Raw genomic sequence first — 139,588 nt, forward strand, 5'->3', positions numbered from 1 at the left:
AGTCACTTGTATGTGCATGTGTGTGCCCAAGCCTGATGTGAGAAGTCTTCCTTAATTGCTTTCCCTCTTATTTGCTGTGGGACAATGGTCTTGTACCCTGTCACATATATTGTATTGTCTTACTAAAATGCAGATTGGCCAGCATCCAGGCAGGAAGTAGAGGTGGGGTGACGAGAACAGAAGAATTCTGGGAAGAGGAAAGAGTCAATCTGCATTCATCACCCAGACACAGAGCAAGCAAGATGAGAAGGCCTTGCTGATAAAAAGTACCAAGCCACGTGACTAACACAGACAAGAATTATGGGTTAAGATAAGTTATAAGAGTTAATAAGAAGCCTGAGCTATTATGCCAACCAGCCTGTCTCAAAGTGAAAAGCAAAATATGCCGTGTGTGGTGATGCACACCTTTAACACTACCCAGCACTCAGAAGGCAGAGGGAGGCAGTCTCTGTATATACAAGGCCAGCCTGATATACAGAGTGAGTTCTGGGACAGCCAGGCTATGTAGAGATTCTGTCTCAAAATAAATAGATAGATAGACAGACAGACAGATAGACAAACAGGCAGATAGACAGCAAAAAGAAGGCTCAGTGATACAGGGCCTGCCTAGCACTTGAGGCCCTAAGTTTAATCCCAAACACCACAAATAGACAGACAGACAGACAGACAGACAGACAGAGTGGGATAATGGTCTATATTCTGTCAATTATATCTTAAATAAACTCTGATTGGCCAGTAGCCAGGCAGGAAGTAGAGGCGGGACAACCAGGCAGGAAGTAGAAGTAGGGCGACATGAGTGGGAGAATTCTGGGAAGAGGATTCTGCTTTCTGCAGTCCTGACCCAGCCAAAGAAGAAGCAAGAGGTGACTGCCTCACTGAATAAAGTACAGCCACGTGGCTAGCATAGACAAGAATAATGGGCTAATATAAGTTAAAAGAGTTAATAAAAAGCCTGAGCTAATGGGTCAATCAGTTTATAATTAATGTAGAACTCTGTGTGATTTCTTTGGATTTCTTTGGGACTTAATGATTGTGGGAGCCAGGCAGGACAGAAACCCCGATAACAGATAGATAGAAAGATAGATAGATAGATAGATAGATAGATAGATAGATAGATAGATAGATAGATAGATGTGTGTGTGTGTGTGTGTGTGTGTGTGTGTGTGTGTGTGTGTGTGTGTATGTAGATCAGGTCAGAGGACTTTGGTTCTCTCCTTCTACCATGTAAGTTGATGGAACTCAGGTCAGGCGTAGCAGCTGGTGCGAAGTCCAGTCGTCTTTAGTAGGAACCTGATTTTTCAGTTTTCCTGAGGGCTGGGGAAGCTAGCTCAGCACTGTGCAAGCATGGGGAGCTGAGGTCCAGTTCCAGGCCAGTAAGAAGCTGAGCGATTCCCCTTTTAACACCCGATGCTTCACTAGATGGCGGATCCTACTCAGCCTGAACCCCTTCCAGCCCATGTTGCCCCTGAGAAAGACCTATGGATATCACTGTGCCCACCTGGCCCTTTCCATGTCTCTAGGGTTTAACCAGATCATTCTAGACCAGGAGATGCTGAGAGCATGAACAAGGCTTCAGGCTCCTTTTAAATTCCTGTCTTAGTGAAGCTGGAGGTGGGTGGCTCAGTGGTTGAAGCTTGCCACATAATCATGAGGGTCAGAGTGAATCTCCTGGAAACTCATGTAAATGCCAGACAGACTTGGCAGCCTGTGTGTAATTCCAGTCCAGGAAGGTGATGGAAGATGGGCATTGATCCCCAGAGCTGGATAGCTAGACAAGTCATATCAGAGAGCTCTGGACTTGATTGAGGGAGCCTTCCTCATGAATAAAGTAGAAAGGTAATCGGGGATGGCTCCTATCAGCTTGGGCCTCCACATGCACGGGCGCACACAGTACAAATGGGAGGGGGCCTCAGGGACACCAGGGACTGACTGGGCCCAGGCTTAATGCAAAGACAATAAACAGGAACCAGGAGACAGAAGCCTGTGTGATGGAGTTTCCAGAAGCAGGACAACCCAGGAGAGATGGAGAGGTCAGCCCTAACACCAAGTCCAGCTACCTTCCTAGAACCCCGCTTTATAAACAGCACCTGAGCTGACAGGCTGACCAGGCGCCATGAGGGTAAGTCCTAGAGGAAATCAGACAGAACAGGAGCCCGAGCAGAGCTAGGCCCAAGGCTTAGAGTGGGCAGGTGGTCACAGAGGGCCTCTCAGAAATGACACCGAAAAGGATCTGGAGGATCCCAAGAAGAAGACAGCAGTATAAAGAAAGGCCAAGAAGCCAGGAGGCGTCAGGAAGCCATGTGGTTGGCGTGCAGGGGCAGGAGGAGCAGGGAAAGAGACCGGCTCTGTAGGCCATGGCAAGGACTCGGGGTGCAAAGAGGGTTTTATCCCAGTTAGTGAGAGAGAAAAGATGAGGCTCAGCAAAGTCAGCCTTCATCGAGTGACCCAAGTGATGGAGTCAAAAATATGCCAGGTTTGTTAACAAGGACCACAGGACAGGTTTTTGTGGGCTGGCTGCTCCAGTATGAAATATACCAGTCAAGTTATTGATGGCAATCATTTTTCTTTATTTTCTCTATTCTTGTATACGTGCTGGGGAATATGTGGCCACAGCACACATGTAAAGGTCACAGGGATGAAACGGGAATCAGTTCTTTCCTCCTACCATGTGGGTCCTGGGGATCAGACTCAAAGTCATCAGCCTTGGCACCTTTACCCACTGAGCCATATCCTCGGCCCTGTTAATTTATTTTGGAGTCTAACATCTTAATATATCTCATTCTGGCCTCAAACTTGCTAAATAGCCAAGGATGACCCTGAACTCATAACCTTTCTGTCTCTATGTCCTGGATCCTGGGATTCCAGGTGTTCACTGCCACATCGGTTTATGCAATGCCAAGGATGGAGGCCAGAGCTTCAGGCATGCTAGACAAGTACTCTTCTGATGAAGCTACATCCTCACCCCTACAACCCGTACAATGACAAGAGCTGGGGGGCTGCCACTTTTCAGCGACGTCTCATTGGTATAGGAGCCAACAAGAACCAGGTCTTGTTGAAGAACTGGGTCGGGGGGGAGCTGGGGGGAAAAGCATGGGAAGCAAGGACCACCCCTGTGAACAAAGTGGGGAGTGCAGAACACATGGTCTGATGGGAACTGGGGAATGGTAGAGCTGCGGAGAATAGATGTCTGTAGGCACAGGTTGAAGGAGCTCTGACCAGGGGCTCTGCATGTTTGAATTCTCTCTAGAAGCAGAGGTAGCCAAGGAAGATCCAACAGACTAAGGCAGTCTGTGCTTTAGAGAAAAGAGTCAAGCCGGAGAGACGGCTCAGGGGGCAGAACGCCCGACCGCTCCGCCCGAGGACCCGAGTTCGATTCCCGACCAAGCACCGCATGTAGTTCTGTGACCGTCTGTCAGCGCCCCCCAGCGGCCTGCAGAACGACCCACACACAACCTCCCACCATCCACCGTAGATCCGCGTAGTAGTAGGCAAAAAACAAACAAACAAACAAACAAAAAAGAGTTAGACCTAGAAACAACCTAAATGCCCCTTGACCAAAGAATGGATTAGAAAATGTGGTACATTTACACAATGGAGTACTACTACATCACAGAAAAAAATAATGACACCTTGAAATATGTGGGCAAATGGATGGATCTAGAAAACATCATATTGAGTGAGGTAACCCAGACCCAGAAAGACAAATATCATAGGTACTCACTCATAAGTGGTTATTAGACGTAAAGCAAAGAAAACCAGCCTACAATTCACAATCCTAGAGAACCTAGACAACAATGAGGTCCCTAAGAGAGACATTCATGGACCTAATCTACATGGGAAGTAGAAAAAGACAAGATCTTCTGAGTAAATTGGGAGCATGGGGACTATGGGAGAGGGTAGAAGTGGGGGGCGGGGAGACGAAGGGATGGGAGCAGAGAAAAATGTATAGCTCAATAAAAACAATTAAAAAAAAAGAGTCAGGGCTAATGGGACGGTTCAGTGGGTAAGAACATCTGCTTCCAAGCCTGATGACCTCAGTTCAACCCCAGGGACCCGCACTGTGAAAGGAGAAAACTTCTGCAAATTGTCCTCTGGCCACCACGCTCATGCCCCCCCCACCACACACAATGTGTGTGTGTGTGTGTGTGTGTGTGTGTTTTTTAGAAATAATAACTTTTTATTTTAGAAAGAAGACTGTGTTACAAGAACCTGAGTGGTTGGGGATAAGGAAAGAAAGGCTGTAACAGTGAGGGAACAGAATTTGGGACAAAGAGGCATCTTATTTAGGATTATTATTGCTGTAATGAAACTATGGCCAAAAGCAAATTGGAGAGGAAAAGGTTTATTTAGCTTACACTTCCACACCATAGCCCATCACTACAGGAAGTCAGGACAGGAACTCAAGCAGAGCAGGAACCTGGAAGGAGGCCGGTGTTGATGCACAGCCCACTGGAGGAGTGCTCGTTATGATTTGCTCAGCCTGCTTTCTTTTTTTTAAATATTTATTTATTTATTATGCATACAATATTCTGTCTGTGTGTATGCCTGCAGACCAGAAGAGGGCATCAGATTTCATTTCAGATGGTTGTGAGCCACCATGTGGTTGCTGGGAATTGAACTCAGGACCTTTGGAAGAACAGGCAATGCTCTTAACCTCTGAGCCATCTCTCCAGCCCCTCAGCCTGCTTTCTTAGAGAACCCAGGACCACCACATGGTAAGAGTGGGGTGACCCCAGCACTGGACCTCATGCTTCTGCATCCCATCCATCTTCCAGCCTCATTTGTGGACAGAGTCCCTTCCTAGTCAACCAGCCCCAACCCTCTGCCAGGAACTCCAGCAGTCTAGGACTTCCCGGTCATGCCCACAGTTCCCATAACCACTGTCCTCTCCAGCACCCACAATCCCATTCTCTGGAGAATATAAGGGGTGGGGAGGTGACACTCACAGACTGACAGGTTCTCCCCCACACATTTGCTTGTTTTGTTTTTTGAAACCAGGTTTCTCTGTGTAGCCCTGGCTGTCCTGGAACTCACTCTGTAGACCAGGCTGGGTTTAAACTCAGAGATCTGCCTGCTTCTGCCTTCCAAGTGCTGGGATTAAAGGCGTGCACCACCATTGCCCATCTAGACAGGCTTCCCTCTCAAAGGGGCGGTTTTTTCTAATATTTATTTTTTATGTGCATTGGTGTTTTGCCTGTGTGAAGGGAGGGTGTTGGATTCCCCTGGAACTGGAGTTACATACAATTGTGAGCTGTCTTGTGGGTGTTGAGAATTGAACCTGGGGCCTCTAAGTCAGTGCTCTTCATCACTCAGCCAGCTCTCCCACCTGAATCTTTTATTTTTCTTAGAGTGGATTTTCTATAACCCATGCTGGCTTCAAACTCACTACATAGTCAAGAATGATTTTGAACCTCAGAATCTCCTATCTCTCCCAAAATGCTGGGGTCACAGGCATGCACCACTATGTTTATGTGGTAGTGGGGTCTAACCCAGGGTCTCATGCGTGCTAGGGCTACATCGAACGTGTGTTACTTTCCCAACATCCCGATAAGGTACCCCTGTGTTCCAAGGAGAGAAACTGAAGCATATAACAGACTTGTCTACTTTGGGCCTTGGTAGTCTGGTATCAGGATCCATGGTCTCCTCAGGGTTACAGCCACACCCTGGTGCCTTCTCCCTCTTTTTTCTCCCTTTCTCCTTTCGGAGACCAGTCAGGTGTTCCATTTCCCACCACAATGGAGGACTGCATGTGGAGATGTGCAGTCTGAGTCCCAGCTTCCGCCCCCTTGGAGCCTTATGCCGGCGGCCAAAGTGGGGCTCAAACCAACATGTGGAGCCCTCCGCGACTCATGAGGTAGCCAGGTCACCTCAGACTGCCCTGTCCCCAGCAGACTTCCGGCCCCGGCCCCCGCACCCCCCCCCCGCCCCACCTCCCACCCCACCCCCCACCCCACCCCGGCACTCTGCTCTGGTTCTCGCTCGGCATCTTTACTGGGAAAATAGGGGCTGGAGGTGAGGCGGCCCACACAACCGCTAGGGGTGGTCAGGGTGCCAAGGTTGCATTGAATTCCAAGACCTTGCTGGGAGCCCTCACATCCAACAGAGGGCGCGATGTGCACAGAAATTTGACTACCAGCTCGCCCTCCCCTCCCGCCTAGGAGGGGACCTCACAGCACTCCACCGGTCCATTCTTCTCTCTTTTATCCCAATTCCTCTGTCCCTCACCTAGCAACCATCACATATGTTCCTGTAAGCTAAGTGAATGCATTGATGCATTGTTTTGTTTCAAGCTTCTCTCTCTCTCTCTCTCTCTCTCTCTCTCTCTCTCTCTCTCTTTCTCTCTCTCTCTCTCTCTCTTTCTTCTTTTTTTTTTTTTTCCAAGACGGGATTTCTCTGTGAGCCTAGGCTGTCCAAGAACTCATTCTGTAGACCAGGCTGGTCTTGAACTCAGAGATCTGCCTGCCTCTTCCTCCCAAGTGCTGGGATTAAAGCCATGTGCCTCCAATGCACAGAGGCGTCTTTTACTCTTTTTTTAAATACAGGGTTTCACTGTATAGCTCTGGATAGCCTGGAGGTCACTTTGCTGACCAGGCTGGCCTCGAACTCAAACTCATAGAGGTTGGTCTGCCTTGGCCTCTGCCTCCACCCAAGTGCTACTGAACTAAAAGCAAGTGCTACCACACCTGTGATGGGGAGTGCTGTCCATGTGACAAAATCTAGACTCTCCTGGGAGACTGGCCTCTGGGCACACCTTGGGCATTATCTTGATCAGGTGAACTGAAGCTGACCGACCTCCCGTGGGTGGACACATTCCCTAGGCAGAGGACTGTGAACTGTATAGTGTAGGGACCCACTCACAGCTCTAGGCTCCTTGGTTGTGCACTGCTTTGGTCAGGGTATTTTATCACATCCACAGGAAGAACCCGAGACAGGACATGAATGCGTTCCCCCTCCACTCCCAGTCTCTAGGCCTGTTCGCATTGCTCAGGGCACATTACTTCCTAGTAGGCACCCCATATTTATGCGCACCCTCTGAGGTACTGAGGCACCTCCAGCACCAACTAACAACTAACCCAGCCCCGAGCACCCTCACATACCCCATTGCCCAGTTCGTTAACATCAACTCTACAGGGTGGCCAACGACTCTTCCACCCACCTGATTCTCGAAGGGTCCCCCTGGCTTCACGGGCTGTTCTTGCTGACAACCTTCTTACCACCTGGCTCAAATCCTCTTGGCCTAAGCCCTAGGGAGATGCGGTGCTACTGGCCCTGAGGGCTCTGCTAATATCGCCTTACGTTATAAAGCAGACTCTGCCCCCTCTCTGGGGCCTTCTGGTACACAGCGCTTTGTACCAGCGCTGGCTAGTGAACTCCACAGGCCTAAGGAGGAGGCTTTCCCACTGCAAAACCCAGTGGGCCCTTCCCTCTTCTCCAGAGCTACCCCAACTTCCTGAATTTCCCCCACAGATCTTCCTTGGCCCACCCCTTTTCAAGTGATCTATGCCTCCCAGTTCTGTCTGGGGACAGACTCCAAATCCCAGGGTATAACACCAAAGTAAGGTAGCACCCCTTCCTGGCCTCTGCCAACAGGGTCTCCCACTTACCCTTCTGCAGCCCGGCTTCCCTGCAGAAGTCCCTGGCTGGAAGCAGACACGGTCTTAAAGCCCTTAGCTCAGCTGTCACTCAACAAGAGCTCAAATACTCGGCGGGAAAGGCTGAAAGAGCCACACAGTGGGTGAGAGAGGTTAAAGTTCCACTTTGCCTCCTTCTAGCCTGCCTTATCACCAGGTCTGGAGATCCTCACTGCCTTTTCTACTTCACTAGTCAGTGGCTAGGGGCTCAGAGAGTTAAGGGACTTGCCTGACGTGGGTGGCAGATCATTGACAAGGGTAGGTCTGGAACACAGGCTTGTGGGAGAGAAAAGCCAGCCCCACTCATGCCACTCCCTTCAGAACCTGGTTCCCTTCCTTCTCTCAAGTCCCCGGGTGAACACCGAGTTTTTAAATTGGTTGTAAGTTCATAAATAATAGAGAAATACATTCTCCTTCTTAAAATATTAAAGTACTCATGGACCTGAGAGACGGCCAGCAGTTAAGAGCACTTATAGCTCTTGCAGAGGACCCAACTTCAGTTCCCAGCACCCACACGGCAGCTCAGAGCTGCCTATAGCTCCAGTTCCAAGGACTCTGAGGCCCTCTTCTGGCCTCCAGGGGCACCAGACCTGAGTATTTGCACAGACATGCCTGTAGGCACACGCGCACACACACACACACACACACACACACACACACACACACTCAAAAGAAGAAAGAAAATTTTCTTAAATTAAAATACTGCCTGGTGTGGCGTCACAGGCCTATGGTGTCACAGGTGTCGCAGGCCTGTAAGCCCGGCTCTGTGGAGCCAGAGCAAAGGATCTCAAATGTGAGGACAGCCTGAGTTCCACAGTGAGATTCTGAAAAAAAAAAAAAAAAAACAAGGACTGGAGCTGGCAAGAGAAGGCTCTTCATATGCCATGGTCCACGCATCTTGGCCCCATACTAAATAAATAAGTATTTTTTTTCTTTTTCTTTCCTTCTTTTATGTTTTGTTTTGTTTTTCAAGACAGTGTTTCTCTGCGTAGCTCTGGCTGTCCTGGACCTAGCTCTGTAGCCCAGACTGGCCTTGAACTCACAGGATTCACCTGCCTCTGTCTCCTGAGTTCTTGGATTAAAGGTGTGAGCCACTACCACCTGGCAGTAATTTTTAAAGAACAAAGCAGGGCTGGAGAGATGGCTTAGTGATTAAGAGGACTGGCTGCTCTTCCAGAAGACCCGGATTCAGTTCTGAGTATCCACATGGCAGCTCACAACTGTCTGTAATTCCAGTTCATGGGGATCCAATGCCCTCACACCGACACACACACACACACACACACACACGCGTGTGTGTGTGTGTGTGTGTGTGTTGGGGTGTTTTTTGGGTGGGAGTGGTCAAGACAGGGTTTCATTATGTATCCCTGGATGTCCTGGAACTCACTCTGTAGACCAGGATGGCCTTGAACTCACAGATATCCTCCTGCCTCTGCCTCCTGAATGCTGACACTAAAGGTGTGAGCCACCACTGTCTGGCACAAATAAGTCAATTTTTAAAAATAAAAATAAAAAATAAGTCAAGAAGTCAGGCATGGAATTCCAACAGTCAGGAAGCAGAAGCAGGTGGATTTCTATGAGTTCAAGGCCAACCTGTTCTACACAATTGAGTTCTAGGACCAGTGCTACATAGTGAAGGCCTGTCTCCAAAAAATAAACCACAAGATTTAGTGGAGCATGGTGGTGTGCTCCCAACACTCGGGAGGCAGAGGCAGACAGGTCTCTGTGTGTGAGTCGGAGGTCAGACTAGTTTATACAGTGAGAGTTCTAGGCCAGCCAGGACTACATAGTGAGGCCCTGCCTTTAAAAATTAAAATTAAATTAAAAAATAAGGACTTGGAAAGTGGCTCAGTAGAGTATTTGCCTAGAACGTACAAGACCACATGTCCCGTCTCTAGAACCACACAAAGATATACAAAGATAGACACAGACATTGCCACTGATAAGACTACCTTACCTAAGAACTGCCCCTCTTCTCCCTAGGAAATTCCTGCTACTAGCAGTTAGGGGGCCACAGCCCAGTGCTTTCTATATGCCGATATACAGTTTCTCTATAGCTCTAAGAATGGAGACAGCCCTGCGCTGCTCGGCCTGGTGGGTGGAAGACACCCACAGGTCTGTCTGGTGCCTCGAGTGGACACCATTGCAAAGAGTAAACATGGTGGAGAAATGGGAGAGGAAGAGAAGCGAGCAGTTCACGTGCTGTGGAGAGAGGTGGATCTGTAGAAGCGGAGGCAGAAAAGAGCTGGCTGATGTGGGTGGCCTGTGCTGCCACCCGGGACCACGGTGACTTGTGGCCCATGTCTGGGTCCATGGTCCCACAGCTACTGGTGTCTGTGATGTCCATGGCTTGTGTTGCCACCAAGGGCCACACAGATGCCCAGGGGCTGGGCCACCACCTGTGATCATGTGAGTGTCCAAACACTGTGCAGTCGCTGCAGACATGCATATCTGGGTGGCCTGCCCTACCACCTGGGGTCATGGTGTCATCCATGCCCATGCTGCTGAGGGCCACATCTAGATCCGTGGTCCTGCCAAGTCTGGGGCCTGTGTTGATGTCTGTGGCTCCTGTTACCACCGAAGGCCCTTCAGACGCTCAGGGTCTAGACTGATGTGGGATTCCTCTCTGTACGTTGCGAATACCATTGGTGAATAAAGAAACTGCCTTGGCCTGTTGATAGGTCAGTAGCTCTGCTGGAGACAGACCCGAAACTTTACCCAGTAACCCATATACAGATTAATGGAGTTAATGGCAGTTGGTCAGTCTTTGTAACATGGGGGCTGGGGTCAAATTCAGGTCCCTACTTAGAAGGTAAGTACTTTACAAAGTGAGCTCGCACCCAGCACCCCCTTATGAGAGCCCACCCATCCACAGGACGTTGCTCGTGTCTCCACAACTCTCTCTTTTGTTGATGTCTCCATACAGCTCATCTTTCCTGCCCTTCTCAGCCGAGCTCCTCACACAGTCTCAGACAGCTGTGGAGACCACCGCTGACCCCATCCCTTCCACCGCTGACCCCATCCCTTCCCGCACTACCACAGGCTGCCTTGACCCTGTGCTCTCACCAGCAGCCACCCTTCTCTGTCCCTCCCCTTGCGGGTGCCCACTTCCTCTTTTTCTGTTTCTTATTGAGTCATTTATTTTTATTATGTTCATTTATTGGTGTTTTATCTACATGCATGATTTTGTGAGGGTGATGGGTCCCCTGGAACTGGAGTTACAGACAGTTGCGAGCTGCCATGTGGGTGCTGGGAATTGAGCCCAGGTCCTCTGGAAGGTGGGTTCTTCCACCTTCCAACGTGCCAACGTTGCTCAGCCCATCTTGTCTTCTTTTCTTTGGAACAAAGTCTCTTGTGGTTCAGGCTGTCCTTGAACTTCCTGTGAGACCCAAGGATGACCTTAAACTCCCGGTCTTCCTGCCTCCACCTCCACCTCCGGAGTGCTGGGATCTGCAGTTGTGTGCCATGATGATGAGCCATGAGCGTAAGGCCGGGCAACAGTGGGTCAAAGCTGCAGCCCTCATGCAGCCCGCAGGCTGCCCCTGCCAGCTCACTGTCACCACTAAGAACCACAAACTTGGGGCTGGAGAGATGGCTCAGTGGCTAAGAGCAAAGGTCCTGAGTTCAATTCCCAGCAACCACATGGTGGCTCACAACCATCTGTAAAGAGGTCTGGTGCCCTCTTCTGGCCTGCAGGCATACACACAGGCAGAATATTGTATACATAACAAATAAATAAATATTTAAAAAAAAGAACCACAAACTCCCGGGGGCATCAGTATAGCCCATTCACTTGCTGTCACATCTGGCTGTGATAGAGCCAAACCCTGTCACTTGACAGGGTCTAACTAGTCTCCCCCGCCCTGGCCATCCTCTCTAGAAGTCCTCCTTGTTCTTCCAGGTTGATGGCTGCTGTACATACAGGTGGCTTAACGCCATCACAGAATGTATTGTTCATGGTGGCAGGGAAGCCCTCCCAGGAGCTTCTCCAGAGGTGGAACTATATCTTGCCCACTGGAAGGAAGCACATAATGAATGTTCAAACCAGACAAGAGCGGAGCAACAGGTGGATCCCTCCATACAGCCTTTAATGTCTGTGGGCGGCCTAACGAAGGGAGTATGGGTACTGCACGGCCCTGGGGCCCAGCCCACAGGCACTTGTCCATGTCCATAGAGCACTGACATGACCGGGGCTGTGGCCAATCTTAAATGGGGGAAAAGAAGCTGGTGGCAAATGTTCTCCTTTTGTCCCCCAAGCTCCTCCGCAGCCTCCCCAATGCAGAGCAGTGTTGAAACAGACAGGACAGTTCCTGAGGGACTATTTAAGACACCAGCCTGGACTATGTGTTTGTTGAACAGAAATTCACTGATGAGAAACCTGAGCAGGACTCCATAGGATGATCAGTCATCTCTCCAGACAGGAAGAACACGGGCCACCTGTGAGCTTAGGCTCGGTGTATACCGGGAATTAAAGTGAGAAATCCCAGGGATGGAGCAAGAAACGAATAAGGCGCCCCTGAGTAGGGCTAAACTCCACCACAGTACTGTAGGGGTCACCGAACAGAACCGCTCACCCAGCACCTAACTGGCTTCCACGGCCAGGGTTTATAGAGAGGAGGAACGGGGCTTGGGGAGACAGAGATAACCTTCATTGATGTGGAAGAAGGCTCACTCTTCATTTGGTTATTTATTCAACCATCATGAAGAACCCTTTCCTTCTGGGACCTGTGATGAGCAATCACGGGGCACAGGCCCCAGGAAAGCAGAGGGCCCATTTCCTTGGCCACAGAAGATGGCCAAGGGAGTGAGGACAGGTGCGGAGCTGGAAAGGGAGGCAGGCAGGTGACCTCCAGCGGAAGCGTGGCCTTCATAGCTTAGACTACAAGTGGCAATGCCTTGGTGGTCATCCAAAGGACACTTCTGCAAAACACTTTCAATTGCTGGGGAGGGAACCTTACCAAGAAATATTTCAACACAGGACAGTGCAGTTGAAAGAGCAGGAGCTGCTGGGTCAGATGGTCCCGATTTGGAACCCCAGCCTGCCACCAGCCCAAGAGTCCCTGAGCTCAGATCAGCCTGGGTGCTCTCTCCTTACATCAGGCATACAGTGATCATAGTACTGATTTGAGGACTGCTCTGAAGACAAGAGGTAAAATGCCAAAGCAGCCGAGCCGAGCCCCTCTATGCAACAGACTGCTATCCTCTCTGCTCCTGGTTAGCGTACGTTCAGTGTGCACTTAGTATACACCAGGGTGAAAGAGGTGTGGCTCCTATTCCCGAGAACTGGTGGTACAGGATGCTGCTAGAGTCTTATAGCATGCAGATGGGGAGCCCTAGGAGGGAGCAGGAACAGGTGTGTGAAGTAGCTCCTTCTGTAGAAGGGCAGAATGTGGGGTTGAAGTTGTTTCTCCATGTGCTTCACGTATGAAGCCCTGGGTTCTAGCCTCAGCACCACAGAAACCAGGCATGGGGTACACACCTGTAATCCCAGCACTTGGGAGGTAGAGGCTGGGTGATCAGAAGTTGAAAGTTATTATGGGCTACACAGACAAGTTCTTTTTTTCTTTTTTGGGAGGGGGGGTTTCTTTTTAAAAATATTTATTTATTATGTATACAATGTTCCTTGTGCAGGTACATCTCCAGGCCAGAAGAGGGCGCCAGACCTCATTACAGATGGTTGTGAGCCACCATGTGGTTGCTGGGAATTGAACTCTGGACCTCTGAAAGAGCAGCCAGTGCTCTTTACCTCTGAGCCATGTCTCCAGCCCCTTGGGGGGGGGGAGGTTCAAGACAGGGTTTCTCTGTGTAACAGTCCTCCTGGCTGTCCTAGAATTAGCTCTCATAGACCAGACTGGCCTCAAACTCACTGAAATCTGCCTGCCTCTGCCTCCCAAATGCTGGGATTAAAGGTATGAGTCACCACAAATACAGTCAAGTTTAAGGCCAGCCTGGTTGGTATACATGAGACCGTCTCAGTTTTTATTTTTTTATTTAGGTTTTTTGGAGACAGGGTCTCACTCTGTCAGCCAGGCTGGCCTCAAACTCAGAAATCTGACTGCCTTTGCCTTCTGCGTGCTGAAATTACAGGCATATACCACCACCCAGCTGACAAGTATCTTTTAAAAAATGAAAAAAGCCAACTTTGGTCAATAAACTTGTTTATGGGGGCTGGAGAGATGGCTCAGTAGTTAAGAGCACTGGCAGCTCTTCTGGAGAACCCGTGTTCAATTCCCAGATCACACAGCAGCGCACAACCGTCTGGAGCTCCAGTTACAGGGGATCTGACACCCTCACACAGACAGACATGTGGGAAAACACCAATGCACATAAAATTAAAAAAAAAAAAACTTGTTTATTCCATAACCTCTGGGTGGAGACAAGGGGAGAAAAAAGGTGGGGGAAGGTAAGAATCCTTGTTCATACACAACACCCTACAGCCAGGCATCAAGCACAGTACTCGTCCCAGCATCGGGTAGTTGAGGCAGGAAGAGGACAGCAATCTCAAGGCCAGTTTGCTCTACAGGTGGAGTCCAGGCCAGCCAGAGCTATTTATCAAGACCTGTCACTGGTGAAAATATACATACATAATACATACATACATGTATACATCTTCCTGGATGAACCCAATCTGTGGTTGCATGATGCCATTTCCCTTCAGTGTAACTCCTCTTTATTTTCATTTCCTATATGCACCCTCCCAAACATGACACTGCTGATTAACTTCCAAGACACCATATAAACAGTCAGTTTGAGCCCCCTCCTCCGTCCATCCACTTGAGACACAGACCCTCACCCAGCCTGAGGTGATGGCTGCTCTCACCACTCTCCTGAAGCAAGTGCCCATGGGTCATCTTGTAACCCTCTTTCCCCTCACTGTGAACACTTGATCAGAGTAACATCTGTGTAATTGGAAGCAGTGGAGGCTAGGGAACAATATTTACATTTGGGAAGGAAGTGACCAGTCATAGGAGGGTGTAGAGGTGCAGCCCTGTGGTCCTGCACTTAGGAGGTAGACACAGAGGATCAGGAGTTCAAGGTCATTGCTGGCTACATAACAAGTTTGCTGCCATGGGCTACATGAAACCCTGTCTCAAAAGACCAAGGCAGGGCCAGAAAGATGACTCAGGGGTACAGGCGCTGTCTCAAAGCCTGGTGACTTGAGTCGAATCCCTGGATACACATGGTAAGCAGAACCAACTCCTAAAACTTGTCCTCCTCCACACATGTGGTGGCATGTACTGGCACACACACACAATTTTTTAAAGACAGTGTAAGTTGGTGATGCATGCCTTTAATCCCAGGACTCAGGATGCAGAACTGGGCAGATCTCTGTAAGTTCCAGACTAGGGGCCACACAGTAAGACCCCATCTCAAAAGAGAGAAGCGGGGAGAGGAAAAGTGGCTTTCAGTTAATGCTCTTGTTTCATACCTCGTCCCAGAACAGGCATCAAAGTGAAAGCCAAAATGTCACATTACCAAAGGTTCTCTCCAAGAAACACATCGATTCTCTGCATACAGATACAGACTCGAGTTTAACTGGGTTATCAATCTAGACTTGGCACAGGAAATCACCCTGTGAGTAGGAAGCCCGAGGCACCCAGCCAGTGTGGGCAAAGTCTGTGGGGGTAAGGATCTATCTGGAAATGGGCCGTCCTGCCTAGCACAGGCTCGTGAGCACTCCGCAAACATCAGGCCAACCCTATGCTAGACCCTAAGTTGAGAGTCCAAGAGCCAGTTGTGGTGACACAGACCTATAATCCTAGCCCTTGGGAACTGGAAGCAAGAGGATCTGAAGTTCACGGTTATCCTGGCCTGCATACGGTGTTTGGGCTGCACAAGACCTAGTCTCAACAAACAAACAAAAAAATAAAAAATATACATAAACAAATTGAGAGCCCTAATCTTTTTCTCTTTTTTTTAAAAAAAGATTTATTTATTTATTATGTATATAGTGTTCTGTCTCTCTGTATGCTTGCTGGCCAGAAGAGGGCACCAGATCTCATTACAGATGGCTGTGAGCCACCATGTGGTTGCTGGGAATTGAACTCAGGACCTCTGAAAGAGCAGTCTCAGCCTCTGACCCATCTCTCCAGTCCTCTTTTTTAAAGATTTATTTTGTGTGCATGAGTGCTTTTTGTTTGCCCTCACGCATAACACTCCTGGTGCCCTCAGAGTTTAGAAGAGGGTACTGGATCCGCTGGAACTGGAGTTATCGGCGGTAGTAAGTTGCCCTGTGAGTGTTAGGAATTGAAACCGCGTCATTTATAAGAGGGGCAAATGCTCTTAGACACTGAGCCATCTCTCCAGCCTCGAGCGATATGAAGCCCTAATCTTAAAATGGAGCTCTTGGTGCTTTCGAACATCTGATAAGAGCAGTAGTGAACAGGACAGACTGAACTTGCACTCGGGGCTGTCACACTCCACAGGGTATAAGAAGCAGTAAGCAGTGAGGCAAGAGGGACCCTTGGATCTCTGGGAGCCACACAACCTGGGTGCTGAACTCAGGTCCTCTGGGAAAGCCACAGAGTTCTTAACTGATGAGCCATCTCTCTAGCCCTCTTTAATTTTCTTTTTTATTTATTTATTATTTGGTGTGCGCATGTTTGTGTGCAGGTCAAAGGACAACTTGCAGGATTTTCCTCTTGTACCATGTGGCTTCCAGGGATCCAACTCAGGTTGTCAGGTTCAATGGCCAGTGCCTTTACCCACTGAGTCACCTCACTGGACCCAGTTTTCCTATCTTTAAAATTGGGACTTCAATCAGTCATGGTCTGCTCTATAGAGAGAGCTCCAGAAGAGCCAGGACTATACAAAGGAACTCTGTCTCAAAAACCAATAGGAGAGAGAGAGAGAGAGAGAGAGAGAGAGAGAGAGAGAGAGAGAGAGATGGATGGATGCTTATGCTCAACTCACATCTCTCTATAGTCGAGTTTCTCAGCCCCAGAAATGGTTCCACCTACAGTGGGCAGTTTCTCATTTCAATTAATCTAACCTAGATAATCTCCTGCCTCAGGTATGCCCAGCCACCCATCTCCCAGGTGAGTCAAGATCTCAACAAGTTGACATGTGAGATCAATCATTACAACCCTAGACAAAAGCACTGTGGATATGGGCAGCACAAGACGGGACCGGCACAGCAGGGCTGGTCTGCAGCTGTGCTGATCAGAAGCCGGGGTCCGGATGAGATAGTACTTAGGGCTGAGTGAAGAGAGAGCACTGAGGACCCTCCCTGCTGTCCCAGGCTGTGGGGAACAAAGGGCTCCACACAACATCCCAAACACCTGGCCTCTTGCCTGTCCATCTCTGCACACCTCACCATGCCCAGGCAATCATTCTTGGACACCGGGCTCTCACCTCCTCATAAGCAGCCTTGGTTTCTTTGCTTTTTAACCAGTCCAGCTTCTTAGGCTAGACTCTTCCACAGGGTTTTGTTATTTGTTTTGGGAGAGTATTTTGTTGTCTTGAGACTTCAGTTCTGTTCTGAAATAAACTGTCCTTAAGCCATAGGTCAGATGACTATAACAACAAAACCTTAGCCTTGGAGAAAGGCCCCCTTTGCACCTGAACATTTGATTTAAAAGGAGGAGGAGATAGGGTCTCATGTAGCCCAAGCTGGCTTTGAATTCACTGTGTGGCTACGGGTGACCTTTACTCCTGATCTCTTGCCTCCGCCTCCTGAGAGCCAGGATCACAGCAAGCACCACCATACTGGGTCTACCCGGGGCTGGAGATAAGCATGCTAGACAATCACTCTGCCAACTGAACATGGAATCCTGAAACAGAAAACTCCAAATTCTCACAGACTAACAGCCATAGTCTGACTAGGATCTTAACTGTCCCCACAGCCCCCTGTGTAAAAGCCTGGCCTCCGCTGTCGGCACTGTTGGGGAGGGTCTAGTGTGAGGAAGTTAGGTCACATGGGAAACATGTGCTCGAAGGAGATAGCGGAAAGTCAACCGTTCTTCTCTCTGCTCTCGGCCACTGTGAGCGGAGGTGAGTGGCCTCCTCCATGCATCCATGCTGGGCCTCATCACAGATCTCATGGTGCAGCATCTGACTGTGACCCGAAACTACAAACCACACCAACCAAAAGGTCTTTCCTCCCTTTAGGTTGCCTCTCTCAGGGTTTTTGTCAGTGAAGGGATCTCGCAAAGAACTCGAGTTCAGTTCATGGTTTACAACCACCTGTAACTCCAGCTCCAGCGGATCAGACACCTCTTTTGGCCTCCAACAAACATAAAGTAAACATAATTTTTTTTGGGGGGGCTTTTTTGAGACAGGGTTTCTCTGTAGCTTTGGAACCTGTCCTGGAACTAGCTCTTGTAGACCAGGCTGGCCTCAAACTCACAGATATTCACCTGCCTCTGACTTCTGAGTGCTGGGATTAAAGGCGTGCGCCACCACCATCCAGCAAAAATAAATATTTTCAAAAACACAAACATATAACCCTATGAAGAAAATACAACTAAAATTAATTTTTATGCATAACAAAACAAATACATGCACACACAAACTCTCTGCAAAAAATGAAATACAAAGGATGCCAGTTGTATGGGAGGCCTGCAGCGAAGGTTGTCTGGGATAACTGAGGGACAAGACTACCTTAATTACAGGGACCTGTCCTGGAGAAGGAAGGCCTACAAAGAACCCTAAAACCTTAATTTAAACATTGTTCTTTCCCCACACCCCTGAACCAGAACTGGCAGCAAATTCAGTTACTGCTTGCTACAAACACAACACTGGTGATGACTATGGACATAATACTCAGGTCCCTGGCTCTGATATGCCCACCCCTGTCTGGATCAGCTATGGCTAGCCAGGAAGGCACTGGGTTAAGCTAGAAAGGGCAGTACAGTGAACTCTCAGGCTGCAGATCCACCAGGCTAGGTGTGGTAGCCAGTGCTAAGGTAGCCGGGAAGAGAAGCCCCCTTCCTTCCCTATGCCAGGCAGCTGAGGGAGCAAGGTGAAGTCAATAGAGTCTGCAGCAGGAACGGGCAGGACCAGGTAATACGTGGCCAGCTGAACCCTCCATCCTGGGCGAGCAAGCGTTGCCTCTGTTTGGCATGTAAATATTGGGCCTCAATCACTCGCCCACTCTAGGTTTCATAATACCCAAGGGTATCCCAGTTATGCAAGAGCTCTTGTGAAATTCTCAAAATCAGTTTTTTCATCTTCAGCAAGCCTTCAGTGTGTACGAGGTGAGGAGACAGACAGCCTGTTGTACTGTCAAGCACATGGCAAGGGGTCATCACTGTCCTGAATATGTTAAGCAAATCTATGGTCCCGTTCACCACAGGAGGGCCAGATGCACTGGAAAGGAATCATATTTAATAAAAACGTTTAGCAAAAATGTGTCCCAAAGGCTGGGAACAAAACAATGGTCCACAGCCAAACAGAAGGGAAAGGATAAAACAAAATACCAGTGTCTGTCTTTCTTAAAGACTGAATTACAAATTTCAGCTATGAGTACAATTTCAGCTACGTATTTAACTCCAGCATAGTACAATCCCCACCAAAAACCGTTCTCAGTCGGGCGGAGGTGGCGCACACCTTTAATCTGAGCACTCAGGAGGCAGAGGCAGGTGGATCTCAGTGAGTTTGAGGTCAGCCTGGTCTAACAGAGCAAGTTCCAGAACAGCCAGGACTGTTACACAGAGAAACCCTGCCTCAAAAAACCAAAAAGACCAAAAAACAGAACAAACAAAACTGTTCTTGGCCTGAAGTGGGTGTAGACCACACATCTATAGTCTCGGCACTTGTGACGCTGAGGCAGGTGGATGACCATGAGATCAAGGACATCCTGGTCTACACAGGGAGCTCTGGGCCAGCTTGTACTACAGCGAGAGAAACTAAAGCTCTCTAACCAAAGACCATAAGGGAGAAGAGAGGAGAAGAAAGCCAAGAAAGACTAAGTGGGAAGCCGAGACCACACAGGAGGCAGGCTCGGTGGCATAGGGGGTGTCAGGAAAGACCGCCTGACACTCCTGCCAGAGAAAGATGACGTCAGGAATGTTAGGGTACAATAGCCTCTGCACATGCTCTGTAGCCATGGGCACAGTCCTCAAGGTGGCTGGGGTGTCAGGCTGGCTCTGGGAAGTGAAGCAATCACCCAGGCCTCTGAGCACCAGTCATCAAAGCCTAAGCCGCATCTCCCCCTCAGTCTGAGCCTGTGGCTTGCCCAGAGACGCGCAGCTAGCTGGTGACAGGTTTCCCACCACAGTCCTGCAGCCATGTGGCAGAGTCACACTGTGGGTGGGCAGGACACCGGGAAAGACACTGCAGTGTCGTCCACGGTGACTCTGAAGGATGAGGAGCTGCAGCCCGACAGGGGCGGCTTCTTAGGGGCACAGAAGGGGAATAAACAAAAGCAAGCTTATACTCCGGAGGAAACATAATCTGTGATTATAAATATTTCATGGGCAAAGAAAGTACTGGCTGTGGGCACTGGGGGTGGGGAGAGGTAACAAATTAGATCTCCCTTTGCAAAGTGATAGGACAGCTGGAGGGCAACAAGGCTGGGCTATTCTGGGCAGGTGCTACGAGGGCCTGCGTCACAGGCCCCGGCCACTCCGCTGTGTGGAAACCACAGGCTTCCAGTGGTCAGCACAGAGCACCTTGGAGAGGGCTTAAGTCCATAGGAGAACAGAGGGGACACCGGTGAGCCCCAACAGCCAGGAAGCAGGTGAGGGGGTGCAGCCGCAGAGCCAGCACCCTGAAAACACATGACAGGGCAGAGGGAGGGGAGGGTCTGACTCCAGCTAAGCCAGCAAATGCCCAGAGCAGCTGGAAGGCAGCACAGGGCAAGCTGTCCTGTCAAGAGCAAAGGTCCAGACGGAAGCAGGTTGTGTCAGGCTGAGGACAATCACTGCTACCCCACCCCCACCCCGCCAGTCCGCCTTCCAAGCTGCAGAGACAGCAGGGAATTAAGAGCTACTAAGTCCCAGGTGCCGGCAAACGGCAAGGTGTTGCTGAGCGCTCCACCACAGGGGTCCAGCCTACGATTCACTCTGGCAGTCACTGCACCAGTCTGTGCAAAGGGATGGATTAATACAGACGGACATTCTCCCAAAATGCCCAGGATCCCTTGGAGCAAACTTAGCCAGAGGAAGCCTGTAAGCAGCACACACTTGGGCTCAAAGACACAAGCTGAGTTTTTAACCTCCTCATAGCCAGGTAGGTAGTGCCCACACCCCACTACCACCCAGGTCTGCCCTGGGGTATGCAGGAAAATCAAAATGGTAGCCTGTAGGATCATAGCTGGTGGGAGTCAGGCTAGAGACCTCAGCAACAGTAAAATAAGAGTCGGGATGCTAGGGAAAGACTGAATGGGAAGCCATAGGTCTGGATAAGACCCAGTTTTCCCACATGGCCGCTGAAACTGTCCTCACCTGCAACGGGACGGATGCCTGCAAACCCAAGGCTGAGAGAAGCATTAAGAATATGTGCAAACCGGGATATCTGCACAGAGCACCACTGCTGTAACTTAAGACTGCACCCAGCTACCTGCCTGGCACCTCAGAGGCACAGCCACTTACCCACCTACCACCACTTCCCTCGTAGACCCTCAGGCCTCCCCAGTAGCACCCTAGCTCAGTGTTCTCCATGACTGGAATCCAGAAACCCCAGATTCACCTTTGGTCTTCTCCACCGTATCAGTCCATTGCCAAGGCATCTGCTTCTGACTACGCCCCAGCTCAGGGTAGCATCCTACAGAATTACTGCAGCCCGTCCTCTTCAAACCCACCTCCCCTCCTCTTTCCTAAATACCCATCACATGCATCTTAATGTATTTGGATAAGAAAGGCCTCCTTCCCACAGCCAAGGAGACCTGAGTAAACGGAGGTCCACTCCTCTCCTGACTTGCTGTCCAGATCTGAAGTGGCCCCAAGGCTTACATGTTAAAGGCCCTGGTACTTACCCCAGGGCCTGTGCACCTGCTCCTTTCCCCTAGCAAATTCCCACTCCTTGAAAAGGACAAGTGCACAGCTCATTAATTATTCAGATATAAACACTCATCAACCGCTAAGTCTGACACATTCCCAATGCCGAGAGGCTCCCTCCAGCCCCTTCCCAGTCCACACCACACCCAGCCTCTCAGGGAGCCCTTGTTTGGGCTTCTATCACAGTGCTGACTGAGATGCAGCTGGGGCTACTCTTTCTTGAGGGCAGCACTAACCTTGCGGGAGGTCTAACTCTTCGGGATGAGCCCTTGTTACACTCGGGCATTGCGTTTGCAGAGGAATTACTGGGTTCCTGTGGACTCCCTTTGCAATTCTGGGTGCCAGGAAGACGAGAGCCACACCTGCCCGCACTCACCTTTGCTCTGGAACTGGCGCGTGCAGTCACAATACAGGAAAGGCCCATGTCGGGTGCTTCCTGCTGCCAGGGGTGCTCTGAGCATTCACGGGCACTGGCTCTTTTAATCTTCATATCAATGGCATTAAGTGGGCACCATCATCATGCATCGAGTAGGGACACTGAGGCTCAGAAAAACAAAACAGCTTGCCAACATTGTGAGGTGGTAAAGGGTGAAGGTGTGATTCAAATTCAGGCAGTCTGAGCCCAGGGCCTGGGACTCAGAGGCCAAGAGGACACTTTAATAAGTGGCTATAGTACCTTTTAATTTATTTTCTTTTTCCATTTTATGTGTAAGAATGTTCTGCCAGCAAGTATGTCTGTGTACCACATGCATGCAGTCCCCACTGAGGCCAGAGGAGGGGCATCAGATCTTTCAGAACTGGAGTTACAGAAGGTTTTGAGCCTCCATATGGGTGTTAGGAATAGAACCTGGCCCTCTAGACGAGCAGCCAATACTTCATAGTTGATAAGATTCTATTAAAGACACTGAGGAGTCCTTATTCCCCACAGAGACCAACAAGTGAAGAGAAACAGCTGCTGAATCACTGCATGGCTGCCAGCTAGAAAAGAAAGCCCAGGCCCTCCTGGGGTCTAGGGAAGAGGTCAGCGTTAAACTGTTGCTACCCATCTCACCACCACAGCTCAGACAGCATAGGAAGGAAGCACACATTAAAACATTTATTCTGTTCCAACTGTCACCGGTGTGAAGGGAATGGCTGTATGGCTCAGAGGCACGCCACTCACACAAAGTTCTGAGCTATGGCCAACACTTTGGAATACTCGCCTTCCCTCTTGCGAAGGCTGGTTGGGATAGGTGTTTTAATTCGGGTCCCCACAGGGTTTCCATTGTCCTCAATGAGGACCACGTTGTTAGAGTCAAACCTTGGGGTCATTCGGGAGCCAGGCATGCGATGTCCCACAATGAGTGCTTTCTTCTTCTGTCCCTTGATGGCCAGCAGAATCTGGTCGCCTACCTTGCCCACCCCACTCTTGTTGTAGACATGGATGCATCGCGGAGGCCGGTGGTACGGGGTGTTCCCCAGGGCACTGTTGTCCACTACACGCACCCGAGTCATTTTCTGGATTGCACAGAGGCTCCCGGAGGTGCTAGTGGGAGAGAAAAAAGTCTGTGATATAGATCTCTCTGGACCACAAGGGACAGGTCTGAGAGCTGGAAGGTACATGTCAGTCACAAGCATATACATACATGTACATGCTAAGCAGAGTATGACCCAGGAATCAAAACAAAAAGTCAGGAGTTTGTGAAACTCTAACTACCCAATTCCTTAAAATTGAGAGCTTCTAAGATTGTGTGCTGGCATATACCTGTAATTCCAGCACTTGAGAAGCCGAGGCAGGAGGATCACACACAGGCTTGAGGCCAGCCTGTGTTTCTCAGTGAGACCCTCTCCTGGGTGTCAGGATTTGGGTCTTTCTGTGACAAACTTCACGGCAGACTTCATCTCCAGCCTTTGGTTTCTGAAAGTCAAGGAGGACTAAAGGAGTCTCTATAGGCAGCCTCACCCCTGCCAATCCTGAAGAACCTGCTTCCCCAGGTGCAGCCCTTCCCTGCTCTCCTGGAATCTGGGAACCTGGAGACTCTATTCTGAGGGAGTCCAGACACAACATGACAGAAACCAGACACTGTCCAGGCAACAACTTCTTGATGCTAGCAAGGGGCTTTGCCTTGCTTTTGGAGATGGGTCTTCTAGATCGCCCAAACTCCTGAGAGCAAGTGATCCCTTACCTAGCCTCCCAAGGCGGGAGGATGGACTACAGCTTGCAGCACCCTACCCCAGACCGCTCCTTTTCAGAAACAGAATGCTGTCACTAGCAGATCCAGTCTTCCTACCATGGAATTCCTGTCTCCCATTGTTCACCCCAAGTGTGGCTTTCTCTAGCACAACCCCAGGGTCCCCTAGAACCTTTTCTCTCCTCGCCTATCCCCATGGCTTCCAGCTAGCGACTCCACCTCTGGGCCTCTTGCTCCTCTGTTTAGCCTGGACTTTTCCACTGCACAGCTCCCTCCAATGTGTGCTGCACACACCACCAACCCGGGAGTCCCGAGTTCTCAGTCCCCTCCCATCCCACAGCTGCTTCTGTGAGGGCTTCCTCAGAACCCCTCTTCTAGATGCCCTCACCTCCCCCTCCTGACAGCTCTCCTCAGACCTGACCAGCGCTCACCAGACCTCTCTCTGTTCTACTATTATACACATTGTGCTATTTTTAAAAACTACTTCTATTCACTTCGTGTATGTGTGCGCACATGTACACGTGTGGAGGTAAGAGGACAACTTACAAGAGGTGGCGCCTTCCTTCCACCATACAGGACCTAGGTATGGAACTCACTCCGGTCACCAGGCTACTGCTGAGCTGCTTCCCCTACTCTCGTTCTGCACTAGAAGCGATTCCTATTCACCTCTGCAGGACTAGCAGAGCCGGGCAGCACGGGATCTCAAAGGGGAAGACACAGTGGTTGGGGTGGGGCCACCTAGGTTTGGTAAGGAAACATGTACTGGCAAGAATGTACAATTTTGTAATTAAAGAACAATTGTGCCGGAGTTTGTGTTGCAAGAATACAATCCTGGCTACACAGGAGATTAGGCAGGAAGACAGCAAGTTCAAAGTCAATGTGGGCTCCAAAGTTCAAGGTGAGTTGGGAAACTTAGTGAGATCTCATCTCTAAATAAAGGTAAAGCAGGCGGCTGGTAGCACACTCACAACCTGAGCGCTCAGGAGGCACAAGTGGGAAGATGGCCAGCCTGGTCTACAGGGAAATATCCAGGCCCCGCTGCAGCTCTACAGTGGAAATCTATTGTATAAAGCAAACAAAAACAACAAAAATCAAAATAAATGTAAAAAGAGGGTTAGAGAGGGTTAGTTGGAAACCCCAGACTCAATCCACAGTCCTGGGAAAAAGAAAAAGAAAAGAAGAGAAAAGAAAAAAAACCCACCTCATTCTTAAAAAAGTTTGGGGTGGGCTGGGTGGTGGTGGCACAGACCTTTAATTCCAGCACTTGGGAGGCAGAGGCAGGCGGATCTTTGAGTATGAAACCAGCTTGGTGTACAGAGCTAGTTCCAGGACAGCTAGGGCTATTTTACAGAGAAACTGTCTCAAAAATAAAAAAAAAAAAATGAAAGATGGCTCAGCAGATAAAGGCGCCTGCCACCAAGCCAACAACCTGAGCTCATCCCTGAGACACACGCTGTGGAGGAAGCAACTTCCAAGCTGTCTTCTGACGTCCAAATGTGTACCATGACACCTGCATGCCCAAATCAATCTCTCTCTCTTTCTCACACATACAGAGCAATATTTTTTTGCACATAAGGAGTTTTAAAGCCCTGGGAACAACAGGATCAAGAGCTGTGGCCCCTCTAAGGGACCGGCGGGGACTGAAGAACGGCTTCCTCTCCCTCCCGCACTGGCCCACGACCCCGCCCAGTTCCTCCCACTCTGTCATCACAGGATCCAGTCAGGGTGCAGGCTTACCCAGGTAACTTCTTAAGAACAAGGTATCAAGCATTACCTGAAGCAGCGCGGGCTGAATGTTCTGCTGACATGGGCAAAAGAACCCCAGAGCCCAGGAAGGACAGCCATGGATCTCAAGACGGCAAACCTGCAGGAAAGGGGACAGAGCCTGTTTTATATGGGACATGTATGGGAGAGGACACCGGAGCACAAGCTCATTAGTCACTGAACAAGAATCGTAGTGTTGGGATGATACACGCCGATCAGACAGAACTCCAGCTCCCAATTGTGCTGAGTCACAGTCTCACCCTGGGCAGCTGGGTTGGCCCTCAGCAGCTCTACAGCTTCCCCAGGCAACCGACCCCGGAGTCCTTTAGCACACCTGAGCTAGCCACAACTTTCCGAGAGGGACACAAAGCCGTACACCTTCTTGACACCTGTGTGCCTTCTGAACCCACTTCAGCACCCTGGAAGAAGGTAGATTAGCATCAGCCAGCTCTGGCAGCACAGGCCTGGCAGGACTACAGAGTGAGCGCTAGGTTGACCTGGGTAATTTACAACATCTGTTAATCCCAGCACGTAGAACGAAAAGTTCAATACCTGTGCTACCTAGTGAGCTCTAGGCCCGCCTGGGCTACATGAGACCCCGTATTATTAAATTATTAATTTAATTATTAAATTATTAAAACACAAAACAAGTCGGGCAGTGGAGGCGCACACCTTTAATCCCAATGGCAGACAGAGGCAGGCAATCTCTATGAGTTCGAGGTCAGCCTGGTCTACAGAGTGAATTCCAAGAAGGTCAACTACATAGTGAGACCCTGTTTAGAAAAACAGGGACAAAAACAGACAAAACAAAACATGGAGTCGGAGAGCTGTCTCAGTGGCTGAGAGCTCTACCTGTTCTTGCAGAGGACCTGAGACCAGTTTCCAGCACACACACGGTGACTCACAACTATCTGGAACTCTAGCTCCAGGGGTCAGGTATCTCTTCTGGCCTCCTTGGGCACCAGGCACACAAGTTGTGCACTCACATATATGTAGGGAAACACTGGCACACACAAAATAAAAGTAATTTTTTTTCAAAAATAAGTTTTTAAAAGGTCGAGAATATACCTCAGTGGTAGCGTGCTTGCACACACCCTGGCTTCAGTCCAAAAGAGGGTTGTAAATCTCGATCAAGGCAGCTTCCAAAGTCACCTGTCACATATCACCCTTCCCCCAAATGTGACTACCAGGACACCTGGAGAGCACAAGGTCGGCAAAGCAGAGCCGAAGCCACCCTTGCCAAGGCACTGACCACAGTCTATATTTGGGTGAGTTTCCCCACAGCACCACAGCATGGAAAATCTTCCACAGGCAGGAGACAGTTAAGGCACCCAGGCGTCAGGAATCCAGAAAGGTCCCATAGGGCACAAACATCGCTTCGGCATGGCAAGGAAAAGTCTGCCGCCAACCAGCCGGGGATCCCAGCTGTAAGCAGGCCAGCTCTTCCACTCAGACAGCTGGCTGGAGGGCACGGCTGGGGAGCCCCAGAGCCGGGCCTGTGCACCAGTGTTTACACACAGCTCTGCCTAGCGAGGTTTCAACACGCCTGCCTCAGATAAGACTATTTAATAAAGGTGGGAGAGAATTCACCAGTCACTTCCGCAGAAATGTGCGGGCATTCCACAAATGCCTGTCACTTAGTGCAGTGTTTTGCTTGGGACGCCTATGAAGTCCTGGCCAGCTCTACGATCAGAAAACGTGCAGCAGGTGGCAGCTAACCTAGGCGGCCCTGAGCACTTGAGGCACAGAGACCAATGGGAAAATCCATCTTTACTAAGGCAAAGATCCCAGGCATATGAGCTATGGAGAGCGCCCAGCACAGGCGGGGCACCCCATGCCTATCAGCTCCTCCCTCCTTCCCATCTCATTCCACAGATGAGGAAACTGAGGTACACAGAGCACTACGAAGAGCCCACAACCAGTCAAGGGCACAACCAGGCCCTCGGCGTCCCTCAGGCCTTGCTTGCGCTCTTAGGGCCCTGTTTTCTTGATGAACCTTTGTTGTGGCCATTACAGCCCAACGCTGTGCATTGTCATCTCACTTAAACACTACTGTGCAGTGCATACCTAACCTCCCTGTTACACACACACACACACACACACACACACACACACACACACACGAGGCCAGAGAAGTAACCTGACCAAGGTGTCACAGCGAGGAGTAGCAAGGCTGAAATCTGAACCACAATAGTCCACTTATGGCAACCTGAAGTATTCCCCAACTGTTAACATGCTCTAGTTCCATCAAGTAGACTGACATTTGCCAGGTGTGGTGGAGCATGCTCAGGAGACAGAGGCAGGGTTTGAGACGAGCCTGGCAACCATCAAGTTCCAGAATAGCCAGGGCAATATAGATAGACCTCCATCTCAAAGACAAACAAAAACAAAAGCCAGAAAATCTACTGACATTACACGCCCACTTTATCTGTAGGCCCCTCACCGCCTGCTGAAGGACCTGAAATCCCAGGTGAGGGGATTCTCTCCAATCCAACCCCAGGTTTCGGTTGTGTTCTGTGGGGCTGGGATTGCACCCAGCACCTTCAGCCTGTCTGCCGAGCACTGCACAGCTGAATGACGCCCCAGTCCCCACCTGAGTTCTGGAGACAATCTGCAGTGTAGGTAGCCAGAAGGGCTCATGCTCTAAGTACAACTACAAATGGGTAGAGCACCACCACAGCTCTGGAGGGCAGCAGCCTGCACCCTCAGCCCCAGCCACGCTGGGCCATCTGATGCTGACAGACCTTCAAGCTGCTCCCAGAGGAAAGGGGATCCTTGGATATTCAAAACGAATCTAGTGTAGCCCACATAGTCAGTCCTGAGGGCACAGGGACCTCACCTCTGCACTGGGCTCCTAGGATGTTAGCCTGAGGCTTGCACCAGTGCCGAGAGGTCCCCAGAAGCTCCTGAAGGGTACCACCACAAATCCCAGTGTTCAAGGAACCTTCTGACTACTACAGAACAGGCCCAGGCCTCCACGTAGCACTGCTTTCAGCCGGCCCCCACGCCCTCTGCCTACTGAATCTGACCTAGTCCGAGGCCATTTTGTCCACGTGATCTGCAGCTCATCTATACCAGGACAGCCCTGTACCCTGTACTGATGGAAATGTTCAGTATGCTGAGGGGTCAGACCTTGCATATGCCAGGACTGCCATCTACCACTAAGCCACATCTCAGCTCTAGATTGATTCCGACAAGCTAGAAATTGAACCTAGGGCCTCAAAAGTGCTAGGCAAGGCCTCTACCACAGAGATACCGCCTCACTCAATTGCCCAGTCATGCCTTTCAGTTTCCCAGGTCACTGGGATCAGAGGCCTGCGGTTTTTGGGTAATTCTGGATGTCCCTTCACACTCTACTCCTTACCACTTACTACCCCAAATTCAGAAACTTAGAAGGGCATCTCAAATGGCACCAGGAACTAGGTGGGCAGCGACTCTGCACCCAACCCTCAAGCACAGGCTTCACCCTCCAGGGAAGACTGCCACTTTGTTTCTAATGGATCTGGCAGTGACTGTGACCTCTGACCTCAACCCCAGTTGACTTAGCAGTTTCCTGTGGCCCCAAGGCACAGTCACAGACCTCACCTGGGTGCCCTATTCCTCCAAACTGACAACTGCTTCTCCCATACTGGAAAACAACAATCTCGGGTCCCAAAAAACTGTAGGCGTGCAATAAATAAATTAGGTGTCACCCCCACCCCCACGAGACACTGGAACCCCACAGGCAACCCATCTAGGAGTTCCCTGGTGCCAAGATGGTGCTAGTGGTGGCGGAAGTCCATGCTTTGTCCGCAGAACCCTGGAAGCACCTCCCAGTCTAGTACGGACAATGCCCACATCACTAACTGCTCCAGAGCCATGGGACAGCAATGTACCTCAAAGAAACTCCTGACAGGCCTTCACATTCTCTGCTAGCCTGAGTCCAGCCTGCAGACACAGGACCAGAGGCTTGGTAGACCTGGGTACACCGAATGTTGTTTCTTTCTAAGCATTGTGTTTGCCCAGACAGTACTCAATATTTCTTCCTTTACGACACTCATTTAGACAGAGTCAGGTTACTTGGTAGAGTTCTGTGCCAGAGGTGGCCTTTCCTGTGATTTTCTGGTCCACTCCCGAGCACTAACCTCCCACTTCAGAGTGTGAATCACAACCTCTCCTTCACAGGGCAGGGTGGAGATGATTTCATACAACTGAGAGGCATGCCCCTTTCCATCTCGGCTAAAGTCTCCACTATGCTGCAGACGCACAGAGGGGGACTTCAGAAACACATTGGTGAGGTGTCCACTAGCCTTTCCACATGCAGATACCACTGGAATGCACGCTCCATGGAGGCAGGGTCCAGTGTCTGCCCTGCTTAGGACTCTAAGGTAGAGTAGCTACCGACACACATGGCTACAGCTCAGAATTGTCAAGTGGGAAGAACTGATTTGCTGTTCAATGTGGAGCCCAGAGTTTCCATGTTCTGTGAGCTTAGCTTGTGTTTTGACTTTTTTCATGCACCGAGATGCCTGATATTTAAGAGCAGTGGTTCTCAACCTATGGGTCTCAACTCTGGGGGCAGGGTGGAATGACCTTTTCACAGGGGTCACCAAAGACCACTGGAAAAACACAGATATTTACAATTCATAACAGTAGCAGAATTACAAAGTAGCAACAAAAATAATTTTACGGTTGGGGGTTTCACTGTATTAAACGCCTGCAGTATTAGGAAAGTTAGGAACCACTGATTTAGAGGATTCATTTTTAGCCAGCTTTCTTTTCTTTTTGGGGGAAGTCAGCTAGTTTTCAAACTAAGGACTAGAAGAACAATTAAGGCAGCATCTGCACAGCCGGGCAGTGGTGGGCACGCCTTCAATCCCAGCACTCGGGAAACAGAGGCAGGCGGATCTAAGAGTTCAAGGCCAGCCTGGTCTATAGAGCGAGTTCTAGGACAGGCCCCAAAGCTACAGAGAAACCCTGTCTCAAAAAACCAAAACCAAAACCAAAACAAACAAATAAATAAATAAAATAAAATAAAAAAAATCTATGCTTGGTGTGCTTTCTGAGGGGAAAAAAGCACCATTAATTGAGGCTATTTATCTACTACTATGTGTGTGTCACAGGTCAGAGAGCAATTATGGGGTCAGATCTCTCCTTCCACCTTTACATGGGTTCTGGGTAGCAATTTATAGTTTCTCAGACTTGTGTACAAGTGTGTTGGTGCCTCGCTGGGCCATCTTTCCCCAGGTATTCCTTGGGTATTGAATTTCAATACAAAGTAACCAGCAGAGCCATGCTCTCTATACAAGTACGCCATATATGAGTATCACAGATCTATATATAGTTTCCAAGTCAGGCCTGAAGGCACACACCTTCAATTCCAGCACTCTGGAGGCAGAGGCACTTGTCTTGCCTACATGTCCTGGGTTGTCTCTAGTATCAGGGGCAGGAGAATCCAGACGTAGAAGAGTACCTTTAGTTTAAGGCCGGTCTAGGAATTCCTGGCCAGCTTCCCTACAGAAACCATCTCCAAAAATAAAATAAATCAAATGTTAAGTAGGAAAAAGCAAAGGCCGAGACACTTTAAAGAATCACAAAAAGACCCTTTCCATTTGGACCAACAAATACTTGCATTTGTTGCTTAAACACTTGCTACTGTTTCCCTATTGGCCCATTCTCATTCTCTTTCAGGAAGTTTATTTTGTGTGTGCGGTTTAACTTCACACAAGTCTAGTATGTTGTAATTCTCAACGTATCCACACCAGATCCCTAAGCACCCAATGGAAACAAAAAAACAACTAAGAGCAGGCAACGCTAAGAGGTTGGACTGGCTGAGGACTTGCATCATTTTGCAGGTGGAGGAATGAAGTCAGAAATGGAACTTACTGCTTGCCACTCCTCCCAGGTATATGGCAACCAAGTCCAGACCAGAGCTCAAACTTGTCCCTACCCAGTACACCCTGAAAGACAGGGGTATGGCTCAGATGCAGTTCTACCCACTAAAAAACTTGACCGAAAACAAACAACACACACTGTGTGTGTGTGTGAAGACTGGCACATGCTTTTAAAAACTCAAAAAATAAAAAGCTCCCATTGTTGCAGTGGTATACACCTGTGATCCCAATACTAGGAAGGCAAAGCAGGAAAATCAAGAGTTCATGCTCAAGATCAGCTCGACACAAGTTCAAGGCCAGCCTGAATTAAACTGGACTGTCTCGAAAAGAGAACAAACAAAATAACAAATAACCAAGGCCAAGCACAGTGGTGCACACCTGTAATCCCAGCACGTGGGAGACAAAGACAAGTGGTCTACGTACTGAATTCTGAGCTAGCCAGGGCTACACAGTAACATCCTCTCAATACTAAACGATAACAGTAACAATAGTAACACACTACAATCAGCACAAGTCCAAGCAGAAGCTGATCTGACTCTCCTGCCCAGGTGTGTTTTCACAGCACCAGTCTCAAGGAGCACAGCTCCCCTCAACAATATGAAGATCTATTTCTACTACAGCTCCACTGAGCAACCCATCCCTCAACTTGGTCCACAGTTTTTATCTCAGGTTTAACTTTCTATGAGGACTTAATTGAGGCAATGGCAAGGAGCCAGGTATGAGAAGTCAGATAGCCAGAGGAATGTGGGCTAGCAAGGTTAGACCCAAAGAGGAAATGCTACTGGCAGAACTCATCTCTCTGATGTCTGTGACCTTTAAGTCCCTGCTCCAGGTCTCAATAAACTGTGGACACTTGGGGGCACTGGGCAGAGCTGAGCCACATGGATCTGAAAGTGCTTTAGCTTCAGTTAGGCGAGGGACCACCTTGACTTGGCATCCTTCTGGTCTACAGACTCCTCCATCACAAGGCAGCACCGATTCCTCCACCTTGAATCACAGTCCTCAAAGTGCTTCTCAGTTCAGAGTCACGCAAAAATGCTTCCTGACTTTTCAAGGGCAGATGTGATTTTTAAGAGTTTTTGGATAGGAGACCTCCCACCCAGATTCCCTAGTGACTAATAAGCTACTGACCTCTCCGTCTGGGGCAGCACATTCGTGACCCAGAACAACACTGTGAGCCCTGAATCACAGTCCTTTCTTGAACCCTGACTATCATGGTTAACATACCTGTAAAATTATACCACATAAACCTTCGACCTCTAAAACAGAGACTGAAGTTGGGTGTGGTGGTGCACCCATTTAATCCCAGTACTAAGGAGGCACAGGCAGAATAATCGTGATTCTGAAGCCAGTCTGGGCTACATGACCTAAGCGCTCACATAAACAGACAAACAAATAAATACAGGTTAAACTATAACCTGACTTCTTGAGGCCTTCCCAAGATCCCACAGAACCACATAACATGAATAATGAGAAAACACATTTGGGCAGATCCACACGTGACAGCCAAACAACACAAGAACATACTAAGATAATCTTTAAAAGACTTTTGCTTTAATTCCAGCACTGAAGAGGCAGAGGCAGGTGGATCTCTGAGTTCAAGGCCAGCCTGATCTACAGGAGTTCCAGGACAGCCAGGGCTACACAAAGAAACCCTGTCTTGGGGGGCAGGGGAGCACGGACTGAATTTGTATCATCGAAGATTCTAGGCACTGTGTTCAGATAAAAGCCACTTGAAAAATAGACCCAGGAGGTCAGAGGTTCGGACTCACACTTGTATTACTTTTTTAAAAATAGTAAAATTCCAGAAACAAATCTTCCAATGATCTCCAGAAGTCCCCAAACCAGGTCACCATGGCCTCCATCTCCATCTTTGAGATGCCTTATCAGTGCTGTCTGGCCTCAAGGTGAATTGTACTGTTCCAGGGAGTGGGTCAGGCTAGTTTTACACACAAACCCAGATCAACACAATATCTTCACCTCCATCTTCTTTCCCTTACCTCCAACAAAACCCTCACAGTTTGGGAAGGGTTTGGGTTTTTGTATGTGGGTTTGGTGTTGTTGAGACAGGGTCTCAGGCAGCTGAGGATGGCCGTGAACTCCTGCCACGTCTAGGGTTACAGGGAAGCCCCACTGCTGGTTCACTCACCAACTGCAATTTCAGGAGGTTTAAACTGACTGAAAACTCAAGTCAAGGAAACTGAGAGGCATACAAGAGAGCAATGCCTTTCCAAACTTTTCTGACACACAGAAACAGTATAATACACTCCCGTGCCCTTGGGTCTCTCTCTCTCTCTCTCTCTCTCTCTCTCTTTCACACACACACACACACACACACGATGGCCATGATGTATTAAGCTGATTTTCAAGTCACTCATGGGAATGCTTGAAAGACAACAGTTATAGCTGTAACCTTCCAGCTACAACGGGCAGCTGAATATCCAAATACAGCACACACACTGACCAGGATAGGCAGTGTCCAGCCATGACTGCAAGGCCCTGGGTGCCAGCATTTCCCAAACAACCCAAGGTGACTCGTCTCAGGTCTTGTGACCGCTACACAATCAGTCCCTTAACGTCTCAGAGTGGCAAAGCTCACTTACTGCGCACAGTGGAAAGCAATTATTTCCTGTCTCCTTTAAGAACCCGAAATTAAACAGGTGGTTTGCCCTGTCTCTGTGCTCGGGATTTGTGTGATGACATACAGAAAAGGGGCGGTCCGCCTCTCCATCCTCCCAATCTTAACCCCTGTTAGGTGCGGGCTTTGGTGAACTGAGAAAGCAGGGAATTCCCTGGACCAGAGGAGTCATTCAGCCTGACAGAAGCGAAAGCAAGGACCCCCTCTTTACATGGAAGAAGGTTCTAACAAACTCATCTCCAGACCCACTGGGAGAAAGAGGAGCAGATAAACTGCAGGGGAGACGCGCCAGAGCAACCGGCCTAAATTACTTGGCCCAGGCTAGACCGCAGTCCCTACTCCCCAAGACTCCACTTCCCGGACCGGGGTAAGCAAGAGAGCGCAATCGAGGGGGCGTGGGAAGCGCGGAAGCGGCGTGGACCATGCAGAAGGTCCAGATCTGAGGCCTCTCGAAGGGTGGGGACTCCTCTCTCTTGACTCCGGGCCCATTATGGGCCCTCCTCACCCCTCCCCCAGAGAGCCTCCCCTACTGCAAAGAAGAAAGGCGGAGGAGAAGCAGCGCGAGGGGAGCAAAGTGGCTCCTGAGCCCCTTCATACCGCGTTGGCTCCCAGGCAATCTCCCACCACGAACCCCGCTGGCCAGGCCCCGCCCCGCACCCTGCGCCTGCGCGCCGGCGGTGCTCCGTGAGTACGCGCGCACTTTCTACGTGTTCGGCGTGGGGGCGGGTCCTGCGAGAGCTCCTCCTCTGGCTCCCCTCCCTCCTTCTGCTCCCCCTCCCCCACGCGCTGCCGCGGCCGCCGCAGGAGCCCAGAGCTCAAGCCGCCCGGCGACTCCCCCTCCCCCTCCCCAGCCCCGCCCCGCCCGGAGCCGGGGCTCCCGAGTCGGAGCCGAGTCTGCGCCTGGGGGTGAGTACGCGGACCCCTCCCTAGCACCCCTTACTTGGATCACAGGATCCCACTACCACCCCAAGGAAGGAAAAAAAAACAACCCCGACTCAGCTGCGCGTCCCCTCCCTTCCACCTCTTGCGGGACCCAGAGGTGCCCGGGCCCCGCAGAACCCAACGGAGGCACGCTTTGTCCCCAAACCCCCACCGTCCCTGGCCAGATGTGAGTCCTTCCACCCCTGTCGGGGCTCCAGATGTGCGCCGTCCTCTGCCCCCGCTCCGATGGGATATCCCAAGGGGTGGGACCCCCTCTGTCCCGGCCCTTGAGTGCTACTCTCGTCCCACCTGCCCCGTCCAGGTGCGCGGCCCCTGCACGGCCCTCCTCGGATCCCAGCTGCTCCCCAGCCGCCGGCGCCGCTGAAGGGATCCACCCGCCTCCGCCCCCGAGTTTTGCATTCTAGGGTCGCCAAGTCCAATGCCCTCGGTTTCTTTATTCTTTCTCTCGTTGCTGGGGACGGAGCTGGCCTCGAACAAGGAGTCTATGCTTGGGCAAAAGGCAGGGTTCGAGGGTGCTGGCACCAGACGGGTGGCTGGCCCTGGTGGGGACTGGTCTGCCGGCTGGAAGAAGCGGCTGGCCCCGGGAGCATGTCCTCTCCTGCGCCCCACACAGAGCAGTTCATTCATGAGCCGCCCGGGCCTGCGTTGGAGGGTGCGGTGGGGAGAAGATTCAGACGCGAATCCGGAGTAGGCAAAGGCCCTATTGAGGGGGAGGGGGCGCGCTTTGTCCCTCCCGGCTGTCTTGACCACCTGGTGCGAGCTGTCCCGAAGCTTGTCGTTGTGTTACCCAGAAAAAAGAAGGGCGCCTGGGAAGTGGGGAAGAGAGGTCAGAGGGGCTGGCTGCCCTTGGGGCTTTGTGCTGCCACCAGTCTTGGCCTCATGATCAGAGGTCTGGCGGCCCATTGCCCAAGGGGCCTTAGGGCTCCTCTCCCTACCTAGTACCACTCCTTGACCCTGTAGCCTACTCCCGGGTCTGCAGTAGTCCGGGGTAAATGAGACTGTGCCCAACACCTCCTGAAGAGGGGCCCACAGTTCTCTGCCTTCCAGATTTCTGAAAGGAGGGAAGGGGAGTGGCTGCCAGGCTCAGGTGGGGGTATGCTGGCAGCACGTTTGTCCTCCGGGGTACCAGAGGGTCTACGCCCTGGCATGTCCCAAGTGGCACATGCTGGGGCCTGCTATTAGTTCATCCAGTACAGTCTTGGCCAATGAGTGAGTGAGTAGGTGGGTGGGGATGTTTTGAGGCAGAAGATGGATGATAAGTAGCTAAGAACCCCTTTTTGGATATCATACAAGTTCCTTCCAGGTACAGCAGAGTAACAGAAACCCGGGTTCAAATCCTAGCTCTGCTGTTCTTGAGCCGTGTGACCTTGACAAGTTACTTAACCATCTGAACCTCTGTTTCTATTTAAAAGCGTGATTAGCTATCACGACTCCTTCCGAGGTGTATCTTTGGGATCCAATAGTGTAATGCAGGTAAAGAGCCAGGCATCCTGCCTGACAGGTGATCAATAGTAATGGGTTCACTTCTCTGAACTTCCTGACCTACCAGTCACCTCTGGTGCCCCACCTTGCCTAATGCAGGTGGATGGGACTTGGTGACAGAGTCCCTAATGTAGCAAAAGCACCCCCCATGAGTAATTCTATTTCTGTCCTGAAATTATGTGTTTTATTTGGTCTTAACCAACCTTCCTCCATTAAAGCAACCTCCTGGAGTCTATATCTTATTAATAACAACTTTTTGTGTTTCGATTTGATTGAGATGTGAAGTCATTTAGCTCAGGCTGGCCTTGAACTCCTGATCTTCCTGCCTCTACTTCCCAGGTGTGCTTGCCTTCAGCAGATGGTCTTTTCTTGTGGTGGTTTCTTTTGTTTGACTAGATGTTTTTTTTTTAAGAGCTTTAAACTCTCGAGTTTTGTTGTTTTGTTTTTAATCTTATTTCACCTTTTAAGCAGCCAAAGGGCTGAGTTGTTGTCCCCATTTCACAGGTGAAGGACCCGAGACCCATGCTGGTTAAGCATTTTTTCCAGACTAGAAGTCAAGTGCATTTCATCCCAGAGCCCTTGAACCCACAAACCCCTGAGTCAAGGATCAGGAGCTAGCTACAAGCAAGAAGAAAGGCCAGCCTGTAGATCTAGGGTGTGATGCTCTGGTGCTGGTACTAACAGCCCTCAGCCTCAGAGCCCTTCTGCTGGCCTCCCCTATTTGCAGGAGCAGCAAAATGCCTGGACCCATCTCTGGATCCATCACAGACTGGCTGTATGACTTCCCCAAGTTATTTGCTGTCTGTTTGCCTCAGTGGCCTGTTAGGGTTGGGAGGCTTAGCAAATAGTAACATTTGCAAAGTACTTAGAGTAGTAATGCCTTGTACAGAAGAAAGTAGAATGAACCAGTGTGGTAACTTGTATCCCCAGCGTTCAGGAAGACCTTGCCTTGGAGCAAAGCCTAAACTGCATAGCTACACTCTGGAGAGAGATGTGGAGTGGGCAGCTCACCTATGGATAGATACACTTTTACCTTTCTCTGAGTTCCACTCAGGCCAGGCAAAGTCCTTAATACTATTTTGTTACAAATTGGAAGAGTGAGACCCATTTCGTATTAAGAGTTAAGCTCTTCTCACTGGCTGTATAGGAATCCCAAGTCCTACGTTAGTCTTTCCCAGTAACTCTATGAGGAAAAAACAAAGCAAAAAAGTAACTTTTACCCTTGAGACGTGCAGTTTCTAGTAGTGAAATGACCATCTTGACTTAGTCTAAAATCCCCATCCTGCTACAAAACCAGCTTCAGTATCCAGCTAAAGAAATGGGCTCACAGCTGGCTGGGCACCTCTGGACTGGGAGAACCTTCGACTCCTACTACTGCCCCCAAGCAGTGTTCTGTCTTCAGCTTCTCGCCCCTAGGCTGGATTTGGAGCAATTGCTCCGAATGACACAGCCCAACAGCCCCACCCTACAGTTAAAGACCTCGAAGTTACCCTGTCAACTGGCAAAGCCACCAACCCAACTCCACCCTGTACCTACCCTGTGACCTTGCCTGGTTCCATTCCCTTCCCTGGTCCCTGTTTCCTCCCTATGGATGGGCGATCTGGGTGTGCCCTGCTTGCCTTGGGTGTTGGGAAGCAGGGGGTGCTCAGTGGCAGTAAAAAGATTGGCAATGAGAAGATCTGGTAACCAGTTACCAAGCATCCTGGGAAACTCTCACCCACCATAGCGGAGCCACATGCAGAAACTTCTAGACTGTCCCATCTTCGCTCAGAGTAGAGAAGATCGCAGCGGAAGGAGGGCACTGAAAGGGTTTGAACAGTTTGTTTAGAAACAAGGGGGTGGGAAAAGGCACTGAGGTTTCTGGAGTTCAGAGAGGTCAGGACTGGGCGTGTAGCGTGGTTGGGAGACGGATGGGACCGAACGAAGTCCTAGGATTGATTCCTAGCACTTAGGAAGTAGAGGCAAGAAGATTAGAAATGTAAGGCAATCCTCAGCTTCATAACAAGACTGAAGTCAATCTAGAATATCTGAGCCCTTGTTTCCAAGAAAAAGGGGGAGCTAATAGGAGCCTCCGTCCCCAAAATACCTATACCCACCTTTAGCCTGTCCTGGGGCCTCAGCGTCTGTACATCTTATATTTACACACCCAGGCTCCCAGATGCATCCACGCACATTTCTCCACTCAGGCCATGAGTTCCTTTATTTCTGCACATTGTCATGTAGTCACCTAGCTCCCTATGCAGACAGACACACCTATGAGCACATTTACACATCTGAGCGTATGTCTCAACTGCCCTTTAATTCTCTGGCCCAAGAACAAATAATTATCATTGCATTGATGAAGCTTCCATATATGCAGAGGATCTTAAGTTGGAGATCAGCCTAGGCTGCATAAAGATCATGGTAAGAGCTGAAGACAGAGCGCTGCCACCCCCACCCCTGACCGTGGATACATTCCTACCTCCCTGTGGGAGCCTTGCAGCATCTCTGTTACTGATTGGAAGAATGGGCCCAGGTCCACCTTCACCTGTCCTAGGCCTATCAGCAAAGCACCTGTGTTCTGAGAAGGGTCCTTGCTTTGGTAGAAATTGACTTAGGTTTGAGTTTAGCTTCCATCGTTTTATTGCAGTGAGACCTAGTGGGAAAGTACTCAACTTTTCTGAGCCCTCTACTCACATCTTCAAATGACAGTGATAACAACTCACAGGATGTTCAAGGATTAAATGCAGTCATATATGTTATTATTCTTTTGTTTTAAAAAGATTTATTATTTATATGTGGGGTGTTTGCCTGTGTGTATGTGTACAATGTGGGTGTAGTACCAGCAGAGACCAGAAGAGGGTGTCAGATTTCATGGAACTGGAATTAAAGACAGTTGTTAGCGACCTTGCTGGTGTCGGGTATTGTATCCTTGTCTGCAAGAGCAACCAGTGTTCTCATCTGCTGAGCCATCTCTGGAGCCCCATATATTGTTATTCTTGAAACAGTGGACACTAGATAAATAGTACTTGCTACAATGATTAAACCCGTGTGTTTTTAAAGGCAGCTTGGGCCAGAAAAAGAGCCTGTATAGCGCATGCAAGGCAGTTATTCCCTGTTCCATCCTGACCCAGGCTTTGCAAAGATTCCCTTGGACCAAGAGAAACATAAACAATGGTCATGTTCTCATCCTTAGAAAGCTTCTGGCTCCTGCTCTGTTGGGTTGGATGTTTGAGTGGGAAAGGGGAGACCCCGGGGCTGCTAGGTCACCCAGGGGGGCTAAGGGACAGACAGTTCCTTCTACGTTGCCAGTCACCTCTTCTAGATTTGTTATTCTCTGTCTGGTTGCCCTTCTTCCCTCGGGACCCTCCTCCAGGCAGACCTTCCATGTTGTCAGCAGAAGGGGCCCCCAGGGGCCCCCGAGTAGGACCAGGTGGGGCTGTGCTGCTGTGGTAGCTGCCTCTGCAGCAACCACACTTCTCCAGCTTGGGAACCTCCCCAGAGCCCTGCTCAGCTTTGTCTCCAAGCACAAGAGCCCATGAGTCCAATTGGCTTCCCCTTCCCTCCTCTTCTGCCCCTCATCCACTTAGAGCACAAAGGGCTGTGCCAGTGCACCAGGCAGGCACCAGGCAAGACACTAGTACAGTGGTTGCTGGGGACCTTTAGAGGCCTCCGACCGCCCACTCTTCCCCTCTTTTGCCAATGGAAAAGCTGGCTGGAGGGCACAGCATTCCCAGCCTGCTCTGCTCCGGAGGCAGAAGCACAGCATTCTGGGAGTTGTAGTCCTCACACCCCTCTGTTTGCCCTGTGCAGCTAGTTGGAGGGAGGGGAGGGAAGCTGGGGTAGAGAAAAGCAGGGGTGGCTGGGACCAGCGAGGTGACACTAACTCTGAAATCTGGTGCTCATACCTACCTGCCTTCCAGCCCTGTGCTCTGCTTTGAGGACACAGGGCTGAACATCTGTTTTGAAGGTGGTTTTATGGAGGAGGTTAACAGAATTTAAATCTCTAAACACATTTGATCATTCTGGTTTTCTTTTCACTTGATCTTAGCCAAAAGACTGAGAAGTCCTTTTTCTTTTGATTCTTTGTTTATTTCTTCAGTTTAAAGACTGAACTTTGAGGTTCTGAGAAGATCAGAATGAAGCAGTTAACTCTGGATTCTTACTCTCTGGCACAAAAACAGGCCTCTACACATCTTTAGAATTTTTTTATTTATATTGCTTTATATATATGAGTGGTGTGTGTGTGTGTGTGTGTGTGTGTGTGTGTCTGTACCACACACATTACGTGTGCCTGCAGATGTCAGAGCATCTTATCCCCTAGAACTAAAATTATGACAGTCGCGAGCCTCCATGTGGGTACTGAATCAGGGTGCGCTGGCCAGACCCAGAGTGCAGTCACAGTCAGAGGGCCATGAAATAAACCCATGTGATACACATCTCCCTTCCCTAGGTGCTCCCACTGAGGCAGCTGACCAACCCTCCGGTACCCCCCTTGAAAGTCTGGGGTGGGTAGGGAGTGAACCCAGCCGACCAACTCACCCTCTGCCTGGAAGGACCATGAGGCAGTAGCAGCCATGTTGCCTTTCCTGCTGGCCACGCTGGGCACTGCGGCCCTCAACAGCAGCTCCTCCAAGGACTACTGCTACAGTGCCCGCATCCGCAGCACTGTCCTGCAGGGCTTGCCCTTTGGGGGCGTCCCCACTGTGCTGGCCCTGGACTTCATGTGCTTCCTGGTGAGTGTCCTCCTACTGTCCCCTACCCTTGACACCGGGGCTCAGGACATCCCCTGCAAATGTCCTCTGTCTCTGACCCATGTCCCACCTTCCCATGCCTAACCAACTTCTGTCCGTGCACCCAAATCAGGGTCCCCCCCTTTTAAGTTGGGATTCTGTCCCCGGCTGTGGACAGCCATTCACTTGCCTCCCCTCTGCCCTCAGGCCCTGTTGTTCTTATTCTCTATCCTCCGGAAGGTGGCTTGGGACTATGGGCGACTGGCCTTGGTGACAGATGCGGACAGGTAAGAAAGCCTGGGACCGTCCCTCTACTGCACTCAAACATCCTGGTCCATGTTGCTAGGGAATAGGGAAGAGCCAGCCTTCTCTCGTCCCTCTGTTGGGGGATGGAAAAGGCCATTCCCTGGCCAGCACTGCGGTCTGAGGACCTTTAGTTGGGTGTCTGTCCCTCTCCAGTCCTCAGTTCTCTCCTCTGCCCCGCTAACCTGTGTGTTCTCTGTCCCCAGGCTTCGCCGACAGGAGAGGGAGCGAGTGGAACAGGAATAGTATGTGGGGCAGCAGCCCCCTCATCCGCGCTCAGCCAGCTTTCCTTTCTCTTCTCCCTTTCACGCTTCTCCCCGTGGCAGTTGCTGGTTCTCTTCTCTTTTGCAGCTTTCTCTTCTGCAGGCTCATGTTTCAGATTAACGCAGGCGGTGTGCTTCGCAGAGCAGGGGGCTCCTCAGCTTGTCTCTGCCCTTCCTGGATTTGCTCCTCCTCTTAGACTCCCAGCCTTAAAAAAATCCCCTCTGTGTGTACCCCTGCATGGTTGGCCTTCATTGGCTGGGACGATGGACCGTCCTGGGAACTCCCCAGAAAATCCCTAGCACAATCATGCAGAGACAAGATGGGGCGTCACCCACAGTTCCTCTTCCCTAACAGCTAGTTCTTCATATTCCAGGGTTCCCTGCTCCTTCTGGAGGCCTAGGACAGGCCCTGCCCGAGCAGCCCCCTTTGTGGCCTTTATGTCTCCTCGTGGTCTCTGTCCATAGGACTGAATTGGAACTGTGGCATCTGATGGCTCAGGGGAAAGGGAGGGTCGGGCCCTGCCCAAGAGACATCTTCCAGTCTTGCCACCTCTTTGGGTTCTTCTGATCCCTGCCTTCCTTCACCTCCCCTTTGCTTTTGGGGTAATAATTGCCTTTGTTGCTTACCTCCTGCTCCCCCTACTCGTCACCTCTGGAACTGCAAGGACCTCTAACATTTCTTGCTTCAACCTCCATTCTGGGCAGTTAAGAAGACACCCTCTCCCATATGGCCCACGGCCCACTCACTGTCCATCACCAGTGACCCCTAAGGGAGGCAGGGTAGGGGGAGGTCACTCTTGCTTCAGCCTCTGCACTTTCTGTACCCTCTTTAGTCTCTCTGGGTGCTCACGTCTGCCCCTCTGAGGCTCATGCTTACCCCTCTCACCTTCCTCTGCTCTATCTCCCCACCCCAGTGTGGCATCAGCTATGCATGGGGACAGTCATGATCGGTATGAGCGTCTCACCTCCGTCTCCAGCTCCGTCGACTTTGACCAAAGGGACAATGTGAGTGTCCTCCTCCCAGTTTCCTGAGTGTCCTGCTATAAGGTCAGGGACACCATTGTGGCCTTCTCTCAGGGAAGTTGCATGCTAATATCAGAGGACAGCAGCAGACCCAGAGTTCCTGTGACTCGGGACGGGGTCCTCTGAGTGGCATCCCTAACATTTGTCAAAACTTTACCGCAGTAGAATCTGATGCTCACCTCTACTATGAATGAATATTATATTCATTCATAGAGTTCAATGAAAACTCTTTTTTCTTTGAACGTGGTTTTAGAAACCATAATGAGCCTTGAGGTAACATAGCAGTTGTGGGCTGTTGGCCCTGGCCTTAGGGACCACCTGTCTTACTGGGTGTTAGTGCTGACTGAGCAGCCCCTTCAGACCTGACGGGTCACAGCAGTCCCCAGACCTCCTTCACATCAGGTCAGGTACACAGCTGCTCCCTGCCTGGCCCCCTTGCCGTTTTGATGGTGAAGTTCCCAGACAGACTCTCTGGGGTGGCCCTGGTCAGTTGCTCTTGGAGCTCCTGCAGCAACCTGTCAGAGCTATCAGCTTCCTGAGACTCACAGGGTAAGTGGCAAGCTGCTGGGGTCACCCCTGCTAGCCAAAGGTGTCCAGTTGGTCCCCAGACTTGAATGGAGCTCAGGTAATGAGACCTGGCTTCTTGGCCGGATGGCACACTCTCCCATCCTGCGCTAGACACGGACCTTCTCTTGGTAGAAGGTGGGGGACCCTGTCTTTCTCAGCGTCCCTCTCTACCTGAAGACAGTACTGAAAGAAAGAGGCAGTGATGAAGCAGCCTTGCTGACCCTAGACTTTGGTCCCTTCAAGGTAGACTAGGGGGAGGAGGCAGGAAGCATAGTGCACCCCTCTGCTTTTGTAGCCTTGTTTGTTTGTTTTTTGTGTAGTTATTTACATTGTGTGTGTGTGAGGATGGGATGCGGGGGGGGGGGGGGGGGGCGCGGGGGATGGCACGGCATGTGTGAGACCAAAGGACGTATGTCCTCCACCGTGTGGGCCTCGGCAGCAAATGCCCTTAGCTTTGCTCAGTGATCCATCTTGTTGCCCCTAGTTTTTCTTAGTTTAATTAATTCATTTGTATAAGTTTGTGGGTATGTTCACCACTGTGTACACTGTATGTATGGAGGTCAGAGGGCGACTTTTGGAAATTGGCTCTCTCTTTCCACCATGTAGGTAGGTCCTTAGGATTGAACTCAGGTCATCGGGTTTGGTGGCAAGCACCTCTACCTTCTGAGCCATTTTCCAACCTGCAAACTGTTCTTAGCTAGAGATCAAGGGATCCCACTACCTTTCTTGAACCCTAAAGTCCACCCATCCCCATTCTGGCCCATCCAACAATAAGGGGTTGGGCCTTTTCTTCTTTAAGGGCTGACCTTCCTAGCTCTTTGTGAGTTTTTTCTTGTACACTGTGTGTGTCTGTGTGTGTGTGTGTGTGTGTGTGTGTGTGTGTTATCTGTGAGTGTACAGGTGTGTTTGCGCATGTATACAGCTACATGGAGAGGCCGGCCCACCTTGACTGTTGTTCCTTGGATACTGTCAATCTTGGTTTATTTTTTTGTTTTGGGGGGAGGGATTATTTTTGTTTTTGCGTTTATTTATTCATTATGCGTGCACACATACACACGCATGTGCATATGCTAAGCTGTGTGTATGGAGGTCAGAACACAGCTTGGAGAAGTGAGTTCTCTCCTTCCACCCTGTGAGGTTCCAGAGATCAAACAAGCCATCTTGCCAGGCCCACCTTGCTTTTCTCTGAGACCTAGGTCTCCCGATTAGGCTAACCCATCTGGCCAGTGAGCCCCAGAGATCCGTCTGTCTGTGCCTCCCCAGTGCTGGGAGTGTCTACCACCATGCTCTGCCTTTTTTCTGTAGGATCCAGGGATTGAACTCAGGTCTTTTTGCTGGCAAGGCGAGCACTTTACTGACTGGCCCATCTCCCTCATCCCACTTAAATACTTTTTTTTTTAGTACTAGAGATAGAGACTAGGGCCTCACTCATACAAGGCAAACGCTACCAAACTGACATCCTTTGTGTCGATGGGGGTTTTCTTCAGGTGTAGGGAAGGGTGTAGGAACTGTTCTCTGGGTGGAGCTTCAGGGAAGGGGGGTCGGGCTGACAGACTGGGGTCTCCAGTGTGTTCCCTCTGTTCCCCCAGGGCTTCTGTTCCTGGCTGACAGCCATCTTCAGGATAAAGTAAGTGAACGGTCTACGCACTCTAAAGAGAAACAGAAAGAAACCTCAGAACCTGTCATCTCCCTCCAAAACCAAGGCCAACAGCTTTGAGAGCCTTAGTGCTCCTAGTCCTGGCAGTACCCTGTCCCCTGCTCCAGGAGGCCGGGCAATGGGGCCCAGCCTGTGCTGACCCCTGATGCTTATTCTGACCCACCATCTCTCTGTGATGCCCTGCGCGAGGTCAGCCATCCATGGTCTACCAGCTATGGCCACAGCTTTGAGAGCAGGGGCTGGAGCCCCTTCCTCATCCTCTCTGCAGCAGAGGGTGGGGGCAGCAGGCAGGCTGGAAGCAGCCAGCCAGCCACAGGCAGGAGCCAGCAGCCAGCAGGCAGAACTCAGGAGATCCAGCCAGAGTCCACAGGCAGGCAGTGAGCGCTGAGAAAGGCAGGAAGCTGGGACAGGTCAGCACTGGGCCCCTCACCGTGCTCTGGGCCCCTCCCCTAGTGTGGCCCTTGGCCATGGAGCTCAGCCCTGGTACCCTTAAGGCCCTAGAAGGAGCTGCTGCTGCCCACTTCCCAACATCCCTCCCACACCATCCTTCCTTCTCGTCCTCCTCCCTTCCCTCTTCTCATCTTTGCCCCTCTATTCCCGACCTCCCTCTCTACTCCCGACCTCCCCCTCTCTACTCCCAACCCCCCTCTCTACTCCCGACCCCTCTCTCTACTCCCGACCCCCCTCTCTACTCCTGACCTCCCTCTCTACTCCCAACCCCCCTCTCTACTCCTGACCTCCCTCTCTATTCCCGACCTCCCTCTCTACTCCCGACCTCCCTCTCTATTCCCGACCCCCCTCTCTACTCCCGACCTCCCTCTCTACTCCCGACCTTCCTCTCTCTACTCCCGACCTCTCTCTCTATTCCCGACCCCCCTCTCTACTCCCGATCCCCCCTCTCTATTCCCGACCCCCCTCTCTACTCCCGACCTCCTTCTCTATTCCCGATCCCCCTCTCTCTATTCCCGACCTCCCTCTTTCTATTCCCGACCCCCTTCTCTACTCCCAACCTCCCTCTCTCTATTCCCGACCCCCCCTCTCTATTCCCAACCTCTCTCTCTATTCCCGACCTCCCTCTCTCTATTCCCGACCTCCCTCTCTCTCTTTACTTCTCTTTTTCAAACCGCTTCCAGGCTCTGTGCATTCCTCTTCTCTCCTTCCCCTTCCAGGAAATCGGGATGAGAAGTTCCATCTCAATCCCATTGCTGCCCCACCAGCGGTGGGGGGGGGGGGATGTTAGGGTGGAGGTGGGGGTGGGGTGGTGGACAGGTTCCAGCTTTCCAGTTGCTGCTCCTCACCAGCATCTTCTGTCTGCCTCCTGTGGTCTGCAGGGATGATGAGATCCGGGACAAGTGTGGGGGCGATGCTGTGCACTACCTGTCCTTCCAGAGGCACATCATTGGGTTGCTGGTTGTCGTGGGCGTCCTCTCTGTAGGCATTGTGTTGCCTGTCAACTTCTCAGGGGACCTGCTAGGTCAGTGAGGGCCAGGTGGCTGGAGTGGAAGGGGACAAAGGGGTATCTGTGCCGACCCTACCACCCTCCCCTTCTCCCTCTCGCCTTCCAGAGAACAATGCCTACAGCTTCGGGAGAACCACCATTGCCAACTTGAAATCAGGGTGAGGCTTGGGACTTCTCCATTGTGTGGAATCCAGAGTGGGAGCGAGAGAGTTGAAGCTTCAGAGATGGATGGCCACAGCAGAGGTAGACCGTGCTGGCCCCGTAACCCACGTGGCCCTCTGCCCTCCACAGGAATAACCTCCTCTGGCTGCACACCTCGTTCGCTTTCCTGTACCTGCTGCTCACGGTCTACAGCATGCGGAGACACACCTCAAAGATGCGCTACAAGGAGGACGACCTGGTGAGGAAGCGCAGCCTGTCTCGGCTTCCCAGGCGGCCCTGGGGTGGCCGCTGTGGAGTTGAGCTGCCTGGGTTCCCTCCTACTCTGGGATCAGCACTTCTCCAAGGATCCTAGGAAAGCCATGCCTGGGCCTCTCCATGCTGAGGCCCTTGAGAAATGATCGTGGCTGGTAGTGCTGTCAATGGCTGTATTCCTGGCCGTGGCTGGTAGTGCCGTCAGATGGTTGTATTCCTGGCCATGGGAAATGGCCGTGGCTGGTAGTGCTGTCAATGGCTGTATTCCTGGCCGTGGCTGGTAGTGCCGTCAGATGGTTGTATTCCTGGCCGTGGGAAATGGCCGTTGCTGGTAGTGCCGTCAGATGGTTGTATTCCTGGCCATGAGAAGTGGCCATGGCTGGTAGTGCTGTCAGATGTTTGTATTCCTGGCCATGGGAAATGGCCGTGGCTGGTAGTGCTGTCAATGGCTGTATTCCTGGCCCTTGGGAAATGGCCGTGGCTGGTAGTGCTGTCAATGGCTGTATTCCTGGCCCTTGGGAAATGGCCGTGGCTGGTACTGCTGTCAATTGTTGTATTCCTGCCCATGGGAAATGGCCGTGAGTGGTAGTGCCGTCAGATGGTTGTATTCCTGGCCTTGGGAAATGGCCGTGACTGGTACTGCCATCAGATGGTTGTATTGTCATCTTGCTTGATGTGGATGGTGGGAATATTCCTTTACTTTCTGCAGCCATTCACCCAGCCTGGACCACATTTGTTCTTTGCCAGCCAGTGTGCCAGGTCCCCAGGGATCTAAGCGTCCACCTATCTGCTGACCCCTGAACCCCTCACAGTACATGGCTCTTCCTTTAGGCTTCTGTTACTGACACTCCACTGAGACCTAACAGGTTTCCGAGGCCTGCTCCCACCCCCCTGCCCCTCTGCTCACCCCACTCCCAGCCTCTCCCTGCATCCTCTGGCTCTCCTGGAGCCCACCTGTAGGAAGACACGCCTGCTGTCCTCTTCCACAGGTCAAGCGGACTCTCTTCATCAATGGCATCTCCAAGTATGCAGAGTCAGAAAAAATCAAGAAGCATTTTGAGTGAGTAAGCAGCCCACCCCACCTTAGGGATGCAGACCTTTGCCTACCCATCAGCCCCAAGAACATCTTTGCACCTTTGGATTCATACTCATACTCAGTGGTCTGCAGCCCAGGCTGAGGGGAGCAGACCGGGGGGGAAGGCCTCACCTCCCAAGCTGGGCTGGTTTCCCACTTTCCTGAGTGACCGTCCCTTCAGAACTGGGCAGGGCTAGGGGGTTGCTCAGGGTCACCCATGGCCTTAGGTTTGATCCCTAGCCCTTCAAAAAAAAATTAGTAAATGAGAGAAATAAGATGGAATTGTGAAGAAAAGCCTGTGACATTTGTTTCCTTCCTCTCCTCTCCTGCCTTGGACTGGGTCCTGAGGCGGCAGCTTTCTCAGAATTATTATCAGCACTTGGTGCATATGCAGACGTTGTGGGGCAGCTCATGAGCTATGGGGGCTTCTGAAGGAGTCTGAGGAGGTTGGCCTGTGTTCCCTCAGCGTCTCTGGCTCTTTAGTTCAGGCGCCTGGACAGGCACCTTGGTGCTGAGTCCACGGTGTAGAGGGTCAAAGCTACCAGTTGTGGTGGTGCACACCTTTAATCCCAGCACTCAGGAGGCAGAGGCAGGCGGATCTCTGTGAATTCGAGGCCAGCCTGGTCTACAAAAGAATTCCAGGACAACCAGGGCTACACTGAGAAACCCTTCTCAAAAAACAAACAAAAAGTTAAGAGTCCAGCTGTAGGGATATAGAGGGACAGTCTGCATGCAAACAGGGTTCGAGGTATGGTCACACTTCTATTTATTTATGGCCAAGCTTCCATCAGTTACCATGGTGAAAGGTCCTCTAGCTCAAGGGTCACACCATGGAGATCAGCTGCAGGAGTTAGTCAAGGGTCCGAATCAAGGGTTTGAGATTGGTCCAAATCAATCTGTGACCCAGATTAGGAACCGGCCAGTAGCCGTAACAAGGGACAAGTCAATCTGTGACCCAGATAAGGAACCAGCCAGTGGCCCTGACAAGGGACATTACTGGTCTTGGTTCAAGCTCAGGATTCAGGCAGATTCAGGACTTACTCTTTTCTTTTTTAAATTTTACTTATTTGTATTTTATGTGTATGGGTGTTTTGACTGTGTATGTCTGTGTACCCTGTGGGCACAGTGCCTATGGAAGCCAGAGAGGGGGACCGATGCCCTGGGACTAGAGTCACAGATGGTTTTCAGTAGCTGTGTGGGTGCTGGGGGTCAACCCTGGTCCTCTGGAAGAGCACCGGTGCTCTTAAACCCTAGCCGTCTCTCCAGTCCCAGGTTTACTCTTGAGGTCCAAGTCTGATGTCATTGGCTCACATCAGTTCAGTCAGTATGTCATCCCATGAGTAGTACTGTCTGAGCAGGGTTGGAGGCAGGATCTGGTCAGGTCACATTGCAGAGCCTGTGCACAGGGATCTGGAGCTAGACCTGACGCATGTGATGTACGTCCATTGCACATCTATTGCTGGCACAGAGATATTGGAAGTGAGCCCTGCCCTCCTACAGCCTATAAAACAGGGTGGGAGAATTATGTGGTGTTTCAATCTTTTATCATCATAGGGGTACTAGGTGGGGGCTAGTGTGTGCTTGGGATCAAGTGACATTTTGTCCACTTGGACAATCGTCAGCTTGCATTGACATGTCCTGATGCGGACCATGGATGAGCCTGCATCACCTGCCCTGGGTGAGAGAGCTCAGTATACAGCAGAGAACAAACCCAGAAGTTTTCCTTTCATTGGTCCTAGGAGTCAATGGAAATGAACGAGTCTAGACAGGGTCATGTTGTGGCAGGTGCTGAGGTGCCATCCTGAGAGGGAAGGGAGGCATGTGAAAGTCACCCTTACCGACTGGCATTTGATCAGAGACCTGAGTACAGCGAAGGAGTTTGCCCTCCCAGCCAGTTCTCTGCTATCCTACTGTGCACTGTGGGAGGCAGAAAGCCAGACTAGATTGACATGTCCTGGCCGGGCTGCTTCGGGGTCGGTCTCTAACTTTCTTTAGGAAACAGCCTGTGGTTAAAGTTTATCCTCACTCTCAAAGGAGGAGTGAAGAGAACCTGGTCTTTATTGGACTCTGGGGCTTGCAGTGGGGTTGAGCATAATGACATCTGCCTTTCACCCACCTGTCCATTCACGTACCTTGTTGGGTACTTACCGTGGGGAGGGTGTCGGACAGAACTCTGTATGTGCTGATGACCAGGGGACAGCCTTTGTCCACACTGAGTGGTCATCAGTGCTCACTAAGACTCGTGGTCCAGGTGGATTCTTTACCCCAGAAGAAGTAGAGAACACTCTTTGTGTAGAATCACCATGCCTGTGTGGTTAGCTTTAAGGGATTTGCCACTAGTCTGGCCAGGGTGAGCGCTTGCCCTCCCAAAGAGGGAGCCTCCAGCAGCTCAGAACCATGAAGGAAAGAGCTGTGGCCACCTAGCAGGTTCATTTCCAAGGACGCCAAGCCAGGTGTGAGTCTCTAAATTGTTGTGAGTTTGTGATGTTCATCTTACTATTGTAGAACTTTATCACACATGTCTCGAACACTTTGTGGCCCTTCATTTCATTTTAATAAAACAACAAAAAAGATGAAAGAGTCAAGCTCAAGGACTGGATCAGTTTGCAGTCACGTGGGAAGGACACCGCTTGGTAGATCAGCAAGCATTTTGTGAACGCTCTCCGGAGCCACATGCCAGAGAGTCAGGGCAACTAGTCGTATCTCGAGTTGGGGAGAGGGGTCAGCCCTGGGCCTGGGTCATGGCCAGGGTTAGAGATCAGATTCAGGATCAGTTTCTTGTTGATCTTAGGCCAAGATTGGTTGGAGTAAATCCAAAGTCAAGGCCAAGTGTTGGATCAGGACTAGGGCTTCTGGGAACAGGGCTTAGAGAACAGCCTGTAACTAGAGACAGTTTCTCTGAACCTCAGTTTATAGCCCTGGGCAAGAGTCAGATCACAGGCCTGGCCTCTCCAGCTCCACACAGTAGTTTCCTCACATGGCCTGGGTTACTGTCACCTGCTGCCTTTACACAGTCTGAATACATACCTGCACCCAGGCCCCACTCATAACACGAGGAAAGACTTTAAAGTTCTGTTCTTTGTGTTTGTTTTTTGAGACAGGGTTTCTCTGTGTGGCCCTGACTGTCCTGTAACTGTCTTTGTAGACCAGGCTGGCCTTAAACTCACAGGGATCTGCCTGCCTCTGCCCTCCAGAGTGCTGAGATTAAAGGTGTGAGCCGCCGCCACCACCAGGCAATTTGTTTGTTTCAATGTTCTGTTCTTGAGGAGCGCTTAGACTGAGATGGGGGGTACACTGGGCATGTGTTGATGCGCTGGCGCCCTGGGTGGGGCCTGCAGAGCGTGACAGCTGAACTGTGTTTCAGGGAGGCCTACCCCAACTGCACCGTTCTGGAAGCCCGGCCTTGTTACAACGTGGCTCGTCTTATGTTCCTTGATGCTGAGAGGTACTGGGTTGGGGTCGGGGAGGATAACACCAATGGCCCTCTGCTCGTTGTGGAGGGAAGCTTGGCTACCTTGTGGGAACCTGGCTCCCTTTTCAGTTGTTTCCTTGTGTGGTTTGAATATAGCTCCACCTTGGGAGTCTCTGTTACTTCCAAGGCCTGGGGTCTTAGAGTGTATTGCAAGAGGGAAGGGGTCTACAGTTCTCACGTCTGAGGACTTAACCCTCTTCATCTGCAGTATGAGAAATTTATGGCAGACTAGTAGAAGAACTGGCCTGAAGGGCGTGGTCGACCGGTAGTTAGAATTAACCAGACCAGCTCAAAAACAAGGAATATAATTTTAATAATTGGGATAAAGAGAGACTCACATGACTGAGGTCCTGCGAGCACCATGCACAGTGGAGAAAGAAAACAAGGGGTGGGCACCCAATCCCCAGGTGCTTCTTCCTTCGCCCCAGGAGGCCACACCCTAGCCAAATGTGATTGGCTGAGCTTCCCCATCACTGGCCCTCTGGAAATTGGCAGGGAGGTCCTTAGATGGGACTTCTGCTGAGCGTTGGGGGATAAATGGGATAAACAAACCTGATAACAAGACAGCCCCTGTCCCTGGGGACCTGAATTTTGCCCACTCCCAACCTCTTTGCATCTGAGAAAACTTTACATGACCTCAGGTTTGTAGGGATATACATAGGGATACAAGCTAAACAGTTACTGAGAATAAATCATAAATTTATTTTAGTCGGGCAGTAGTGGCACAAGCCTTTAATCCCAGCACTCAGGAGGCAAAGGCAGGTGGATCTCTGAGTTCGATGCCAGCCTGGTCTATAGAGTGAGTTCTAGGACAGCCAAGGCTACATATAGAAACCCTGTCTTGAAAAAAAATGAAAAAAAAATAGAAAGAAAGATGTTTATTTTAGCTGGGTGATTGTTCTGTTCACAATTAATTCCAGCACTTGAGAGGCAGAGGCAGTGGATCTCTGAGTTTGAGGCCAGCCTAGTCTACAGAGCAAAATTCCAGGATATCCATGGATACACAAAAAGAAACCCTATTTTAAAACAAAAGAGAAGAAAAAGAAAGAGCCAGGTGGTCATGGTGCACATCTTTAATCCCAGCACTTGGGAAGCAGAAGCAGGCAGATCTCTGGGTTTAAGGCCAGCTTGGTCTAAAGAGTGAGTTTCAGGACAGCCAGAACTACAAAGAAACCCTGTCTTGAAAAACAAAAAAAGAAAAACAAACAAATTTATTTTTAAACAGTGCCTGGGGCTAGAAGGCTGGACGGCTAACTCAGTTGGCAAAGAACATGCCTTGCAAGAAGTTCAATACCCAGAACCCACATAAAGATGTCATTTGTCACAGTACACACCTGTAACCTCAGTGTTGGTGAGGCAAAGCCGAGAGACCCCGCCTCAAAGGTGAATGGCTGGAGTAAGGATGGTACCCGAGTTATCCTCTGGCCTCCACTCATTAAAAAAAATTTCCTTGGTCCTTATATAATCTTATTGTTTATTATCTAGTGAAGAGAGTGGGCTGGGAAGATGGGTCAGTGAGCAAAGGGTTTGTCATACAAGAGTCAGGGTCCTTACCACTCATGTAAAAACCAAGCCCCAGGCACATCTATAGCCCTGGTACTGCGAGGGCAGAGACAGGCAATCCCTGAGATTCATTGGCCATACAGCCTGACCAAATTTATGAGCTCCAGATTCAGTAAGAGACCCTGCCTCAAAAGCTAAGGTACAAGCCTGGCAGCGTGGTTGCAGACACAGGGGGCTCTGAATTCAAGGCCAGCCTGGTTTGCATAGTGAGTTCCAGAGCAACCAACACGGTATAATAGAGAGACCTCTCAAAAAGAAAAGAAAGAAAAACTATGTTGTAAAACAATTAAGGGATGCACCCAATGTCAGCACCTTGTTTCTGTGTGTACGCACATACATACACACATGCGAACATGCGTGCACCGGTGCACGCACACAGCACAAACAAGATAGAAACACACTCCTAAGATAAATGTACTGTGTCTGACATAGTACCAAAAATACAGGCAATAACAGAGGAAAACATTAACTCTTTATTTTCCGTAATTAACCATTATTCTTCTATGAGAGCAGAAGGCTTTGTATGCACAGTGGGGTCACAGCAACTCATTGGCACAGTCTGAGTCAGAACGTTTGCAATGTCGCTGGCACGGCGGCAAAGGCCACACAAACTGCAAGCTGTGTTCAGAACCAAGGCTACAGTGGAGTTGTGTGCTCCAGTATAGGTGAGCTCTGCGGAAACACCTCAGGTGCAGGATGTGATTGGCTGCTGCCTTTGGCCGGTGCCTGATATTCATAACCCCCAAGTTCAGTTACGTGACCCCACATCACGGCCCACAGTTAAAAAGCTTTGGATTTTGCCAGATGGTAGTAGTGCACACCCTTAATTCCAGCACTCAGGAGACAGAGACAAGCAGATCTCTGTTAGTTTGAGGCCAGCCTGCTCTACAGAGTGAGTTCCAGGACAGCCACGGCTACACAGAGAAACCCTGTCTCCAAAAAACAACAATCCCCCCCCCCAAAAAAAAACAGCTGTGCTTCTTGCTCAGCTCAGCTCCCCACCCCACCTCCCAGCCATCCTCACACACTAAGTGGTGGGTGACTGGCCCCCGGGTCCTACAGGAAGAAGGCTGAGCGGGGAAAACTCTACTTCACGAACCTGCAGAGCAAGGAAAATATACCTACCATGATCAACCCCAAACCGTGTGGCCACCTCTGCTGCTGTGTGGTTCGAGGCTGCGAGCAGGTACCTTTAGGTGCCCAGGGTCCCTGGCGAGGCTGGGGAGGGCTGGACAGGTCTCAGTGGACATGGTAGACCCAGTCCACCACCCGAAGACAAACAGGTGTGTTGGACAACAAGACCCAAAGGTAAACAGACTCCCAGAGGAAGAGTGCCCGGGCCCTACCTCAGACAAGCCTCCACCTCCCCCTGGAGTCCATGAAACCCCTGATTCTTTCTTTAAGTATTTACTTATTTATCTAGGGGAGGGTATACCATGATGCATGTGTGGAGGTCAGAGAACAATTTATGAGTCAGTTCTCCATACCATATGGATTTTTGGCTCAAACTCTGGTTCTCAGACTTAGCGGCAAGCTCCTTTTAGTCACTGAGCCATCTTGTAGGCCCTTGCCGCCCCCGTTCTCACTGTTGAGTTTGTTCAGTTTGTGATAACTTTTAAAACCATAGATTAGGCAAGCATAGTGAGGGTCTGGGGGTGTTGTTCAGTGACAGCCTAGAATACAGAGGTCATGGGTTTGATTCCCAGTACCACATAAATCAGGTGTGCCACTGGCCTGGGATCTCAATATTCAGGAAGTGTAGGCAGGAGCAGCAGAAGCTCAGGGTCATACCCACTATATAAGAGAGTTTGAGGCCAGCCTGCGAGACATGAGACCCTGTTCTTTAAAAATAGTCATCTGAGAGGCTAGTGAAATAGTCCAGACCTGTAATCCCATTGTTTGGGCTGCTGAGGCAGGAGGAGATCAAGTTTAAAACCAATCTTAACTGCATAGCAGCTTCTGGAAAGAAAGGGAGCGGTGGAAGGGAAGGAGGAAAACGTGAACTATTTTTAACAAGTTTCTTAATTACCTTAATTCCGTGGTTTCCCCCTTGAGACTGGGTTCATTGTGCCCACCTTGCAAGGCTAGGCAAGGACAGAATGACTCCAGACATACCAGAAAGCCTGCGGAGTTGCTGGCTGATGCCTCCCAGCTCTGACCCCTGGCCCTCCCGCCTATAGGTGGAGGCCATTGAGTACTACACAAAGCTGGAGCAGAGACTGAAGGAAGACTACAGGCGAGAGAAGGAGAAGGTGAATGAGAAGCCTCTTGGCATGGCCTTTGTCACCTTCCACAATGAGACCATCACAGCCATGTGAGTCGCTGTCATCATCACATGGCCCCCCTCCCCCCACCTCCGCCTCTTGCCCTGGCCCCCTCTCTGTGGTCCCCAGTCTCGGCTGCAGTAACAAGTATCCATTCTCCCCTCCCTCCAGCATCCTAAAGGACTTCAACGTGTGCAAATGCCAGGGCTGTACCTGCCGTGGGGAGCCCCGTGCCTCTTCCTGCAGCGAGGCCCTGCACATCTCCAACTGGACCGTGACCTACGCTCCGGACCCCCAGAACATCTACTGGTGAGCCACAGCAGGTGGAATGGGGCTTCCTGCAGCAGGAAGATGATGGAGAGGGAGGTGGATGTTGCCAGCGACCAACCAGTCCAGAATCCTCAAAGTGACCCTCCCCCCCCCTCACCTTCCCAGGGAGCACCTGTCCATCCGAGGCTTCATCTGGTGGCTGCGCTGCCTGGTTATCAATGTGGTCCTCTTCATCCTGCTCTTCTTCCTCACCACCCCGGCCATCATCATCACCACCATGGACAAGTTCAACGTCACCAAGCCTGTGGAATACCTCAATGTGAGGCCCATGCCCACCCAGCCCTCCATGATGTGGTGTGAGCATCAACGCCAGGCAGCATCCCTCATCCTAGTGTAGTTCTGGGTCCAGTGGTCCCAGCCTAGCCCTTCCAGGATGCTTCCCAAGGACCAGGCAGCATCCCTCATCCTAGTGTAGTTCTGGGTCCAGTGGTCCCAGCCTAGCCCTTCCAGGATGCTTCCCAAGGACCAGGCAGCATCCCTCATCCTAGTGTAGTTCTGGGTCCAGTGGTCCTAGCCTAGCCCTTCCAGGATGCTTCCCAAGGACCAGGCAGCATCCCTCATCCTAGTGTAGTTCTGGGTCCAGTGGTCCCAGCCTAGCCCTTCCAGGATGTTTCCCAAGGACCAGGCAGCATCCCTCATCCTAGTGTAGTTCTGGGTCCAGTGGTCCCAGCCTAACCCTTCCAGGATGCTTCCCAAGGACCAGGCAGCAAACCTCCCCACCATGCCTGCCCTTGGGTTCCACTGCATCCTGCCCTCAGGAGAGGCCACTCTTGGGTTTACACCTCCTGGAGAAACCCTCCAGGAGGGCACATGACATTGGATAAGGCCCCTTTTCTCTCTCTGAAAAATGGGAGGTTTAGATTGGCCCCTTGATATTCGTGCGCACATTCAGATCCTCTTGTCAGCTTGAAGCTCAAGGCTGCTCAGATGACAGTCAGGTACACACATGGCTGCCTAGCTTCCTCTGTCCTTCATGCCATGGACAGAGTTTGCTTCCTTCAAACTTCAGCACTCAGAAGCTCAGTAAACAAGATGCGGGCCCCATTGCCAACCCATTCCCCCTGCTCGCTAGCTGGCCAAGCCATCGAGTCTTGCAGCCTAGGTTGACTCATTGGGAAGATGAGCCCGTTTCCTGGTCGTGTGGTTTAATATGTAGAGCGTGCACGAGTGCTCAGCACATAGTAGGTGTTCAACAGATGCTCGCCGTCAGCATCACCTTGGAGCTGTTTTCACGGCCCTAGCCTCCACCCCCTAGCCATCAAAGTGTTCTGGACTTTCAGGCTCAGCCACCTGCCCCTGCTGACACCCCCTGTCCCCCCCACAGAACCCCATCATCACTCAGTTCTTCCCTACACTACTGCTATGGTGTTTCTCCGCCCTGCTCCCCACCATCGTCTACTACTCTGCCTTCTTCGAAGCACACTGGACACGGTAAGCTGCCCGCACTGCATCTACCAATCCTGTCTCTGGGCAGCCAGCCCTCTGCCCTGAAGGGTCCCTGCCCTGGGCCCTGGGCCTTCACCTAAGGGAGTCCCCGCCATCCAAGGGAGCCTCCTGGGACCTTGTCCCGGATGGGCTGCCCTGCCCTGATCTCGGCCTGTGCTCTGCCACCTGCCCACCCTCACAGCTCCGGGGAGAACAGGACCACAATGCACAAGTGCTACACCTTCCTCATCTTCATGGTGCTGCTTCTGCCCTCGCTGGGGCTGAGCAGGTGAGTGTATTCGGGGAGCCGGGGTAGAGGGCACAGTAGGGAGAGGTTTACCCGTTCCCAAACTGGCAGGGACACTCTGCCGCTTTAGCTCCCATCCATCTCTCCTCCCTGCAGCCTAGACCTCTTCTTCCGCTGGCTCTTTGACAAGAAATTCCTGGCTGAGGCAGCTATTCGGTTTGAGTGAGTGATCAGAACTCTTGGGGAGAGAGGCGAACGGCGGGTGGACGTGGTTGGCACTTCTAGCCTTTATAGGAGGGTGTCACCAAGCTTCCAGCTGTGAGGGTGGGATTAACATCCCACATCTACTGGGTTATCTGAAAGAACGCACCCACAGGTTATGTCCTTGGATGGAGTGTGTTGGGCTCCTGCTCAGGAATGCACCTGAATTGAGCTGAGCCCTTGCACAAGGGCGGGATTGAAGTCTTCAGAGCGCTTATGTGGGGGCTTCTGTGGGGGCTCGGGTTCTTATTCTAGACCGTTATGGGAGTCTTAGATTTCAACAAGGAAGTCGGGGAGGTGTCTGTAGTGGGAACTTGGTCATAATCTGGGGGTGACTTGGAGACCCTTAGAGTATCCCTGAGGGTCCCTAGAATACTGAGGTCTCTTAGATTCACAACTCAGAGTGGCCCGCTCTGGGGCACAAAGCTCAGGGTGCTCATACAGCACAAGTTGTGTCTCTCAAGTGTGTCACACTCACTCAGGTGTGACCGTGGAGTGCCCTCCACACCTATCCCTCCCAGCACCTTTCTCCGTTGCAGACTGTGTCTCTCGTAGGCTCAGACTCCAGGAGCTTTCTGGAGTCTTCTCTGAGCACCCTGGACTTAAGGACTTTCTGGTTCTTGTCACTCCTCCCACACCAAAGACATCTGAGGGAGGGTTTCTGAAGCCCTTTAATGACGGAGTCCGAGGCTCTGTTGTGGGAATACCAGAGTCAGAAAGCTTCCTGGGTTTTCTGCACTATTGAGGTTTTCTGTGGGGGTCTCAATAGTTACTTCCTACACACACTAGTGGCCTTATGTGGTCTTGAACTCTTCTCTCCTCGGATGTTTATGGGGTACACCATCTAGGTAGGTCTCTGGGCTGGTTTTCAAGGTATACGTCTGGGCTTTGGTGTTTTGACATTCTGGGGTTCACACTGTGGAAAGACCGGAGCCCAGGTAGGATGGGTCTAGGACGGGGTGGGTGTACATGGAGAGGAAGCAACTGGGTGAAGGCATGGTGGGCTGTCCTGCTAGCCGTGGGCAAACAGCCACCAGGTCACCCCAAGGGAGCCGTGCTGGAGCACCTGCTGCCTGCAGGTGTGTGTTCCTGCCGGACAACGGCGCTTTCTTCGTGAACTACGTCATTGCCTCAGCCTTTATCGGTAACGCCATGGACCTGCTGCGCATCCCAGGCCTACTCATGTACATGATCCGGCTCTGCCTGGCGCGCTCCGCCGCTGAAAGACGCAACGTGAAGCGGGTATGGCCACCTAGGGCAGCGGCGACACGCACAGCGCCCTCTCTGGTGGCCCAGCCAGAAACAGCAGCAGTCAGGCTGAGGGGGTAGGGGCACAAGAATGCTGGGTCTTAGCGATTTTAGTTCCCATCTGAAGCCTCAGTTTCCTTGCACATATAGCTATGGGTGGACAGATTATCCCAGGAGGTCCCTGAGTTCTGAGAGCATACTGTGTGTGCTTGGAGTTGGGAGAGGTCTGGCTCCCTTGGTTTAGGTTCCTTCTGCCTTCATTCCACAAGAGGGCGCTGGATAGCTGTCCCCAGACCTCAACTTTTGCTCTTACCTGCCCATGCCCCATCACTGCCCCTGCCTGGCCTCCCTATAAGCCACAACCCCTGCCTCCCACCTGCTTTGCTCTCCCCGGCACCACCCCCACATTAGGTCCCTCACTCCCCACGGCTTTATTCCCAGCCCCAGAGTTCCTGGCCGCCTCCTACCTGCCTCGCCCCCTTGCCGCCTGTCCCCTCCACCCTGAGCCGCCCTCCTGCCCATGTCCCCCCCAGCATCAGGCCTACGAGTTCCAGTTCGGCGCAGCCTACGCTTGGATGATGTGCGTCTTCACGGTGGTCATGACCTACAGTATCACCTGCCCCATCATCGTGCCCTTCGGTAGGCACCGCCGCGCCGGGACCTGGGCCCTGCTCGGGGGAACCCAGGGCCTCACCCGCTCCACTCTAGTAAGGCAGGCCACCCCGATTGGACAGGGCCCCGGCTGGGAGACCGGCCCCTCTGGCCTCCCGCCTGGTTCCTGGCTCAGTCTGGGTCTGGGCCTTGGGGAAGAAGGGGAGAGCAGCTCTGTTGAGGCGTGGCCCACCTGGCATGCCCAGTCCCTGGGTCAAACCATCCACCTCAGCGATATTTACTGGCACCGAAGCCTTCCTTTGGGTATGCGTGGGCATACTTCCCTCCGAGTTGTTACACACATATACACACATTCCTATTACCAACGTCTACACTTATACACAGGCCTCAAAATTCAAGAAAGCCCCTTGGGTTCCAGAGGGGACTAGGTCCTTGTAACTTCGGGACATGTAACCTGGACAGGTCCCTCTTCCTCTTTGAAGGTGTTTAGCTCAGTTTCTCACTGACCGTGATCCCACCAATAACCTCACCTTCCCCCAGAGCATCCTGACTCCCTCCTCAAGGCTCCAGACTCTCAAATTAACCTCCCAGCCCTTGTTTAAAGTTCCCTGTGCTTCAGGACGTAGAACCTTCCCTGACTTTATATCCAACTGTTTAGGGAACGGGTAGGAAGGCGTAAGAGGGGTTCCAAAGGCTTCTTGATCATCTAAACGAATGGCTCACTGGTGGTTGTTATGGGGGGGGGGGGGGATGGGAGGCTGTACAGGGTGAAGGGACCGGATGGGGAGAAGCTGCAGCTTCCATCTGTGGCAGGACAGGGGAGCAGCCACCTCAGAAGGCCGGGACAGCCTGTGGCCGACACACAGGGTCCGTGGGCGCTGGTTCCGAGGTCAGGGCCATTGGCTTTCCTCAGGGCTCATGTACATGCTGTTGAAGCACCTGGTAGACAGGTACAATCTCTACTATGCCTACCTGCCGGCCAAGCTGGACAAGAAGATCCACTCAGGGGCTGTGAACCAGGTGGTGGCGGCTCCCATCCTCTGCCTCTTCTGGCTGCTCTTCTTCTCCACCATGCGCACAGGTGAGGCCGCCGTCCCGTGCGGGGGGGGTGGGGTGGCGAGGGCAGAAGGGATTTTCGCAGCTAGAACTTGCGGCATGAGGGTCACGTGGTAGAGTCTGGTAGGTCTTGGCGAGGTCGTAGAGATGGAAGTGAAGGAAGGAGAAGCAGTGGCAGTGAGCCCCTTGAAGAGAGCCCGAACGACAGGCCAGGCAGTAGCCCCTTTTTCTGTGCTCCCCAATCCCAGGATTCCTAGCCCCCACATCCATGTTCACCTTCGTCGTTCTGGTCATCACCATCGTCATCTGTCTCTGCCACGTCTGCTTCGGACACTTCAAATACCTCAGTGCCCACAACTACAAGGTGTGGGGCGGGAAAAGAGGCGGTGGAATTGGCTGAGGGCAAATGTTTTCTGCGAGGGTGGCACACAGGGTGTGGGGTGGCCTACAGGGTCAAAAGGTGCTGAACGGGTGGTGGGGTATGATTGGGGCTGAAGATGAGGATGTCTCCTCCCCCTCCCTGGTCCCCTTAAGATTGAACACACAGAGACAGATGCTGTCAGCTCCAGAAGTAATGGACCGCCCCTCCACTGCTGCCGCTGTCCCCAAATCTGCGGTGAGTGCCCCTCCTCCACAGCCATGGGTACTCTGAGAGGCCTTTGCAATGACTCAGTCCCAAATCTGGATGGACTGTTAGTTGTCCACAGAAGTCAGCCTGAACCAGACCTCATGGCAGTGGACACCAGCATGGGAAACCCCATCCCCTAGGGCGCTGTCCACTCTGCTGCCCACAGGCCCTACGATACCTGCCCCCACCTGCCCACCCAGAAGGGGCAGCTGTCCACCTTACCCCTATTCCTTTCCCCTTCAGAAATACATCGCTCAGGTGCTGCAGGACTCAGAGGGAGACGGGGATGGGGATGGGGCTCCTGGGAGCTCAGGCGACGAGCCCCCATCCTCCTCCTCCCAAGATGAGGAGTTGCTGATGCCGCCTGATGGCCTCACGGACACAGACTTCCAGTCATGCGAGGACAGCCTCATAGAGAACGAGATTCACCAGTAAGGGGAGGGAGGGGCCCTGGAGGCCACGCCCTGCCCCTCAATCCCCCCTCCTCCACGGACACTAAAAAACAAAACGCTAATAATTTATTAGAACTAAAGCCCCCCTCCTCCTCGCCTGTCCCCTGCTTTCATTAAGGTATTTAAACCTGGGGATTTCACTGCTCTCCCCCGTCATGGAGGGAGGAAGGGAGCCCCCCCAACCTCAGTGAGGATAGCCCCGAGCAGGCCCCGGGGCAAAGAGGGGTGTGGAGGGAGTCCCCCCAGATCAGCCTCACTACCCAGTAACGTGGCCAGGAAAGGGTTAATGAGAGCCAAGGTGGGTACCTGGTGCCATGGCTGGAGGCCTGGGGAGAACAAGCACATCTCTGGCTGCTCCCAGCTCTCCTCTTCCCTGCCCCTGGATCTGGGCCTCCAGGGACATGGAGCCTGCAGCCCTCTGGGATGCAGGAGAAGGGAGGGGTGCAGAGTGGGAGAAAGAGTCAGGCCTGAGCCAGGGGGTGACCTGGGGGGCTATGGCTGACACTGGAAAATGGGATTTTGCACTGGGTTTGTTTTTTTGTTTTTGTTTTCCTTTAAAATAAAAACAAAAGCTCCAAACTTGTGTCTGATTGGGAGCACAGCCCTGGAACCTCATCCCCTGTCCTCCCGAGAGATCCTGATTACAGTCCTGGAATGAGCTCCCTGCTTTATTAAAGAGGGGCCATCCATTAGGAAGAAGCTCTGGGCTCAGGCCACCTCACGCCAGCCCTATGCTCTGAGCACCCCAAGAATTGCTGGAGACAAAGGGTCATGAGAAAACTGCAGAAGCTTTGCACCAGGTGGTCCCAGGGAGAGGGGGGCCCTCCAGCACCTCGGTGTGGCCTGCCTCCACCCAACGTGTTTCTAGGACCCCCCATTCTCTAGCCATTTTCTTCTTAAGACCCCAAACTCACCTTCTCTAAGGGCTCTCTCTAGGCCTCAGCAAGGGCACAGCCATGTGTATACCCACAATGTGTCGTGTGCAGCAAGGGCTAGAGAGCCTCTGTCCCAGGCTGGCTATGTCACCAGCTGGCTGTGTGTCTCTGAGAAAGCCTACAGCCCTCTCTGGACTTGTTTTCTTGGTCAAATCAAGATGTTTGGCCACGTAACCTCAAAAGCCAATCTCACATGCCATTCTCCAGCCTTGGCCTCTGTTGACCGGAGTTCTATGTCCTGTTTGTTTGCTTGTTTGTTTTTACAGAGACAGGGTTTCTCTGTGTAGCCTTGGCTGTCCTGGAACTCACTCTGTAGACCAGGCTGACCTCGAAGTCAGAGATCCTCCTGCCTCTGCCTCCTGAGTGCTGGGATTAAAGGCGTGCACTACTACTGCCTAGTAGATTTTCCATCCTTCAACAAAAAGATGGGAAAATGAGTTGAGGTCTGCCCAGAGAGAAGAGGTCCAGGAGAGGAAGAAGACAAAACAAAACAGCTACCCAAAGGCCTGTAGAGACAAGAGGGTAGGCAGAGAAGACCACAAAGACCCCATGATGGCATCAGGAACAGGAGTTAGGCCCCTCCCTAGAAGTGGTGATACTGTCTGCACCATAACCCCCCCCCCCACACACACACACACACAGTGCTCACGGCAACTGACCATGGGTGTAGGACCAAGCCAGTTACCATGGTGAAGGCACCGTAACCCCCTCACACACACACAGAACCAGTGCTCACGGCTACTGACCATGGGTGTAGGACCAAACCGGTTACCATGATGAAAGGCGTGGCCTTGGTCCTAGTCCCAGTCCTCACATAAACTTTCGGTATGAGCCTCCAGGCAGAGTCCCTTAAGTGCTGGAAGGGGAACAGCTGCTGGGCCAAGGGCTGGAGATGGAGTACCAGCTACTGGTGGCAGAAACTGGGGAGAGTCTGAAGCAAGCATCTTGGCTGCAGAAAGGCTCCTAAGCATCATCTGTGTGGCTGAGCAGGCACACCACACCCTACCTGGAAAGTCCCATTGCCTGCCCAATGTATCCTGGACAACTGTAGCCCTGATCTCGCTCACCTGTATAGGGTGCCTCCCGGCCCTGAGGTGGGAGGTGGAAATGGGGTCCTCGTGGTTCTACCACGGGGAGTCTCCTGGTGGGCCTCAAGTTCTAAGCCAAACTCAAATGCTTAGGGATAAGGAATGAGGTAAGACTCAAACAGCTCATAGCAGGGGTACTGAGGAGAGCCGCTCCCCAGGGTGAAAGGCTGCAATGGAGAAGGCCCAAGCCCACCTATTCCTGGCTCCTGGCATCCAACAGAACTCAGGTCAACTGGGACCCAGTAGTAGTAGTATTCGGCAAACAGTACTTAGCTCTGGTCTGGGTTCTTCAAGAAACCTAACAGTCTCCACGACCTATTGGCTTTCTCCTGGCTACGGGTAGAGGAAGAGGAAGGGATGTGGCTTCAGGGAGCCTCCCGGGTATCCTCCTCCTGTGGGATAATAGATAAGGGTGAGGCTTTAGGTTCACACCCCTGGACTTCACCTACAAATGGGGACTAGGAGCTGGGGTGTTGTTCAACTGATGGGGTGCTTGCCTAGCATGCACAAAGATGGATTTGATCCCTAACAAGGCATGAACTAGGTGTGGGGGTGCACACCTGTGACCCCAGCACTCAAGGTCAGAAGGTCAGGGGCCCAGGAGATGGCTCAGCGGGATGAAGCATTTGCCATAATGACCTGAGTTCAAGTCCTGGAACTCACAGTGAAAGAGAACAAGATGTCAGAGTTGTCATCTGGTGTTCTCATGCACATGGCGTATGAAGGAAAGAGGAGGGGCTGGTAGCACGTGCCCACAGTCTCAGCACTTGGGCGGTAGCGACAAGGAGGACCCTGGGTTTAAGGCCTTAGCTATGAAGCAAGTTCGAAGCTAACCTGAACTACATATCTTCAAAATAAGTGAATGGTGAGGTAGTAAGACACAAAGACATGACACAGACTTGTGAGATCATGGCTTTTTTGTCAACGAGAAGCTTTTCAGGATAAAAAATGCAGGCTGAAGGGATAGGAACAAGCACTTCCAGAAACTTCAGACTGACAGGGAGGGACTTGCCCTAGGGTGGCTCCCATCCCAGTAGGGACAGGCCTTGGACCTGACAGATCATAAGGGCCGGGGTAAAAGGGCCAAGTGGGAAGGACAGAAAGGCAACAGTTAGACCACTGCCCCTGACTTAAGGCTCACCCTACATTAGAGAGTTCTGGGTGGGGGGAGGGGTGGTCTGTGCTTCCCCCCCTCCCCCAAGAACCTTCAACTGTCAGGCACTGTGCTAGGTGCTCACCTGATTGCCTTCAGTATGCTGTACTCCCCAGGTAGGCACTAATGGGGCCTTCTGTATACTAGCACTTCCTGCGGAAATGGAGCTGTGTTTTCTGAGACCTCAGACAGGGAAGAGGCGGTCCTTCCTCACGCTGGGTGGGCTGAGGGTAAAAGCTGGTCTTCCTCTGACGTAGGGGAAGACTAGGCCTTCCTCTGTCGTTTCACCAACGCATTGATGGGTAGAGCAATGTCCCGTACCCTTCAGTCATGGCTGTCCACAAACGGGTTTGTGTAAGAGGCTCCCATCAGCCATTAGAGATACGGCAAACCCTAGGGAACAGAGACTATCTCCCAAGCCTAGAAAAGTGGCCTTCTTAGTCCCAGAACCTGAGGTCCGAAGATACAGCAGAAGCAAGCTACTTGGATGGAGCCTGAGCCCTCTGCTTGGATGCAGGGTGGTCTGGGCTGGTAGCAGTGCAGGTAAGAGGCTGAGAAGCTGTTCCTTTGGGGAATCCAGCTTCAGCAACAGAGGAGGAAAGAGATTCAACTCCGGCCCTCCCCCTCAAGTGTGTAAGAGGAAGGGAACTGAGACCTCTAGACCCTGCCTCCAGGCTTCTGTGACAGGCTGGGGACCTGACCCCTGGATGTGTAGGTTTGAAGGAGGCCCTAAACCCCTAGAGTTTTCCCAAGCAGAACCTCAGTTTTCTCCGCACACTGGAAAGCAAACTATCCATAAAACTACTGGTTCCCTGATTGCGCTGGAATAGGCTTAAAAGTCACTGGGAATGGGAATGGAGGGAGGGCTCGTCAGAGCCTATAATGCTCTTGCAGAGGACCCAAGATTGGTTCCCAGCGCCCGTGTTGGGTGACTCACAACCACCTGGAACTCCAGCTCGGTAGACTGTACTAGCCTTGAAGTCAGAGATCCACCTGCCTCTGCCTCCCGAGTGCTGGGATTGAAAGTCTGTGTCACCACCGTCTAGCGTCACCACGTCTCTCAGCTGGCTAGGAAGTGCAAGACGGAATGGCTGGGACCTAGGTGAGGATCCAGTGGCTTCCATCTTGAGAGTCCACTGCTAGTAATCCCAGCTACTCTGATGAAGATGACAAAGGTTGCTGTACTTGCAGCACAAGGCCCCACAACACCATGAGAAAGGACTTGGGGCAGCTGTCTTCTTTAGAGACCTTTGGCATAGCAATGGCAGTGGGGGGCAAAGTAGGGTGTATGACTTCCTGCTGCCAGCACTAAGTCACAAGCTCAGACACTGGCGACCTGAATGGGGGTTCTAACCAGCGTTTCCAGTCAGTATGGTGAGACATGACTTTTAGCTGGACGATGATCCTGGACGGAACTTCCAGGGAGATGAGGAGGTAAGGCTGCACCGTCACTGGGCTGGGCTGTCGGTGGTGATGTCCAGTTCTCTTGGGTGCCAGCACCTTCTGTGATCCTCCGAGACCTCCAGCAGAGGCTGAGCCCCCTCAGTCCTAGTGCAGCTATGACAGAGGCCTCCCAGGAAAGCCCAGAGTGGAAGGCACCCAAGTCGCTCACTTCCCTGTGTAGATGGCCTGAGATCTGCCCCAGATTTTCCAGCCTCTGCTGAGCTGCTGACATCTCAGGCTGAGTGACCTTTGGTCCACATGGAGGCAATGCTGTCCCAAGCATAGTAAAGTAGTTAGTGCATCTGTGGGCGCTGTCTGCTAGATGCCAATAGCAACCACCCTCCAGTTGTGGCAGCCAACAGCGTCTCTAGACATGGCCAAGAATCCTTAGGCTGAGTAAAACAGTCTCCCTTGTTGAGAATTTCCATCTATCCTTCCTTCCTTCCTTCCTTCCTTCCTTCCTTCCTTCCTTCCTTCCTTCCTTCTTTCCTTCCTTCCTTCCTTCTTTCCTTCCTTCCTTCCTTCCTTCCTTCCTTCCTTCCTTCCTCCTTCCCTCCCTTTCTCTGTTCCTCCCCCTTTCTTCCTTCCTCCCTTCCTTCCTTTCTCTCTTTCTCTCCCTCCTTTCCTCCCTTTCTCTCTTCCTTTCTTTTTTTCTTTGAGAAAGGATCTCACTTTGTAGCCCTTGCCTGGAATTTGCCATGTAGACCAGATTTGAACTCACAGAGATCCACCTGCCTCTGCCTCCCAAGTGCTATATTTTGCTGTTGTTATTTTGTTATTAAATATGCACGGTGTTTTGCATGCATGTACATCTGTGCATCATATGAGTTCCTGGTGCCCTCAGGCCAGAAGAAAGAAACAGCTTCCCTGGAACTAAAGTTGCAGATGCTTGTGAGCTGTCATGTGGGTGCTGGGAATTGAACCTGCATTCCCTGGAAGAGCAGCCAGTGCTCTTAATCATGGAATAATATCTCCAGCCCCTGATTTTTTATTTTAAATTATGTGTTTATGTGTGGGTATGTGCACACGAGTGCAGGTACCCAAGAAGCTCCCATGTGGGTGCTGGGAACCAAGCCTGCATCCTTGGAAGAGCAGCAAGCACTCCTAACCTCTGAGCCATCTCTCCAGTCCTTGTGCTGTCAAACGATGCCCTCCAAAGGGACCCCATCATCTCCGCTCTCCTGGCTGTGCTCAAGGGCTCCAATGTCTTCACTTCTTCGCTGTGTCTTATGAATGCCTCGTCATTCCTCCCATCTGTGAGCAGGAAGGGCCTCTCTTCTTGATGCCCTTGAAGCCTTGATCTTCTCTTCTGTAAACCAGCCACACTGTTTTCGTTTTCGGAGGCCGGGTGTCATTAACCAAAGTTCTCTACAGACATGATGCTCGCTCTTCCTTTGGTCCTGGAGCGATGACTCCACAGTCAAGAGCACTGGCTGCACAATAATGAGGCCCCGTATTGGATCCCAGCACCATATGAGAAGCCTGAGAGTCTGCGAATGACTGTAACTCTAGCTCCCAGGAATCTGATCCCTTCCGCTCCCCCCAACACACACATGTACATACACTCACACAAACACAGACATGTACACATATAAATAAAACACACCTTTTAGATTTATGGAGCTGGAGAGATGGCTCAGCAGTTAAGGGCCCTGACTGAACTTCCAGAGGACACTGGTTCCGTTCCCAGCACCCACATTAGGCAGCTCACAAACGCCACTAACTCCAGCCCCAGGGGATCTGATGTCCTTTTTGGCATCCATGGACACTGCATACACTTGCCCAGACATATAGGCAGGCGAGACTCCCTACACATTGTTTTAATTAAATAAGGTTGGGCGTGGTGGCGGACACCTTTAATCCCAGCACTTGGGAGGCAGAGGCAGGCGGAGGGGCTCGGCGGTTAAGAGCATCTACTGCTCTTGCAGAAGACTTGGCTTGAATCGCACCGCTCACGTGGCAGCTCACGGCCATCCATAAATCCAGTTCCAGGGGATCTGATGCCTCGTTTGACCTCTGTGAGCACGTGGTGCACAGATACACACTCAGGCACATGCGCAAATGCATGTAAAAGTAAATAAGTATTGTCTTAGTGAGGGTTTCTATTGCTGCAGCAAAACACCATGGCCAAAAAGCAAGCAGGGGAGGAAAGGGTTTATTTGGCTTACACTTCCACATCACTGTTCATCACAGAAGGAAGTCAGGACAGGAACTCAAACAGCAGGATCCTGAAGGCAAGAGCTGATGCAGAGACCGAGGAGGAGAGCTGCTTACTGGCTTGCTTCCCATGGCTTGCTCCATCTGCCTCCTTATGGAACCCAGGGCCACCAGCCCAGGGATGGCACCATTCACTGTGAACTGGGCCCTCCCGCATTGATCACTAATTGAGAAAACTCCTTACAGTTCCTTCCTCTCTCATGGCTCTAGCGTGCATCAGGTTGACACACAAACCCACCTAGAACAGTATTAAAAAGATAAAACCTCTGTAACCGAAGATAGTCAGCTTCTGACTCTCCTGTTCCCGCCTCCCAAACAGCTGCTGTTCCCACCCACCCAGCTTCAGTACCGCTTTAAATTGGCTTATTTGTCTTTTTTTTTTTTATCGAACAGAGCCCATTTATATTGAAAAGGGAATGGTGGCTTCTATAAACAGTAGCCGACTCAAGGCAAAGGGCGTGGGCCAACACCAAAACGCCCACAACTACAAGAATCAGAACTTTGAGGACCTTCGAGCGGCATGTCTAAGGAAGGGGGAACTGTTTGAGGACCCTCTTTTCCCTGCTGAACCCAAGTCTATAGGCTTCAAGGATCTGGGTCCCAACTCCAAAAAGATGCAGAACATCTCCTGGCAGCGGCCCAAGGTGGGCACTGGGAAGCGGGGAGGGCCCTGGCACTAGGCCCCAAGGCCATCAGAGCTAGGGTAGTTCTGAATGTGCTTCTGCCAAGCCTGCTAGTCTAATCCTGGGCTGGCACCCAAGCCTGCCTGTCATAGCCAGGCTGTGGTCAGATAGCTCAGCACCCTCTTCTGCTCACCTAGACCTCAGAGGTGCATCGGAGGTAGGGAAGGGGCCCTTCATGCCTTAACATTCTTATTCCTTCACCACAGGATATCATGCATAACCCCCAATTCATTACGAATGAGCTCTCTCCCACAGACATCTGCCAAGGAGTCCTCGGTGAGTGGGGAACAAGGGGCTGGCCTCCATAGGGAAAGTGGGGCCAAAAAACAAAAACAAAAACAAAAAAACCAAAAAGGATTGGGGTGGGGGAAGGGGCTGTGGAATGGCTCTCAAGCCTGGAAGTCTGGGACTCCCTAGACTTAGCCCCTTTTGCTATTCCTCCCCCTCCAAGAGATGACCATCAGTAGAAGGGTCACGTGTGTCCTCTATGGCCCTTCTGTACCTACTGCAGTCTGGTTTGGGAGTGGATTGGGATGATACAGTAGATATTTGTTGCTGCATAATGTATTACCCAAGGCTTAGCAACTGGAGGCGGGTGGAGAGGCAGCCCAGCAGTCAAGAGCACTTGCTACAAAATACTGAACTCAGAGTTCAGACCCCAGCAGCCAAGTTCTCAACTCCAGCTCCCAGGAACTCAGCGCCCCCTGCTGGCCGCCATGTGCACAGGCATGCACCCCAACCCCCAGCCACCGCCCCCAGGCCACCACAGGTGCACATGTTCTCAGACAGACAATTTTTTTAAGTGTCAAACTAGGCATGGTGGTGCATAGCCTCAATTTTAGCACTAGGGTAAAGGGGCAAAAGGAGCAAGAGTTCAAGGCCAACCTGAGGCCACGTGAGACTGTTCCAAACAACCAGCAAGCAATTCTCACCTCCCAGGTTCTGTGAGAGAGCCTCAGAAGTGGAGAGGCGGGGCTAACCCAATGTCTCATGAGGTTGCAGCTGAGGACAGCTGCACTGTGGGATCCTGTTCGTCTGAAGGTGTGGCTGGGTCCAGTGCTCCACTGTGAGATACTGCCATCTATGGATGAGATCTCAGTGCAGCCTGAGCCCCTTCCCAGCAGCTCTGTGGGTCTCCACGGTAGCCCAAGAGAAAACACAGGGACTTTCGTTTATAGGGTTTTTTTTTTTAAATTTATTTATTGAGACAAGGTCTCACTATATAGCCTTAGTTAGCCATAAACAAGGCCAGCCTGGTCTACAAAGCTCGTTCCAGGACAGCTAGGGCTGTTGCACAGAGATAACCTGTCTCGAAAAACAAAACAAAAAAACAAAGCTAATTATAAATAAATAAATAATAACAGTTCTAAAAAGGAGCACTGACTGCTCTTCCAGAGTACCCAGGTTCAATTCCCAGCACCCATGTGGCAGTTCACAACTGCCTATAACTCCAAGATCTGATACCCTCACACAGACATACATGCAGGCAAAGAAAGCACCAATGTAACTTATTTTAATAATTAAAAAACAACTGAGTATGGTGGCATGGGCCTGGAATCCCAAAACCTAGAAGAGGCAAGAATTCAAAGTCAGCCTGGTCTACAAACTGAGTTCTAGGACAGCCCAAAGCCTAGGGACCTTGAAAAAAAAAAAAGGGGTGAGAAATTTAAGGTCACTCACAGCAATGCAATGAGTTCAGGGCCAGCTTGGGCTAGAGGAGACCCCGTCCTTTTTTTTTTTTTTTTTTTTTTTTTTTTTTTTTTTTTTTTTTTTTTTTTTGGCACAGAGATTGGGTTCTAGCTTTTGAGGAGACAAAACTCAAAAGTTTGTCACCTGTCACAGGTGGTAGGACTTCTTTGGTCTGGGCCATCAATAATGGAGCAATAGAGCCACATGACACTACCCCAGGCACCAGGCTATCTCCTCCTCCCTGAGGTAGTCCTGCCTCACAATCTCCTCCCGCCCTTTCAGGCCCAGGGCAGGCACCAGGCCCACTCTATTTCCTATTTGTGGCAGGGAAAATGGCAGAAATAAGTATAGCAAGAGGCCAAAGAGCCCTAGGACCACAATCGTCTCTGTGACTCAATGGGCCCGAGGGATGCTGGGTACAAGAGGAGGAGATCAGTGTCTCCTTTGTAGCTCCCTTGTGTTGATGACTGTAGAGTCTTTACCGTTCCCTCCGGCCTGCAGCCTCCCTCCAAAGCCCAGAGGCTACCAACCATCCCAGAAACTTCCCAGACCCTGGAGTCCACACAGCACCACCTGGCCTGTCACTGAGGGCCGACCGTAGGGGACAGATGGCAGTGGGCCACTGATGCATGGCACCATGCTCCCACGCTTCCACAGGGGCACTGTGCTCCATCCTCAGCCAGCTCCAGGGCTCGCGGTGGCAAATGGACAGAGCCCAGCTTTTCCAGTAGAGTGTGGGCGATGGGAAAGACATTTTTTTATTTTTAGATTTAAACTTTTAATTGTTGATGTGTGTGTGTGCGTGTGTCAGAGTATGCACAGATGTGTGTCTGGTGCCCTCAGAGTCCAGAAAAGGGTGTTACAATCCCTTGGGGTTGGAATTGCAGGTGTTAGTAAGATAGCTGATGTGGATGCTGGGACCTGCACTCTGGTACTCGTGATAGAGCAGCAAGTGCTCTTAACTCCTGAGACTTCTCTCCAGCTGCAAGGCATCTTATTTATTTATTTATTTATTTATTTATTTTGGTTGGTTGGTTGGTTGATTGGGCTTTTGGGGGGAGTTGCAATTTTCCTTTTTAATTTTGTGTAGGTGTTTCTGTGCATAGGTTTGCGCATGTTAGTGCAGTGTCTGTAGAGGCCAGGAGAGGGCGCTGTCAGGTCCCATGCAGCTAGAGTTACAGGTGGTGGCAAAAGATCTGATGTGGGTGCTGCACTGAACCCAGGTCCTCTGAAAGAGCAGGAAGCACTCCTAACTGCTAAGCCATCTCTCCAGCTCTTGGCTGGTTTTCTGAGACAAGGTCTCACTTTGTAGACCAGGTTGGTGACAAACTTAGAAAGCTTTTATCCTTCACCACCTAAATGCTGAGGTGAGATGACAGAAGTTTTCTAGGGAGACCTCTCGGGCCCTTGGCCGCTACTCCAGCCTGTTCACAAGGAATCATAAAGAAAGGTTACTGGATATGTTCAACAGATAGGAAGGCAGGATGCTATGCAGCCTCCCCAAGTTCCCCCAAACTACAAATGTTAACCTGATTTGTGACTCCCTGGACTGAACTAATAGATGTGTTCACTGTCCCAGAACCCAAACTCTGCCTCGGTTTTCCCATTTGGCCCCTTTCCCAACACACCTCAGTAAAAAGGCGGAGTGATCTCTGCTGGGGAGATCTGGGGGTGTAACATGAGGGGCCGGCTTGTTGGTGTATGTCCCGCCTGGCACCCCACAACCAGCATATCCCAAAGAAAATCACACACAGGACTCCATAAGATTATAAACTGATTGGCCCATTAGCTCAGGCTTCTTGTTAACTCTTTTTTTTAAAAGATTTATTTATTTATTATATATACAATATTCTGCCTGCAGGCCAGAAGAAGGCACCAGATCTCATTACAGATGGTTGTGAGCCACCATGTGGTTGCTGGGAACTGAACTCAGGACCTTTGGAAGAGCAGGCAGTGCTCTTAACCACTGAGCCATCTCTCCAGTCCCCTTCTTGTTAACTCTTATAGCTTATATTAACCCATTATTCTGATCTATGTTAGCCATATGGCTTGGTACCTTTTTCAGCTATCAGCTCACGTGTTGCTTCTTTGGTGATCTGAGCAGGAATAGAGGAATGGGCTTCCTATTTCCTAGCCTTCTCCTGTTCTCATTGCCCAGCCTCTACTTCCTGTCTGGTTGACCCGCCTATACTTCCTGCCTGGCCAATCAGCGTTTTATTAAAATACATGATTGACAGAATACAGATAATTCTCCCACACCATGGGGGCTGCTCCCCTGACTGGGATCTGGGGTCTCCACACACGTGGGGCTATTCAAGTAACAACCCCTCCTGTCTGCCTTTAAGGGGACTGCTGGCTGCTGGCTGCCATTGGCGCCCTTACCACATGTCCCAAACTGCTGTACCGTGTGGTGCCCAGGGGCCAGAATTTCAAGAAAAACTATGCTGGCATCTTCCATTTCCAGGTGAAGGGAAGAGGGGGGAAGGGAGGGAAGGAAAGAGGGAGGGAGGAATGGAGGGAGAGAAAAAGGAGGGGAGGGAAGGAGACTGAGTCACTGTTCTATGGCTGTGAAGAGACACCATGACCACTTGAAGAGACACCATGACCACGGTAACTCTTATAAAAGAAAACCTTTAACTGGGGGCTGGCTTACAGCTTCAGAGGTTAGTCCACCGCCACCATGTCAGGGAGCATTGGCAGCACACAGGCAAGCATGCGGCTGAAGCTAGAGCTGAGAGCTACAATCCTGACCCACAGGCAGTAGGAAGAGAACTACTGGGCCTGGCTTGGGCTTTTGAAACCTCAAAGCCCACCCCGAGTGACACACTTTCTCCAGCGAGGCCACACCTTCCTGTGCTTCCAATCTTTTCAAATAGTTGCACTCCCTGGTGATGAACACGAACATGTGAGCCTATGGGGGTCGTTCTCATTCAAACCTTCAAACCACCAGAGAGAGAGGAGAGAGAGAGAGAGGTCATGTATGCATTTACTTGGATTCTCAAATATAGCACTAATTGGGATGGCTTTTCAACAATATTCAGAGAAATACCTGCTCATGAAAGAAATCATGTCAGCTAAGTTTTTTTAAATGCTAAAGAAAATAGTTAGTTGTCTGTGCTCCTCTCCCCATTCTCATTTGCATGTGTGTGTGTGCGCGCACACGCGCGCACATGCACACTCACCCATGTGAACGTACACGTATGCCCATTCCCAGGAACACACATGCTTATCATGACACTGAAAATCTCCACCGTATATTTTGTATGACCTGGCCCTTTAGCTGATCCAGGAACAATTCTGAACAATTCTGAATGTCATAGAATAAGGAGAGGATTTTAAGATCTGAAAGCTCAACCCCCAGCTGCCTTTTATCAAGACAGGACCTCAGCCTAAAGGCGGGTGGGGTTTTCTTTCTTTCTTTCTTTCTTTCTTTCTTTCTTTCTTTCTTTCTTTCTTTCTTTCTTGTTCAGTGATTTATTTTTATTTTATATTCATTAGCTTTGGAAGAATAGTCAGTACTTTTAGCCACTGAGCCAAATCTCTAGCCCCATGGGTAGGGTTTTCTTGATGCTGGTGCAAGACTCAGATTTGGGAATGTCGAGAAATTTTAGGGCTTTTGTTGTCTTTCCTTCATGTATTCTAAGGGCCTTGGTCAGGGGCTCAGTGCGGTTATCCCAAACCTGATGACCTGAGTTTGATCCCTGAAACTCATAAGGTGGAAGGAAAGAAATGACACCCTCCCACACACACACACATACACAACACACCAGTTTTTTACAAAAATCCTAATTTGAGTGACTACTGCTAGTATGTTCTCGGCCTGGCCACCAGGAGGCGCTCTGAGGATAAAGTTCACCTGTATGCAGACAAATGTCCCCTTGCCACCCACAGCTTTGGCAGTTTGGGCAGTGGATGAATGTGGTGGTGGACGACCGACTGCCCACTAAGAATAACAAGCTGTTGTTCGTGCACGGTGCCCATCGCCAGGAATTCTGGAGCGCCCTGCTGGAGAAGGCCTATGCCAAGTAAGTTACCCAGACTAGGAAGCAGACTGGCCTTTAGTAGCCTGACTGAGAGCAACCGGCCACTGGCTGAACCAGGGGAGGAGACAGGGTACCATAAGGCGTGTCTCACTTCCCTCAGCATTCTGCCTGCCTGTTCCCTCCAGTTCACATCTCCAGCCCGGAACTTAACAGCGCACCTGTCTGCTTGCAGGCTAAATGGATCCTACGAGGCACTGACGGGGGGCAGCACTATGGAGGGTTTCGAAGACTTCACAGGCGGCGTGGCCCAGAGCATTCGGCTCCGGAAGCCCCCTCACAACATGCTAAGTCTCCTCAGAAAAGCGCTGGAGATGTCTTCCCTGATGGGCTGTTCCATCGAAGTAAACCGAGCTGGGTCTTGCCCCAGGACTTCTGCGCCTGTTATGGCTCCCCCACCCTACCCCAAGACTCTTTCCCCCAATATTTTCTCATTCACTACCCATTTCTTAAACAAATTCTGTCTGCCTCTGGTGCAGTGTCTGTCTCCACCTGGCATACCCTCTGCTTTGTTGTTACTTTCTCCTTAGTCTTTCCTGACCCAGAGAGAAGGGCGGGGATTCCAGGAGGGCAGTGACCTTTACTTGGTTCATTCCCCACGGACCCTGGGACTTTGGCCGATACCCAGCAAGCAATAAGCACTCAACAAATATTTATTCAAATCAATGTACCCAGTATACTTCCATATAACAGCAGTTATATGGTGGGGGCGGGTATTGCAAACAAGGAGGAGGAGAGGCAGACAAACTGAGCCCCCTCGAAGCCTGCACACAAACACTTGTGGCAACTCTCCTCGTAATAGTGAAAACAGCCACCCAGCCGTCTTTCTGCGGGTGGATCACAGTAATTGTCTGGTTGAAAAAACGAACTTTTGCACACCGCAGAATCCAAACAGCAACAGAGGCCCCAATAAACTATGATCTGCTTCTATGTGGCCTTAAGATAGCAGCACCCCCCCAGCCATCCCCACCCCCACTCCCCGCCACCCCCCACCCCCGCAAGAACTTTTGAAGTGGCTCTGACTTTGTTTATCGTTTTGTTTCGTTCTCTTTTCAGTGTATTTAGTTTGCTGTTGTTTTAGTTTGGATGTGGGTTTGGGGGTTTGGTTTTGTTTTGAGATAGGATCTCACTATGTGACTCTGGCTGTCCTCAAACCCGCAGAGATCCACCTGCCTCTGTTTCCCAAGTGCTGAGATTGTAGGCTGCCCCACCACTCTCAGCTTATAGTATCGTTTTGCAAAATGTCCAGCAGGAATCTGTATTAGGGGAGCATAGGCTCTCCCTGTTCTGTTGCATGTGAATCTACAATTGCCTCAAAATCGAAAGCACAGGAGCTGGGGAGATGGCTCAGTAGATAAGAGTGTTTGCTCTCGAAGTCAGAAGACCTGAGTTCAAATTCCCGAATCCATGTGAAAACAAAACAGGTGTCATATGTGCCGATAGCCCCAGTACTGGGGGTAAATTCAGGTGGATTCTGAGAACTTGCTGGCCAGGATCCCAATGCAGTGAGCTTCAGATTAGGTGAGAGATTATGTCTTAAAGTGTGAGACACAGTTAAGAGCACTGGCTGCTCTTGCCAAGGGCTTGGGCTCAGTTCTCAGTACCCTCCTGGGTAGCTCACAAACACCTGTAACTCCAGTTCCGGGGATCCAATGCTTTCTTCTGGCTTCCTAGAGCACCAGGCAAATATGTAATACACAAACAAACATCCAAGTAAAACACTCATACATCTCATAGATACATAAATAAATATATAAATATCTATTATAAATAAATATTGATTTTAAAAACAATAGAGGAAGATACTCAATGTCTATCTCTGACCATCCCATGTGTGCACATACACCACACACACAACTAGGTGACTGCTACAGTCTGTGTGAGTGTGTGTATGTAAAATATAACCCAAGTGTGGTAATTCTGTCTATAATCCCTCCAGAGGCTGAGGCAGGAGGATCAGGAGTTTAAGGGTAGTCGGATAGTCATGGCTGCATAAGTCTCGGTGCCGTATTAAACACCCCCCCCATATGTATGTATAATGTGTGTTATGAGCCACATGAAACAGTGGCGTTCTTGGGATCCCAGGCCAGACCTCGAATGCCTTCCCTTCCCTTTTTCCTGAAGGTCACCAGCAATAGTGACTTTGAAACGATGACCCATAATATGCTGGTCAGAGGACACGCTTACTCAGTAACTGGCTTGGAGGATGTGAGTGCAGGCGAATGGGACCCCTTGAGAACCATAGGTGTGTGAGAGCCACCACCGCCCACTTCCTGAACTTCCTTGCCTCTCCCCCAGGTCTCCTACAGAGACAAGACGGAGACCCTAATTCGGATCCAGAATCCCTGGGGCCGGATTGAGTGGAATGGAGCCTGGAGTGACAGGTAGATGCCCTGAGCCGAGGGAGGGGAACAGGGACACAGCAGGATCCATACGGAAGCCAATGTCACAGTGGGACCAACCCTTGCCCCAGTGATGCTCCGGTTTAATGGGAACCCTGGAGGGGGCCTTCAGAAAGTCCCTTAGGGAGGAAGGGTGGCTGCCCCTCTGCTCTGCTGTTTTCTGTCTGCAGGGCCAAGGAGTGGGAAGAGGTGAGTGTGGACTTGCAGATACAGCTGCTACGAAAGAAGGAAGATGGGGAGTTCTGGTCAGTGTGACTTCCAGGAGCTTAGGACCCCCCCCCCCCCATGCACATCCCTCATCCCCTGCCATCCTCCCCACCGCAGCGCCGGGGGGGGGGGGGGGGGCTAGGCACTGACGGCGCCGTCTGCACTCCCCACCCCAGGATGTCCTACGAAGACTTCATGAGCAACTTCACACTCCTGGAGATCTGCAACCTCACACCGGACGCACTGTCTCCCTGGGAACAAAAGCGCCACTGGCACACAACCTTTTATGAGGGCAGCTGGCGGAAAGGGAGCACTGCAGGCGGCTGCAGGAACAACCCCGGTAGGTACGGGCTCAAGGCCACAGAGTCAGGGTGGAGGAGGGCAGAGTCGGTCGGGTGTCACGGTTCTCAGGAAATGAGGCAGATGTGGGGCTGGAATCTCCCAGCGGACCCGCATGAAGGGCGGAAGACCCCGGGCTGGCATAATCAGCCTGCCCTGCATCTTCCACAGAGACGTTCTGGAGCAACCCCCAGTTTAAGATCTCCCTCCTGGAGGAGGACGACCCCGAGGATGGCTCAGACAAAAGTGAGGTGGTCTGCACCTGCCTGGTGGCCCTGATGCAGAAGAACTGGAGACACACTCGGACGGAGGGAGCCCAGCTGCTCACAATTGGCTTCGTTATCTTCTCTGTGAGCTCTGCAGTTCCCAGTCCCCTCTGGCCTCTCCTTTTTTTCCCATGTAGACCAGGCTAGCCTCAAACCCAGAGGTCCATCTGCCTCCGCTTCCCCAATGCTAGGATTAAAAGTGTGCTTTGCCTCTTAAGACCCCTCTTCCCCAGGACCCCTGTGAGAGTCAGCCCCAAAGGTCCCACAGCCTTGCCACTGGAATGGTGGCATTTTGTGCTGCCTGAGCGCTCTCTCTCTCTCTCTCTCTCTCTCTCTCTCTCTCTGTGTGTGTGTGTGTGTGTCTGTCTGTCTGTCTGTCTATCTCTCTGATTTTTGCCTGCATGTATGTTTGTTTACCACATGTATGCCTGCTGATACCTGCAGAGATCAGAAAACGGTGTCAGGTCCACTGAAGCTGGAGTTACAGATGGTTATGAGTCACCATGTGGATGCTGGGAACCAAACCCAAGCCTTCTGCAAGAGCAGCAAATGCTATTAACTGCGGAGCCATCTCATCAGTCCGGCCCCTGACTCTGTTTCCTTCCACAGATGTGTTTGTGTTTCGAGACAGGGGTTCCCTATGTAGCCTTGGCTGTCCTAGAACTAACTGTGCAGACCAGGCTGGCTTCAAATTCACAGAAATCCATCTGCCTCTGCCTCCCGCGTGCTGGGACTGAAGGCGTGTGCCGCCACCACCTGCTAGTTTTGTTTTTTTTTCATCTACCACACAACTACCATTTCCTTCGTGGCAGGCGGCACCCCCAAACACCCATACACCACACTTACTGCTACCCTTAGGGAACAGGACAGATCTTGAAGGCAGGAGAGATGAGGTGACCACACAAGCTCACACACTGAAGGGGTAGAGAGATTGAAACTGTGTCCTGGTCCCTGAGCAACGAAGACTTCAGCAACACCTCCACACAAATGTGGCCCTAGCCACTCCTTCAAAACTGTTCACTGCAGAGGCCAAAAAGCATCACCGTCCGTGTTTCTCAAGAGCAGCAATGGTTTGCAAGGTCCCAGAAAAGTCCTTTTAGCCATTCACTTATATAGCCAACAAGTATGGAATACTGTACCATATCCTACTGTATGCCCAGTCCCTGACTAGTCTGGGCTCTCAGCAATGAACAGAACTAGCGCTCTCCCTGCTTGTATGACAGCCTAGGCTCCAAGGCAAGAGGAGAATAAAGAGGGAGTGGGGCAAGGGGAAGGCCAAGGTGTGGGCCCAGCAGGAAGGTTTGGTGAGTAAAGGCCTTTGTTTCTAAACCTGACACCCTGCCCTTAATCCCACAACCTCACGTGGTGGAAAGAGAAAGTCCCTGCACTCTGGCAGTCCTCCAACCTCCACACACGTCACAGCAGGCACACACTCACAGAATAAATAAAATGTAAAGGAAAAAAAGTTGAGGTTAGGAAGCTGGAGCACATGTTGCTCTTCCAAGGGACCTGAGTTCGGTTCCCAGCATCCACAGGGTGGTTCACAACCTCAGGAATGCACACACAAACGTGCAGGCAGCACACTCGTACAGATAAAATAAATAAATCTAAAAAAAAATTTTTTTTGAGGCAGGGCTTCTCTGTATAACAGCTCTGGCTGTCCTGGAACTCACTTTGTGGCTTTGTGTACTAGGCTGGCCTTGAACTCACAGAGATCCACCTGCCTCGGTCTCCCCAAGCATTGGGATTAAAAGTGGGTGCTGCCACCACCTGGCTCTAAAAAGAATTTTATAAGTCCAAGGTCAGTGCTCACCTCAGCAGCACACAGTGATACTAAGAAGCTTAGTATCCTTAGCGTGGCCAGGAGCAAATTCTTGAAGCTTTCCTTCTTCCTCCACACTGAGGATCAGAAAGTCGCTGTGAAAGCGTTGAAGGCGTGACCTTAGAAAGCTAAATAAAAATGGAGCTTTTTAAGGAAAGAAAATCAAAGTTTGTTCAAAAAAAAAAAGTTCACCCTTAAATAAGATGGAGGAGGCTGAGCCCAGCCTGAGTGTCCCAACTCACCTGTTAGCGCCAATGAGCTGTGTGCTGGCTTCGCTGTAATTTTAGCACTTGAGAGGCAGAAGCTGGAGGATTGTCATGAATTGCAGCCCAGCATGTCCTGTGCAGTGAGACCCTGTCTCAAAATAAGATAAAAGAAGGTGCAGATAAAGCTGGGCGGTGGTGGCGCACACCTTTAATCCCAGCACTAGGGAGGGAGAAGCAGGCGGATCTCTGTGAGTTTGAGGCCAGCCTGGTCTACAAGAGCTAGTTCCAGGACAGGCCCCAAAGCTACAGAGAAACCCTGTGTTGGGAAACCAAACGAACAAACAAAAAGGAACTGGTAAACCCTGCAGTGGTGCCACATCCCCGGTCTGTTTCTGTTGGTATAACTGAATACCATGGGCAAGCTAGTTTATAAAGAAGAGCTGCACTTAGCCAACTCTTCCCTCAGTCCGAGAACCCGGACTGCATCTGCTTGCTTTCAATGAGGGCTTTCCTGTTGGGTTGGGACATTCTAAAGGGCTGGTGAGAAAAGCCAGCAATTTATTTCAGTTTTTTGGGACAGGACCTCACAAAGCTTAGGTTGACCCCCCGATCCTCCGGCTTCTGCCAAATATTGCGGTTATAAGCAAGCACACCGCATCTAGCCCCTCTCTCTTCCACCCCTCTCCTCTCTCATTCATTTATGCATGTATGAGTCGCTTTTCTTGCTACCACACCCAGCAGATTTCTAATTTTTAATTATGTTTATGTGTCTCTGTGTGGGTATGTGCATTCAAATGAAGGTGCATACAAAAGCCAGAAGGATCAGAAGTTCAAGACCAACTTCAGCTCCATAGTTAGAGACCAGCCTGGGATACATAACACCTTGTGTCCAAAAATCAAAACACTGGTGATGTAACTCATGTGCATGAAGCCCTGGGTTCTGTCCCCAGCAATGGATAAAAGTGCGCACGGTGGTGCACGTCTGTTATCCCAGCATTTGGGAGGTGGAAGCAGGAGGATCAAAAAGTCAAAGTCATCCTCAACTACAGGGCACAGTCAAAGCCTGGGCTAGAAGGGAGGGGAAAAGGCAAACATACAAGTGTATTTGCTCTCCAGCCTCAGTTCCGGGAGTCGCCTCCTCTGATCCTGTAGATGGCGCTCGGTGGCTCTTGTTCCCTTTCAGCAAGTCAGCCCTGCCTCTCTGGGACTCTTTCTCCTGTCCTTAACCCAGAGTGATAAAAATCTGCCTTTGTCAACTTTGTGCACACTGGACTTTGAAATACAAAACGGACAAATTATTGATGCCAACAGCCTACACCACCCCCACCAACATTGCTCCAGTGCCCTAACAAACCACAACCCAGGCTCACACTTGTGCTCACATGTACATACACATGCACGGTGCACGCTCACCTAGTTGAAGGCCAAAGACTCTCTACTACCCCGAAGATCTGACCCTCTTCTCTCTTTTCTTTTTAGGTCCCAAAGGAGGTACAAAAGGCTTACTCCTGGGCGGGCGTCCAGTCCACCCCTGGCTGCATGTGGATTGGCCAGGAGAGGGATCTGGCAAAGAGTTGTGGGGAGCCCTAAGTTAGGAGTCCAACCCCTATGACCCAACGGTAGGAGTCAGGGAAGGGTGAGACCATACTGGAGTTTTTGACTACATGGGAGGAGTCCAGGCCACAAAGCAGGGGTACTGGTACCCACCACCAACCCTGCCCCAAAGATGGCTCACCTTGGGAGATTCACTCTGCTGGCTGTCCTGTGCTAGTCCTGGACCCACCTCCAGGGTACATATAGTTTCAGAACCTCCAGGACATCCATCTGAAGAAAGAGTTCTTTGTGAAATATCGGGACCATGGCTTTTCGGAGATCTTCATGAACTCACGCGAGGTCAACAGTTATCTTCGGCTGCCTCCGGGGGAATACATCATCATCCCCTCCACCTTTGAGCCCCATAAAGATGCTGACTTCCTGCTTCGGGTCTTCACGGAGAAGCACAATGAGACCTGGTGAGGGGCTAACCTCACTGTGGCCAGGTTTCCTGCCCAAGAGCTTCAGGATGTCGGGTTCTGGGCTTCCTCCACGTCAACCCTATTTTATACTCATAGAAACCGAGCTACAAGGATGTGAGATCTAAATCAGTAACAGAAGCAGTTAAACTATAGAGCCCAGATTTGATGGAATATTCAATACTGCTCCAAATACAACGACAGGTCCTTCCCTGGGTCACCCCATCGAGAACCTCATCTCTCTGGTCCCCAGTCACCCCTAAACCTTTACTCTCTTATGCCCAGGTTGCTGGATGAAGTCAACTGTGCTGAGCATTTTCAAGAGGTAATAGCAAGCCTTGAGATTGGGGCTGCGGATATAAAGGATGCTTTTAAGACTGGCTCCCTCCCTCCCGGCTGCTTTTCCCCAGGAAACCATCACTGAGAAGGATTTGGACCACGACTCCATCCAGTTGTTTGAGATAGTGGCAAATGGGGTAAGAAGTCCAGGGGCTTAAAGGAGGGGCCGCTGGGCTGCAGGGGCAGAGTGGATGGTTACAGTCTCTCCTCTCAGGACAAGGAAGTAGACATGTATGAGCTGCAAAGACTGCTCAACAAGTTAGTGAGTAAATGTGAGTGGCCTGCCCCACCCCCACAGCTTGCCCCTATGAAGCCACCCTAGGGGGTCCCGCACAGAATTCATTCTTCTCCTCTTCCTACACCTTGCCTCCCTCACAGTCAAAAGCTTAAAGACAAAGAGTTTCAGTTTGGATGTCTGTCGCCGTATGATCAACCTCATGGATGTATCTTTCGGCTCTGTGGCGATCCTAGCCAGTATTTTCCCATCTTCTTCCGGGCCCTCCAAGGCTGACTCGGAAGTGGCCATCTCTCCAGCCAGACTCACCACCCTCCTTTGTGATAGGGAGTAGATTTCGGGGTAGCTAAAGATCCCAGTTCCTGGTTAGCATCCAGGAGCCACCGCACGTCTGTGCCAAGGCTTTCTGTTCCCTCACTCCTAGGATGCCCTCTTCCCTCTAATCCTTGACTAACCCCCCTAGAAAGATGGCACTGGCAAGCTGGGTCTTCTGGAGTTCCAGATCCTGTGGAAAAAGATCAAGAAATGGACGGTAAAGAATCCTAAAGAGACAGCCAAGAAGGGTGGAAACTAGTGAAGAAGCCATTAGAACTGAAAACACACAGACACACAGACAGTACAGACACACGCACAAATACACACACACACAGACACACAGACACACACACACAGACACACAGACAATACAGACACACGCGCACACACACACACACACACACACACACACACACACACACACACTGGTTAGTAGTCAGATAGCCTGGTATAGTCCTGAAAGGTGCCCGAAGAAAGCCCTGGGCAGGGTACCAACAGCCCCTGCTATGCTTGGAGTTAAACCCGACCACTAGCAGAAGAAACATTAGAGATTCAAGTGGTTGGTCAGAGGAGTGGGGCCCCAGGTCTTGGACAGCTGTTGTAAGTCAGTCCCACTGCACTATTCTGTTATTTCTACCACCATGCTACACACATTGCCTGATGACATCTGTCTGTCTTCAGGACATCTTCAAAGAGTGTGATGAGGACCGCTCCGGGACCTTGAACTCCTACGAGATGCGCTTGGCAATAGAGAAAGCAGGTGGCCAGGGAGTACGAGGTTGTCCAGAGGCAGGGAGCTGGGAAGTCAAGTCTAGAGGCCTAAATGCTGCCCCACGCCCCATCTGTCTCCTAGGCATTAAGATGAACAATAAGGTAACTGAGGTGGTGGTGGCTAGGTACGCAGACGATAACATGATTGTGGACTTTGAGAACTTCATCAACTGTTTCCTAAGGCTAAAGGCCATGTTTGGTGAGTGAGGTACCCCCCCACACACACACACACAGCTTAGACCAGGAAGGCTGGCTTGTTCCCACACCCTGTCACCCTGAGGCCTTTCTGTATACCCACTCCATTCCAGAAGACACACCTGACCCAAGTTCAAATTCACAGCTCGCTGGGGCTGTGCCTATTGTCCGTACCCCTATTCCTCTCTCTAGCAAATATAGTGCGAATGGTAAGGTAACACTTCTGCCCCGGGTGGGATGTAGCTCAGTTGCTAGAGTGCTTGCTTAGCATGCACCAAGTCTGGTGTGGTGATGCACACCTTTAATCCAAACACTCTGGAGGTGGGGGCAGAAAATCGGGAGTTCAAGGTCATCCTCAGCTACACAGTAAATTTGCAGACAGGCTAGGTCAGCCAAAAGACCCTGTCTCAAAAAATAAATAAATCAAAAATAAAACTATTGTTCCAAGCATGGATCTGGGGGTCCATATTCATAGTACTTGACATTTGGGAAGCTGAGACAGCAGGATCACAAGTTTGGGGCAAGCTCAGCGACCAAGTGAGACTTTGTTAAAACAAACACTAGGAAGAGCAGCTTGCTACCAAGCCTGGAGACTTGAGTTCAACTCCCAGGGCCCACCCACATGGTGGAAGGAAAGAACCAACGACCACAGGCTGTCCTCTGACCTCCACAGGTGCAAGCTGTGACATGCTTGCACCTGCAGACCTCTCTCACGCCCACAATAAATAAATAAATGCAATCATAACAATCACAACAACAGTTCAGTACTGCCCCATCTCCCAGTGCTCTAGCACAGAATAAACGACTCTGGGACAAGTGCTCAGACCCGGCCCAGGCTCCTAACCAGTTGTGATATTTCATTACTGATGGTCAAGGAATAACTTCCTACCTTCCTGAGTTTCACCTTTTTGGGGGAGTGGGTCATTTAGACTATCATCTCAGTGCTAACTCCCCACCCCGCCTTTTGCTTAAAACAGCGTTCTTCCTATCCATGGACCCCAAGAAAACTGGTTCTATTAGCTTGAATATGGAGCAGGTACACTGGAAGGGGTGGGGAGGTCGGTCGGGCTGCAAATGATTCCCTCCCCTCTAGTCCAGTCTGTTCTCCCTCCTCTACAGAACATCTTCTGTTCTCTACTTTCTTTGCAGTGGCTGCAGATAACCATGTGGGGGTAGGGAGATGCAGAACCTGGCCCTCTCCCTCCTCTAGTGGGGCTCCAGCCAAGATGGTGGGTGCTCCTTGTCACCCTTGCTCACTCTCCAACGCCCCAGGCTCAGTGTTTACTCTGCTCCGGCTCCTCTGACTCCTCTGGCTCCTGGCTCCCCAGAGCTCTAACCCCCAACCCCACCCCACTCACTCCTGAGCACTCTCAGGCTCTGAGTGTTTGAACTAAAAATTAGGTGGACTCTTCCCCAGTTTTCTCTGGGTAAGGCAGCCTTGCAGCCAGCTTAGTGTCCCTGCATGCTATCAAGTCACAGCTGCCTTCTAGCCAGCCCTCTAGCCAGGAATGGCCTTGTTCCCCTCCCCATGCCCTGGACATGATTCTAATAAACAGGATATGGTTTGCCACTTCCTTAACACCAAAGATGGGTAGCCACTGTTTCTCCGGGAAGCGCCTACGAATGTTTGACACAATTACTAGGGGGCGCTGCACTGCACAGGATGCTAAACCTCACCCAGAGCAAGAGCCAGTCAGCCACCAGCAAGCCACACAGGGAGGGATCCGGCTGGTGTGAGACTGAAGATCTCTCTTCCTGGCGCAGGACGGGCTACTCCAGGATGGCTGGCCTGTGAGCAGCTGCCGTTTCTGTTGTCTCCAGCCCCCACCTCACCACCAAGGAGGACTTGGCTTGCAGATGTGCACCACCTTATCCGGCCTTTCCCCCTCCACACCGGAAAAGTTTTTATTGCGACCACACCAAGTTAATCAAATTCTGGCACTAAGAACCTTTCTCCTTGGCAATGCGGTCTTTGAGTGGTCCCATGAATGCTTTCTTCTCCTCCATGGTCTGGGAACGACCGTGGCCAAACTTGGAGGTGGTGTCCATGAATTTCAGGTCAACCTTCTCCAGAGCCTGTTGTTCGGTCTGCATCAGCAAGGACTTGTGGAGAGTGAGCACTCGCTTCTTGGTTCCCACCACACACTCTTTGAGCATGATGAAGTCATTGGCTACCTCACCATAAGAGACAAAGCCACCTAGTGGGTTGATGCTCTTGTCAGAAAGGTCATAGTCAGTAGATGCATTGTTCTTGATCAGTTTGCCATCTTTGATATGGTAGCCCTGACCAATCTTGCAAATCTTGTTGATCTCTGTCCGATGACGGTAGCCTTTCTATCCAGCCTGAGCCACAGAGAAGGCCACTTGGGCATGGTGCCAAACGCCAATACAGGCAACGTTGCGCAACCCCCAGTGGGTCTTATGGGTCTGTTTCTTTGTACACCAGCGACTGGTCACCCCTTTGTAGCCTTTGCCTTTTGTCATCCCGATGACAACAGTCATCTCATCCTGCCCAAACACCTGGTTCACAGGAACCTGCTGCTCCAGCCTCTCCCGGGCCCAGTCTAGCTTCTCAGCCACAGTGCCGCCATTCTCCTGGATCTCCATCAAGTGTGTCTTTCCTGGCTCAGGGGAAGCAGACACATCCGAGTGTGGGTAATTATGCGGACAACTTGGCAGTGCTTCTTCATGCCGTTGAAGTCCTTCTCCAGCTGTTTCTTGGCCGTGTCATCCTGCCATTTCTTACAGTATTTGGTGAAGGCCTTCTTAGATTTGTGCCCGTTCTTGTAGAAACACCTTTTGTACTCGTTCTGATGTTCTCAGCAAATGCTGTTCTCAGCAAATGCTGTCTTGAAGGTGCAGAGAGCCCATGGGGTTTCCACGTATCCCACGACGCCCACAACTACCATAGGTGGTGGTGTTTCCATAATGGCTACAGCCTCCACGACTTCTTTCTTGTTCACCTTGGATCCTGGTCTGTCAACCTCCTGGGCAATGTGGGTCATGCCAGCCTTGTGACCGTGAGGTGAGCAGGCTTGGCAGAGTCATCCTTGGGGAAGCTCATCACTTTCTCACGATGCCTGCTGCTGCACTTCCGAGGCAAGAAACCCAAGGACCCATGCCTAGGAGCAGAGACTTTCCGATGAGACATCTCTCTGTCACATGCCACTGCCGATAGAGACTTTATCGGGCTTTTTGAAGTGAGTTAAAACTCAGGTCATCACTAAGTGGCAAGCGCTTTCAGCCAACTAACCCATCTTCCTGGTCCTCTCATCCTGTTCCTATAGAGCCAGAAATGATACCATCATAGAACTTTCCTCTCATGACCCCAGCCTTCTAGATAAGGGTACCCCACTTCCCTTAGATTAAACTCGTGTTCCACAGAGCAATCGGAATCAGAATCCTTTCAGGTCCAGAGGAAACTCTGTTTCCCCAAATTTTGGCAGATAGACAACAGCCAGCAGCATCCTCAGGACCTCGTGAAGTCAGTGCCCCTTATCACTGGCAGAAGGCACAAATGACTGTCTGTGGTTCCTAGGAATTCTTTGGAACACAGTTCCAAAGTGCACTCTGGTCCCCAGGTTCCCTCAGTATCACAAGTACCTGCTACACATTTCAGAGCCATGACTGGCTCTTCTCGGCTCTTTTTACTCCCCTCAACCCCAGACTGCCTCCAGCTCATTGGCTCTCCTCATTCCCCTTATAACCCTACTATTTTGGCTCTCTCTCTTCTCTCTCTCTCTCCCTCTCTTCTCTCTCTTCTCTCTCTTCTCTCTCTTCTCTCTCTCTTCTCTCTCTCTTCTCTCTCTCTCTCTTCTCTCTCTCTCTCTCTCTCTCTCTCTCTCTCTCTCTCTCTCTCCCATTTCCCTTCACTGTTTCTTCCTGCTGGCCTTGTTCAATCTGCTGCTTTCTCTCTCTGCTCTGGACAGCTGGACTGCTCAGATGCCTCTGACTGTTCTCTCCCTCATATCTACAATAAAAGTCATCCCCTTAACCATCCCATGGAGCGGTCATGTTGTCCATTTGCACAGTTTCCTACCACAGTAGGGCTGAGTACTTCCTACTGGTATTGACCAGGCCCTGGTATACAGTGGGGACAACAGGAATCCCCAACCTTTTCCAGCTCTTCCTGGTTTTCTGGCCCCACCCTTGCTCCTTGGTCACTTCTAAGATCATATTGAGTCAGCCTGCATAGAGCATCCTCGCCCTTCCATCTAGGCCACACCCGACTGTCTTCTGAGGAATTGTTTCCTGTCCTGCCATCCCCTTGTCTTCCTCTCTGTGTCCTTTCCCATGTGACAGGTCACACTCTTGAAGGAGCCTCTAGGAGCTCTGGTTCGCTGTGCCTGTCTTCCCTGTGGGTGGGACAGCTACCGGTTCCCTGCAATGCTCTGGCTTGAGAGCTCATCTCCCTGGGGATGGCAGGACAGCAGGCAGCTCAGCGATGTTCTAAAACTAGCAGGTCATTTGAAGTTTCAAGAGGTTCCCACCAAAGCAGAGCATGGCTGTGCACCCTTTTAATCCCAGCACTCGGGAGGCAGAAACAGGCGAATCTCTCAGTTCCAGACGAACGTGGTCTACAGAGTGAATTCTAAGACAGCCAGGAATACATGGAGAAACCCTGTCTCAAAAAAAACCAAACCAGAAACAAATGTCCCAAGAGTCTCAGAACCCAGAAGATGCTGACTCCCACCCCATGTCCCTCTCCCTCAGGTGAAACACTGCTAAACTTTAAGTCAGAATGGAGGGGAAGCAGACAACCCCAAACAGGACTCCCTCTAATGAGATGTTCTGTCCTGGAACTGACTCTGTCGACCAGGCTGACTTTGAACTCACAGAGATCTGCCTGCCTCTGCCTCCTGAGTGCTGGGATCTAAGGTGTGCGCCACCACCGCCCAGCGTTGTTTCGTTTTTTAGATTGCAGGGTTAGAGATGTAGCAGAGCTGGTGAACACTTGCCTGGCACACACAAAGCCCAGGTTCTATCCCCAGCACCACAAGAGCCAGGTATGGTGGGGGCACAAGCCCAGCGCTCTGGAGGCAGAGGCAGGGAGAACAGACCTTAGAGGTCATTTTTGAGCAGAGCTAGTCTGAGGCCAGTCTGGGCTACCTGGGACCCTGTCTCAAAAATAAAGAAAGAAGCCAACTTACACTTGTGGGGAGGGGGTTACGCGTGTGTCGGGGTGTCCACATGTGTTTTGGTGTGTAAACATGCACGGGCATGCTTGTGCGGTGGTGCAAGTGTGCAGGACAGAGGATAATTTGTGGGGCAGTTCTTTCCTTCCACCACGTGGGTTCGAGTCCCTGGGCCAAGGTCATCAGGCTTGGCTGCAAATCTCCGCCGAGCCATCTCAATAGATCTGAATGTGTTTCTGTAAACACAGGGATCATTTGTGTTTCTGGGGTACTGTGTGGCATGTCAGTGGATGTGCAACATTACATTAGGATAACTGGTGTGTGTAGTGTGTGAGACAGTTATCACCTCTGTGCGGGAAAACACTTCAACCTCTATGCTAGCTGTTTTGAAATATTCTATTAAATGTTGTCAACCGGGACTATCACTTCTGACTTGAACAAAACTAAAATGACTCATAAATGTACTTCAAATAAAGGCGCTGAGACGGTTAATCATGAATATCAACCTGATGGGACCTTCGAGTCTCCGTGGAAACAGACTTTTTTTTAGCTTTTTTTTTTAATATTTATTTTTTTTCCATTCAAAAATTTACACTTCCTCCCCTCCTCCCATTCCCCTTCCCCCTCCCCCCTCCCCCTCCCTCCTTAAGAGAGGGCAGGGAACCCTGCTCTGTGGGAAGTCCAAGGCCCTCCCCCCCCCCCCAACATCCAGGCCTAGGAAGCTTTGCATCCAAATAGACTAGGGTCCCAAAAAGTCAGTACATGCAGTAGAAACAAGTCCCAGTGCCTTTATCAATGACTTCTCAGTCAGCCCCCATTGTCAGCCACATTCAGAGTCTGGTTTGATCACATGCTCGTTCAATCCCGGTCTAGCTGGATTTGGTGAGCTCTCATTAGAACAGGAACACTGTCTCAGTGGGTGGACCAACCCCTCCTGGTCCTGACTTCCTTGCTAATTTTCTCCCTCCTTCTGCTCTTCAATTGGACCTTGGGAGCTCAGTCCGTTGCTCTGATGAGGGTCTCTGTCTCTATCTCCATCCGTCACTGGAGGAAGATTCTATGGTGATATTCAAGATAATCATCAATGTGATAGTGGGACAAGGCCAGTTCAGGCACCCTCTCCTCTGCTGCCCAAGGACCTAGTTGGGGACATCCCCATGGACACCTGGGATCCCCTCTAGAGTCAAGTCTCTTGCCAACCCTAAAATGGCTCCCTTAATGTAGATATCTTCTTCCCTGCTCCTATATCTGCCTTTCCTCCATCTCCACCCTCCCAGTCCCCCAAGCTCTCTCCAGTTTTTCCCTTCTCCCTTTTCTCTCCCCCTCTCCCCTTCCCCCATCCCCACCCCCACCCCTACCCCCACTCCCATGCTCCTGGGATCTTGTTTGCTTCCAATTTCCAAGAGGATCTATATATGGTTTTCTTTGGGTTCACCTTGCTATTTGGTTTCTCTAGGCTTGCGAACTACAGGCTTATTGTCCTTTGTTTATGGCTAGAGTCCACTAATGAGTGAGTGCATGCCATATTCATCTTTTTGGGTCTGGGATATCTCACTCAGGATAGTGTTTTCTATTTCCATCCATTTGCATGCAAAATTCAAGATGTCATATTTTTTTACCGCCGAGTAGTACTCTTTATCCATTCTTCCATTGAGGGGTATCTAGGTTGGGAAACAGACTTTTGAGTGTCTGTGAATTCCTAGATTTGGTTAGCTGAAGTGGGAAGACGCACCCCCAAATGTGGGCGGCACCATCCCCACCGCTCAGGATCCTAGACTAAGAGGCGCTGAGCCCAGCATCTACCCTGCTGCTTCCTGACTGTGCACACCATTCAGCTGCCCCATCCTCTTGCTCTCGCCGCCATTAGGACTCAGCCATTCACCCTCCAGCTGTGACCTTCCCGATGCTGGTTTTGTCTGGCATTCTCTCAGAGCAACAGGAAAAGCAGCAGGGTCTCTGGTGCTCTCTGGGTGGCCACCTCTCTCACTGTCTCCTTCCAATTAGGAGTCACAGTGTCTCTCTTAAAAGAACATTGTTTGATAGTTGAAGCTATGAAAAAGGAAGCTCTTGAGCCAGGTATGGGGCTGTACACCTGTGATCCCAGTAGTAGGGAGGAAGAGGCAGGAGGATCAACATCAGCCTAGGTTACATAGTAAGTTGGAGGCCAGCTTGGGCTACATGAGACCTTCTTTTTTTTTTTTTTTTTTTTTTAAAAAAAATCTTTTGTGACTGTTTCCTCACTTAAACATTATCTGTTTATCTGTAACAGTAGAAAAAAAAAGAGGACCGGACTGGCTGGAGAGAGGAGTCTGTATTTAAGAGTTACATCGCTCTTGCAGAGGACCCAGATTCAGTTCCTAGTATCCACTTTGGGATGTTCACAACCACTTGTAACCCCATCTCCAACAACCTTCTCTTGAGAGATGGCTCAGCAGTTACAAAGTGTACCACTCTCTGAAACGGCCTGAGTCTGAGTCCCAGCACCCATCCTGGGCGACTCCAGCACCCATTCTAGGCGGCTCCCACAGCATCTGTAACCAGCACCCTGCTCCCACAGCATCTGTAACCAGCACCCTGCTCCCACAGCATCTGTAACCAGCACCCTGCTCCCACAGCATCTGTAACCAGCACCCTGCTCCCACAGCATCTGTAACCAGCACCCTACTCACACAGCAGCTGTAACTAGTTCCAGGGGATCTGTACAAAACCACACATAAACTGGGTGTAGAGGCTCACGCCTTAATCCCAGCACTCAGGAGGCAGAGGCAGGCAGATCTTTGTGAGTTCAAGGCCAGCCTGGTCTATATAGTGAGTTCCAGGACAACCAGAGCTACATAGTGAGACCCTATCTCAAAAATATAAAGAAAAAATAAAGCCCACACAGACATATACAAATAATTTTTAAAATACCTTGTTTTGTTTTGGTTTTTTGTTTGTTTGTTTGTTTTTTGTTTTACCAGACAGGATGTCTCTGTGTAGCCCTAACTGTTCTGGAATTCACTTTGTAGACCCGACCTTGAACTCAGAGATCCTCCTGCCTCTGCCTCCCCAGTGCTAGGATTAATGGTGTGTGCCGCCACAGCCCAGCTAAAATAAAACTTTTTAAAAAGGAAAACAAAAACAACATTAGATTATAAACATGAAAAAATACTATATCCTTGGACTCAACATCATGAACAACATGAGTTCTATAGTATAAAATTAACAAGATGCTTATAAAGTTAGAATACTGCCCCCCCCCCACATGAACAATATTTGCTGTAAGACCAATAACTGGATTTCCCATGCTCCCTATGCGCCTCACAGCCCTGGGAGGCTGTTTCCAGTGTGCCCTCCCAACGATGTGTCCCAACAGATAAGTAGCCTGCATTTCTGCTCTTCCCCCTTAGTCCTGGGCCCCGAAATGTCTGTGAGCTGGCTCCGATTAGGTCCCTGGCCATCTGGATTTCATCTTTTGATAACAACTGCCATTTTCCACAGATGCTGCCCCTCCTCCATGCTCTTTCCCTGATTGCAAAGCCTTTGATGTCAGAGAAACAGCTCCACCCTATCTCTCACCTCACTCAGTGTATCCCCATTGCTCAGATCCATTGGTCTCTGAGAAGGTGAGGTCTGGAATGTTCTGGAAAACCTCATAATACTATGCAATACTTAGAAGCAATGAACTAAAATACCATCCAATATAGAAACATGCTCAGTGTAAAGAAAGAAAGAGAATGGGCTCATTAAATTGAATTTCTTTTGTAATGTGATAAAATGCACAGGTAACAAAATTTATTGTTTTATCAGCCAGCAAGATGGGCTCGGCAGCAGGTTGAAGGCATTGCTGCCGTGCCCAAAACCCTAAATTTGATCCCTAGAAGTCTTTTGATGGAAGGAGACAATTGAATCCCAAAGGTTGTCGTCGGATGTCCACCAGAGCACTAAGGTATTGGGTGCACACACAAAAATACACAAATAAAGAAAAGCAACCTAGGGGCAGGAGAGTTGGCTCAACAGTCATGAACACATATGGCGGCTCACAGCTGTCTGTAGCTTCAGTTCCAGGGCTTCTGACACCTCACACAGACACACATGCAGGCAAAACACCAATGCTCATAAAATAGGAAAAAAAAAAAAGAAATGCAATCTAAAAATTTTTGATTGCCTTCTTATAAAAAATTGCCCATCTTAGCTTTAAACCGTGTGTGTGTGTGTGTGTGTGTGTGTGTGTGTGTGTGTATGCACGAGTGTACAACTTCCAGGGGTCAGTTCTGTATATGAGTTCCAGGTCATCAGGCTTGACAGCAAACACTTTTACCCCGAGCCATCTTCTCAGCAGACCATTTAAATTTCAATACTTCATAAGTGTTGGCCAACGTGTAACAGGATCCTCAGACTGAGACTCGCCCAGCCGAGGCAGGCATGCACTCATGGGGTGGGTTCCATCACAGTTCCTTTCCTGTAAGTCACTGGGCACTGCAGCGCAGTGGGGACTCGGTCCCAGCTTCTCCATTTCCTGGGCAGCTTCATCCTACCCTGACCTGGTGATGCTGCTAGGCTGTACCCCAGGACCTGGAGGATCAAAGTTGGTGAGATTGGTTCCAAAGCTGTTTCTGCTTGGGAGGCAGGACGCATCGGGTGCACAGAGAAAAAGCCAGGGTTTGGAGCCAGCCTGGGCTACATAAAGAGACTGACTTCAAGAGATGACTTTCAGTCCATCATATAGCAGGGAGGTCCGGGCAGCGCTCCTTTTTGTTTTTTGGACAATTTGTTGTTCTCAAAGCACTGGCTGGCCTAAAACTCACATTCACCAAGTTCTTTACTTCATTTCTTCTTCCTCCCCGCTTGCGCTCTCTCTCTCTCTCTCTCTCTCTCTCTCTCTCGTGTGTGTGTGTGTGTGTGTGTGTGTGTTTATGTGTTATAAGCAAGGGAAGGAGGCTCAAAGGAACTATGTTAATAGGTTATATTGGCAGTCTCTGTACGAGCCCTTATCTAGCTTAGCACAAAACACAAGTGATTGCAGAATAGTTAGAGCATATCCTGTGCATACACACAAGATAATAGTCACACATACTTACATACTTCCTTATTCTCCAGTGACCTCTGGTACACCAGTAGCGAGCATCTTACCTCATGACCAGCAATCGATGTTTTTGTTGTTGTTGTTTTGTTTTGTTTTGTTTTGTTTTTCTAGACAAGGTTTCCCCGTGTAGCCCGGGATGTCCTGGAACTTGCTTTGTAGACCAGGCTGGCCTCGAACTCGCAGAGATCCGCCTGCCTCTGCATCCTGAGTGCTGGGATTAAGGGCGTGCGCCACCACCACCCAGCGCTTATTTTTTTTAAAGCCTCTAAAATATGTACTTGTAGGTCTAAGAGATGGCTCAGTGGAGAAAGGAACTTGCCACCAAACTTGATATTATTTAACCCCTGAAACTCAAATGGTGGATGGAGGAACCAATTCTTGAAATTTGTTCTCTGATCTCCACATGAGTTCCTTGGCATGGCCGTGCACACAAGTGATTTTAGAAACCAAAACATCACAACAGAGAAAATCTAGAACACAGAAGAAAACCCAGACTCACTTTTTTTTTTAAAAAAAGATTAATTTATATATTATGTATAGAGTTCTGCCTGCATGTATGCCTGCAGGACAGATGAGGGCACCAGATCTCATTACAGATGGTTGTGAGTCACCATGTAGTCACTGGGAATTGAATTCAGGACCTCTGCAAGAGCAGCCAGTGCTCTTAACTGCTGAGCCATCTCTCCAGCCCCCAGGCTTACTTTTGAGTCTACTTCTCGGAGTAACGACTTCCTGAAGTGTGCTTTGTTGGTGCTTCTGTGAGCTTCTCTCTATATTTTGTTATATTTTTAAAAAACTTGTATTTGGAGTGGGGAGAGGTTGGGGTAGCAGGAGGAGGGGAGAGAGGGGGGAACTGTGGTGTATGTAAAATGAATTAAAAATTTAAAATAAAAAAGACTTTTATCTATGTGTATGTGCCACTGTGTGAGTATGCCAGGTGTGTTACAGGTGCCCTTAGAGTCCAGAGGAGTATTAGGTCCCCTGGAGTTGGAGTTACAGCCAGTTGTGGTGGGAATTGGCAGTTGGTGTGGGTGCTGGGAACCGAACTCTGGTCCTCAGCAGAAGGAGTTAGGAGCAGGACATGATCTGACCCTCTGGGCCACCTCTCCAGCTCCCTGCATTTGCTCATTTGCCTCAAACTCCTGGCTGTTCTCATGCCTTGCTCCCTGGGTGCTGGCATTCCAGGCATGAGCAACCATGCCCGGCCATTTAGGAGTTCTTTATTACAGGTGTTTCCAATCTTTTGATATTCTAAACAATGATACAAAACACACAACACTGTATCCATGTTATTTCATTCCAGTTCAAATATTTAGCTTTTTCCTGTCTTTCTCTTTCTTTTCTTCTTTTAAAGATTTCATCCAGCTGGGAGCAGCCGTGAGTTTATACACGGCTCAGCATTGCCAGCCCTAGGCAGAGCCCGGAAAGAAGTCATAAAAAAGGACATTAGAGCCCCTGAGTAGACTCTCAGGAGCCCCAGCCAATATCGGGTTTATTTGGCTTCTCTGCGGGGTCCTTCCTCTGGCCTCCAAGGTTAGTCTTGAGCCACGAACCTAGGATCTGCTTTCAGCCACTGTGATAACTGTTGGAGCGGCTGGACTCACTGTGGAAAGTCCTTCCCAGGGGGCCTTTAAGGTCCTGGAGTTCAGTCACCCATTTTGCCCCTGGAGTAACTTTGTTAGGGTCCCTTTGTGGTCACCACATACCACCAGAAACTTTGGAGTATCTGCTCTGGGGTGCCACTTGTTATCAAAGGAATCTGGATCTGCTCTGGGGAGTTCTTAGTCTGAGCCATACACAAATTCAAGAACCAAATGAGGAGGAAAGTGGAGGACAATCGTGCTGACAACTAAAGGGGAGCCTCAGGGCGCTACTTGGAGAAGGAAGCTGAAGAAGAGAGAGAGAGAGAGAGAGAGAGAGACCCATACCTTTGGAAGCAGCCAAGGGTGGCGGAAGCTTCAGAGATGGGTTAGGAAACGCGAAGAGCCCAGCCCAGTACTGCAAAGAGACAGAAGCAAAGCAAATGTGCAGCTTTGGGGAGTCAGGACTCAGACAAGCTGCACAACTTGACAAAGACCTGAAATTGACTGCCCAGTGCCCATGTTTTGATAGGTGAATTCCTAAGAGTGAGACCGATGTGCCAGAGAGAACACACATCTGTGACAATGCGAGCATTAAATTCCTTTCCCAGGGTAGTGTCAACTGCTACGAGAGACAATGCCCAGGGCTGCAACAGATCAGAGCGTGTGGCGGACGTTTTGCTCATCTTCAGCCTGTTAAAGGAGTAGCGGTAACTCAGACAGAAGAAGCTTAGATGTGGCTCTCGTTTCGTTTTCTATGAGCGGTCTCTATTTTCAGCCGATCTTCGTCCTTGGCGTCCTTTGGTTTCCTTTTTGAAACTCTAGGAGCGCTTTCTTCGCTCTGTTTTGTTGTCGAGCCAGGGCTTCTCTGTGTCACAGGGCTAACTCGCTCCGTAGACCAGGCTGACCTCGGCCTCCGAGATGCGCCTGCCTCTGGAATAATCCTGAGTGTTGGGATCACAGGCGCGCCCTGCCACTGCCTGGCTCTTTCTTTAAAAACAAAACAAAAGCCTTAATATATTTATATTTTATGTGTCTCAATGTCTGTCTGTGCTCGTGTGGATGCAGCACCCACAGATGCCTGAGGGGGACATGAGCTCACCTGGAACTGGAGTTACAGATGGCTGTAAACTGCCATGAGGGTCCTAGAAACCAAACCTGCGTCCTCTTCAATACTAACAAGTACATCCAACTTCCCTCCCCTCTCCTCTCTCCTCCTTCTGCCCTTGTGTTGATGAAAAGCACAATTCTGACCTCAAAGGGGACAAAAGAGCTTATTCTGTAGCCAAATATGAGTGCCCATGACCTAAGAACACAGGTCATTCTAAATTCCATGTTCCAACGAGGCAACAGTTTAATCGGGTTTTTATAGTAACGGGACAAAGAAAATCCTAAGCCAAGGTGATGTTGAACTACATTGGTGGGAGCATTAAGCAGGCAGCCTGCATGTGTGTCTGCACCTGCTGCTTGGAGAGGTCAGGAGAGGAGTCGTGCATGGTTATAAGCCGCCATGTGGGTTCTAGGCACCAAACTTTGTAGCACGAATAATAAAAGCCCAGAGACATATATTGGGGTTCAACCTGAAAATCAAACAAGCAAAGCAGCCAGCCACTGGCTCTTACCTCTACCCCAGCCAAAATGAACAAGGCCTGTGTCCACGAATCCTCAGACTGAAGACTGAGCCTGAGAGCTGTCTCCTCCCATTTTATGTTCCTCTCTAGTGTTGGGATTAAAGACGTGCACCACCACCACCTGGCCTCTATGGCTAACTAGTGTGGCTGCTGGGATTAAAGGTGTGGCCACCACGGCCTGGTCTGAAAGGCTGACCAGTGGGGATGTTTTGCCCTCTGATCTTCAGGCAAGCTTTATCTATTAAAACACAAATACTACAAATACTACAGCACTATAGAGCTCAAGTCCTCTGCAAGAGCGGTGAGCGCTCTTCCGCACTGAGCCATGGCTCCAGGTACTTATTTTTTTATTTTAATGATTAGAAATTAAAAGGTGGCTCAAAAAAAGGAAGGAAGGAAGGAAGGAAGGAAGGAAGGAAGGAAGGAAGGAAGGAGGAAATGAAAAGGTAGGGTGAGGAGATGGCTCAGTGGTTAGGAGCACAGGCTGCTATTCCACAGGACCAGGCTTCTAGTTCTAGCACCCACATGGTTGCTTAGAACTGTCTTTAACTCCAGTCCCACAGGGCATAAACATTGAAGGCGACTCCCACCTGGGTGAGCTCCCTACCAGACCCTGGATTAGGCACAAACCACACCTTAAGACTTGTTTTCACAGGGAGTTTAGGCAGAGAAGAAAGTTAAAGTGGCTGCTTTTTCATTCTGGTAAAACAAACAAACAAACAAACAAACAAAACAGTAGCAAACGACCTTGCAGGTTTAATTTTAAGAAGAGAAAGAGGGGAGGTCTGTGTTAGAGCAGGCTAGGATACGGTGGTAGAGGAGACAGAGGATGAGGGGGAAGGGGACAAGGGAAAGGACAAAGGACAGCCTCTGGATAGAGGGGAAACAGATGTGGCGCACGAGCAGATGGCAGCTTATTAAGGTAAAATGAGAAAGCCTGTGTTCGGATGAGGTGTTTAATTTTAATCGGGCATATTAATTAGGTGAGCCAAAGGGAGCTTCTGATTGCTGGACTTTAACACTGACAGCTGGACCCTGGTGGACAGCCTCAGGAGGAGGAAGAAGTGGTCACATCAGGGAATAGACCTTGGGGGCTGGCTTTAGGGATGTCACCTAATGGTTTTTAGTAAGGCAGAGGGAATGAGGGAGAGGGGCAGCTAGAGCCACAAGCTGGAGAAGGCTCGTGTCCCACTACACAAGATGCACAGACACGCAGGCACACACAGAAAATAAAATAAATGTTGTTGTTGTTTGAGACAATTTCTTTGTTTAGCCCTGGCTGTCCTGGAACTCACTCTGTAGACCAGGCTGACCTCGAATTCACAGTGATCCGCCTGCCTCTGCCTCCAGAGTGCTGGGATTAAAGGCGTGCGCCACTACTGCCCAGCTCTCTCTCTCTCTCTTTCTCTCTCTCTCTCTCTCTTTCTTTTTTCTTGGGTTTTTCTATGTAACAGTCCTGGCTGTCCTAAAACTCACTCTGTACACCAGGCTGGACTTGAACTTAGAGATCTGCCTGCCTCTGCCTCCCGAGTGCTGGGATCAGAGGTGTGGCCACCACCGCCCAGAGTTAAGGAATTTTCTTAAGCCTTGAAAGGAAAAGTTTAGTGTCTCAGAGAAGGGAAAGATTTGAGCCCGAGCAGGAGTAGACTCTCAAAGTTACTTCCCATCCCCAGGCAGTGGGAACGGGGGCCGAACCAGAACTGAGGCAAGGGTCAAGAAGACAACATCGCGGCCAGAACTGTAAAATTAGACAGATACCTCATCATTTTAGAAAAAAAAATTTAAGAGAACTTTAGAAACTCATATTAAATTTGTGTTAATCCCCAAAGAAAGAGCTACAATGTTGCCATCTGTTTTACCAAAGTCGTCACAATAATTAAATACTCTTTTTTGTCCTTTGTCATTATTTTGTCCCTATGGCCGGCGTAAGGCCAACCTTAGCCTATAGAGGCCACTGTAGTTGGGACTTTCCCCCTAAAATTTTCGTTTTGGTATGCACCAAGGGGAGGTGGGACAATTTTACAACTTTGGTTTACATGGACACTTACTTACGAGTCAATAGGGCACGGAGTGAACAACAACAACAAAAAGTACATTCTACATGGTGTGCATACGTCTCACCCATAAAGAGTTGTTGTTTTAAAAAGCCATGATTGTGAATATTACTGCTTCTCAAGAGTGCATCTTCTAGGGCTGGAGAGATGGCTCAGCAGTTAAGAGCATTGCCTGCTCTTCCAAAGGTCCTGAGTTCAATTCCCAGCAACCACATGGTGGCTCACAGCCATCTGAAATGAGATCTGATACCCTCTTCTGGCCTGTAGGCAGACACACAGAGAGACAGAATATTGTATACATAATAAATAAATATTAAAAAAAAAAGAGTGCATCTTCTAGCCAGATGTGGTGTCACAGGTCTTTAATCCCAGCACTCGGAGGCAGAGACAGGTAGATCTCTGAATTTGAGGCCAGCCTGGTCTACAAAGTTAGTCTCAGGACAGCCAGAGCTACACAGAGAAACCCTGTCTTGAAAATCAAAATAAAAAACGAAACAAAAGCCTGGGGTGAAGAGTGCAGACTTGGTTATGCTAATGAGCTGTTTGGGGAACAAGGTAGTTAGTTCTCTACTGTGTCAGGCTGTTCACCTGCAGGCAAGAGACTGACTTTGACCATCTGGGGACCAGCCTGCAGGATGATGCCTCCTCTCCTGAAAAAGCCATGTGCTGTTGAGGAATATTGTGTTCGGGTGTGTGACTTTTGTTTACTCTGCATTTGTTTAACTCTGTGAAGCTGTGTTACTGTGCCAGTCTCAAACACCTGGATGGTCCTAATAAAGAGCTGGACGGCCAATAGCGAGGCAGGAGCGAGGATAGGCGGGGCTGGCGGGCAGAGAGAACAAATAGAAGAGACCTCTGGGAGGAGAGCATGCAAAGAACGGGAGAGTGAGGAGAGGAGCGCACGGGGCCGGCCAGCCACCCAGCCACACAGCAAGCCACGGAGAAAGAAGCAAGGAAAGATCCAGAAATAGAGAAAGATAAAAGCCCAGAGGCAAAAGGTAGTCAGGATAATGTAAGAAAAGCTGGCAAGAAACAAGTCAAGCTAAGGCCAGGCATGCCTAAATAAGAATAAACCTCTGTGTGTGATTTATTTGGGAGCTGGGTGGTAGGCCCCCAGAAGAATAAGAATAAAACATCATACAACAATGTGTTACTCCCTCGAACCCAGGAACCCAGTATGAACGAGTCTAGGAAAGACACAACAAATAACACAAAGTGTCTCCATCTTCCCAGATGTTTTTAAAACGACTCTTTATGGGTGAGATGTATGCACACCATATAGAATGTATTTATTTATTTGCTATGTATACAGTGTTCTGCCTGCACACCAGCAGAGGGCACCAGATCTCATTATAGATGGTTGTGAGCCACCACGTGGTTGCTGGAAATTGAACTCAGGACCTCTCTGGAAGAGCAGCCAATGCCCTTAACCTCTGAGCCATCTCGCAGTCCAGCCACCTCTCCAGGCCCCTGACTGTTTTATTTGAGGGCTGGGCTCAAACCCCCCGGCTCCGTGGTTGGCAGCAAGCGCTTCACCACCTGACCTACCGGCTGAACCCCAGCCCTTATGAACTATTTCCGTTGTAGGAAAATAAGATGTTTGTTAGCACAAGGGTTGCTTGTCTTTCCTTTTGACACTGTCTTTCCACTAGGTTGTTTTTGTCTGTAGCATCGACTTGGCTCTCTCCCTCTGGTAGATCTGTTCTCTCTCAGGGACCTACCACAAAGCCCTCCCAGTTCCTTTCTCTTCCTCGTGACATTTGGCCTGTTGGTGTCTCGTGCCCTTGTGATTTCAGGAGCTTGTCTGATTTACACAGGGTTCCGATTCCCCAATCCTACATGAAACAAAAAACAGCTAGCAATTTTCAGTAACACAGAAAGCTGCCTTTAATTCTGCCTCCCACGGAATCCACTTCCTGTTCTAATCTTCTGGGTGCTTCTATGTGCCTGTGCAGATATTTACTTCTCGGGCCTCTGAAGGATCTATAGCTCACTCTCCTCTCTCAGTGTGCTGACTCTGCCTCCCAGGGAAGGCCACAACATGGGAGTTTCCCCGCCTGGCTCGTCCCACCCACAGCAGCTTCTTCGCCTCTCCTTGACACCTCTCCCAGCCTGGCCTTCAGAGTCTGAGCCTCCCGGGGCCTGCCACCTCCCCAAGGGCCCCTGGGTACTTCTTTTTGTTCCTGCCACTTCCCCTGAGAGACATCTCAGACTTTGTCCAGCTTTGCTTCTGACCCAGGCTTTGAATTCATTAGGTACGGCTTGGCTTCCCGTCTTTGTTCAGATTCTTTGTCCCTCAACTCCCGGCTCAGACAAGGGAGCAAACCTGCTTAAATCCTAGCCACCCACCCTCTGCTCCCAAGGCCTTGCCCCACCTACTTCCTCCTGGAGACCCTCTCTGAGGCCCGCCTCCTCCTCTGGCCCCGCCTCTCCCCCACCCAGATTCTGTGCTCCGCCCTCCCTTCTCTGACCTGCATAGACCCACTCTGTCTGCCCTCCCCTTACAGTAACTTCCTGTTTCTCCGTGTGCCCCCCATCCTGTGTATTGAGAACAGGCATTTTATGAACATTTGCGCTTCACTGACATTTAGAGCCTGTGCCCATGAATACGGAATGAGTCTGGAGCCTAGAAGAATGAATAGCTTCATAGTTCTGCGTGTCCTAGCTGGGCTCCTAGGGTCCTCCCAGGTTGATGCACAAACCTCTGTACCACATCTGTCTTGCTCCCAACAGCTTCTGTCACCAAGGTGCTCTCTGAACCTCAGTGAACCTCAGCTTCTTAATCGGTCAAAGAAGAATACGCGTCACTGAGGGGAAAATAATAAAGGCCACTGGGTACCAGTGAACAGTAAATGACATAAACAATCTTGAGGGACTGTCTTTTTGGTTTTTGTTTGTTTGTTTGTTTTTTGAGAGAGGGTTTCTTTACATAGCTCTGGCTGACCTGGAACTCACTCTGTAGATCAGGCTGGCCTTGAACTCACAGAGATCAGCCTGCCTCTGCCTCCCAAGTGCTGGGATTAAAGGCCTGGGCCGCCACCACCTGGATAACGCACATTTGAATACTTTTTAAAAAAACGATTTATTTTATGGGTATTGGTCTTCTGCCTGTGTATATGTCTGTGTGAGGATGTCAGATCCCCTTGGAACTGGAGTTACAGACAGTTGTAAACTGTCAAGTGGGTGCTGGGAATTGAACCCAGGTCCTTTGGAAGAGCAGCCAGTGCTTATAACCACTGAGCCAACTCTCCAGCCCCCTTAATTTTGTTCTTATGGGGCAGCAGGAATGCGCTATAGTACTTGTGTTGCGCCACCTCACCTATTAGGTCCATTATAAGAAAAATGTTCCTAGTTGGACATGGTAGCAAACGCCTTTAATACCAGAACTTGGGAGGCAGAGGCAGGCAGATCTCTGTGATTTTAAGGCCCACTGGTCTACAGAGTGAGTTTCAGGACAGCCAAAGCTACACAGAGAAGCCCTGTCTTGAACCCCCCCCCCCAACACACACATACAAATTCCTATTTACTGGCTGATTACACTATTAGGTTTTCTTTTTCCCCTTTAAACCAGGCTGCCCTCGAACTCAGAGATCCACCTGCTTCTGCCTCCCGAGTGCTGGGATTAAAGGCATGTGCCACCACTGCCCGGCTGGTGCATATTCTTGATTAATGATTGACTTGAGAGGGCCCAGGCTATGGCAGGCAAGGTTAATGCCATCCCTGGTCAGGTGGTCCTGCGTGGTATAAAGGAGCAGGCTCAACAAGCCACGGCAACAAGCCAGTAAGCAGTACTCCTCTGCGGCCTGTTTCAACCCACGCCTCCAGGTTCTGGCCTTGAGTTCTTGCCCTGACTTCCTTCAGTGGTGGACTGTGACGTAGAACTGTAAGCTCTGTAAGCTAGAGGAAGCCTTCTCCTCCCCACGTTGCTTTTGGTGTTTATCACAACAATAAGAACCTAGGAAAGACAGGAGGGCAGAGGACAGCTGTGGGGCTTGGTTCTCCTGCTCGGTTCCTCAGGCTTGGTGGCAATGAACTTTAAGTGAGGATGACCTTGAACTCCTGATGCTCCTGCCTCTACCTCCCAAATTCTGGGCTTATAAACATTACGCCGCCATACCCAGATCTTCATAACACATTTTTATGATCAGCTTACTCAGACCCAGAAAGAAAAGAAAACACAAGTCAGTATTAGGTAGTTAGCTAGAATTGCATCAACTATTTTCATGTGGCTTTAATGTAGCGGTGTTTTTTCCCTCTTGTGATTTTAGTTTGAAAAAAAAAAAAAGCCTTGAATCTCTAGATGAATCTGGAGGAGAGCAAATCTCTGGGTATCCCTTGTAAAGTGGCACTCTCCTGACCGTGCCTGGGCACACACTCCAGGTTTTTAAGTACCCTCTTTTGGACTCTGTAGTAATGTATTTGCATTCCCCATTAGAGTCTTGCCCAATCGTTCTTATATGTTTTTCCCTAGGGCCTGTGGTTTATGCTGTTTTCTCTCCCTTCATGGAATATGTTCAGCGTGTCTTCCCTTGGCTGCTCTCACAGACTCTGACCTCCCACCTTCCCCTCCCACTGTCCTAGAAGCAGCTGCCTAGACCCAGCAGCTGACGTAGGGTGTCGGCCTGATCCTTAGGCTGTTGGCTGAGCCTGTGTGGCTGACAGCTGGCTCTGTGGGCACAATGGTTGCACTCTGTCCACGCCGCCCTGGGCCTCCTCCTTCTGACCTGAGCAACTGTTCCCAGTGACAGCCTTGCCCCACCTGTCGGCTCTAGTCACCCCTTCCAGCAACCTCTGCCTCCTTTGGTCCTATCGATGCACGTCTTACCGCGCTTCAGCATGTCCTGCCCAGCTGCCTGCTGTGGGCTTGGGATTGTCTGAGGTTACCCGGTGGGAGCCATCTCCACCTTGGAGGAACCGCCATTCACTGAGCATGTCTGCCCACACTGCCTAGACTTGGCATAAAAGTTGCCATCCCTTCTTCTTGGTCATAGTAACATTTGACACCCGAGTCCCTGATAAGGCTGCCCTGGCTGTTGTGCAGAGCTTTTGCTGTGAAGGTTGGAGATACTGCTCAGTCAGTACAGCATTTGCCTCCCACGCAGCAAAACTCTGTGTTTGCTTCTCAGGATGACATAAACCAAGTGCGCTGGCTCGTGCTTGTCATTTAGCACCCAGGAGGTATGAGGAGGAGGATTGGAAATTCAAGGCCTTCATTCATCTACATACTGAGTTGGAGGCGACGTGAGACCCTGTCTCAAAAATGAAATTGAAACTGGATATGTCCCACCCCCCACCCCACCCCCATTCAACTGCAGTTCGATCCCTGACTGCACGGTAGGAACACGTCAGAGTGAAGCCAAGCACACAAGTTTGTTTCTTCATTATTTTTGTTCTTTGGTATAGGACTTTTCTACATAGTCCTGGCTATCCTGGAACTCACTATGTAAGCCAGGCTGGCCTTGAACTCACAGAAATCCTCCTGCCTCTGCCTCCCGAATGCTAGAATAAATAGTGTGTGTCACCATGCCCAGCAGCATATGAGTTTATTAAGTAGAGATTTAGGGAAAGTCATCTAGAGAAAAAGACACAGAAAAAGGAATCTGTACCCAATATACGGGTGGAGGCCTCTCAAGAGAGAGAGTCAAACTTATATGTCTTTACAGGGGCTACATCCGTGGTTCTCCATATTTCTGTGTGACATTGCTCAGTGGACGTAATTTACATCAGGTTTAAAGATTGACTGGGGGGGTGTGTTTATTTATTATTTTCTGAAACAGGGTTTCCTGGTGTAGCCCTGACTATCCTAGACATCACTCTGTAGAACAGGCTGGCCTCAAACTCACAAACATCTACCTGCCTTTGCAATACCACCACTGCCAGCAAGATTAACTAATGTTTAAAGATTAAGTTTAATACATCCTCTCCTCTCTCTCTTTAGAGACGTTCCATGTAGCCCAGGCTGGCTTCCAATTTGATCATCCTGCTTTTACCTCATGAATGCTGGAATTACAGGCATGTTCCATACCGAGTTTATACAGTGCTAGGGAACAAACCCAGAATTTCATGCATGGTAAAAAAGCCACATTTAGCTAGGTCCCAGCACCAGCCCCTGCCTATTTTTTCCTTTCTTAAAGAATTCCCTTCTTTGCACATAAAACTGTAAGGTGCCTGTTATGGAGTATTTGTCTAATTTTAAGGGCAAGAGGGGGTGCAAAAACAATAACACTGAAATCAGAAACATTATAGGTAAGCATCATTCATTGGCAGCCTTTATTTTTATTTATTTTGTTTTTTTGAGTCAAGGTTTCTCTGTGTAGCCCTGGTTGTCCTGGAACTCACTCTGTAGACCAGGCTGGCCTTGAGCTCACAGTGATCCGCCTGCCCCTGTGATGTATGATTCCCTGTTGTATACTGTGAATATTATTGGTTAATAAAGAAGCTACTTTGGGCATATTGCAGTGCAGAATAGGGCAAGGCAAGAATTCCAAGCAGATAGAGGAGGAGAGAGTATGTGGAGTCAGGGAGAAGCCATGTAGCTGCCGCAGGAGACTGATGCCGGATTTAACCTTACCGGTAGTAGGCCACAACCACGTGGCAATATACAGATTAATAAAATGAATTAATTTAAGATATAAGAGCTAGCCAACAAGAAGCATAAGCTAATGGGCCAAGCAGTGTTGTTATAATACAGTTTCTCTGTGATTATTTCAAGTCTGGGCAGCCAAGAAATGAATGAGCAATCTCTGCCAACACCTCTGACTCCTGAGTGCTGGGATTAAAGGGCAAGTTATAACCCCTTTGGGGCTTGAACAGCCTTTCACAGGGGTTGCATATCAGATATTTACACTCATAACAATAGCAAAATTAGAGTTAAGAAGTAGCAATGAAAACAATTTTATGGTTGGGGGGGCCCCCGTAACATGAAGAGCTGTACTGAAGGTCACAGCATTAGTAAGGTTGAGAACCACTGTGCTAGGGGCTCAAACTGCCAAGGGCTTTGAGCACACATTCTGCCTCCAGAGCTACAATCCAGCCCCTAGATTTATTTTTAATTGCAGGTCCCAGTAGATGTGGCAGCCGTGCTATGGCATGTTTTGGAGTTCCTGGGTGGAGAGATACAGACAAGCATGTGATAAGGAGGAACTCAGCGCTCCTGAGTCTGGCCAGAACACAACAGCTCTATCACACTCTCACCAAGGCAGCTTCACTTTGCCTGCACAGTGACCATGACCCTGTTTGACCCTTAGTGTGTCCAGCCTCTTTACCTTCTGTTGCAGCACCTTGCACATAACTGGTATGCAATAAGCACATACATGCTTGTTTGCAACGCAATGGCCCACTTAGCTTGATGCTCTGCATATGGAAGGCTGTGAGGGTTTCCAGCCTGCTGAGACACTGACACGGTTTTTAATTGACCTTGAGGAAACAGAAGGTCAGATTGATCTCAAAGTAGCCTGCTCTCCCTACCCCCCACCTCCTCACGATTATGGGAAACACAGGTCAGGAATTACAGGCTAGACCCACTGTTAGTGCTGTTAGCGTGAGAGAGAGCCTGTGTCCTGGGAGCCCCAACAAGCTAGTCTCAGTCATCAGTCTCCAAGAGGCCAAGTACAGACGTGATTGATTAACAATGAAAGACTGAGTAAAGAAGGAATGTATGCAATGTGGCCGCATATTGAAGGAGGGGAGAGGAAGAGGGAGGTCCAGTTAGTGCCCAAGTCCATGGTCATGGCCTTGGCACGAAGTAGGTCTAAATAGAAGGTGTCCTAGCTGCCTTCTACTGCTGGGACAACACTGTGACCCAAAGGATCGTGCAGGGGAGTACATTTCATCTTACAGCTTCTTGCCTACCCTGAAGGGAAGTCAGGGCAGGACCTGGAGGCAGAAACTGAAGGCCATGGAGGAACGCTGCTTACTGGCTCATTCTTCAGGTTTAACACCAGCCTCCTTTCCTGCCCAGGAGTGGTATCACCCACAGTGAGCTGGGTCCTCCACAATCATTAATCAAGAAATGCCCCCACAGACTTGCCCACAGGAATTTTCTTGATCAAGTTTCCCTTTACCCAGATATGTCTATATTTATGTTGTTATCAAGAACGAGTCCGCATAGAAGAGCAAGAGATTTGCCTAAGAAAGCGCCCCGATGAAGGTGTACCACCCAGCCAGCATCGTGTCAGCTCCAATCTGTCTCTCTGTGGTATCCAATGAACTGTCGGAACTGGGTGAAAGTTCTGGCCCGGGAGACTAGCCCCTCTTTTGGATAGCATCAGAGATTCCTGGGGAAGTTCCAATTGCTCGGGGGGGTCATCGTCTCACTAGTCTGACAGCCAAAGGGTGGGTCTCTTTAGAATATCTTCTCTTCTGCCAGGAAGATTACACCATTGTCCAGAAGACCAGCCAGGAACTGGAAGAAACTGCTTTCTGGCAGCATTGTTGCCAGAGGGACAATGCTCAAGGCAGGCTAAAGGGGCCGTTAAGGTGGGTTATTCCAGGACAGCCAGGGAAGGAGCTGGACAGAGGATTAACGGCAGGATGGGGTGGAGGGGCACAGAGGGTGAAGATTACAGGCATTCCTTGGACCCTACGACTGCCTTTCCCTCCCCACTGCTTGATTTCCTCATTGATACCGACACAATAGCTTGCTTCCTCTCCGGGTCTCTCTACTCTAGGTTCTTGAGCTGCTCCCTGACTGCTTGAGACAGGAGTGGGGAAGGGATAGACCTGAAGCCACTGGAACGGTGCAGTGTGACACAGTGTGTGGTTGCGGGTGGGTGTGGGCATGAGGTGGTATCACAATAATCAGAGATGTTAAGCAGGTTCTTGGTGGGGCCTTCAGGGCTCTTCGCAGTTTGGGGGCTCCCAGAGGGAGCTGTGGTTATTAGATGACCATAAAAATGAAGATATTTTAAAGAGAGACTTGTGTCTTTCAGTCTATCAGACTATTGAAGAAATGAAAATCCACCCCACCCCACCTCTGGAATCTGTGAGCCCCCAAATCTGGTTTGGAGCTTTCTAACTAACTTTCCAGCTTTTCTTCCTTCCTTCCTTTCTTTTGTGTGTGTGTGTGTGTGTGTGTGTGTGTGTGTGTTTGTTTGTTTGATTTTTGAGAAAATGTTTCTCTTTAGCTCTAGTGCCTGTCCTGGAACTCGCTCTGTAGATCAGGCTGGCCTGGAACTCACAGAGATCGCCTGCCTCTACCTCTTGAGTGCTTGGACTAAAGACGTGGTGCCACCATCGCCCTGCTTTCCTGCCTTTCTGACTTCGCATCACCCGAACCAGGAACTTCTCTCCTGGAAGTCCCGCAAGAGGAAGCTGGTGGACTTGAGAGCAGCTCTGGAGAAATAACAAAACACACCGTGGAGCCTGGTACCGCTCTCATCACCGACAATTTGGGAAAAGCGCTTTGAGCCCAGCAACCAGAATCTTAACTGGTTGTGCCTCCTAGACTTAGAAGCTGACTCATAATATACTCTGGTTTGTTGGTTTTGGTGGTGTTGGTGTGTTATTGTTTGGGGACCTTTCTACATTTTAATTTAAATTTTATTTTGTCTTGTGACCCGGGCTCGTTTTAAACTCATGAACTCACTACATAGACTAAAAAGGCCTCAAACTCTGATACTCCTTGTAATGGTAAAACGCTGCAGCTCCCCCAGGGGCGACAGCTGGCCACTGAGGGAGGTTTAGGGCAGCAGCAGGCCATGAGGGGCAGTCAGTCCCACCACTCGAGGCCTCTGTGGGTCCCAGGTGGGTGGGAGACCTGTCCCACGAGAAGCCGCAGTGTGTGGGGGTGGTGAGAGACAGAGATAGAGAGGCTCGCCATGCAGAGAGGGTTTGGTATAGTTTACTCAGTGGGTTATGGAGAGGAAAGGGGAGAAGAGGAAAGAGAAAAGAGAGGCAGAAAGAAAGAAAAAAAGAGAAGCAGAGGAGGAGGGGGAGAGGAGACCTCTTCTGGAGAGACAGAAAAAAAGAGAGCTCAGGCTGGACATCTCTGCTCATGGGGGAGGGAGTGGGCGGGGCTTGTCTCTTAAAGGGACAGGACAGACCATTACACGCCTGCCTTCACCTCTGGAATCCTGAAACTGCAGGCTTGCATTGCTACATCTGGTCCTAGGCTTTTCTTTCCATAGACAGAAATGCTTTGTCTGTGGGTTATGACACAATCTCCAGACCCAGTTTCAGGAATATGAAACTTTAAAAACAATTATTATTTTATAAATTCATACATGTGTACCATATATGTCTCCAACAGCTCCCTCCCACTCTCCCAGACACCCCTCAACACATCCACCCTCACGTTACCCCCATTTTTTGGTAGCCTATGGAGTCTGAGTAGTGCTGTCTGCTGCAGTGCTGACTGAGCCCTTGGTGGATTTGCACGGGTCTTTTCCAATGTACGAGTTCATGAGCGCCTTTTTAGGTGTATCCAGAAGACAGTATTTCACAGCGCTCTTCCGCATGCTCCAGCGCTGACATTCTCTCTGCCCCCTATTCTGTGACATTCGCTGAGTTTTGAAGGGGTAAATAAGAAAGTCGCTGTTCAGGCTGAGCCCTGAGCTGTCACTTAGTCTCAACATGTTGATGAGTTGAGTCTCTGCGTTAACTGTTGCCCACTTTGGGGGGTGGGGAGCTTCTTTGACTAGGATTGAGGGCTGTACTCACCTACGGGTATAAACAGAAGTATTTATAAGGTGTTTTGAGAGCATGTCCATTTAGTAAAATAACAATAGTAGGTTTCCCACTAGGGCCTACGACCCCCAGAACTCTGGGCTTTTGATCAAGTTGGCAGTACCAAGCAGGAATTTCCTCTTGAGAAACAATCCTCAGATCCAGGGAGGAAGTGGTTGGCTATTCCTGTAACGTTCATGCCCTTACAGTACCACTGGGCTGGCAGGTCAGGGTCCCCCTCTGAGTAGGACTGCTGATGGCCTTCCTTCCTCAGCAGCCTGCATTGTCTTTCACTGCTTTATGAGCTAGCCAGCAGGGTAGAGATGGGACTCAGTTGGGGCTCAGGACACCTGCCTATGCTACCCCAAACCTTACCTCTTTGGCATATTGATCATTTCAACTGGCTATTTTGAAGAACTGAAGACACAGAGCTCTCTCTGAAAAGCTGCCCTTTCGTGAAGTTGTCCATACCAGGAAGACAGCAACTCTAAAGCAACTTTTACCACAGAGGTTTCTTGTGCCGCGTGCCATGCAACCCCCACCCCCAGGTCTGCGTTCTACCCTAGAATTCAGTTCCCGAGCCTCGGGCAAGGGGCTGGAGGTTGAGGAAACACAGGCAGAGACAGACCAACACAGGGACCTCCAATCACTGGTACAAAAGCCCTTCTTTAATAGCAACATGGAGGCTTAACTACCCTGCAGTCAATGGCCAACAGGTGAAAATCCCATCCTCTGATCCTAGGCAAAGCACAGCTTTTAGGAACTTCAGTTAAAAGGTTCTTGCAGGGAAGAGCAGCTGAAGGCCAGGACTCAATTGGTCCCAACATCTCCCCCCCTAAATTTTTTATAAAACAGAAGACCATCCTGTCTTAGGTCATCTCAGAAGAGTAAACCCTTACCCGTCTTTGGGAGGCCCCTTCCTGTCTTAGGTGGGCCCTCTTCTGTAGAATTTGCCCATCTACGGAGGAGTCTTCATTGTTGGTGCAGTATTTGCAACCAAACCTGGAGTACATTCAAGTTACTGGCCAACAGGCTCAGAAGGACTTGCTGAGTGACCATATGCTGCATTCTCATGGGTTGTCTGATCTTACACAGGATTCAGAGATGAATGCCCATGGCAACAGGCATTAAGATTACCAGCAATAAGGTCCCCAATCACCACTGGACCCAGCCTCCCATTTGGGCTATGGTATTCTACCAACCGTTTGGCTAAAACAGGGCACACAGGTATCAACCATCTGGTGTGCTAACTGTAACATTTCAAGGGCTATTCAAGTAACCATTGAGCTGTTTCACCACATAAGAGGCATTAGCAATATTTACAGATATCACACAAACGGAATGATAAAAGTGTGAACAAGACATTTGTTGTATTAGCCATAAGTCCACCTGCTCCTACAATAGGGCAGTCTGTTGACTTAAATTCGAAAGTCCAAATTGAATGTGGACATTCAGGGCATTCTGAGTCTGAAGAACATTGTTGACTTGTCTCACCAGTTTATCCATGGTGTCCGACACCAACGATGTTTGTGCTATTGCCAGTCCTGAGACCATGGCTGCAGTAGCAGACACCGCGATGACAGCAACCACAGCAGATGTCTCTCCAGAATCTCGTTTCTCTCCATACAGGCTCATCTCAGTCTGCTTAGCCTTTTAGGTAAGTGGCCGTGGTATGATGGCTGGTATCCGAACCAACAAGGCAGAACTGGAGTGGTCGTCCCAGCAGTCTCTCAGGCCACAGTTTCTGAAAGAACAACCAAGAATAGCTTTTCCCCCAAAGGTGCTATTCCATACTACAAAAAGGAAAAGAAAAAAGAAAGAAAACTAAAACAAACACGGGATTTAATAGTGCCTGGGCTCTCAGAGAAATATTCCAAAAAAAGAAAGATAGGAACTACACTCACTTGTATAGGATTCATTTAAAGGAATATTTATAGCCCCAAAATGTAACAAAGCATAAAGCATTTTCAAAGGAAAAGGTTTGATTAATAGAAGCCTGTTTTATCGCCATATTGCTTAAAGCAGTTCCAACTGTATAGTTTGAGGAATAGAAAGATGAATACAAAGAACTAGCTCGGCTCACTGGTCAATACAAGGGGATTCCTAACCAGGTTTCTCACAGTGCTTTCCACTTGATTGGGGACTCACCAGGAGGCTCAAGAGAATGATAGGTGTCTGCAACATGAGGAAAATATTCATTGTCCATTTTTTTAGGAAAGTGGGCATAGTTTTCCAAGCTACTTCCTGCTGGTTGGGGGCGCTGATAATCTTATGAGGACCTTAAGAAAATTTAGAGTTATAATCAAGTCCTGACTGGAGTATCCTGTGAGTCTTGATCATCTCAGGCAGCAGTCTTGAACCTGTTCTGGATGAAGAACTCAGACATCTGGGCCATCTGTTCCTACCGGAGATCTCTCAGGTGGTCTTCCTTGATCAAAATGGATTTTTCTTAACTCAGAATGAATCCACAGCCTCTCATTTTCTGTGGAAACAAACGCAAATCCTCTTCTCCAAAATAACATACCTTTTGACTTCAGTTTTGAAGCCAAGGTACTTTCAAAATACCTATCTTGGGTTAGTTCAGCAGCATTTATAAACAAAAGTCTTTTAGCAGCTATTATATCTCTGTATATCTTTGTCCTGGAATAACTCTGTACACCCGGCTGTCCTTAAACTCACAGAGATCCACCTGTCTCTGCCTCCCCAGTGCTAGGATTAAAGGTGTGTGCTACCATACCTTGAGCACTCAGAGATCTGTCTGTCTCTGCCTCCCAAGCATTGGGATTAAAGGTGTGTGCTACCACACCTTGAAGTCACAAAGGTCAATCTACCTCTGCCTCCCAAGTTTTGGGATAAAAGGTGTGTACCACCACACCCAACTACTCTCTTTCTTTTTTACTTTTAAGAACTTTAACCTTTAGCCTGCATATATTTTTAATGCACTGTAAACCATTTAGAGATTTTCTTCATCTTTGAATCTCTCTTTATTGTATATCTCTCTCTCTGACCACATGAGTCTTTATGGAGAGGATTATAGCCATGACTTTGATGGCTGGATCCAGCCCATTCCTTAGCTTTCCAGCCTCATGGCAGAGGTACTGGCTGTAGCTATTTTTATTGCCACAACTCTATGGTGTTTCAAGGTCCCTGCCAGCAAGCAAGCTGCAGCATTGTGCTCACAGACCACACTCAGTCAGACTGCCTACCTGAAAGAGCCAGAGTTTGCCATGGCAGAACAGCCCAGAAAGACAGCATTTTAAAATGGCGCTCCAGGTGTCATTCTCAGGCTCATCACAGGATCCTTTCCCATCGTTTTCCACAGCCTGAACATATCGCTCTGGTACCCAAATGGGCTTGTCTGTTCCTGGAGGAAAAACACAAGCAGCTCCTCTCACCCTAGCCAACAGGGGCGTGGGCTCCTTCCACTGTCCTGTAATAAGGTCTTTCCATCGTACCGATCCTAAGGACTGAGAACTTTTTTTCCAATGTCTTTCCATGGCCGAGTAACCCTCACAATCCACAGTTAAAAAATTCAGAATAAATAAAATAGAAGCCAATTGTGTATTGGGAGAGAGAATATACTCCCCCCTATTTATTATTGTGAAATACTGTTTTATAACCATATGCATTCTTTCTACTATAGCTTGTCCAGTAGGGTTATATGGAATACCTGTAATATGTTTAATATCATTATTTACACAAAAAGTTTGAAATTTTCCACCAGTATATGTAGGACCATTATCTGTTTTAATAACATTAGGTAAGCCCATATAAGCAAAAGCCAACAGGCAATGAGCTATCACATCCTTCATTTTCTCTCCACTATGCAGCGAAGCGAAAACTACTTTAGAGCAAGTATCAACTGAAACATGCATATATTTAAGCTTTCCAGCTGAGGGTAGGTGGGTAACATCCATCTGCCAAATGTCATTTGGTTGAAGACCACAAGGATTAACTCCAGCAATGGGTGTATTATGAAAAGGAACACAGGTGGAACATTGGGTGGTCATTTGTAAGGCAGTGGCTCTGGAGCAACCAGTATGGTGTTGCAAAGAACGAGCATTTCAGTGATATTTTTTATGAAGTTTAGAAGCCTTTTCTTCAGGATGGCAAATAATATTCGGGTATATGCGAGTTGATTACCCTTGGTCAGAGGTCCAGGTAATTGAGTATGACCTCTAATATGACTCACAAAAATAGGATCCCGCCTGAACCATAATAAATACTGTACACTGCATAATTGTTGTTGTATACGGGACACAGGAGAAATATAAGGAGCGGTCTCTAAGGGAGCAATAGTTTGAGACAAGTAAATACTATCAGTATATAAATTAATTGACTCATCAGGAAACATTTGTAATGCTAGAATACATGCTGTTATTTCAGCTACTTGAGCAGAGACATTGCCAACAGATGTTTGGAATACTAGACCTTGAGAAACTACCACAGCATTTCCTTTTGGAGAACCGTCTGTAAAAACTGTTCGAGCTCCCGTCAAAGGCCTAGGTTTTACTATTCGTGGAAAGTACCATTCTGTGGTTGAAGAGTCAGATACCACAGCCAATAAGAACGCTAAAGCCTATGAATGACGTCAGTAAGCCAGCCCAGGAAGTGATGTCAAGAGAACTGAGGTGCCTGTCCGAATAAATTCTCGAGGGCACAGACGATCACTGCTCTTCAGGACTCGGCATTCGAGCTAGGATTTCTGTCGTCTGTAAGTTCGAGGGGTTAGAGGTCCAGCCACAATGATTGAGGTGGTTTGCAACGACCGTCTAGGGAAGAAAGTCCGCGTCAAGTGCAACACCGATGACACCATCGGGGACTTGAAGAAACTGATAGCGGCCCAAACTGGCACCCGTTGGACTAAGATCATTCTAAAAAAGTGGTACACGATTTTTAAGGACCACGTGTCTCTGGGAGATTATGAAATCCACGATGGGATGAACCTGGAGCTTTATTACCAGTAGACGGGAATTCCTTCTCCTTGCCTACCCTGCCTTCCTCTCCCACCCTCATTTGACACTGGTATAGATGCCCATTTTTAACATTCACCTGAATAAAAACTTCAGTGCTGCTTTGTTCCCGTCAAAAGAAAAAGAACACTGCTCCTTCACTTGCTTGCTCGATGAACAGGAAGCGAATATGTCGGAACGGAAAGTTCTCAACAAATACTACCCACCTGACTTCGACCCGTCAAAGATCCCGAAACTCAAGCTACCCAAGGACCGGCAGTACGTGGTTCGAGTGATGGCCCCCTTCAACATGAGGTGTAAGACATGTGGAGAATACATCTCTAAGGGGAAGAAGTTCAATGCGCGCAAGGAAACCTTCCAGAACGAGGCCTACCTGGGCCTGCCTATCTTCCGCTTCTATATCAAGTGCAGGCCCTGCTTGGCCGAGATCACCTTCAAGACAGACCCTGAGAACATGAACTACACCATGGAGCATGGAACCACACGCAACTTCCAAGCCGAGAAGCTCCTGGAGAAGGAAAAGCGTATGCAGAAGGAGCGGAGGATGAGGAGCTGAACAACCCCATAAAGGTCCTAGAGAACCGCACGAAAGCCTCGAAGCTGGAGATGGAGGTGCTGGAAAACCTGCAGGAGCTGAAGGACCTGAACCAGCGGCAGGCACAGCGGACGGCAGCAGGAGGAGGAAGATGAGCATGAGACTGAGGCCTTGTTGGAGGAGGCTCGCCACCGCCACACGCAGGCTTCTGGAGGATTCCGACTCAGAAGATGGAGCTCTGCCTTCCCGACCACGCTCAGCAGCAAAACCCAACCCCACAGCCATCCTGGACGAGGCACCGAAGACCAAGAGGAAGCAGAGGCAGTGGACAGCAAGGCACAGCTGGCCGGATTGGTGGTGCCAAAGAAGGTGAAGGCGGAAGCCAACGGGGGCTCAGAGCAGCTCCAGATGCCTGCCGTGGGTGCCCCCCGAGAGCAGGAAGACCTTGCACCCCAGACACCCGGGGCCTCCTCCCTGAGCCAGCTGGTGCATATGGGGACAGCGAGGACAGTGACAGCTGAGCCCCTACAGCGACATCACAGACCCAAGAAACCAGAGGAGGAGATGGGATCAAGGAAGGCACCCTCAGCAAGTTCCTCTTGACCGTGTCTGCCGCGGTGGGACGTCCTATTGCCGCGCCTCGCAATCCCCATGAGAGAAGTCCTCGGCAAGGTCAGCGGTCTCTCACTGAGCCCTACTCCTGAGACTTTTATCTACATAACAAGACAATCTACTTATTCTCCGTGCTGTCCTGTGTATCTGCCGCCCCTACTTTGTCTCTCAACTCCAGGAAGCCTCCTGATGCTATTCCTTTCTGTAGCTCAGATCGCCCACAATGTTTGCATCCTTACGTTTTTTTTCCCCATAGAACTCCCATTAGTCCATACATAATTAAAATTGATTTCCCCCATCAATCTGTTTTCAGATCAGTTTAATTTTTATACACTAGGCAAAGAATTTTGGAAAGTCAAGGGACACAGCAAAGCCTTAGGCAGAATTTACTGTTCTCTGAGGCATAATTAAGGAACGGTAAGGAGGCCAGGCCTGCCTGGAGTAGACAGTAAGAGAGGCAAGAATCAGAGGCTGGGGGCTGGAGAGATGGCTCCATGGTTCAAAGCAGTTAGCTGCCCTTGCAGAGGAACCAGGTTCAGTTCCCAGCATCCACATAGTGGTTCACAACCATGTGGAACTCCAGCTCCAGAAGATCTGATGCCCTCTTCTGGCCTCAGCAGGCACTGCATGCATGCGGTTCATAAATAAACCTGTAGGCAAAACCCTCCTATCCATGAATTAAAAATAAATAAGTAGGGGCTGGAGAGAAGGCTCAGTACTTAAGAGTACTAACTGCTCTTCCGGAGAATCTGGGATTTGGTTCCCAGCACCCACATGGTGGCTCACAACTGTCTGTAAAATTCCAGTCCCAGGGGACCTGATGCCTTTTTCTGGCCTCCATGGGCAATCCCGTAGTTTATAGACATCCTCACAGACAAACAAAAGCAAAACATAAATATACCTAAAATAATCATAATAATCTTTTGTTTTGCTTTTTGAGACAGGGTTTCTCTGTAGCTTTGGAGCCTATCCTAAAAATGAACTCTTGTAGATCAGGCTGGCCTTGAACTCACAGAGATCCGCCTGCCTCTGCCTCCTGAGTGCTGGGATTAAAGGTATGTGCCACCTCTACCCGGCTCATCATACCTTTTTAAAGGAAAAGAAATAATGACTATCCTTACAAAGCCGTAAAACATTTTTTAGAGGAATTAGAAACGAAATCAGGAAGAACCAATCAGGAAGAGAGGTCACATTATCCTTGGCCCCTGAGGGTGATAGCAGGGTTTGTTTTTGTGGTTTTTTGTTCCGCGGTGTTTATGTTTTGGCTTTGGTTTGCCTGGTTCAGTGCTGGGAGTGAAACCCGGGTTCCCAAATTTTGTCGGTGAGAGGCCTATTTACTGAGCTATACATCCTGAAACCCTGGCCTTAACTGGTAAGGCCTTAACTGACTTAAAGATGAGGTGGGAACCATGGGCCACTGGACTAGAGGAGGGCAGATTCAATTGTTGCTTTCTAAAGACAGGAGGGCAGATTCAGTTGTTGCTTTCTAAAGACAGGAGGGCAGATTCAGTTGTTGCTTTCTAAAGACTGTTTGGGCCCTTAAAGAAAAGTAGGAACACAGCCTAATGGCCACTGCAGTAATCATAGAGACAATTCTCAGGAGAGCAGGTACAATAGCATCAGAGACTCTGCAGCTGCAGGCTAGATGAAGTAACAGCCGTGAAGGGGTGGAGACACTCACTGTTCCTTATCTGCAGGCACTTGAGGAGTTAGTTCCCTTAATCCTCTGGGCCCCAGAGTCTAGAGACTTCCACTCAGGAAAAGCCTTTGACACAGAAAAGAGTTTCAGAAAAATCAGTATGAAGCAGAGCTGAAGTTTATTAAAGAACATTTTTAGCAGATTGAAGAACAGGGATGAATAGAAAGGAACTCAGGGAAAAAGTGAAACATAAGTGTGGGCATGATTTTCCCAAAAGAGGACACGTGCACGCACGCACACATGCACACGCACACATGCACACGCACTTTTGGTGAGTTTAAAGCTATTATATTTAAATCCTAATAATTTAATGAGATCCCTGAAATATGCAGGGAAGATCAGAGCAGATCAGACAAAGCACTAGGTCAGGATTAGTGATAGTGGTCACTTGGTAGAGAATGAATCCCTGGGTTTGATCCCTAGCACCACATAAACCAGGGATGCTGGTGAAACCCTGTAATCCTAGGACATTGGAGATAAAGACAGGAGGATAAGAAGTTCAAAGTCATCCTTGCTACAAAGTCAGTTCATGGTTGTGGTGGCTTGAATAGGTATGGCCCCCATACATTCATGTCTTTAAATGCTTGGCCCATAGGGATTGGCACTATTAGGAGGTGTGGCCTTGTTGGAGTAGGTGTGTCACTGCAGAGGTGGGCTTTGAGGTCTCCCATAAGCTCAAGCCACGCCCGACATGACAGTTACTTGCCCTTGCCTGTGGATCAAGATGTAGAACTTTTCTGCTTCTTCTCCAGCACCAGGTCTGCCTGTACCACACCATGCTTCTCACCATGATGATAATGAACTAAATCTCCGAAACTGTAAGCCACACCAATTAAATATTTTCCTTTAGAAGAGTTGCCACGGTCATGGTGTCTCTTCACAGCAGTAGAAACCCAAACCAAGACAAAGGCTAACCTGGGCTATGTAAGATCCTGTCTGGAAAATAAAAATCCCACCCGATCCCGGGGATGTAGGAGGTTCGGGTAGCTTCGCTGTGAACAAGGTGAGTAGTCTTGTTTGTGAGACTCCCACAAAATATCTGGGGGAGAGTAAGGCCCTAACCAAGATCATATGAATTGAGGCATTAAGTTTGGTTTATTGCCAGTTCAACATTTTTATTTGAAAACATAGATATATAAAAGAAATATTGTCCCTGTGTGGGCAGCTTTCACAGCAAGTGTTAAGTATGCTGGAAGTCCTGCTTTTCAGCAGTGAGAGCTTTAACTAGACTCTAGAGGGAGAGGTTCCTCTCCATTCTCATGCTCCCATCATTTTCCCTTGCTATCCCAGCTTGAGCTCTCTGACACTGAGCTACACCCTCAGCCCCAGATTTCCTTTTGGTCCAGACTGGCCTCAAACTCTATGGAGTCCAGGAAAGTCTTGAGTTCAAGACTGTTCATCCTCCTGTCTCCACCTTCCAAATGTTGGGATTTTATGTATAAGCCATCATGCCTTGCTCACAGGTTCCATTTTTTTTAAAGATCTGATTTGGGGGGCTGGAGGGATGGCTCAGTGGTTAAGAGCAGTGTCTGCTCTTCCAGAAGACCTGGGTTCAATTCCCATCACCCACATTAAAAATTATCTGATTTTATTTATTTATATTTTTCTTTTTCTTGAGACGGGGTTTCTCTGTGTAGCCCTGGCTGTCCTGGAACCTGAACTGTAGACCAGACTGACCTCATACTTAGAGATCCACCTGACTCTGCCTCCCACCTGACTCTGCCTCCCAAGTGCTAGGATTATAGGCATTTTTAAAGAAGAAGAAGGAGGAGGGGGAGGAAGAAGAGGAGGAGGAGGAGGAAGAAGAAGAAGAAGAAGAAGAAGAAGAAGAAGAAGAAGAAGAAGAAGAAGAAGAAGAAGAAGAAGAAGAAGAAGGTACAGTGACAGTTGCTTTTAATCCCAGGGAAGCAGAGGCAGGCAGATCTTCAAGAATCAGCCTGGTCTACATACTGAGTTCCAGGACAGATAGGGCTATGTAGAATTGTTTGTTGCTTTGTTTTTAATACATTTTGTGTGTGTGTGTGTGTGTGTGTGATTGTGAGTGCAATACCAGCGGAGGCCAGAAGATGTTGGATCCCCTAAAGCTGTAGTTATAGTGGTTGTAAGACACCTGACATGGGTTCAGGGAAGAGAACTCAGATCCTCCTCAGGAACAGTGTGTGCTTTTAACTGCTGAGCCGGCTCTCCATCCTCCCAAATCCATTTTTGAAAGTTAAGCCATGTAGATTTACTAATAAGCGGAAACAGCATCAGGAAGTAAGGAATTTAGGGAAACACCCCAAATCACTGGAAAATGCAAACCCCAGTTACAGAAGGTGGGAAAACCTGCAGAAGGGGCAGGCCGGTTCATTCACTCCGCGACTCTGAGGAGAGTACTCAGACCCTCAACCTCAGGTCCCTTACTTCTGAGATAGCTGTAACTGATGCTTCCTCCAAGGTGGAGGAGAGGTTGAGCAGGATCAGCAGCAGCTGATAAGGGTGGTGTGAGGGGTGGGGAAGGGGTGGGGGTTGGGCTAGGTGGGGCAAACTTGGGACTACTGAACCTGATCGCAGAAGGAGAGCAACTAGATGCCTGGAGATCTTTCCAGAGGCCTGGATCACCTCTTTCCATGTTTCCCTTCTTAATCTTTAACATGGTCTCCTCCAGGGTCTTTGATGCTGATGGGTACAGTTAATGACAAGCGACCATATTCCCACAGCTTTGAAGTTTGCAGAAACACTTCAAGGCGAACAGAGACCCAATCGGATGAATATATCAAAAGTAAAGATTAAAAATTTTTTAGAGACATACATAGATATAATCTACATGGGAAGTAGAAGAAGACAAGATCTGAGATCTGAGTAAATTGGGAGCATGGGGACCTTGGGGGAGGGTTGAAGGGGAGGGGAGAGGCAGGGAGGGGAGCAGTGAAAAATGTAGAGAGCAATAAAAATCAATTTAAAAATAGTTAAAACAATTAAAAACAGAAAAAAATTTACTGTTTCAAAAAGCATTTTTTTTTGCTGAAATTTTTTAAATATCTTTATTTTTTAATGATTATTGAGTGATGTGTTGCCAGGATGTATGTCTGTGTGAAAGGTGTCAGATTCTCTGGAACTGGAGTAACAGTTGTGAGCTGCCACATGGGTGGTGGGAATTGAACCTGCATCCTTTGGATTTTCTTTTTCTTATTTTAAAAAATATTTATTTGCTTATTATGTATACAATATTCTGTCTGCAGACCAGAAGAGGGCACCAGACCTCATTACAGATGGTTGTGAGCCACCATGTGGTTGCTGGGAATTGAACTCAGGACCTTTGGAAGAGCAGGCAATGCTCTTAACCGCTGAGCCATCTCTCCAGCCCCTGGATTTTCTCTTTCTTTCTTTCTTTCTTTCTTTCTTTCTTTCTTTCTTTCTTTCTTTCTTTTTTTTGTTGTTGTTTTTTGTTTTTTGTTTTTTTTTGTTTTTCGAGACAGGGTTTCTCTGGTGCTTGTCCTGGAACTAGCTCTTGTAGACCAAACTGGCCTTGAACTCACAGAGATCTGCCTGCCTCTGTCTCTCGAGTACTAGGATTAAAGGCATGTGCCACCACTGCCCAGCTGAACCTGCATCCTTTGGAAGAGCAATCAATGTTCTTAACCCCTGAGCTGTCTCTTCAGCTCCTAAATTAAAGAATTTAATTAAATCAATTAAGAACAAGAGGGACGCCAATCCAACAAAAGTTGTTTCATTTTCCTTCTGCCATGTCCTTTTGATCGGGACGGCTTCCAGAAGCTGCTGCTACCACCAGGGTGGCTCTTCCAGCATCAATTAAGACAATCAGGATGTCCTTCAGGAGAGGCTCCATACTTAGGTGACCTTAATTTGTGGCAAGTTGACATTAAAACCAACCCTAATAGCCACTCTCTCTCCTGAATCCAGCCTTGAATTACAACTCCTTTCTGAAGGAGAATGAAATTCTTCTGAAGACTTATTTATTCATGTATTTCATGTATACGAGTCTGTCTTCATGCACACCAGAAAAAGGAATCTGATCCCATCCCAAAGGGTTGTGAGCCACCATATGGTTGGTGGGAATTGAACTCAGGACCTCTGGGGAGCAGTTGAGTGCTCTTAACTGCTGAGCCATCTCTCCAGCCCTGAGAACAAAGTTCTTAAAATAAAAGAATACAAAACCAAATAAAATTCAGGTCATCCACCCAACCAGATATAGCTGGCACTGTTTGTGTGTGTGTGTGTGTGTGTGCGTGTAACCTCGCTTAGTCTAAGTAGGATGACTGGAGAACTCATGTTCCTCCTGTTCAGGAGTGGCCATGCCATTCAGCTATGACAGAAGCTGTGTGTCCCACCCTCTGCCTCTGAAGATGGCCTATAGAGAACCGGAAGGCCCTCACTGGCTTGGCCCCTGGAGTAGCATGGATGGGGTTAGGAAGTGTGTCTGCACACAGCGTTACTGCATCTGAGGTATCAACCACTGTTGTCCTCTTCTGTGCTTCCTCCTGTTCTTTCTCCACTTCCAGAGGTAACACATAAAGTGACCAGAGCCCGGAAGAGTTCACATGCTTCAGGTCACACAGCGGACTCTGAGCTCCGTCTCTCCAAGGGGAATTCCGGCATGTGTCCCCTCCTTCCTTCCCAGACTGGAAGAGGGACCAGCTGTACTCATTATGCCAGGTGCCAGAGCACAGCTGTTCCCTCATTGTAGCCTTCCACACCCAAGTGAGCTGAGGGGGGTGGGGTGAAGGGTGGGGGTGTCTTAAGGGGGGTGGGGCTACCTCGTGCTAGCCAGTGATGCTGTATCCACAGTAGGCAAATGCGTCCTGAAATTGATTCGGAGCAGCAGTTCTGACTGGTGAGAGCCACCACTGACCGGTTAGAGGTGGTGGATGGGAGGGCAAGGAGTAGAGGCCTCGGGTTAGAATATGCAAAGGGGTGTGTGTGTGTGTATATGTGTGTGTGTGTGTGTGTAGGGGGGTTGATTAAAGGAAGTGGGTACTGGACAGTAACAGTGCCAGTGAAGGCCAGAACAGCAAGCTGTAGCCCCAGCTCCCCCGCACCCTGAGGCTCAGTTTCCATCTGGGCCAACAGTGAGTGAACCCCCTGAGCCAGCTGTCTTGGTGCGAGAAAGGGTTGCAACAAAGCAAAACTAATCCCTTAGCTGAAGGCTAGGAGCACAGAGGTAGAAGATGAAGAGGGGACTCCTGTCCGCCCGCGGTGTAGTCTAGAACCTGGGTTCCCTTTGCAGGTCCAGGCTCTGCCATGCCCTCCCCGCTTCTCCCGTTGCTGCTTCGATCGTTGCTCTCCCGCCTCCTGCTGCCTGTTGCCCGCCTGGCCCGCCAGCACCTCCTGCCCCTGCTGCGCCGACTGGCCCGCCGACTGAGCTCCCAAGACCTGAGAGAGGCTTTGCTGGGCTGTCTGCTGTTTGTCCTCAGCCAGCAACAGCCACCGGATGCTGGAGAGACTTCCAGAGTGGACCACTCCCAAAGGAAGCAGAGATTGGGCCCCCAGAAGTGAGGCCACGGGTCGTGGAAGCAGCAGTGTCTGGCCATTGAAGTACCGTCTTTTGGAGAGGTTTAGCCCAAGTATCTGCACTGACTGTAGAATGCCCAGTGAGAGAAGACGGAGTGGGGGCTGAGCGCGAGAGGATTCTGACCCGAGCTCCCATTCTCCTAGGATCTAGCAGATCACAGATGTGCTGTTCTTCCGTTCTTCCCTTCTCCCGGCAGTCCCCTCTGCCAATGACCTCTGGCCTTCAGGGTAGACCGGCAAGTGAGGGCAGCAAGGTCAGTTAAGAGACAATGTTCAAGACAATTTAGCTAAAAGATGGTATTTAAACCCAAACTGTCCAGTCTCCCAGACTTAAAATAATAGGACCTTGGTTCCCTTTTGAGATAGATGTACCCTCAAAGTTCAGCATGCAGCAAGTAGTCAATAAACAATGGTGTGTTGTGTTGTTTGTTTGTTTGTTTGTGAGACTGGATTTTATGTATACCAGGCTGGCCTCAGACTCCCGAGGATGATCTTGAATAACATTTCTGAGCCTCCTGCCTTTACCTCACAAGTGCTGGCACCACAGGCACACACCCACATCCACGCCCAGTTCGAGTGGCACTGGGGATCGAACCCAGAGCGTTGCATGCTAGACAAGCCCTCTGCCGGTCAGCCACACCCCATCGCTGTGCTGGATGACTGGGGTGCTTCTGGAAGCACCCTGCTCTTGCCTAGTGAGGACGGCTGTCTGCGGGAAGCTGGAGAAGGGGTGGGAGAAGCCGTTGGCAGAACTTCCTTTGGATAACTTGTTCCATCTGTTTCTCCCAGTCCTCACGAGCCACAAGTTGTTCAGAGCTGTGTAACTTCGCTCAGAATATCCCACTGTGGCCCAGGATTCCTAGGTCTGTGTTACAGGAAGGATAACAGGCTGACAGGGGAAGGAAAATTGATCCCTGGCAAGCTCTGGAGACATCTCAGCTAGTGGTAGTGGGGAAAAGAAGACTACCCAGCTGGTTGGTGGGCAGGGGAGTAGGGACATGCTTGCCCATGATGGAGGCCATACTACACTGGAAGAAATAGGAAACCACCTAAACGTTTCACTTCATCCGCCTGGAGAGATGACTTAGCAGTTCAGAGCACTGGTAGTTCTTCCAGAGGACCTGAGTTCAATTTCCAGCACCCATGTGGCAGCTCACAACCCCCAATTCCACACTCTTCTTCTGGCCTCTAAGGGCAACAAGCCAGACACACACTCAGGCAAAACACACATACACAAAGTAAAATAATAATTTTTAAAAACTGACTTTATTTCCCACTTCCCAGTAGAGGCCCTGGGAACCTCTGTGTGTGTGTGTGTGTGTGTGTGTGTGTGTGTGTGTGTGTGTGTGTGTGTGAGTGCATACATGGATGGGCATGTGTAGTAAGATCCTCTGGATAATTTGATTATGATTCCCACACAATAATTCTTTCAGGAATGTCTTGGGCTGTAGGTTAAAATGTAGATAGTGAGGAATGCAGGCCTCTGTCGCGATCCCCAATCAAGTTGGGGATCCCCCTACAGGTTCCTATAGAAACTGGGAAAGGGATGACATCCAAGCTGAGCTCCAACTTCCCGCTCCCACCCCACCTGCCAGACCCTGCAGAACTTTTCTCTCCTCCAGATACTTCCTACAAAAGTCCGCAGAAACTAGAGCACATGAGACCTGTGGGGACAAGCGGATTAAAGGTAGTCCCAGCTTCCCTAAGACGTCCCTTCTCAGCCACGGCCCCTCCCACTGGGCCTCCTCCGAGCCACCTGGTGTCCTCGGATCTCCACACCTCGACCTGCACCAGCGGGGCAGGCGGAGCGTGAGGCTGTCCGGCTATCTCGGTGACCGCTCCTCTGAGGCCAGCCGGCCAGTTCCGGCCTTGGCACGGCCACCACCCCGAGGTGAGGAGGTCGGGAGGAGGCTGGGGTCCCCACAGCCTGGGAATTTTCGTTCTCCCCCTCCCGGATCTCCCTGCCAGATCCGGAGGACGGTCTCCAGCAGGTGCATGGGGCGGGGCGCGGGAGGAGGGGCACTGACCGGGACTGCAGGGTTCTGCGGTGTCGCGGCCAGCGGGCCCTTTGAGGAGGATGTAGTTCAGCAGAATCCAAATCTACCGCCTCTTCAGGAAGGATATGTTTTTCTGGGAATTTGTAGGCCCACAATTGGATGACTGTTTAAGGTTCAGACCACTTAAAATTGTCCCCTGCCTACCTGGCAACCTAGAGGGTTAGGAGACACATCTGAGAAATTTGGCTAGAAGCCCGGGCTCAGAGCAAAGGAACAAAGTCACTTCTTCAACCCTGACCTAGTATTCACCCCATGCACACACCTCTGCCTTCATTTGAAAAGTCGATATTGGGCATGGGTAAGCTTGCTCAATCGGCTCAATCCTCAAAACTTAAGTTAAACAAAAAAATGTATTTTTTTTTTCTTTTTTGGTTTTCCGAGACAGGGTTTCTCTGTAGCTTTGATGCCTGTCCTGGAACTAGCTCCTGTAAACCAGACTGGCCTTGAACTCACAGAGATCTGCCTGCCTCCACCTCTGGAGTGCTGGGATTAAATGGTTGCGCCACCACCACCCAGCTGTGTTTTTCAAAGCTGTGATGCCACTTGTAACCCCAGCACTGGGGAAACAAATAAGAGGACTGATGATTAGAAATCCTATGTCAAATACAAGGTGGGCCCGTCTGGTGGTGCAGGCCTTTAACCCCAGCACTCGTAAAGCAGAAGCAGACAGATCTCTGAGTGCCAGGCCACCCCGAGGTACTTAGCGAGAACCTGTCTAAACACACACACACACACACACACACACACACACACACACACGGTGGCTGGAGAAATAGCTCAGTGATTACTGTTCCTGTAGAGGACCTGGGTTTAGTTCCCAGCACCCATATCAGGGAGCTCACACTGCCTGTGCCTCCGGTTCCCAGAGATCCAAAGCCTTCACACCTCCCTCCGCATGCGCGTGCACCCATGTATGGTGTACAGACAAATGCATGAAAAACAGAGCAATGTGGATGGTCCCTGAGGAGCAGCAGCCCGAGCTGTTCTCTGACCACACACTGCGGATTTTGACATTGCATTCATTATGGAGTCTTTCCACTAACTTAGTTTTCTTTCATTTAACAGTGGCAATAGGACCGAGGAGCTGGCTCCGTGGCTGAGCCTGTCCCTAGCATGTTAACAGTGGCATTAGGACTGAGGAGCTGGCTCCGTGGCTGAGCCTGTCCCTAGCATGTTGTTACTGGGAATTGAACTCAGGAACTCCGGAAGAGCAGTTAAGAGTCAGAGTACTCTTAACCTCTGAGCCATCTTGCCAGCCCCTGTCCCTAGCATGTTTGTTTTTTTTCTTTTTTGCCTACTACTCTAGGCGGATCTACGGTGGATAAAGATTGTGTGTCGTTCTGCAGTCCCGCGGGGGACGCTGACAGACGGTATACGGAACTACTTGCGCTGAGCCGGGAATCGAACTCGGGTCCTTGGGCGGAGCGGTCGGGCACTCTACCCCGAGCTGTCTCTTCGCTGTGTCCCTAGCATGTTAACAGTGGCATTAGGACCGAGGAGCTAGCTCATGGCTGAGCCTGTCACTAGCATGTTTCAGGTCCTGAACTTGACCCCCCCACACACACCATCACAAAACAACAAAATCCACATTTCCTTAAATTCCCTCTGCGTTGTTAAATCTTTCGGTATCCCCTAATTTTAGCAGGCTGAGCAAGTGTTTTGCTGGGCTTCCCCTAATTTCCTTTCTGCCACAAAGCCACAGAGATTTAATCTCAAACAACAGAAAACTTGAGCCATGGCTTGTCACAACTCCCAGGCCAGGCAAACACTGTTGCTGCAAACACAGATGGCTGGTGCTAACACAGGCCTGGGGGGATCTAGGGCTGTGAGCATAATGTGAGGTAAACCTACCTTCTAATGGGGGAGGTGGAGATGAGCCTGTTCCAGCCTGGGCGGAGAACATCTGGCCAGGTGGACCAACCCTCACATCCCAACCTTAGGGACAGAGGAGAGAAACATGGAATGAGGAAGGTGGAAAGGCCTGGTAGACCTGCCTAAGAACCTGTCCAGGCCAAGGCCTGTATGAGCTGGGTCCCCAGGGCTGTCCAGCAGAGGGCCCTGGCACCAGTGACCGGCTGAGGCTGCCTGGGGTGTGGGTGCTGGCTGGAACCCAGGCAGGGAGCTTGCCAGATGGGCTATTCTCCAATAATAACAGGCCTGGCTGTGGCCATCTGCATAGATGGTCAGGTCCCAGTGGGCGTGAGGAAAGGAACCAGCCTTCCTCAGTCTGGCCAGGACCCTCACCACTTCCCTCCTTTCTCCAGCTCCCAGCCTCCTTTGTACACAAGGGCAGGCCCCTGGCTCGCAGCCTGGCCATGCTAGCAGGTCTGACAGCTATGATTCAGAGCTAGGAAAGGAAGGTGGGTGAAAGGCAGGAGCTAAGGAAGAAGGGAGGCAAAGACAGGAGGCACAGACAGTCAAAACAGAGGGCGGGAATCTAGGGTTGTGGACAGACATGAGATGGCTCTCCAGCTGCCGTGGGCTAGTGCCCAGAAAAATACCACCCAAACGCGACTTCCTGCCCTGTTTACTTAGTACTAGTAGGGAGATGTGTCATTTCTGAGAGTTGGGAGGCTGGATACACCCCACCAGGGCAGCTTGGAAGAGCCCACTGTCCTTAGGAGAGTCAGCCAACTCCTCAGGGCCCAGTGTCTCTCTAGGGAGAATGGCTGCACCTTTCCCCTGTGAGGTGTAGTAGTGTAGTAGTGGTAATTGTTAATTAGTTCTAATGGCTTCTTTTGGGGACCGCCTCCTTGGGAAGGCAGGGTGAGACAAGTAGCCTGGATGGAATTATCTCTCCTCAGGACCCTCCCCAGCCTCTGGGTCACCCTACAGTAGGGACAGAGAATAAACCCTCTTCTCTTTGCTGCCATCTTAAAAGAAGGAATGAATCCTGGCCAACCCCTAGAGGCACGTGATGGCCGCTCCCTCAACTCCCCTAGCCAACGGAGGATATGGACTCAGCGAGGCTTCTAGCCCTAATGGTTATCATCTTGGGTTGGGACAGTGAGATGCTGCCTCGGACAATGGGATGTTCAGGATGGGAGTCTTCTCCCGGCTCTCCCTTCTCCGGTCTCCAGCTGTGTTTCAGTTTTTCCTAGAGGCCTCGGGACTGTTCCCTAAGCAAATGGCCTTCAAGGCAAAGTTGGAAAGTTGGGGGCGGGGGGGTTGGGAGGAATGTTGTTTGTAGTGTGTATGCCTGTCTGTGAAGGGTGGAGAGAAAACAAGCGCCCGGGTTCCAGAACAATTAAGTCTGAGGTATCCCACCAGAGTAGGTGGCGGAAGGTCTTCTTGAAGGGAAAAGGAGGGGTGGAAAGGAAGAAGGCTGTATTAGAAGTGCGCGTGTGAGGGGGTGCTCAAAGTAAAACGGTGGAGTGTGAATGATGGCGTGGGCGGGGTTCGGAGAGGGATAACGGAACACCTGGGGTGGAGTGTGGCTGTGGGGGCGTCTGGGCCTGTGTGAGCAGAGGGCTTGTCTGTGCAAGAGTCCCGCCGAGGAATGCGTAGGAGTTAGGAGCACAGGCTCAGCGAGGAAATTAGGGGCACCCAGTGTGGGACCGAGCCCCCTCCCTGGCTCGCGTATCCTAGGAGTACCCAGTGTGGGACCGGGCCCCCTCCGGTTCGTGTGTCCGAGTGACGGTTGGGAAGGGTCCGAAGACGTGCCTGCCACCGAAGCAAACCGCCCAGGCGGCCCTAGGCACAGGGTCTCAGGGGTTGGGAGCCCATAACTGCTGAGGGGGGGCGCGGGGAAGCGGGGGCGGGGCCAGGGCGGCGGCTGTCGCCGGAGGAGGTGGCCCGCACGGGCCCGGGGCGGGCCCAGCAGAGGGCGGGTTTGAAAGCGCTCGGGCGGGCGCGGGAAGCGCGGGTCGGGCGCGCAGATTTCGGCGCGGGAGGTGTCGTTCTCCAGCAGGTGCTCTTAGGGTCCGGGCGGGCGTTCCGGGGGCTCTGGGGCAGAGAGTGGCGTGTCCGGCTTGTCATCAGGGGAAGGGAGGCCTGGCCTGCCAGCTCCTCTGCCGCGACAGAGACTTGGGGTGCGGCCCCCACGCGGCGCGTGCGGAGCAGCGCAGCACGTGGCGCGCATGGGCCTGGCTCTGGGTTGGGGGTGTTCCTTCTGTGGGGCCCCGGGTGGAGCGGGGCCCAGGGCAGCCTGGCTTCTGGGCCTGAAAGCCACCGTCGCTATGCTGACCTCCTTCCTCAGAGGGTCGGCAAATGAGCGGTTCAAAGTGACCGCTCCTGAACGAACCCGAGAAGGGCCGCTTTGCCTTCTGCCCTGAGGCAGGAGGATGGTGATTCCGGTATTCAAACGAAGGCGGGGGTGCTGCCTCTTTACCGGCTAAACTCCTGTCCTTGGCCTCCCTTTCCTGGGTGCGTCCTCATTTACTCAGCACAGAGAGTGAGAGACAAGACGAGGACGCGCACACCCAGGCTTATTCCAACACTGCACCCCAGCCCGCTCGGGCTCTCTTTGCAACCTGGTGCAGATAGTTAGACCCCTCTTCTTTATTAACGTCCATTCTGTTTGTCTTAAGTGTGTGACCTTTGCATGCAATAACGTATGTGTCATGGGTTTCCTGTGAGGTACCTTGAACCCAAACTAATGTTATGTGAGAATGACCTGAATCGCCCAACTTGTTTTAACCTTTCAATTGGAGCAGAGTCCCCCCCCCCCCACCTCGAAGTCTACAAGGCTAACTGGGGAGCTGCTTTAATTTCTCCTTCCCTACAGAAGAAATCTAGAATAATCTGTACATTAAGTACTAATGCTGGTTCCCCCACTCACTAGCTCTGCAGCTTTTGTTCGGTGAAGCAGCCTCTCTGAACCTCGGTTGGCCTTACCTGTTTAGTAGAAACTGTCTACTATTAGCTTCTGGGCAGCCGGAAGAGGGGACCCCTGCATATTGCAGCCAAAGACTCTGATGTAGCACAAGCTTCGTTGAGCAACAGACATATGAGAAATGTTGGGACCCTGGGACACGGAAAGACTCAAGACTGGTGGTTGCCTTCAGGGGTTCCTTCTCCGAAGGTCGAGGCATGACTGAAAAGGACACCAGAACCCCTGACCTGCTCTCAGATCGCTGGACAGACCAAACCAAAGCACCTAGACAGTGAATAACTGTTAGGATGTGGGCAGGACCCACGGCTTTAACTGGTGCCCAGGAGTGGGATGGGGACTGCTGCAAAGGAGGGCAGTGTGTGTGTGTGTGTGTGTGTGCGCGCGTGCACACAGCAGAAATAAATACTCTTCAAGCCTAGGCCAGTTTTCTGAAGGAAGAGCGTTGCCTGCCCCTTCCCCTGCCTGGCTTGGAGTTACACTCACTCTGCTGGCTATGGAGGCAGCGGAGGGCTGTGCTGAGGATGGCTGTATGTGATGGGGGTCCACTCCTTACTATCTAATAAAGTCCCCAGGCTCTCCCCAGCCCCAGCAGAACCCTCTGGGCCTAGAAAAAAAGTTGCAATACTACTGTTCATCACTCTGTCCCCCTTGCCCAGGAAGGTGCCTGGCCGACACACAGAGACCTTCAGGAAATACTTCTCGATTGGAAGGAGCCTTCTGCCTCCATCAGGAGGTATGTGGGTTTGCTGCCCAGGACTGGGAAGACCTTTGGACAATCTGGGGTTTACCAACTGAAGGGTAGAAGAGCTATTTACAGGGCCACGGGGTGGCCAGCTGTGACTCTTTGTCTGGGTGGGCGGGGCCTGGAGTTCTGGCTGCACCTGAGAGCTGCCCTGGCTGCCACACGCTTAACTCCCCTGCTGAGTCTTCCACCTCTGCTCTTTTATCTCCCAGCTACAGGGTGGCCCTTTATCTATCTCTCCCAGCTCGCTGGTGCTTCCAGCTTCTGCAGCTACTTAGCTTGTGGGACTCCACAAATGGGGCCCCCTGAAACCCGAGGGATTCTCTTCTGATAAGCCTTTGCACCTTTTCACTCTGGACCCTCACCCAGGGCCCAGCCTTCTGCCTGAGCCTGAGCCTGAGCCAGGACCCCCTCCTGGGGACTACCCAGGTTCCTGTGGCTCCAGCTCTCCTGCCAGCATCCTCGACGTCCAGTCTATCAATCCGGTGAGTGATGAGACTCACCAAGAACTAGCAATCTGAGCTGGGTCTATGTGCGGTGTGCCTTGTATGTGCTGGTCCTGTTTCCTTGCAGCAGAAGGACTGTTTAGCCCGCTGGTGCTGGGTGTCTTCCCTATGTCAGCGGGGCCAGAGAGGGATGCTGAGTGGGTGGCTAGGAGCTTGGGGGCATCTTGTTAGGGCCTGGGTGCCACTTCTCCAAGTTTCCTGTCAAGGCCACTGTCAGAAAAGATAGTGGCCTGGGACTGAGAAAGGGACTGAGTTGGGGTGGGATGGCCCTGGGGCTAGGACTTAGGGTCAAAGAAAGGAAAGTGCTAGACTCTGGAAAAGGCTATATCGCCTCCGATCATTGTGAAATAGATTCTTGGAAAACTGGTTGAGAACTCAGGAAGCCCCTGGGCAGTAGTTGGAAAGAAAGCTCAGATGCTACCCTACCAGAAGACTTTGGCATCCTGGTTACTCTAGGAGACAGAGTGGGAAGGCCTCCCCACCACAGCCTTGATGGGGGTGGGGCTGTACAGTGAGGAGGCGGACTTACAGCAGGCCCTGGGAGACCCAAGGCCCTGCAGATCTGGGTTGTGGGAATTTTGTCTGCACTTTCACCCTTTCCCCTCTGCTCTGTGTCCTCCCCTTTGCCTCCTTTGTCCTCCATCACTGTCCCTGACCTCTGTCATCTCTTTTCTGTCTTCTTGAACTGTCTTTCCCTGCCTCTCAACCATGCGTCCTCCTCTCCTGATCTCCACCCTTCGGTTTCCAAGCTTATAAACTGCTTCTGCTGCTGGATAAAAATAGCGGTGGCAGCGGCCAGGCGGGCAGCCAGGTGCAGCCCAATCAGGCAGAGAGACGACAGCACTGGCTTACTGGGGCCAAAGGCCAGATGGGGGCGGGTTGAGTGGTCCTGAGCCTACAGTGACTCCTAGGGGACCTTCCCTTGCCTGCCCTGTGTGTCCAGCCCTACCCCCATGAGTCTGAGAAGGCCCCGGGGCGGTGTGGAAGCAGACCTAAACAGGGCCTTAATATTGCTTTATCCCCAGCAAGAGCCAGAGGAAGGGAGCTGCCAAGCAGGCCCAGCCGATAGCACTGGAACCATGACAACCAGTCACCAGCCTCAGGACAGGTACTGGGGAGGGGCACGGAAGTGGGTCTCTAGGGTAGGGGTTGGAGTAGGTGCAGTATTTGGGACTTGAGGTTATCTCACTACTGACTGCTCCCAGACTGGTAGTTCTGAGTTGCGTCAGGTCTTCATGGGGGTGGGGTGGGGAGCATGCATACCTCTGTGGCCGGGAGCTGGCTGGTGTGCCCGCGGGGCTAGGTGGGCAGCAGTCCCCTAGTGGATTGTGTCAGGGTTTCCACTGTCGCTCTGCAGCCAAACAGCAGCTCTGGCCCCTCCCACCACCACTATGGGGAGACACTTGGCTGCCTCCCTCATTCCAGAACACATCTGGCAGGACTGCCCTGTCCCTGGGGGTTGCCCTGGGGCCTCTGCCTTGTATGACCTCAGCCCACCCTGCCCTTTGGCCTGACCCTTCTAGCCTGCAGTCTCTGGAGTCTGTGAACTTCCTTAAGTTAGTTAAGGTCGGGAATGTGTGTCAGAAGAAAGAAGCTCTTGAGCCAAGTTCTCCAGAGGGGCTGAGGCTTGTGAAAGTTGATGAAGCCATGCTACCCATCCTTCCAGATGCCCGCTTTGTCCCTTGGGTCTCTGAAACACTCCCAGCTCCCTGCCCACCACGTAGCTAACTAGGCCCATTCTGACTGGAAGGTTAACTTCGTCTTTTCTTTTTCCCACCTGCAAAATCTGGTGAGAGTGTCAGCCTTCTGTGGCTGTTTTCCAAGGGGCATGTGGGGATTGCTTGTTTTTTCCAGACAGAATTTCTTTGTGTAACAGTCCTAGCTGTCCTAGAACTAGCTCTTGTAGAACCAGGCTAGCCTCACTCTGTAGACCAGGCTAGCCTCGAACGCACAGAGATCCACCTGCTTCTGCCTTCCCAGTGCTGGAATTAAAGGCGTGCGCCACCACTGCCTGGCTGCAGGTAGGGATTGTAGGTGTAGGTCCCAGTTTCTGCCTCCTTTCTTTCCCAAGCTGCCGGGTACCCCAGCCCAGCCCCTTAACATTCTACCCACTCTATTGCATTGCTGCCTGGCTCCGTTGTTTCTCCTCTGTCCTCCTGTCCTGTAGAATTCTCCCTTGGGATTTTGCCTTCCTCTGAACCATGCCTTGAGCATCTTGACCTCAGGGGAAAGTTTAAGGGCTGCAGTGGTCATGGCTCAGACCTGCCCACTTCGGTTACTCACTCTGGCAGTCCCATTTAAGGCTTGCAAAGAGCTAAGCTCCTGTTGCCCTGACCAGACCTGTGTTGGGCCTTCTTACCACTATCTCTGAAGCTGGCCAAGGGGAAGGACCAGGGTTGCTAAGCTTATCCAGCGTCTGGCTCTGTGTCCTCATGCTCAAGACCAGATGGCATCCATAGACCTTAGTCTACCTGCACTGCCCTAGGTAGTTGGACCTACAAAACTGGTTCTGTCTGGTTAGGGGGAGAAAAAAGATTTATAGCTTCCTACTTCCCAGCTCTCTCAGGCACCCAGCCCATCTGTGCCACTGGGTCCAGAATGGTCTGGGTGTTTTCTTGACCTCAGAGTCCTTCAGGGAATTACTGAATTCCCACTTAGACAGCCGAATTACTTGTAGCCTGTGTGGTGGGGTATGGGGGAGATGTGCGTTCACTCTTCTTTCTATCCACCCAGTCCTTTAGTAAAGTTCCAAAGCCATCGCTGGATGTGTGGGTCACTCTGCTTCCCAGCCTGAAGGCCCTCTGGTACTTGAGAACAGAGGTTCCATCACCCACGTCGTTTAGCACTGAGCTAATGGCCCTTCTCCCTTGCCCATCTGCACCGGCTCTGTACTACCTGAGGACCCACACATCCCCAGTGGCACACCTCCATGGAAGGACACGTGCACATGGACTCACATAGCTGGGACAGCTGGGAAGATGGGGAGGGAGGACAGGTGGGCTACTTTGCCTTCTTTCTATTCAGGTATAAGGCAGTATGGCTTATCTTCTTCGTGCTGGGCCTGGGGACATTGCTCCCCTGGAATTTTTTCATGACAGCAACTCAGGTGAGGCCGGGGGCGGGGAGGCACTGGGTTCCAGAGGATGTGTCTCCCAGGCTTTTGAGGCCTGTTTCTGCGCCTCTGGGCACAGAGCGAAACAGAGGTTCCAACGCTCAACCTTTGAAAACCCCACAGTATTTCACAAACCGTCTGGACCTGTCCCAGAATATGTCCACAGTCACTGACAAATCAAGCCAGGACACGGAGACCTTGCCTGCTCCCACAGTGTCCGCACCAGAGCGGAGTTCTCTCAGTACCATCTTCAACAATGTCATGACCTTGTGTGCCATGTTGCCCCTGCTGCTTTTTGCCTGCCTGAACTCCTTTCTGCACCAGAGGTGAGCCTCCCCATCCCAGGTGCCCCAGGCTGCCGTCCCTTCAGTCCCCTCCTAACGTCCACCCCGTCCCACCCCCGCCTCTTCTCTAGGATCTCTCAGTCTGTTCGGATCCTGGGTAGCCTGGTGGCTATCCTGCTGGTGTTCCTGACTACTGCCATCTTGGTGAAGGTGGAGATGGAGCCACTGCCTTTCTTCATCATCACCATGATCAAGATCGTGCTCATTAATTGTAATCGGGGGACAGAGTGTGGGCAGTTCTGGGCCTGGGTTGGGAGTTGGGGCGGAGATAAGGAGTCCGGGTTAAGGCTCCCTGGGAGCCCCAACTGCCAGCCCCTTATCCTTGCTGACACGCTGCCTACACTGTTCCTCAGCATTTGGTGCCGTTTTGCAAGCCAGCCTTTTTGGTCTGGCTGGCGTCCTGCCAGCCAACTACACAGCCCCCATCATGAGTGGCCAAGGCCTGGCTGGCTTCTTCGCCTCAGTGGCCATGATCTGTGCCATTGCCAGTAAGTCTTGCTACCCCACGTGCCAGTGTGGGGAGGCAGGGAAGGATGACGTGGGGTGATGGGGTGTGTCTGATCTTGTCCACTGTCTGCACCAGGTGGCTCCGAGCGGTCAGAAAGCGCCTTCGGCTATTTCATCACAGCCTGCGTAGTTGTTCTTTTGGCCATCGTCTGTTACCTGGCTCTGCCTCGGCTGGTGAGCGCATGGAGGAAGCTGGCTTTGGGAGCGGGGAAGGCCCAGGGTCAAAGCAGGGGGTGTCCTGAGATTGAAACATGGCAAGTTGGGGTTCTGGAGCTGCCTCTGACCCTACTTCCCCATCTCCCTTGCTCAACAGGAATTCTATCGCTATTACGTGCAGCTCAACCTTGAGGGGCCCTCTGAGCAGGAGACCAAGTTGGATCTTATCAGTAAAGGTCTTAATTACTAAAGGAAGTCTTGATGGGGCAGCACGAGGCAGGGGTCAGGTGTTGGTACGTGGTATCAACTGGCAGATGAGCCCAAAGGAGGCAGAGTGACCATGAGTAGTAAGCTGAGGCTAACGTGGGACTAAGTTGGGGGAGATTACATGATGACCTTAGGGGACTTGGAGCTTTGCTGAGTTGGTAGACTGTTTGCACAGAGTCCTGAGTTGATTCCTGCACTGGGCAGGGTGGTGCACACATAACCCCACATTTGGGAAGTAGAGGCTGGAGGATCAGAAATTCAAAGTCATCCTTGGCTATCTAGTGAGTTCAAGGCCAGTCAGAGCTACAAATAAAACCTTGTCTCAGTAAGGAAAATAGAAGAACTTGTCTCAGGCTTTTGTACTGAGGTAGCAGTTTCAGAGGGAACAGAGAACAGCGTGAGCCCCTGGGGGAAGGGAAGCCCCAGGGACCTGGTCACAGGGCATTTAGGTCTATGGGTGTTGGAGTGTTAGCTGTTAGGAACCAGCCAGTTAAGGAGGTGTCCACCTCCAGCTCAGTCTTCCAATTGTTCTGTCCTCCCCAAATGTAAAGATCCTTCTCTAACCTCTCACCCAACAGGAGAGGAACCAAGAGGAGGAAGAGAGGAGTCTGGGGTTCCGGCTCCCAGCTCTCTGCCCACCAGCAAAAACCACTCTATCAAGGCCATACTTAAGAGTGTATGTGGGGCTGGGGCGTCCTGCCCTTCCTTCCTCACCCCCTTCTCTCCTTTTGCTGTGTCCATCCTTAAACCGCCCCTCCTACTGACCTAAGATTGAGCTTTTCCTGTCTTCCTTCCTGTGAGTGTGTGTTCTTGCGCTCTCTCTCTCTCTCTCTCTCTCTCTCTCTCTCTCTCTGTGTGTGTGTGTGTGTGTGTGTGTGTGTGTGTGTTGGGAGTTCTTTGAGTGGGGGGGTGTCGAGACAGGGTTACGCTGCATAGCCCTGGCTGTCCTGAAACTTGGTGCTCTGTAGACCAGGCTGGCCTCAAACTCAGAGCTCTTCCTCCCGGGTGCTGGGATTAAAGACCACCACTCATCTCTTTGATCATTGGCACACAGCCACCAAGTCAACCAGTAACCATGACGACTCTCTTTTCTCTCTCCAGATCTCAGTCCTGGCTCTGTCTATCTGCTTCAACTTCACGGTCACCATTGGCTTGTTCCCTGCTGTTACTGCCGAGGTCGAATCCAGCATTGCGGGCACCAGTGCCTGGAGTAAGGGCTCCGGCTTCTGGGACAGATGCAGCAAGAGGCTAGAGTGGGAGCAAGGGTGGAGCATGGGCAACCTGGGGACCCGTCTGCCCAGCTGGATCTTCAGGGCCTGTTCACCCTGCCATTGGCTGGAAACTTCTGTTGTGCAGTGAGGAGGCCAAGCCTCAGAGAGAGCCAGGTGTTGTCTCTAAGTCTCTCTTTTCTCTTCCAGAAAATTACTTCATTTCTGTGGCTTGTTTCTTGAACTTCAATGTCTTTGACTGGTTAGGCCGGAGCCTCACAACTGTTTGCATGTGGGTAAGTAGAACATGGGCTCTGGGACCTGTAGGATCAAAGTGTCCAGCTGAGACTAAGAGAGAGGCCCCAAGAAAGTATATTGGTGGGGCTGGGTGTGTGGCTGTGTAGTAGAGGGCTTGCCTACCATACATGACCCCTGGGGCTTCTGTCTGTAACCCCTTCAAGATTGGGAAAAAAAATACAATGGGAAGGGAACTGTCTCTTTCAAGACTACATGTAACTTATGTGTAACGTATATAATTCCTTTCTATTTTTAGATTTTTAAATTACTTATTTATCTCTATCTATCATCTATCTATCTATCTATCTATCTATCTATCTATCTATCTATCATCTATCTATTTATCTGAGACAGGGTCTCGCCAGGTAGCCCTGGTTGTCCTTGAATTTGTTATTGTGGATCAGGTTGGCCTCAAATATCCATCTGCCTCTGCTTCCCGAGTGCACATGCCACCACGCGCAGTCCAGCTAAGAGTGTATGTGGGGGTGTATGCATGTGAGTGCAAATGCCCACAGAGGCCAGAAGAGGGTTACAGAAGTTGTGAGCTACCTGGTGTGGGTGCTGGGACCCGAACCAGGTCCTCTGCAAGAGCAGTAACCACTCTTAACTGCTAAGCCATCTCTCCAGCCCACATTACAGTTCTTAGGTATGTAACGTGGCAGGGTCGTGTATGTGCTTACACACGTATCTGCATTCCAGTGTTTAGGACTGGGGGCACTGCTCAGTTGATAAGACTGCTTACCTCGAGTTAGCCCCGAGTTTGACCTAGAATACCTCATAAGTCAAGTATGGTAGGTGCATACCTGAAACCCTAACACTTGGGAGCTGGAAACATGAGGATCAGAAGTTTGAGGACATTCTTGGCTGTATACAGTGAGCCTGGGATAAGTGAGGGGGAAATCAGTATCTGTGCACTCCACTGTACCTCTGGCAATCAGCATCCCCCAGGTAAGCAGGCCTAGAGGTTTCCCCAAGCCCTAGGCCCCTGAGCAGACAGTGAGGACTGACACAGACTGAGGCCTGGCCTGTCCCTTGCAGCCTGATAAGGATAGCTACTGGTTGCCGGTTTTGGTGGTCGCCAGGATCGTGTTTATTCCCCTGCTGTTGCTCTGCAATGTGAAGCAGCGCTACTATCTGCCTTCCATCTTTAAGCACGACGCCTGGTTCATCATCTTCATGGCTGCCTTTGCCTTCTCCAGCGGCTACCTTGCCAGCCTCTGCATGTGCTTCGGGCCCAAGTGAGTGGGGCAGAAGAGAACTTGGTGACATCAGGCAGGAGGGGGATGGCAATAGGAGGGCCTTTCATCCCAAAGCTGCGAGGAGCGGGTTGTGACAGCTTGGGGGTGTGGGGGACAGTGGAGGCTTGGCCTTCCAAGTGTGCCCATGCTGAGCTGTGGGAGAGGGTGGAGTTGGGAATTTCGGGTGGTATGCGAGGGGGATTGGGCAGGGCTGGCTTGGCTCTCCTAAAATCACCCTACCTTCCTTTCAGGAAAGTCAAACCAGCTGAAGCAGAGACGGCAGGAAACATCATGTCCTTCTTTCTCTTTCTGGGCCTGGCTCTGGGAGCTGTTTTGTCCTTCTTGTTAAAGGCACTTGTGTGACCAACCATACAGGGACAGATGGACTACACTGCCTGCCTGGCTTGAGCAGGGGTCCAGGGGTTTGCTCTTCTGACTGACCTTGGCTTTCTTCTGGTCTGTGTTGGGCCCAGATGCTCAGGCCCCGGGAGGGAGCCTCCTCGGATGGATTTGGGATTGAGAACTCAGAATGGCAAGGGAGCACAGTCTCTTAGGGAGAGCTCTGCCTGTCCCTGCTTAAACCAAGCACTCTAGGCTCCTGGGCTGAGAGAGGTCTTCTGCCTGCCTGTCACAAGGGTGGGGTGGAGGTGGAAGGCCGCCTGGTACCATATGATCTGTTGCTGCTCCTTCTCCCTCCTTTCTTGTACGCCTGTTCTCCTCCCCGTTCCCTGTCATTTTACTGCCTTTTTATACTGACAGAAACCAGGTGCCTTCAGAGGCTCTCTGATTAAATAAACTTTGTTTGTTTTTGGGGTTTTTTTTTTTTTCCTTCTCCACAGCTCCCTGTGTCCTCCCAAGGTTTAACCCCTTGGAGAGGGAGGCTGGCAGCCTGAGTCTAGGACTTGAGTGTGACCCAAGGTATAAGAGGTGACCCTGGGTATAAGAGGGTAGGAGCCCTTTAGCCTCAGAAGCTGCAGTGCCCCCTGCTGGACCACAGAGAAGGGGACATGCTTGGAGCCAAGACACCCTGA

General features: G+C 50.5%; 5 protein-coding genes, 1 long non-coding RNA gene and 3 pseudogenes across 20 annotated transcripts; 7 read left to right on the forward strand and 2 right to left on the reverse strand.

Annotated features, from left to right (window-relative positions):
- Positions 1–22,641: 22,641 nt before the first annotated feature.
- Positions 22,642–36,069, reverse strand: Mrpl14 (mitochondrial ribosomal protein L14). Of its 7 annotated transcripts, XM_048445258.3 has the most exons (4): positions 34,615–34,630; positions 30,858–31,012; positions 25,517–25,606; positions 22,642–23,096 (listed from the first exon to the last, which is right to left on the reverse strand). In XM_048445258.3, the coding sequence occupies exons 3-4, from the start codon at positions 25,585–25,587 to the stop codon at positions 22,730–22,732; spliced, it is 438 nt and encodes a 145-aa protein (XP_048301215.3). In that variant the 5' UTR covers positions 25,588–25,606; positions 30,858–31,012; positions 34,615–34,630; the 3' UTR covers positions 22,642–22,729. The 7 variants fall into 7 exon arrangements, with proteins under 7 accessions (XP_048301215.3, XP_048301213.3, XP_085535461.2 ...); XM_048445256.3 differs by lacking the exon at positions 30,858–31,012 and having other exon boundaries at positions 34,615–34,724; XM_085679335.2 differs by lacking the exons at positions 30,858–31,012; positions 34,615–34,630 and adding an exon at positions 33,983–34,049.
- Positions 34,780–62,051, forward strand: Tmem63b (transmembrane protein 63B). Its single transcript, XM_048445252.3, is given in 25 exon segments — positions 34,780–34,923; positions 40,874–41,156; positions 41,361–41,440; positions 41,663–41,701; positions 42,634–42,724; positions 44,899–44,936; positions 46,298–46,440; positions 46,532–46,583; positions 46,717–46,825; positions 47,829–47,899; positions 51,279–51,359; positions 54,012–54,135; positions 55,130–55,263; positions 55,385–55,522; positions 55,649–55,802; positions 56,868–56,974; positions 57,171–57,257; positions 57,372–57,437; positions 58,556–58,718; positions 59,258–59,363; positions 60,250–60,417; positions 60,641–60,756; positions 60,927–60,971; positions 60,973–61,008; positions 61,264–62,051. Coding segments are annotated over 24 exon segments (2,499 nt in total). The 5' UTR covers positions 34,780–34,923; positions 40,874–40,997; the 3' UTR covers positions 61,456–62,051.
- Positions 62,052–64,697: 2,646 nt separating this feature from the next.
- Positions 64,698–85,399, forward strand: Capn11 (calpain 11). The gene is made up of 22 exons (XM_048445247.1): positions 64,698–64,764; positions 68,702–68,952; positions 69,198–69,267; positions 73,026–73,144; positions 74,572–74,705; positions 74,896–75,064; positions 76,845–76,928; positions 77,019–77,104; positions 77,293–77,367; positions 77,506–77,669; positions 77,840–78,018; positions 81,442–81,453; positions 81,763–81,974; positions 82,260–82,299; positions 82,385–82,450; positions 82,528–82,585; positions 82,692–82,756; positions 83,012–83,080; positions 83,545–83,623; positions 83,717–83,833; positions 84,807–84,865; positions 84,979–85,399. The coding sequence occupies exons 1-22, from the start codon at positions 64,749–64,751 to the stop codon at positions 85,003–85,005; spliced, it is 2,151 nt and encodes a 716-aa protein (XP_048301204.1). The 5' UTR covers positions 64,698–64,748; the 3' UTR covers positions 85,006–85,399.
- A 371-nt stretch (positions 85,400–85,770) lies between these two features.
- Positions 85,771–86,980, reverse strand: LOC125407563 (large ribosomal subunit protein uL3 pseudogene; annotated as a pseudogene).
- Positions 86,981–107,666: 20,686 nt separating this feature from the next.
- Positions 107,667–108,779, forward strand: LOC146890706 (uncharacterized). Its single transcript, XR_014998434.2, has 2 exons — positions 107,667–107,772; positions 108,420–108,779. It is a non-coding gene; the product is annotated as an uncharacterized LOC146890706 (long non-coding RNA).
- Positions 108,780–114,652: 5,873 nt separating this feature from the next.
- LOC125407562 (ubiquitin-like protein 5 pseudogene) lies at positions 114,653–114,975 on the forward strand (annotated as a pseudogene).
- Positions 114,976–114,990: 15 nt separating this feature from the next.
- On the forward strand, positions 114,991–115,988 carry LOC148119076 (splicing factor YJU2 pseudogene; annotated as a pseudogene).
- A 6,534-nt stretch (positions 115,989–122,522) lies between these two features.
- Mymx (myomixer, myoblast fusion factor) lies at positions 122,523–125,048 on the forward strand. Of its 2 annotated transcripts, XR_014998227.2 has the most exons (3): positions 122,523–122,612; positions 123,006–123,543; positions 124,912–125,048. XR_014998227.2 is itself a non-coding variant. In XM_048445246.3 (2 exons), the coding sequence occupies exon 2, from the start codon at positions 123,020–123,022 to the stop codon at positions 123,272–123,274; it is 255 nt and encodes an 84-aa protein (XP_048301203.1). In that variant the 5' UTR covers positions 122,523–122,612; positions 123,006–123,019; the 3' UTR covers positions 123,275–123,716. The 2 variants fall into 2 exon arrangements, 1 of the variants encoding a protein (XP_048301203.1); XM_048445246.3 differs by lacking the exon at positions 124,912–125,048 and having other exon boundaries at positions 123,006–123,716.
- Positions 125,043–139,370, forward strand: Slc29a1 (solute carrier family 29 member 1 (Augustine blood group)). 8 transcript variants are annotated; one of them, XM_087897967.1, is made up of 16 exons: positions 125,062–125,180; positions 126,653–126,716; positions 130,837–130,913; positions 131,292–131,407; positions 132,454–132,536; positions 134,453–134,534; positions 134,664–134,866; positions 134,956–135,095; positions 135,238–135,372; positions 135,468–135,565; positions 135,705–135,783; positions 136,393–136,490; positions 136,916–137,024; positions 137,233–137,318; positions 138,358–138,557; positions 138,809–139,370. In XM_087897967.1, the coding sequence occupies exons 5-16, from the start codon at positions 132,508–132,510 to the stop codon at positions 138,918–138,920; spliced, it is 1,371 nt and encodes a 456-aa protein (XP_087754093.1). In that variant the 5' UTR covers positions 125,062–125,180; positions 126,653–126,716; positions 130,837–130,913; positions 131,292–131,407; positions 132,454–132,507; the 3' UTR covers positions 138,921–139,370. The 8 variants fall into 8 exon arrangements, with proteins under 8 accessions (XP_085535464.1, XP_087754093.1, XP_087754094.1 ...); XM_085679340.2 differs by lacking the exons at positions 125,062–125,180; positions 126,653–126,716 and adding an exon at positions 129,193–129,256; XM_048445243.3 differs by lacking the exons at positions 125,062–125,180; positions 126,653–126,716 and adding an exon at positions 129,238–129,256 and having other exon boundaries at positions 130,841–130,913.
- The last annotated feature ends 218 nt before the right edge of the window (positions 139,371–139,588 follow it).

Source organism: Myodes glareolus, chromosome 18, assembly GCF_982192425.1.
Source record: "Myodes glareolus chromosome 18, mMyoGla1.1, whole genome shotgun sequence".
Taxonomy (NCBI): domain Eukaryota; kingdom Metazoa; phylum Chordata; class Mammalia; order Rodentia; family Cricetidae; genus Myodes; species Myodes glareolus.

Bases quoted from the DNA above. Each gene is read 5' to 3' on its own strand.
- Mrpl14 (XM_087897965.1), bottom strand. From the start codon at position 35,586: ATGAATGAACTGCTCTGTGTGGGGCGCAGGAGAGGACATGCTCCCGGG. The intron at 25,607-35,247 runs GTGGGACGAGAG...CCTTTCCTGCAG, and splicing joins CGCGCACCTGGACGGGGCAG to GTTTGCCGTCTTGAGATCCA. The intron at 23,469-25,516 runs GTAATGCTTGAT...CTTGACTTTCAG, and splicing joins TTCAGCCCGCGCTGCTTCAG to AAACCAAAGGCTGGAGATGA.
- Capn11 (XM_048445247.1), top strand. The intron at 73,145-74,571 runs GTGAAGGGAAGA...TGCCACCCACAG, and splicing joins CTGGCATCTTCCATTTCCAG to CTTTGGCAGTTTGGGCAGTG. The intron at 74,706-74,895 runs GTAAGTTACCCA...GTCTGCTTGCAG, and splicing joins CTGGAGAAGGCCTATGCCAA to GCTAAATGGATCCTACGAGG.
- Mymx (XM_048445246.3), top strand. From the start codon at position 123,020: ATGCCCTCCCCGCTTCTCCCGTTGCTGCTTCGATCGTTGCTCTCCCGC.
- Slc29a1 (XM_085679338.2), top strand. From the start codon at position 132,508: ATGACAACCAGTCACCAGCCTCAGGACAG. The intron at 135,566-135,704 runs GTGAGCGCATGG...CTTGCTCAACAG, and splicing joins ACCTGGCTCTGCCTCGGCTG to GAATTCTATCGCTATTACGT. The intron at 138,558-138,808 runs GTGAGTGGGGCA...CCTTCCTTTCAG, and splicing joins TGCATGTGCTTCGGGCCCAA to GAAAGTCAAACCAGCTGAAG.